At 53.9% G+C, this 121,896-nt stretch overlaps 2 protein-coding genes across 5 annotated transcripts; both read right to left on the bottom strand.

Annotated features, from left to right (window-relative positions):
- Nucleotides 1–9,868: 9,868 nt before the first annotated feature.
- LOC118624588 (apolipoprotein L2-like) lies at nucleotides 9,869–22,616 on the bottom strand. Of its 3 annotated transcripts, none has more exons than XM_036252989.1 (5): nucleotides 21,840–22,616; nucleotides 21,445–21,539; nucleotides 16,772–16,877; nucleotides 15,023–15,143; nucleotides 9,869–11,752 (listed from the first exon to the last, which is right to left on the bottom strand). In XM_036252989.1, the coding sequence occupies exons 3-5, from the start codon at nucleotides 16,803–16,805 to the stop codon at nucleotides 10,876–10,878; spliced, it is 1,032 nt and encodes a 343-aa protein (XP_036108882.1). In that variant the 5' UTR covers nucleotides 16,806–16,877; nucleotides 21,445–21,539; nucleotides 21,840–22,616; the 3' UTR covers nucleotides 9,869–10,875. The 3 variants fall into 3 exon arrangements, with proteins under 3 accessions (XP_036108882.1, XP_036108880.1, XP_036108879.1); XM_036252987.1 differs by having other exon boundaries at nucleotides 21,914–22,616; XM_036252986.1 differs by lacking the exons at nucleotides 21,445–21,539; nucleotides 21,840–22,616 and adding an exon at nucleotides 17,053–17,352.
- A 4,438-nt stretch (nucleotides 22,617–27,054) lies between these two features.
- Nucleotides 27,055–119,454, bottom strand: MYH9 (myosin heavy chain 9). Of its 2 annotated transcripts, none has more exons than XM_036250820.1 (41): nucleotides 119,296–119,454; nucleotides 86,107–86,458; nucleotides 81,006–81,162; nucleotides 67,423–67,450; nucleotides 66,344–66,437; nucleotides 62,048–62,140; nucleotides 61,202–61,265; nucleotides 60,542–60,640; nucleotides 59,757–59,900; nucleotides 58,926–59,021; nucleotides 57,915–58,033; nucleotides 56,356–56,508; nucleotides 55,252–55,425; nucleotides 54,347–54,520; nucleotides 52,499–52,613; nucleotides 50,046–50,239; nucleotides 49,569–49,690; nucleotides 48,778–48,847; nucleotides 46,919–47,079; nucleotides 45,996–46,104; nucleotides 44,923–45,054; nucleotides 44,277–44,483; nucleotides 43,414–43,551; nucleotides 42,240–42,363; nucleotides 41,216–41,387; nucleotides 39,535–39,747; nucleotides 38,994–39,138; nucleotides 37,274–37,480; nucleotides 37,043–37,147; nucleotides 36,626–36,778; nucleotides 35,412–35,660; nucleotides 34,121–34,333; nucleotides 33,791–34,003; nucleotides 33,311–33,472; nucleotides 32,120–32,248; nucleotides 31,238–31,326; nucleotides 31,030–31,153; nucleotides 30,613–30,821; nucleotides 29,918–30,026; nucleotides 29,641–29,813; nucleotides 27,055–28,522 (listed from the first exon to the last, which is right to left on the bottom strand). In XM_036250820.1, exons 2-41 carry the CDS (start codon nucleotides 86,437–86,439, stop codon nucleotides 28,405–28,407), a joined length of 5,883 nt encoding a protein of 1,960 aa, XP_036106713.1. In that variant the 5' UTR covers nucleotides 86,440–86,458; nucleotides 119,296–119,454; the 3' UTR covers nucleotides 27,055–28,404. The 2 variants fall into 2 exon arrangements, with proteins under 2 accessions (XP_036106713.1, XP_036106714.1); XM_036250821.1 differs by lacking the exon at nucleotides 119,296–119,454 and adding an exon at nucleotides 111,345–111,601 and having other exon boundaries at nucleotides 28,405–28,522.
- Nucleotides 119,455–121,896: the final 2,442 nt, after the last annotated feature.

Below are 121,896 nucleotides of genomic sequence, written 5' to 3'. Positions count from 1 at the left end.
CCTCCTGATCACGACGCATGTTCCGCAGGGACGGGGGCAGTCTGCTCTTCCCTCCGGGGCCCAGGAAATGGAGCAGTCAGTCTCTGGAACAGGGGCTGTTGCTGGCAGAGGAAAGGGGTCTTACATTACCATGAAATGTGGCGGCTGAGAATGGACACATACTATGTCCATTCAAAAGTCAGTGGTTCGAGCTCTGGTTACACATTCCCACCCAACCAGAAGGAGGACAGGAATATGACTTTACCGTGTCTCTAGAAGGGGGGACACCAGAAGAACGCAGCCCATTGCCTCAGCGCCTACTATAATGCGTTTGAGAACCACTGCCCAGCCCAGAGGGACGGGGTAGACAACAGGAAGGGGCCGGAGGACACACAGGGGCCTGTGTGAAACGGGCTCCTGAGTCAGGGTGCAGGGCCGAGGCTGGAGGGGCACTGCACACCTCTCTCATCTGGACCTGACCCACCCTCACCCCGGCCCACTGTGTTCTGCAGGCAAACAGCCAGGCCTGCTAGGAGGTGGGAGTCCCTGCTCTCAGTGTGGACGGTGAAGGTGAATGCGACCTGCTTCCCTGGCCTCCAGCTGCTGGCAGAGCCGGTCGCACAGCAGTATTTCTCTAGCCCTGGCCCTCCCGCTCGGCTGGTTTCCCAGACCCGTCGGGTGGGTTTCAGGAGCCAGCGGCAGTGTGTGCTCTCCCCTGGCCCTTTGCTGGTGCAGCCATGGGTCCCTCCCTGCTCTGCTCACAGGTCTCCTGTTACTGCTGACGTCAAAAGCAGCAGCTCTGTGGCATTGTCCGAAGGTCCCGGGCCGCTGACGCACAGCTCCAACAGCGGTGATGTCTGTGCCGACAGTGCCACCTCCGGTCCCTGCAGAGGCTGCTGCAGTGTCCAGTGCTCCAGCGCCACCCTTCACCCCCCAGTTTCCAAGCACAGCCCAGTGCTGGAGGTCTCGGCAGGAGTCCTGGCAGGGGAAACCCGAGTGACCACACTGCAGCTCCAGCGGTGTCCCTGCCGACCCACGCTGGCCTTCGTTCAGATTCTGGACCTCAGGTCTCCTGTGGCCCTCCCCCCAGACATGCCTTTGCAGCTGCAGTCCTCTCTCTGGAACACTCTTACACCACTTTCCTCCCCATCGTCCTCAACCCTTGGTCAGCCCTCAAATGTCAGCTCAAATGCCCCTTCTTCAGGGAAGCCTTCCTGGACTCCCCAAACTAAGCCAAGTCCCCAGTATAAGATCTCTCTCCTTCATGTCGGACTGGCGGATAGTGTTGGGGAATCCGGAAGAGATGCCCACTGGCCAGAGCATTTCCAAACGGCAAACAAATTCTTCCCGTTCCTCGTGCGAACGGGCACCTCGCCGATGAGCTGCTCACACATCCTCGGTGCCCTCGGAGGGCTGTCAGGCATGCGGCCTTCGGAGAGGACCTCTGTGTGTTTCTCGTTTGCCCCGCTAAGCTCGGGGACGCCAACGCCGTGCTGACCCGAGTGGCTGGGAGAGGAACTTTCTCCTTTGTTCTGATTATCACGGCTGACTCACCTTGCTCGTTTCAAGGAGAGCCGACACTCCCTTGCCCGTGTGGATCCGGTCCTTGCGTGGGCACGGAAGGCAAGGTGCACGAACGTTCCAGGTTGGGCAGTGTCCCGAGGCCGTCGTCCCGAGAGCTGGTCAGCAGCTCGGCGCTGTTCCTAATATACATATTTTTTAAAAATTGAGGAAACTCAGGAGCAGTGCATTTATTCAGGCACAGTGGGTAAATCGGGGCCCATTCCCACTAGAAAACACGACACTGGTGTTGGGGAGAAAGAGGAAGCAAAAGAAGCAGCATTTGGTGCAATAAAATACAACTGGCAGCCCACGTTTCGAAGTGGAGACTGGCTGGTGGCTGTGCACGTGTGTATGTGTGTGCATATACACCATTGTTCTACACACATCATTTAAAGATTTCATTTATTTGCCAGTATTTTAATTTCAGGAATTTTCACATCAATCTATAATTCGGGGATCTCTTTAATCATGAGATGGGCCACACCAGGCCCTCACTCCTACTCAGCAACCTGAGCTCCATCTGAGTAGCCAGATTGAGTTTCCAGCTCACCCCACTTCCTGTCTGGCCTCTGGGGCATTTGGGTTTGCAATCCCTGCTTCTCCTCCTGCCACCTGCCCTCCTGAGAAAGCCTACTTCTCCCATCACTACTCAGAGCCTCCTTGGATGCTCACAGCCCTGCAGGGTCCAGCTTTAGCAGGTGAAAAGAAATGAAGCCCAGAGAGGGGATGTGACTTACCCAGGGTCACACAGCACTCGCTGGGCAGAGTAGATGTCAACCCCAGGCGTTCCAACTCGGGGATTTAAGGGAAAATTATTATTTTAGTAATTCAGAAGTTTCTAAAGGAAGAAATGGATTATCTTCCACCCCCTCCAATTGTCCCTCACGGAGGTAGTGACTGCTGGTGACAGCCTGGTTTGTGTGCTGTTTGTCTCTGCTTCTACGGTCACACGCATGTGCATGCAGTGGCTCTTTCTTTGAAGTGACAAAGCCGGGGTCATGCTTTAGACACTTCATACCGTGCCCTGCCCCCTCCCTACACCCGGGACATGCGGGACCCCCTCTGACTTCTCCCATCACCCCGCAGTCCTGAACTGAGGGCCAGGGACCCTGAGCAAGTCACTTCTCTCTGGGGGCCTCACTGGACCTGACAGACAGGGAGGTTGAAACAACCTCTCACTTCCTCCTATTTTTATTTATTTATTTAAAAACATTGTTTTCCTTTATTGATTTGAGAGAGAGAGAGAAACATCGATGAGAGAGAACATCGATTGGCCACCACCTGCATGCCCCCCACTGGAGATCGGGCCCACCACCAGGGCATGTGCTCTGACCGGGAATTGAACCAGCAACTTCTTGGTATATGGGGCAACGCTCAACCACTGAGCCACACCGGCCAGGCAACTTCCTCCTATTTTTAAAAGAAACCATCTTCCTCCCTGGCCGGTGTGGCTCAGCCGTTGGTGCATCAGCCTGTGGACCAAAGAGTCACGGGTTCGATTCCAGTCAAGGGCAAATACCTCAATTGTGGTTTGGTCCCTGGCCCTGGTCAGGGTCATGTGGGAGGCAACCAGTCAATGTGTCTGTCTCATGTGGAAGTTTTTTTCTCTCTCTTTATCTCTTTCCCTCCCACTCTATCTGAAGATAAATGGAAAAATATCCTCAGATGAGGATTAAAAAAAACATAAACACAAATAAAAAGAAAACTCTTCCCTCATTAGCGCCCTGGGGCATTCAGGTCCCTGGGAGCAGTTCTGACCCAGGTCACACCATGATGTCCCCCAAGCTCTTGCCCATGGGGCTCTGGCCTGCGGTGTTCCACCTCTTTCTCCTCTACTTTCTCCAAGTGCCAGGGAGCAGCACGCCCGGCCGCTGCCTCTGGGGTCTGCTCATGCCCCCGTGGTCTGGGAACCCATGGGGAGCCCAGAGAGGCCTCAGTCTGCCACCCTGCCTCCACCCCTGGGAGAAGGAGCAGTCAGACGACATTTAAATCCAGGCTCTGCTGCCTTAGCTGAGGTAAATGGGGACGACGATCCTGTTACTAAGGCTTATTCTGAGGCTGAGCGGAGAGGAAGGCCATGCTCTGCCCAGCCCCCACCCTCAGGCTCCCAGGCCGGCCTGTCCCCTCTGCAGCTGCACGCGCCAATCCAGGACCTGTGTCAGAGTCACAGTCACACCCCCACCCCCACGCCCCCTCGGCTCACTTCCTGCCGCTCAGCCACCGCAGCCCCTCCGCGACCTGGGCTCTGGGCGCCACCTGCAAAGTGCGCGGTGAATTCAGCACGTGACTTTGGCTGTTGTTGCTTTACTCAAATGCCCTAGGGAACGGTGCTGTGCAATGCAGGTTTGAAACAAATCTGGGGAAGTTTTCACACACACAGAAAACCTTCTTAACCTGTTAACCGGGCGGGACGTATAAATACGTCAAACGTTGCATACAGCAAAAAGGGAATTCCCCGGTGAACAGGTTAGTGTACAAAGACGAGGCAAAAGCTGGAGGGCCCACAGGACCACCTCATTCGTCTGTCACCCACAGTCCTGAGTGGCTGCCAGCTGCCCCTCCGGGCCAGGTGAGGCTGGTTTAGCAGGGAGAACCTGAGTTTTCCTTGAAGTTAAGGTCTTCCCTGCGGGGTGAGCGCAGATGAGGATGCGCGGAGGTCTTTCCAGCTGCATTAAAACGATGGGCTAATTGAGCAGGCCACCCCCGGATCTGCTCTTAGTTTGGATGAAAAGCAAACGCTCGCACATCTGGAGGGAAGGACCCGGAGCCTGGGGCCTGGGGCTGCCAGGCACCGACTGGCTCTGGTGCCAGGTATAAATGCCGGTGCAGGCTCCACTGGGGTTCGGGGTGGTGCTCTAGCCATGAAGTGCCAGGGGCTTGGAGGGGCTTTTCCCCAGCCCCGCTTTCCCCTTTGCCCTATTAGACACGGTGCCAGACCCCGCAGAGCAGGAGGCTTTGGGGCACACCTTTGGTGTCAGGTGCCAGCCGCTGGGCTGACCGCCCTTGCTGAGTGCCCTGTCCCCGCTGGGTGCCCCCAGGTGTTTGCCCATGCCTCCCTCTCCAGGGCCATCTGAGGTCATACCCCAAAGCCCAAAGCAGGCGACACCTCCGGAGAAACCCTCCTGGGTCCCCCCTGGCAGAGTTGATTGTCCCCGCCGCTGCCCTCTTTCTTGTCTGTCTCCCTTCCACCAGACAGTGGGACTGGACTGTGGGTTTCTCAAGTACGTCTACGTCCCCGTGTCCTGCACGAGGCCCAGGCTCAATCCAGTAGTCGGAGGTAAATTGCTTTTGAATGAAAGTAGAAGTTAAGCCCTAACCAGGTGGCTCAGCTGGTTGGAGCCTTGTCCCGTACACCGAAAGGTTGCAGGTTCAATTGCTGGTCAGGGTGCGTATCTAGGTGTGGGCTGGATCTCTGGTTGGGCACGTACTGGAGGCAACCATCGATGTTTCTCTCTCGCTCTCTCCTTTCTTCTCTAAAATCAATAAAGATATATTCTTGGGTGAGGATTAAAAACAAAACAAAACTGTAGAAGTTACAAAGCACATGTTGGTGAACAACAGCGTTTGGACGGACACAGGGCCTGTTCACAGCAAACCTGAATCTTCCGCAGCAGCGCATCTCTGCTTGACTACACATCCTTCTCTGGAAGCCAGGACGCCGAGGGAGGGCAGGCGTCACGGACACTCCACTCGGGAGGCCCTGTGCTGGCTCCGGAGAGCAGCCACCCGCTGTCTGTCGAAGATTTATGCTGAGGGCTTTATGAGCTGTTTCGGATTTAGAGTCACAGCCCCTCGAGGAAGGAGGTACCTGCTTCATAAAGAAAGAAATCGAGGCTCAGATTGGAAAACAACTTACCCGAGGTCCCAGAGAGAAGAGAAACCCAGGTGGGACTCCGAAGTCATTGGTCTTCACCGTTCCAATTCCCCTCCCCGGGGGAGGGGGTAGGGGCCTGGAACACAGAGGCCCAGGCTCCCCCTCCCCAGAGGGCCTGTCTCACTAGCATCAATGTCACCCTGGACCCTTACTGTCCTGTGGGGGTCACAGACGTGGGTACTGTTACATCGGAAGGGCATGCCACCGTTTGCAATTCATTTACTTCTTTACCATGTACTTCTCTCATTGTGGAGGAGGGGAAACTGAGGCAAAGTCCAGGGCAACGACTTGCTCAGCATCACACAGTAAGTCAGCGAAGGAACAAAGTCTGAAAAAGAATTTCAATGAAGCTCCTAAGAAGTGGACTCTTCTGCCAACGACCCAAGTACCAGAGAACCCCTCGGGGCTCCGGGGAAGGAGCGAAAGCAGAGATTTTGAGGGGAGTGAAGTGCAGATTCAGGGGTTCAGCAGAAAGTGCATGCTTGATTGTTGCTGAGTGAGGAAAAGCCCACCAGCTTCTGGCCTGAAGACCAGGGGCTGGAGCCCAGGGCCACTGTGGCGGCTGGAGACAGAGGGGCAGACATGGCCACGGGACAGAGGCACATCCCGATCCATCTTTCAGATGTTCCTCGGACCTGAGGCTCTGGCGCCTGCTCAGGCAGGAGGAGGATTCGGAAAGGTTCAAGCGACAGACTTGTGGAATTCAAAGTCAAGGTGGATTGGGTGCAACTCTGGTTAGGAGACCAGGGCTCCCCCTTCAGCTGCTCCTTCCTGAAGCTACGAAGCCGTTTCTGTGGCCTTTGAGCTCCGTGGCCTTTGAGCTCCGTGGCCTTGGTAATCGTGTGGCTTCCAAGGCAGCAGGGACCTTCCTCCCCGCAGCGCTTCCCACGCGCAATGAGACCCGCCTCTGACAGCTTGTGGCCTCGGTCTCTCCTGTCTCATTTGGTGTCTCCCAGAGATCATCTCCCCTGCTTGCTTCAGTCGGTCCTGTCCCTGCTCCACCGTGGACAGGGTTAACCCCGTTCTCTGGGTCCGAGTGCCTCCCTTCCTTGTCCTGTGTTTTTACGTTGAGACTTAGACCTTGGTTTCCCAAGATACGCTTCTGGAATCCACCTTGTGGGGCCAACCGTACTGAGAGAGAAGAAACCGAGAAGTTTGGGGTCTGCCAGAAGCTTCCACTGGGGAAAGTGTCCAGCCCCATCACTTCCCGGAGCGGGCGAGTCCATGGGGGAGGCCTTTTCCCACCCACCGAACACCTAACTCTGGCCCGAATACCCGCGGCTCTCATCCCAGGCCCCTTGAGTGTGTCCCATCTTCTTCAACCCCTTTTTCCTCCCAGTACCCCCAGTGTCCTCCTGCATGGGCTTCTCGGGGTGCAGGCCAGTCTTTCCTCCCCATCGACATCTTTGGCACCTAGAAACTCATACATTTACTTCTTTTTTTTTTTGGTACGTGCCCCTAGTGGGAACCGAACCCAGGACTCTGTGGTCTGCAGGCCAGGGCTCCAACTGCTGAGCCAAACTGGCCAGGGCAACTTCTGAAATACTTCATTCTGATCTCCCTGCTCAGACCTGCTCTGCGCTTAGCTGTCCCTCTGTAGTTCTTTTTTTAAAATTATTTTTCTTTATTGATTTTAGAGAGAGAGGAAGAGAGAGGGAGAGAGAGATAGAAACATCGATGAGAGAGAACATCGACTGGCCGCCTCCTGCATGCCCCCCACTGGGGATCAGGCCCACAACCTGGGCATGTGCCCTGACCAGAAATCGAACCGGGAATCGAACCAGTGACCCCTTGGGGTATGGGTCGATGCTCAACCACTAGCCGCACCAGCCAGGCCCCTCTGTAGTTCTTTTTTTTTTTTTTTTTTTTTTTTTTTTTTATCCTCACCCGAGGACATTTTTCCATTTTTTTTGTTCAGATAGAGCAGGAGAAAGAGAAAGGAAGAGAGAGCACGAGAAACATCGATGTGAAGGGACACATCGAGTGGCTGCCACCCGCACGACCAACCAGGGCCGGGGACAAACTGCAACCGAGGTACGCGCCCTTAGCGGGAACCGAACCCGGGTCTCTCTGTACCGCAGGCCGACACTCTAACAGCTGAGCCAAACCGGCCAGGGCCCCTCTGTAGTTCTTACTAAACCCCTTGAGAAAGTGCCTTTGATCACGTCCTCCACGCCTGTTCCCTTCGTGGGAGTTAGATGTCCCTTCCTCCTCTTGGGGCCCTGCCCCTTCCAGGATCGGACCGTGGTCACACCCCTGGCAGCAACAGTCAGTGCTGGTTGCAGTCTCTGCCGCACCTCCTTGTTTCATACGCATGAAACACTCAGTGCCCGGGAGAAATCCATGAAAACGCCATTATCCAAGGACTGATGAAGAATGACAAAGAAGTGAGGCACATGTGTCGGGTGATCGGACTTCAGGAAGAAATGGAAGAATCGACTGAAGGCCTCAGGGAAACACTGGCTGATAGAGACCCAGAGGGACTGAGCAAAGTCTCCTGCAAGGGGCTGTATTCAGAAGGACATGCATGGCCCCGAGGCCCCTTGCGAGTGACTTAGGGGACTTCCTAGGGGAATGTCGCGTGTCCTGAGTGTCTTGCTCTCTGCCCTGGGCACCAGCCGTGGAAGCCGGTCTGGCACCTGCTCCACAGGTAGGAAATCCAGAGAATGAAAGCCAGCTGGGGGTGGGAGCAATGCCAGACGCTTCCCTCTCTTCTCCCTGCAGAGGGTGAGTCTGAGGCCATGAAGACTCCTCAGAAGGTCCGCAGACTCAGTCGCCCACATGGGCGACAAAATTGTTGTAACCCAGGAGAATCAACCTCACTCGGACACAAAGTAATTTTGAATATTAGGAGCTTTATTACCTGCGCAGGGACTGCAGCCAACCTACACAGAGAACCGCAGCCCCGAGCTCAGGGGGAGGGTTGCTTATATAGGACAGGGGTTACTCAAGAGTTTAGCAGAGCAAGCAAGCTGCGTGTACAGAAACAGATATCAGCAGTTAGTAACTGCACACGTTGTTTATTTTATATTTCTTAACATTTACTAGACCCTAGCCTTGAATGTCTCATTGCCCCGTCTGGCATCTCCTGACTAGTTAAGCTCATGGTCAATACCCTTGTGGTCATGGCTGATGCATACCTTCCTCTTCAAGAATTTTTGCAAAAACAACTCGGGTTCAAGGAACCCAGGGGAGGTTCCTTCTTCTAGCGGATGGAGAATTACTGGGTTATAACAAAAATCAAGAACATGTCTTGTTTCCGTCCTGTCTTGCTTCACTGCCCTGGGTCTCAGTCCGGCTGCCGGGCATCACTTCCCAAATGAACCCCAGGGAGCTTTGCCTGGGCCCTGCCCTCGGCCGCCAGGCGACAGCAGGTCGCTTTAGGCTGCAGCGCGGTGGGAAGCCAGTGAGGAGCTGGAAGCAGGCGCTGGATAAGATCTGAGTTCCCGAGGGCTGTTCAGGCTCAGCGTGGAGAACAGCTAGAGGCAGGGGCGGTACCACACGGTAAACTCAAGAAGGCCATTCTGGAAGCTCTAGAAGGAGGTGAAATGTGAGGATAGCTTCGGAGAGGATATATGCTGTCTGGCTGTCTCTCACTGTCTCCCTCTGTCTCTCTGTTTATCGATGACCCTCTCTCACCCCTGCAAACAAGCCCTTCTGTTCTGATGTGTTTTTTTTTATCCTCACCTGGGGACATTTTTCCATTTTTTTGCACAGATAGAGTGGGGGAGAGAGAGAGGAAGAGATAGAGAGAGAAACATCGACGTGAAAGGGACACATCGAGTGGCTGCCACCCACACGACCACCAGGGCCGGGGACAAAACGCAACAGAGGTACGTGCCCTTAGCGGGAACCGAACCCGGGTCTCTCTGGACTGCAGGCTGACGCTCTAACTGCTGAGCCAAACCGGCCAGGGCAAGCCCTTCTGATCTTAACCAGCCTCGTGTGCCAGTCAGTCCTGGGTCCCAGCTGCTGGGGGAGGAACACGCCCGTGCTCAGCCCCAGCCAGATGTGCACAAGCTTCCCCAGGCGTCCCAGCGGCGCAGAGGGGGCGCTGAGGTCTCAGGGACATGACTAGACGGACAGTGGGAGCCCAGTGAGCGAGCAGGAGGAGCAACGGGAGTTTGCTTCCTGGGACCCTGGCGGACAGGCTCACGAGAAAGGGAAACAGGAACCCAGGGCCCGGATGAGCCACGAATCCGCACTACAAAGGCTCAGTGTATTGGTCCGTGTTTGTTGAGCCAAAGTCTACAGAACACAAGATGGGGAGAAACAGGCGGATCTAAGATACCACCTTGGCCCTGGCCGGTTTGGCTCAGCGGTTAGAGCATCAGCCCGCGGCCCAAACCACTGTGGGTTGAACTCTGGTCAAGGGCACATACCTTAGTTCTCCGGCCCTGGTCCGGGTCATTCGGGAGGTGCCAGTCAATGTGTCTCTCTCACATTGATGTTTCTCTCTCTCTCCATCCCTCCTTCCCAGTCTACCTGAAGATAAATGAAGAAATATCCTCAGGTGAGGATTTAAAAAGTAAAAAGAAAATAAAAGATCACCGTGTCCAGCGCCCACCCCCGCAGACTGACGGAGAGGCCGTGCCCCATGGCCCACTCTGGTAGACTGGCTGCCCGCGTCGGGTTTCTTTCTTTTTTCAAATCAACCACTGTTCCAACACGGCGCTTGGCGTTCCTCTGGAATGTTCAATGGTCTCTTGGAGCACCCTGGTCCCAAAGAGCACCAGCAACGTGTCCGATGTCCCACCCGCTCCGCTGTCATCCCTCCCACAGCAACATCATCACCACCACCATCACACCCCCCCATCATCATCAGCATCATCAAGAAGTCACCACCTACAGTCAATAAAACTGTAATAACCGTAAATGGGGTCATATGGGTGCCAGACTTACCGGGTGATCACTTTCTAATCACTATATCGTATACCTAAAACTAATATGATATTGTATGTCAAGTGTGATTGAAAAGAATAAAGTGTTTTTTAAAAAAGAAGTCACTGCCTGACTCAGAGAAACCTGCTGGAAGACACGGGCGCGTTGGAACTGGAAAGCAGGGAGAGACGCCAACCACGGGAGGGCCAACCGAGGGGCAGTCACCTCCACCGTCCAACCATTCCACCCCTTGGTTTTCTCTCATTTTCACTTTTCAGTCATTCTGGCCTTCTCACTGCTTGTTCCTCCATGTCACTCCCTTTATTCATGACCCCAATGTCTTTTTTGGTCCAAAATGAAGTTTCTCCTCGCTCTCCTGTCCCTTCTTCCAGGCTCCAGGTTCCGTCCGTCTCGCTGGCCCACCTGCATGAGCCCCTCCCTGGCTGTGCTCAGCTACAGGAGCACCAAACTCCTCGACACCAGTTCCACCAGCTGTATCGCGCCCTCCTTTTCCCTCTAAGAAGTCACCTCCACGCTTTTGTCCCACACACGTCCCTGCTCCCTGCGCGGTCTGGGGATCAGGGGATCCGTTCCTCTTGCAGGATTTTGTGAATGTTGCTGAGGTTCTTCAACTTACTTTCCAGCTCCCGGGCCTGCTCTCTCAAGTCTTTAGCCGACTGCGCCTTTGCGCCCTTATGCAAGTGCACCGACTCCTTCACCAGGTAGATCGCATCCAGCAGAAGGAACAGCCCCGCAGTGGCTGCACCGAAGACCCTGGCCCCTTTGGTCATCGCCAGAGCCGTGCCTCCAAATGCCTTCTGCAGCTGCTCGCTGCTCCAGGTCGTGGCCACCCCCGTCTTCATGAACAAGTTGGCCTGGGCTGCTAAGACAGGGTTGGATTTGGCCAGCTTGAGGGCACGGACGTTGCTCACCAGGGCCAGCAGGGACGCGACACATTTCTTCGCCAAGGAAGCAACGTGGGGTGTGCTGAAACGGAGGACCTCTGTGACCACCTTCTCTGAGTCCATGTCGCCTGACACCAGGCGCCTGGCTGTAGCCTTCGCTGACACGTTCTTGGAGTGCTCCACGATGCTGGTGGACACATGGGTCACAGAGGCTGCGACCCCCAGTCCCAGCCCAGTTCCCAAAAGCACCAGACTAGCCCCTGCCGTCACAGGTGCCAGAGACAGGCCGACGATGGTCAGAATGCCAGACACAACGTTGGTGGACGTGGCCACTACTTTGGAGATGGTACAGTCCCTGTGCATCTTGTCCACCTGGTCTGCGAGGGCGTAGAGCATCCCTATGCGCTCTTCAAGCTTCTGTTGTACCTGCCGAAACTCGCTCAGAAACTGCTCCCTGTGCAGCTGGTCTTTCGAGGGCATGTCTCTGTCCTCCGTGGCCATCAGTCTCTTCAGCCGGCTCAAGTCTGCATATAGCTCATCTGCCTCATCCCTGTAATGATGAAGGTCAAGCGATTAGCAAAGGCAGTTTGCTTATCTGCAAAATGGGCTCAGTAAGATCCTTCCTGCATAATCACAGGGCTTTGACTACAGATCAAGTAGAAAAGAATTTTACAGATGTAAGGAATTTTTCTTTCAACGTTAAACACCTATTTTGTAGATGTTCCATAGTACTTATTCACTCAGGGAATAAATAAGAAAAAGTCCTCTTTTTTTTATCCTCACCTGAGGACATTTTTCCATTTTTTGTTTAGATAGACTGAGAGGGAGAGAGAGAGAGAGAGAGAAACATCGACATGAAAGGGACACATCGAGTGGCTGCCACCCACACGACCAACCAGGGCCGGGGACAAACTGCAACCGAGGTACATGCCCTTAGCGGGAACCGAACCCGGGTCTCTCTGGACCACAGGCTGATGCTCTAACCGCTGAGCCAAACCTGCCAGGGCAGGAAAAGTCCCCTCAGGATGCTCTTTTTTTTTTTTTAATGAGGTGTATTCACTTTTTTTTTTTTTAATTGATTTTTAGAGAGAAGAAGGGAGAGGGAGAGAGAGACAGAAACATCAATGAGAAACATCAACATCGATCAGCTGCCTCCTGCATGCCCCCACTGGGGATTGAGCCCGAAACCCGGGCATGTGCCCTGACTGGGAATTGAACCAGTGACCTCTTGGTGCATGGGTCGATGCTCAACCACTGGGCCACACCGGCTGGGCAAGATGCCCTTCAGTGGTAAGTATTGGATAAAGACGGCTTCTCACCAGGGGTGACCCATCCCCGCCAGTGTCTGCACAGTGGGACTCCAAGGCTGAGCACAGAACAGGGGGTTGGGGCAGAAAAACCTTCACTTAGAGAAGCTTAGAGTGTGGCGAAGACTTAACCTGACCACAGAGAGGTCTGCCCTTTGCCCTCGGCTACTGGGAAGTGACCTCTAGGATCCTAGAATGTCCTGACTAATAGGAGTGTCATTGTTTGCCAGGCATTTGGCCACGGGAAAGTCTGACAAGGTGATGTGTGATGGAGGCTTTGGGCCATGCGGTATCAGGTCTGGCCTACGAAGGAACTGGAAACTACAGGCATGAGTTAGACCTCCAGGCGGGGCTGGAGACGGAGGTCAGCCATGTGGGCAGCAGTCCCAGTGAACCTCTGTGCACTGACTCTGCCAAATTCCCGCCAGGCTCTTCTGAGCCTTCTTCTCAGCGAGGCCTTGACCTTGGCCTTCCACCTTCTGCCCTTGACAGCCTGTACCTCACAGTCTTAACAAGAATCCTGCTCAGTCAGTTTGGCAACATCCCCACATTTTTGTTTTAATCCTCATCCAAGAACAGGCTTAGAGAGAAGAAGAAAGAGAGAAACATCAATGCGAGAGAGACACACTGGCTGACTGCCTCCTACATGACCCAACCAGGGCCGGGACAACCGAAACCCAGGTACATGCCCTTGATGGAATCCAACCGTGAGCCACTGGTCCGGGGGCCGACGCTCTCACCACTGAGCCCAACCGGCCAGGGCAGGACTGCCCCCACTTTTAATGTCTGATCATCTTTGATATATGGGATCAAATTTCTCATCCCCCAACTTTGATGCATACGTCCTGGACCCGTCGGTTGAGCAAGAACCCCCTGCCTGAGACACACCTCCCCTTAGTAGTTTTCAGCCCCGACCCCTCGCTCTGCTGGTGGCCGCAGACCCCCAGCTCCCGTGGCCGTATGCGGGGTGAGCCCAGTCTGTCCCTGTCGTGAGAGCCTGACATGGCGTCCTGGACAGACCTTCCTGACCCTTGCGGCCAGCGCCAGGACACGCTCCCCTCACAGGGAGCGCTCCCTGGTTGGCACGGCTTCTCACACACTGTCACATGTGAATACAGGACGCAGTGCGCTGAGGGCAAGGGCAGCCTCACGTTGAAACCCCCGCAGACTCTGGCCCCCGCGGCTCTCCTCAGTTGGCGGTGAACCGTGTCCTTCCCCATAATAAAGAGGAGAAGTGGGCCCGACGGCGCTCAGTGAGTGCGGTGGGACTTCCAGGAAACTGCGGGAGCTGAGGGCGGGTTAGGGAACCCCCCCCAGATGCAGCTGGTGTCAGAAGTAAGGGAGGTCCTGGGGGTCATGCACTCAGACTGCGCTTCGGCAACTCTGGAAACTTAGAATTAATTAAACAACCAAAACCTCCGAGCTAAGAGGGAACTTAAAGGTCATTTTCCTGACATCTGCTCTCTGCCAAGCCTGATGCCCTTCGACCTCCCAGCTGAAGTTTGCTGGGTCCAGCCACGGGCCCCACTTGGCAATGAAGCTGGGGATCTGCTACTGACCTTGGTTCCCCTCAGACTCTCCAGCCCACCCTCCAGCACCCCCGACTCTCAGGCGTCACCAGCCTAACTCCCACCTTAGCTGGTGACAGGCTCATGTGCATGCACACCAAGGCCACATCCGAGTTTGTGAAGCCTCTTAAAGACACAAGAGAGTCAGGCCGGTGTGGCTCAGTGGTTGAGCATCGACCCAGGCACCAAGAGGTCACTGGTTTGATTCCCGGTCAGGGCACACGCCCAGGTTGTGGGCTGATCCCCAGTGGGGGGCATGCAGGAGGCGGCCAGTTGATGTTCTCTCTCATCCATGTTTCTTTTTATTTTTTTTAGGACATTTTTTGATATTTTGTTCAGATAGAGTGGGAGGGAGAGGGAGAGAGAGAAACATCGACGTGAAAGGGACACATGGAGTGGTCACCACCCGCACAACCGACCAGGGCCGGGGACAAACTGCAACCGAGGTACATGCCCTTAGCGGGAACCGAACCCGGGTCTCTCCGGACCGCAGGCCGACGCTCTAACCGCTGAGCCAAACCGGCCAGGGCTCATCGATGTTTCTATCTCCCTCTCCCTTCCTCTCTCTCTGAAATCAATAAAGAAAAAAAATTAAAATAAATAAATAAATAAATAAAATTTTATGTTAACTGAGCACCTAATATGTGTCAGTCGCTGGGCTAAACAGGTAACATGCATTATCTTATTTTCCTCACAATGAAAATGAACAGATAAATAAGACAGAGAGAGGTTAAGTTTCACGTGACCGTCTCCCTGCAAGTTCCTTCTCTTCTCACCCTGAGGTCATTCTCTGCCAACAGATGATCTGAAGGAAATAGTTCTCATGACTGTTGAGAAGGAATATATTCAACCTCAACCACAGGATCCTGCCTGGAGGAGGTGCCTGCCCTAGGAAACTAGATCGGGGGGAGAGCTGGGTGGCAATGCAGGCATCCTTGGGGTTACCTGGACAAACTGACTGCAGCCACAAGTCCCCCCCAGGTTTCCTCATTGAGCAGCTGTTGCAGTTTCTCTGTGTCCCTCGGGTCCATCAAAAACTCAATGGCATAAAGAAAGGCTTTGCTCTCTAGATGGAAAGAAAAAAAGAATAGGTTAGAAGAAATCGTGGTGGAACACAAATGGTATTGAGAATAAATAAGGTGGTTCGATGTCAGTGTCCACTGGCAGCTGTCACCTGGGCACTTTGGATGTCATCACCTGGCGTCATGGACTGAGCTGTGTCCCTCCCGAAATTCACATGCTGAAGCCCTGACCCCGCACATGGCTGCATTTCGAAAGTACTTTAAGGAAGTAAGTAGGGTTAAAAGAGGTCATAGGAGAAGAGGGAGAGACACCAGAAATGGCCTCTCTGCCCAGAGGAAATGCCACGTGAGGGCAGAGTGAGACGCTACCCAAGTGAGTGGCCAGAAATGTGGGAGACTACGGAGCTGCAGGTGAGAGACGGGACGAGTGTGTGTTCTGTGTGTGCAGAGGAAATGTGTTCCCTGCTAAATACACACAAGTGGCTGATTCTCATTTCACAAAAAGGAAAGCAAAACTCAGGTGACCTACCGGCCACGCCAGCGAGCAGGCAGCGCAAGGGCCGAGTCCGAGGCCAGCGGACGGGCACTGCTTGGCGGTACTTCGAAGCCCTACGTGTCCACCCTTGTGTGATTTCTGCATTCTACCCTACACTTTACCTGTTGGTTTTTTATTTAAAAATCTTATCTCAGACCACACACCACTGATTGAGTAAAATTTTCATGCAGAGAGGAGTCTTCCCGCTCCTCACAGATGCTCCAAGATGGGCAGTGGAGAGGTGTCTTTGGGGGGGGGGGGCTTTCAGCTCTAATCCTGTGATTAGTCCCCTCTCTCCCCTCCAGGCTGGTCTCAGGGGCCAGGGCTCCCCTTTGGCACCTTCGGATGCATTTCTTAAACAAGAGACCTGTCCTGTTTATCCTCCGAAACCCACCAGCTCCAGGCCCCCCTCAAGGACCCCAGAGCCTGCCCAGGAGTTCCTGGCTTCTGACCTGTCCTAACCTCCCTTAGCCTGCAACAAGAACCCGTATTTTCCTCTCCCCGGGCTTCCTGTGGGGTGATTTCATTGCCAAGACAATGCAGTGTTGACATGTGTGGGTGGAGGGTGGAGGGTTGCTTTTCCTTCTTCTTGCTTCATTCACTGAGGGAGAAAGGAAACCAGGGCCTCCATGGAGGGGACCCAGAGCATGAAATCTGTGCATTGACTGATGGCGGGGGCGGGGGAAGGGGGCGGGGTGGGGATTACACAGCCATCTCTGCAGGAGTATTTGAGATCAACAGAAGTTCCTGCCTGAGCCGGTCACACCCGTAAGCAAGTGCTTAGAGTTGGGAGCATAGGTCAAGACCTAACATGGCTGAGGAGGGTTGGGGTGCTAGGGAGGGTGAAGGTTTCCACACGGAACTAGCAGGTTCTCGGTAGAGGGGACATGAGACTCCCACCTCTCTGCGGGCTGTCCTGGCCCCTTCGGAGTCATCGCGGGGGGGGGGGGGGGGGGGCAAGGGAGGAGCACCCTGGGGAGAGAACCAGGAAGGAGGGCCCTCCATAGACCCTGGTTGATGGGATTCCCCTTGGCCACTCTGGGGGGCTTGAGGACACTAATCAATCCCCTTCGAGGTTCAGCACCACCCTCAATTCTAGGTCATAAGTAGGAACCAGCCAGAGAGAAGGAAGCTGACCACTTGGGCTGAGCTCGTCAGCGTCTGAGGCCATGGTGTCCGCCGCGGGACCGCGTTCCCTCGGCTCACCAGCCTGTGCCCGGCTGGGAGGGCGTGTTGCTTCACCCTGGGGGAGAGAAAACAAATTGTGGGGTCAGAAGTGAGCCGGCTGTGGCAACAAGGGTCAGCGAGGGTCCCGGTCTCCGGCGGTTCCCTCTGGGATGGCCACAGAGGCCAAGATATCCAACGTGTTTCTCTGTCTGCCGGGCCCTGCCGGCCGCTGTTTAAGAGAAGTTACTCACTTCAGCCCAGTCCATTCCAAGGCAGGTGACAGCCCCGCTGTCCTGCTGGGGCACAGGGAGACCATCCCACGAGACCGACAGCTGGTGAGGTATAAAACCAAAGACGCAATAAAACCAGACAGAAGAAAAGATGGGGAGGAAGGTTTTGTACTTGCTTGAGGTTGGGAACATCTCCGTTTACTAATCGCTAAAGCCAACGTTGACTGTCCGCCCCTGGCAGGGCTCCCTACGTGTCCCCGCATCAGACGCTCGCACTCGGTTCACGTGGTGCGCCGCCGGGCTCCCGTCTGGACGCGCAGGAAACCGTCTAGGTTTCCACCTGAACGCAGGTGAGCCCACGTTTTCACAGCAGTGCTGGAGCCAGGACTTGAACCCAGTTGTTCCGGTCCAAAGCCCATGTTTGTGAGGACAATGCTCTACTCTTCAATGTACAGAATGTTTATTCACGTGCATACGTGTGCTTGTAAATGACTCCTCCTTCCGAAATGACGCCTCGCACCCTCTGCCCAAGCCTCTGCCTTGATCAATTCCTGGGGCTGTAGCTCCCCGGGCCCGCCATCCCCTAGGCCTGGGTCCTGCTGCCGTGGCCCCTCCGGGCAGCCCTCCCCACGGCGCCGGTCCTCTCTGCTGTCCTCCCGCAATGGTTGGACCTTAGCTTGTTTCTAATTCTTTATGAAAATAGTGCAAAAACATTCTTCTTGCATAAAACTTTGCCTGTATTTGAGCTTGCTTCCCTTAAGGTATTTCCAGTGCACTGACTGGGTCAGAGAGTATCAACACATAAAAACCCTTTCATCCCCGGAGCTGCCCTGTGACGCTAACAAGCGGCACCATTTACACGGACAGTCACAGCGGGTGAGGGTGTCCGTCCTTCCATCTGACTGCTCTCAGCAGTCTTCTTTTTATTGTTTTAGTCCTCACCCAAGGCCATTTTTGCATTTATCTTCAGACAGAGCGGGAGGGAGAGAGGGAGGAATAGAGAGAGAGAAACATCGATGTCAGAGAGACACATCGAGTGGTCGCTACCGACATGACCCCAACCAGAACCGGGGACAAATCGCAGCCGAGGTACATGCCCTAAGCGGGAACCGAACCCGGGTCTCTCTGGACCGCAGGCCGACACTCCAACCGCTGAGCCAAACCGGCCAGAGCTTAGTACTCTTTTTTAAAGAATCAGACCTTTCTCCTTTAAAATTTTTTTTTTTTTATCCTCACCCGAGGACATTTTTCCATTTTTTGTTCAGGTAGAGTGGGAGGGAGAGAGAGGAACAGAGAGAGAGAGAGAGAAACATCGACGTGAAAGGGACACATCGAGTGGCTGCCACCCGCACGACCAACCAGGGCCGGGACAAACTGCAACCGAGGTACATGTCCTTAGCGGGGACCGAACCCGGGTCTCTCAGGACTACAGGCCGACGCTCTAACCGCTGAGCCAAACCGGCCAGGGCTCTCCTTTAAAATTTTTATTATGATGCCCAGCCATTGTCGCTCAATGGTTGAGCATCGACCTGTACACCAGGAGGTCCCTGGTTCGATTCCTGGTCAGGGCACATGCCCAGGTTGTGGGTCCAATCCCCAGTGGGCAGCCAATCGATGTTCTCATTCATTGATGTTTCTATCTCTCTCTCCCTCTTCTTTTCTCTCTCTCTCAAATCAATAAAGAAAAAACATTTTTTAAAATAAAGTAGGTTTTTTGGTTGTTTTTTTGTGGAATGTGCCCCCAGCGGGAACCGAACCCGGGACTCTCTGGTCCGCAGGTCGACGCTCAACCGCTGAGCCAAATCGGCCAGGGCTCAAATAAAGTTTTTATCATGGTAAAAATACACGGCATAAAGTCACACTGTCACCTGTGCGTCCAGTGGTGTCAGGCACGTTCACACGGCTGCAGCCAGCCTGAAGGCTCTTCGTCTTGCGAAATGGAAACTCTGTACCCACTAAGCAAAACCACACGCGGCCCCCCCGCGAGCACCTCCGTGACAGGATCACGCCGCACCCGTCTTTGGGACCCCGGCTGACTTCCCTTAGCACAGTGTCGAGGCTCAGGCCTGTTGTGACGGGTCCGAACTCCCCTCCTCCTTAAGGCACTTGTGTTTTCTTGGAGAATTTCTGGAAAAGTTTATTTGAGTCAAGCTGAGCAAGGTCTCAACTGCTCTGGAGAAGAACAGTTTCTCCGCTTCTTTCGTGCACTTGAACTTCCGGAGGGAGCATGAGGAAGGTGATGCGGAGGCGGGGGACCGCGAGGTGGGGGGCGCGAGGTGGGGGTTACTGCACAGTCAGCAACGCTGCGCTCTCCGGAGGGCGTTATTCAAAGGTGTGTGGTCCTAAATGCACAGACACCCCAGGCACGCTTGCTTACGGAAAACAAACTGACTGAAGAGGTGTCTGCCTGGGGTGTGACTATCCACCATGACCTGCCCAGTCAGGAATTGATGATTGTAAAACCCTGTGAGGAGGCTTTGTATAGAACCCCTTTTTCACCCACAGTTTCCCCTTTTGGTCACAAATCAGCTCGAAGGGTGCGTGGATGACCGGCCTTTCGGTTGGACAGTGTGGTCTCTGCCGCAGGCTCGTTCCCAGGAAGGCTCAGTGTTGCGTCTCTTGCGGACCCACTGGGGATGGGACCTTGCTGTAACCACGGGATCTGAGTTGAGGCCGAATTTCCCCAGATGGGAAGGGAGGTAAATGGAAAGCAGCCTGGTCACATGGGATTCATTGTGAAAAAACGCTCTGGCCCTGGCCCTGGCCAGCTAGCTCAGTTGGTTAGAGCGTCACCTCGTATGCTGAGGTTGCGGGTTCAGTTACAAGGCACATATGTAAGGCACGTACAAGAATCAGCCAACGAGCACATAAACAAGTCCAATCAATAATAATAGCAAAACGCTCTGCATCATTTCTATTCTATGGACCATCATGATCAAAACAGGTCTTTCTGCAGAGAGACTTCCTCTCAGTTTTGCCTGCGACAATGTCGCCTCGCAGACGAGGCAGCAAAGCAAACGAGGACTGCGGTTAGGTGTGGTTTTAAGAAGGCAAAGCAGCATTTATCAACTACCGATAACTATCGCCTTAGCAAAGGGACTCATCGGTGTAACAAGAGCCAAGGGTACGGTGACTTACATGCGTGGGCTTTGCCCTAAGACTTTACAAATAATGACCTTTGAGCTGTGTACCCTTCGCATCTGTGGACACAGGAGCCGGCGGTTCCTCCACTGCCCCCCTGTCCCCGTCACCCTCCCTGCTCCCGGCACAGCGGGCTACGACCTGCGGGGTGTCCCATGGTGGGGACATGGCAGCCCCACCCCCACCCCGTCTCACACACAACTGAATCTTTCCATTTGGCTCTCTTGTCCATCTAGATGAAAAACCCTTTCCGGCAGAAAACAAATCAAACTACGGCTCGGATTTCACACAAATTACCCCCTCTGACTGAACGTACTTTTGACAGTTCTATCAGATTTCAGAGAGTTCCATTTATTTCCCCGTCTCCTTCCTGTGGCCATAACATCTTTATAGAGGGGGGGGGGATATGAGCAAATGGGGTCCCTGTTGCAATCCGATCTGATGCGGGGCCTTGGGCAGGACATCCCAGCCCTCCCCTCCCCCAGGGACACCCAGAACAGGAGCAAAGCCCGGCCACCTTCGGGCCGTGTCCCCTCTCGGGGCCCCAGTTTCCCCACAGGGCCTGGCACTAAGCTGAGAGGGAGAAACAACCTCTGGATTCTTGAAATCTCAATAGAAATCCTTTGCCCCATCGGCCTCCACAGCAGCCCCCGGGGCGCAACCTCAGGGTGGCCAGGCCGCAAGGAACAGACTGACTCACCTGCCCTCCTCTGCTTCCTCCAAATCACCCCAACATTCCCCTTCCTCTGGGGCCGCTGGCTCACGCCTCAGGTAGCCCAGGAGCTGAGCGAGCTGGGGTGGAGTTGGGGACCCGGCCGAGCAGTCCCCTACTCACTCTCCACTGTTTGGGGCCACGGGGGAGGGAGGGAGCATCAGAAACCTGGGCTCCCACCGGGCTCTGCCAGTGTCTACAGTGCCCTCGGGCTCAATACCCACCTGCCCCAAGCTTCCGTTTTCCCTCATCCATAAAGTACTGATAACAACCCTCATCTTAGGAAGTGTTGTGAGGCCCAGCTGCTGTGGCTCCGTGGACTGAGCGTCATCCCGTGGACTGAGGGGTCCCGGTTCGATTCCTGGTTGGGACACATGCCCGGGTTGCGGGTTCGATCCCCACTAGGGGTTGTGCAGGAGGCAGCCGATCAATGTTTCTCCCTCACATTGATGTTTCTCTCTCTCTCTCTAAAAAAAAATCAATAAAAAACATATTGAAAGTGTTAAAGTGCTATGAGGATGAGAAGATGGGTCGGGGGGCTTCTACCCTCCCCAACTTACCAAGAATCTCCCGGCTGACCTGGAGCGAGACCCAGTTGTTCTCGGCGGTGCAGCTTATTTACCGGCTGTGTCTGCAAAACCAGGCGCAAAGGTTCCTGGAAGCAAAAGTGAAAGCAGAGGCTCAAGTTCTGAGAAGCTCCTGACCAAACACATCACCCAGCAGGCACCACCCCAGGATGGTCCTGCCTGCTGCTCGCCTGGAGAGCAGGGACCCTGGACCCGACCCCCAGGTCCTTCTCCGCTCAGCCCGCCCCGCCCTGGGCTTCCAGAAGGAAACCTGCCGCGGACAGACCGTGGGATCCTGGGCAAATGGCTCCCTCCACCCCACGGGCTTGTTCCCAGACCCCTCCTCTCTTTTCCTCGCCCACACTCCCCAAAATGCCTGTCTTACTCACCCTTCTGTCACCAGCAAGGAGCACGGTCCCGAACCCACCCGAGGCTCATTGCATACCTGGGTTGCTTTGCGTACCTGCTACCATTGAAGACCACACCCGTGCGGTCTCCAGACATTTGCTTAACTTAGTCCTTCCACTCGGAGCACTTGCTTCTGCCACCTAGAAAAATCGTGCTCATCCTTCAAAGCCCAGATCTGGCGTCACCTCCTCTGAGAAGCCCGCCTGCATCTTCCCCCACAGTCCACTGTCCCCTGCTGACTCTGCTCCCGTGGCACCTGGGGAGGCACCTAAGCCCACCGCGTGGCTCTGCGTCCACAGCTCCTCGGACTGCTCTCAGTCAGTCTCTCTCTAAACTTGTCCCTGGCGGCAGGGACTGTAGCTTTGGATCACGGTGACTGGTCCAAGGAGGACGGCTGGTGTCGATGCAGAAGTTTGTGGGACTTGGCTGAGAGAGCCCTGCTGTTTCCTCTCCTGGTTCATTTCCTCTTGACAACAGTCTTATTATGAGAAGACTGTGTCACAGCGACAGACAAGTCTGAGAATGGAAAGCACATCTGGCTCCTGTTGGCGCCTGAGCAGAGCAGCCTCCGTGGACGCCGGCTGAGTCGTGCTGGGCCCCGCGGGGCACCTTCCATGCCTTTGCTTTTAATTCCCCCACCAGCTCTAGGAATTGTCAATTCGGTTTTACAGATAACGAAACTGGAAGGAGCCCTGGCCGGTTTGGTTCAGCGGTTAGAGCGTCAGCCCGCGGACCAGAGTCCTGGGTTTGGTTCCTGCTAAGGGCACGTACCTCATACCTCGGTTGCAGTTCGTCCCCGGTCCGGTTGGGGTCCTGTGGGTGGCAACCAGTCAATGTCGTGCTCTCTCTCGCTCTCCTTCCCTCTTCCCCTCCCGCTCTATCTGAAGATAAATGCAAAAATGTCCTTGGGTGAGGATAAAAAATAAATAAAATAAAATAAATAACCCTTTGGGTAGTATTTGCATAAGGACCACACACTACAGTTTGGTCTTTTTAAAAAAAAATTTTTATTGATTTTTTTAGAGAGAGATGGAGAGATAGAAACATTGATGTGAGAAACATTTATCAGCTGCCTCCTGCACGCCCCCTGGCCCACAACCCGGGCACGTGCCCTGACTGGGAATCGAACTGGGACCTCTCAGCCCATGGGGCGATGCTCAGTCCACTGAGCCACACCAGCCGGGCTACAGTTTGGTCTTTCAGTCACCCCACAGAGTGGACCAGGAGTACGGCCTGGCTTGGCAGCAGAGGAAGCCAAGGTGAGGGAGAGGGCATGGCTTTCAGTTGGCAACTCAGGGAGGAGCCAAGACTCAAAGCAAGGGTCACATGTCTTGACCTTTGAAAAGTTATTTTTTGTCACTTATTTCCTGTAACCTCCCTTCTTCGTGGTTTTACCAGCTTGGTTTCACTTCACATCCAAACACGAGCGTGAGATGCAGAACTAATCCGATACCCACGTGAGCTGCGGTCCAGGTTCACAGGGTCCGCGACGAGAGCGCAGAACGGCCTCCGGACGGACATCCGCAGCCTCAGTGAAGTCTCCTGGCGCAGCGACCAGGACGGGGCGACGCAGCCAGACAAGAGTGAGAAGCAGGCATCTCGGCTCCAGGGACATGAGCTGAGATCACCCCATTTAGGGACCCAAGATCCAGTGATACTGACTAGGGCTCAGCTTGACCCCCAACGTCACAGGAAAGGTCACCCAGGATGACCGCGGCTCCAGGGCCGGGGTCGTGGCTGAAATCTTTGGTTAACAAGCAATTCCAGCCCACTGAGAAGAAAATCCCATCCCTGGGAAAAGTAATCCAGGAATCGCTTAGAAAAGTGTCTGGCACGTGCCACCAGCATCACCTGGTGGAGGCTGCGGGAGTCAGCAGCCAGAGGCTCAGCGGCACCCTCACCCACCCGGCCTGGTCTCCGACACGCGGGGCGGGATGCTCGGCTCAGACACATGAGTTTTGGGCTGCAGGACAGGGACCCTGTCTCCCTGGAGTCCTCCCTTCTTAGAGGGACAGTGGGAGTGGGGAGGGAGCTTCGAACCGAGCACGTAACCAGGGGTCTTTGCAGCCCCGGAGTGGCCAGGCTGGCAGGCGCCTCGCACCTGTTGACCCCCTGGGAGGTGCCACTGGTCTCAGCGGCCAGGCCGCCGGCATCATCCAGGGGACAGTCCCCTTGTCTTTCCTCAAGTCGTAAAACTGGGCCCCGTCAGCTTAGGAAGGGTTGGGACTAAGTGTAAAGGTGATAAAAGTCAGGCCCAGAACCTTGGTATTTTGGCGTGGAATGCTCCGTGTCATTTCCACGTGTGCATAGTGTTTAAGAGAAGCGGGCGCCTGCTCAGAGTTAGCGGATGTTAGGTTACAGCATAGAACCGGTAACGGAGTAACTGACCTAGGTGAGTGGTTTCCACTTGAAAGGTTCTCTGCCCAGGGCTAGCGGAGCAAGCAGCAGACCCCAGGGCAGGCGGCTGAGTGCGGGCAGGGCGGGGGCTGTGGAGGCCACACCACCAGGCATCTCCGAAGCTCGCGTGGGGCCCCCCAGCCTCTGCTCTCCCGGCAGGCCTTAAAACTAGTCGCATCCAGTCACTGAGGGAACAGCACAGCAGCTCCTCGGGAATGAAGCACAGAATGACGTTCCGGAGCGGCCATTCCCCTTTTGGGCGCGTACCCCCAAACTGGGCGGGGTCTCGAAGAGACATGTCCACCCAGGTCACAGCAGCTGGACTCACAGCAGTCAGAGGCGGAGGCTGCCCACGTGTCCACCAGTGGGTGACCAGCCAGAAACACAGTGATGTCTACATGCGGCAGGATGTGATTCCCACGAAAGGGCAATCCCGGCACACGCCACAGGGTGGCCGAACCTTGAGGACATGCTTGAGTAACGAGCCATCACAGAAAGACAAGTGCTGTGTGACTCCAGGTATGAGGTACCTGGAGTAGTCAGTCATAGATGGAAAGTTGTCAGGGGCTGGGTGGGGAGGGGACTTGGAGAGCTAATGTTTAATGGGGACAGATTAATAGTTTTACAATCTGGTTTTTTTTTTTTTTTTTTTATCCTCACCCGAGGACATTTTTTTTTGTTCAGGTAGAGTGGGAGGGAGAGAGAGGAAGAGAGAGAGAGAGAGAAACATCGATGTGAAAGGGACACATCGAGTGGCTGCCACCCGCACAACCAACCAGGGCCGGGGACAAACTGCAACCAAGGTACATGCCCTTAGCGGGAACCGAACCCGGGTCTCTCAGGACCGCAGGCTGATGCTCTAACCGCTGAGCCAAACCGACCAGGGCATACAAAACAAGGAAGTTCTGTGGGTGGATGGTGATGGTTGCACAACAGTGTGAATGAACTCGATGCTGCTGAACTGTACCCTTAAAAACGGATCAGGTGGTCAATTTTGTTATGTAGCCTGATATAAACATTTTTACTTTTTTTTTTAATCCTTACCCGAGGATATTTTTCTATTTATCTTTAGATAGAGCGGGAGGAAGGGAGAGAGAGGGAGAAATATAGAGAGAGGGAGAGAGACGCTGACCCTGAACCAACAACAAAAAAATAAATCCTTAAAAAGCCCAAATTTAATGGAAAAGAAATAACAGCTCCTGAGTCCCTCATACTTTGCAAAGCATCTTCACACAGATAATCGTAACTGTTGCAGCCCCGTGATGAAAACATTTGACACGTTTCAAAACAGAAAGCAAGGCTCCGATGAGGTGGAAGGACTTGCCCAAAACGTGAGGGCGCTGGGCCGGACTGGTCCTGTTCGGTCTTTTCTGGACCATGCTATTCCCCCGAGGAGAAACCCTGGAAACCCTCAAGTCCTCTGCCAACCCCCTTTCCCCCCAACTCCCTGTCGGCTCCAGGTGTCAGAAAACTCCACCTCAGTCCTGGCCAGCAGCTCGGCTGCTGGGAGCATCAGCCTGTGCACCAAGGTTGCAGGTTTGATCCCCAGTCAGGACACATACAAGAATCAACCTACGAATGCATCAGTAAGTGGAACAGCAAATTGATGTTTCTCTCTCTCCTTTCTTTTCTCTAAAATTAATATAGAAAACCAATCAATCAATAAAAATCTTTAAACAAAGAAAGAGCCCTGGTTGGTTTGGCTCATTGGTTAGAGCATCGGCCCGCGAACCACAGGGTCATGGGTTCGATTCTGAGTCAAAGGCATGAACCTGGGCTGCAGGTTTGATCCCCTGCCCCGGTCGGGGCTGTGCAGGAGGCAGCCAATTGATGTGTCTCTCTCGCATCGATGTTTCTCTTTCTCTCTCCCCGTCCCTCCCTTCCACTCTATCTAAAAATCAATGGAAAAATATCCCTGAGTGAGGATTAACCAAAAAATAGAAGCTTTCACAGCCCTTGTTCAAGGTTGCAATGAAGTGATGAAGCTGAAACCCAGCCCGGGAGCATCTGATGTGATGACGAATGTTTTCCGTTGTGCAGCCCGGAAAACCTGCTATTGAATGGAAGTGGCAGCCCCCCAAACACTCTGGGACCTGGTGCCACTACCCCTCATGGCATCTCTGCTGCTCCCTCCCCAGGGGAGCAAGCGCGCCTGCTCAGAGGCTGGACAGGTCGACCGTCGGAGGCCTGGGCAATGTCCTGTCCAGAGGCAAACGGCTTTCCTTAGCAACCATGCTGGTCCAGCTGCGGCCCAGGGCTTGCTGCACGACCTCGTGTCAGGAGGAACCCCCTGCCCCTTGCAACTGCAGGGACATTGGTCGCCTCCACTGCCCTTGTACTTCTGGTAAGCAAGGGGTCTGGTGTCTACGCTCTGCCTTTGTTAAAAGATGAATGAACGAAGCTTTGACAGTCCTTTGAGAGCCTCCTGCTCCAATACCCACAGGCCCACTCACCAATTCCTCCCTCCTGCTCCAGGGCACTGGGGAGCCTCCCCCTCTGCAGGCCGACCGCACCATGGTGAGTGAGGAAGCCCTGGACTTAGTGCCTGGGCCTTGTGTCTACCGTGTGCTGGCTCAGTGTCAAGCACCTGGCAGGTGGCTCAGTAACTAAGGAGCTAGGCCTACAGGAGATGCTCATTCCCTTGAACCTGGCCCAGCCTGCCTCGCTCCTTTGCAGAAGCCACCCAGCCAGGCTGGGCCCCAGCTGCACTGCAAGCTTCCAAGACGCACACCAGGTGCTGCAGAAACACGGTCCCTTCCGAGCCACCTTCTGCGGCACAGACACCACCAGACACAGGGCTTGTAGCACGCGGACTCTTTATTGAGACGCTCTGTGGAGAACACCTGTAAACCAGCTTCCTGTAGAGGTGACGGCTGCAGCGCATGCTAAGGCACTTTATTCTACAAAAGGGCGGTGCCAGTCCATTCACTCCTTCGTGACAGCAACTGGGACCTGAATTCAGAGCTGTGTAGGCGTTTGGAGCTTTTACAGAGCTTCATGATTTGTTGAGTTTGTTTCCTTTAAGAAAATGCCTTCTTTGCCGTGAGTGAGTCTAAACGCAGCATATACAACAGTTAGGAGTACAGGTGATTCAGCAACCAGTGCAGACCAGTGTGGGACACGCTACTCTCTTCTAACATGGCTCCAAGGAAAGGCAGTGAGAAAGACTGGGACTCTCACCATTTATTACGGGGGAGGGGGACACTTCTATGTCTCTCCTTTCAAAAACATCTGTGCAGGTGGCGGGTTTTTCAACTATACTGAGTCAATGGTGCAGATAAACTACCCTCGGCCCAGCCCTGGAGTAGGTACAAGGTCGTACGGGAGGGTCACTGGCCCCGTCTGATGCTCTGTCAGATCCGGGACGAGTCCCTTAACCATTAAATACATTTGGTCCCCAAGAGTGTTGGCAGAAGCCACTGCTGGCCTTTCCGGCTGGGCCCCCAGGCTCTGCCTGCTCGGCCGACGGCCTTGCTGCGGGAGGGCAGGCCGCCCCTGCAAAGGGGGGGAGGGGTCATCATTGCACTTGAGACGTTCTAGAATCAGGAAGGGACAGTGGCACTGCCCAGCATTCTGTGCCCTGCACAGAGGTGGTGGCCCTGGACCACCCAGAGCCCACGAGAGGGGCTCATGGGGAAGAGGGTGTGAGGTCACCGCGTGTGATTGCCAACAGCAAAGAAGGGGGTGGGGGATGCGCTGGTGGCAGAGGGAGAGAAGGTGAGGATTCTTCTGGGGTGCTGGGCTATCAAAACTCCTTAGTCTGAAGAAAAATAGATTTGTAGAAAACTCCTGCCCATCGCTGGCGGCTGCCCTTCTGGCCACCACCTTGCGCTTTTGGCAAGAGGAGGCCAAAGACCCTGCAGGTCACTCTGTCCCCAGCCAGGGGCCCAGGACCTGGATTCTTTGGTATCAGATTCTGGGGGTCGGGGAGAGCGGTAGGGCTGCAGCCGAGAAGCCAAAGTCCCTCAACAAGGCCTGGGGGGCAGGGAGGCGCAGGCCCGAGGTCCTCTGGCCTGATGGGGGTGGGGATCATGGTCACAGCTGTCCCATGAAGGTGAGGGGGGTGCTGCAAAGGCTAGGAAGGGGAGGCGGAGTCATCCGTTGGTCAGTCGGTCTGTCTGTCCTTCTGGGCAGGAGGCAGAGAGGAGGCTACTCGGCAGCTTTGGCCTCTGTGCCGTCAGCCTTGCCGTCCACCTCGTCGTCCGAGCACTCGCCGGCGCCTTTCCGAGCCATCCGGCGGGGCACCACGAAGGGCAGGTCTCCGCGCCTGGGGGCACAGGCAGAGGGTCAGAAGGCCAGCGGGGGAGGGGGGGCAAGCACAGCTCACACTCCACAGCGACCTCTAGAGGGCAAAGGGGCACCTAACAGCTCACAGGAGAAGCACGGCCTCCAGACAGGACAGGCCAGAGCTGTTGAATGAAGCTTCCACTCTAACCCAAAGCACTAGCAAACCCGCCAGCAAATCAGGACAGACACGGATAGATGGACCTGCCTTCTGCAGAAGGCCACCCTTTCTCCAACTCAGGACAAGCAGGAAAAGGAGGGCCACAGGGACGGCTGTGGGGACCAGCAGCTTCCTTTCACCGCGTGTAAGGAAATCGGTGTCAAGACTAAGAGGGCCTGTCAGTTTCACGCTTTAAAAAGGGATTGTCATGAAAAGTAAGAAATGAGAATTCCGGGGGGAAAGACCCTCTGCCTCAGTCATTTCATACTTCTTTTCTAAAAAATGTTTTTTCTCTATTGATTTCAGAGCAAGGAAAGGAGAAAGAGAGAAACACTGATGAGAGAACATCGACTGGCTGCCACCTGCACGCCCCCCACTGGGGACCGGGCCCACAACCTGGGCACGTGCCCTGACCGGGCATTGAACCGGCGGCCTCCTGGTGCCTGGGTCGACGCTCAACCACTGAGCCACACCGGCCGGGCCATTTCATACTTCTCAAATGCAAACACTCCCTCGAGACGCAGGAGGCCCCCTGTCCTGCAGGCTCGGGCAGAGGACCGCGGCTTCCCTGGGCAAACGCTCACTGGGCACCCGGGCCGGGCCGGGGCCCACCAGGCTGCCTCAGCGCCTTCCCGCCCCAAACACCCAGCACAGCACTGTTCTCATCAGGTTGGGAGCAGCCACAAGAGCTGACTTTGCAGACAGGATGGAATAAATGACCTAGAGTTTACTGCTTATTCGAAAGGCTGGGCGAGAGCCCAGGGGTCAGGACCCCGAGGGCAGCGGCCGACCTGCGCGTTCTCGCCCCCGAGCGCCGTGCTCACTGCCGCTGGTTGAGGAAGGTAACCGACGCACAGGAGCGTCACCGTCTGAACCGTGCTTTGCAGAACCAACTCGCGAGTGAAAGGAGACAGAGCTGTGCGGGCCGCAGGCAGGCTCACCTGAGCTTGTTCTTGAGGGAGCTGACCTCGCGGTTCATGGCATCGGCGGTCTCGGTGGCATCCTCCAGCTCGCGCTGCAGTTTCCGGCGGGAGGCATTAGCCCGCTGGGCCTCCTCCTCCGCCTCCTCCAGCTGCCGCTTGAGCTGCTTCAGGCGGGTGGACGCCTTGTCCGCCTGTGGGGAGGTGTGGCCAGCGGCCCTGGTCAGCGCTCTGGGCAAGTGGGGCCCGCCTGGCCCCTGGCCAGCCTGGGGCACCACTGCTCTGCCCACAAACTCACCTGGTCCTTGAACTGCTCCGCGTTCCTGCGCTCATCGTCCACCTGCAGCAACACGTCCTTCAGCTTCTTCTCGGCCCGACGCACCTGCTTGCAGGCCGCCTGGCGCTCCCTGCCAGGCACAGACGAGCGGCTCAGGGGACCCCCTTCGAGGGTCCGGCCCACAGTCCCCAAGCTGGACCGCCCACTCCGGGGCCTCACTGCTATCTCCCCCACGGGGAGGCCGGAGGCTAAGGCGGCCCTCACTGAACACCCACTACGAGCTTTGCCTCGTCTGGGAGGCACTTTAACTGGCCCTGTTTCGCAGATGGGGGAACTGGGGCTCAGGGAAGGGAAGGGACACGTCTCCGAGCATATATCCCCCTAGGAAGAGGGAACACTGAGCTGTGGGGCCCAGTGTGACCCCCATTACCTCCCAATAAGTCTCTGTCTCGCTGAGCCCAGACTGTCTGCCCAGTGGCTGTGAACCCCTACTTCTCCCTGATGCAGCCTCAGACACTCGGAATACCCCCAACTTTAGAGGTAGGCCGTGGGCTCCTACTCAGACTCCACGAGGCCCGGGGAAATGGAGGAGAACCCCATCAAGATGGGGGAAAACAGCCTCTGGGACTTGGGGACAGAAAGCTGGCTCCTGACTGGACTCAGCCAGGACGGCAGGGGGTTGAAGACTGTTGCAGGTGACGGGAGGGGCTGCCTACTTTGTCTCGTTGTCCAGCTGCTCCTCCAGCTGCGCGATCTTGGCCTCCAGGGCAGTGATGGAGGCCTTGTACTTGGACTTGACCGTGCCCTCCATCTCCTGCAGCTTGACCTTGAGCTCCTTGTTCTGGCGCTCCAGCTGCTGCCTGGCGTTCTCGTTCTTCTGGGCGTGGCTGCGCTCGAGGTTCAGGTCTGTGTTGATCTGGTCAATCTGTGGGAAGATCGGCTGGTGACTTTGAGGAAGGCCGGGGACCTTGCTGGGGGTAGAGGTGACAGCCGGACCCTGCAGAACGCCTCACAAACCAGGTCCCCCAAACTCAACAGGGGCCAGAACATCCTCCCCTAAGGAATGGAGAAGTTTCGGGCTTTGCGGCCCAAGCATGTGCAGAGGGCGCGCCCGGATGCCCAGCCCTGCCCACCTGCAGGTTGGCCTTCTTCAGCCGGTCGTTCACCAGCTCCGTGTTGCCCTGCTCCTCCTCCAGCTCCTCCTCCAGCTGGGCGATGCGAGCCTCCAGGCGCCGCTTCTCCTCCAACGCCAGGGCTCTGGGGAGGCCAGGGAGCGAGCAGGGGTCAGGGCCAGAGGTGGGGTTCCCCCCAACACCCAACTTTACTTAGTGGCTCACTCACCCTTTGCCACTGCTGTTGGCAATCTCGTCGGCTAGCTCGTCCCGCTCCTGCTGGGCCTGACGCTTGGCACGCTCTGCAGCTGCCAGTTCCTGCAGGAGAACCGAGCGTGACCCGCCGGGCGGCACAGCCCCGACGGCCCCTCTTCCACTCCCGGCGCTCCGCACTGCTGTCCTTCCCAAGCCCGTCCTCCCCTCTAAGCCCCTCCTGGGACGGCCTCCCTGTGGCCATAGCTTAGGGACCACGTGCTGACCAGGCCCCCCACCTAAGCGCTAGGAACCGGCCCGGGGCCAGGATGTAGAGGTAAATGAGAAATCGTCCTGGCCTAAGGCTATGCTGGTTCCTCTTCACCCGGCGGACCTCTATCAGGAGGGACGGGAGAGCCATGAGGTGGGGCCTGGCTGTGAGGTCTCCGAAAGCCAGGTGGAAGAGAAGGGCTTTACCCCGGGGTGAGGGTCATGAACAAGACCCACATGTGACCCTGGAGGGAAAGACCACAGCAGATCCAGGCAGGAGAGCACAGCCAATCAGGCCAGAGCGGACCGGACGCGCCTGCTGTCTGGCTCAGCGAGAAGCAGACCTCCTAGGTCCTGGGGAACACTTTCAAATGGGCCTCGTGTGTGACAGATGAGGGGACCCTCGTGTCTGGGAGGGACTCCTCCTCGCCAGGAGGCAATTCGCAGCAGGAGGGGTGGCCACACCACGCCTCACTTCCCACCGGAAGCCCGGTCCGTAATGAACCCTGCAGGGACTTCCTTCACACAGAACCACCCACTCACCCCGGGAGCTCCCCTCGTCTGTTTCCAGCTCTGCCCAACCCCTGTCCAGTGCAGGCCCCGAGCTGCCGCCTGCTGGCCGGAGCGGAGGGCTGCGGCCCTGACCCACCTCCTGCAGCTGAATCATCTCGGCCTCCATGCTCTTCAGCTTCTTCTCGTTCTCCTTGGCCTGCGCCAGGATATCCTCGCGGGAGGCACGCGTGTCGTCCAGCTCGCGCATGTAGTCCTTCATCTGGGCCTGGGCAGGAAGGAGACGCCTGGTGTCACCCCCCAAACCCAACGGCCACGCGTGCCCTGCCTGCCCCCCATCCGCCTCCCGGCCAAGGACAACGCCAACAGGAGCCTGTGGCTGCTTTTTGCCTGACATCACAGGTTACCAGCTAAACTGAAGGGCGGGACTGTAACTGAAGACACTGTCTCTCCACCCTGCAGCATTTTCACCATCTTTGACCGCTGGGATGGACAAAGCAAACTGGGCAGTGCTGTCACTGTGTACTAACTTCAGCCCAAGCTGTGTCGTTCACTTTCTACGATTCCCTGCTGGCTTGTATCCAAGGTCCCGGCACCACCCCCAACACCACCTGCTGCTCCGCCAGCTCGCCCTGACCAACCGCAGCATCTTTGTTACTCTTCTGCGATTGGTTTTAATTCTGAAGATGTTTGTCAAGTTGCTCTTTTTCCTTTTGCAGAAAATCCCAAACTGGGACTTCCCACGTCCAAGGATAAGACCCTTACTGGGTCAGCCAGCTGGTACCGGGAGAACGCCACCAGCCAGCAGGCATGTGTGCCCTTTGCCCTCGCCAACCACGGATGTTTAAGTTTGTTCTTGTTGCTGCAGGCTTGCCGGGTAGGATGTGGCATCTCAGAGCTCTTTTATTTTACTATTCTTTAAATACGGGTCAGGTGGAAATTTCCCATATGTCCTGCTCTGGCCGCTCCATCCCTCTGTCAGCATCCATTGGGCGCACTGGCCACACATGGGTCATATCAGGTTTATTCTGAAAATGTGCTGCTAAGTGACTGTCTTCCCTAACTCCACCGCACAGCTAGATTTGGACGTTTCTTTCTTTAATGTACTCGAAGGCATTGGTCTAATTGCAAGTTTGCTTTCAGACTTATTTCCCACTCAGCCTCTGGGCCTGAATCTCCATCTGTGAGACAGGCTAAGGGCACCAGGACCTTCCTCGGATGGGGAAGGTGGCAATTCCCAGCATTCACTGGCTTCCCACTCGGGTCCCACCCCACGCGGAGCCCAGCGCCACTGCATGTGGCCAGACTGGTTTGGTCCGGCCGGACCTACCTGCAGCTTCCGCAGCTGTTTGATGGCTTCGTCGCGGTTCTTGTTGGCTGAGTCGATGTGGGCCTCCAGGTCCTTCAAGTCCATCTCCAGCTTCTTCCGAGCGGCCATAGCCAGTGAGCGCTGCTTCCTCTCGTCTTCCAGCTCTGCCTCCATCTCCCGCACCTGGAGGAGATGCTGACAGGTCAGAATGCTGGCCCCACACACAGACCCTATGCCACCAGCTCTGAGCCCAGATGGTTTGGCCCAGTTCTGTGGGATCCATGGAGCCTTCAGGGCCAATGAGAATTAATGAACAGAAAAAATCCTGATATGATCACTGACTCCCCCCACTTCCCCAGGACAGAGGAGCGGAAATGGTCAGGGAGCCGTCCACAATCCAGGCAGAAGGAGAGAGAGGAAGCCTGCCAGAAACCAGGGGCCCTGCCCACCATGCCCAGAGGCGGAGACGGCCCTGCCTGCGCAGCTGGGCGCCACACGCACCTGTCTGACCAGCTGCTTCTTTTTCTCCTCGTTCTGCTCGTCCCGGCCCTGCAGGTCCCGCTCGAACTGGGCCTTCATGGCCTGCAGGTTCACCTCCAGCCGCAGCTTGGCATCCTCGGTGGCCTGCAGCTCATCCTCCAGCTCCTCGAGCTGGGTCTTCATCTCCTCCACCTGCTGCTCCAGGGCCCGCTTGGACTTCTCCAGCTCGTGGACCTGCCAGCCAAGGGGACTGGGTCAGGAGCAGAGGGACAAGCGGTCCCCGAGGGCACTGCCCAGTGCCCAAGCCCCCGCTCTGCTGTGCTGCCCCACCTGGCCCCTCCTGGTACTCACACTCTTGCCCACGTCGTCCTTGGAGCTCATGAGGTCCTCCATCTCTGTGCGGAACTGCTTATTAAGCCGCTCCAGCTCTGCCTTCTGCTCCATGGCCTCTTCCAGGGCCCGGGCCAGCGACAGCGCCTTGGTCTCCTTCTCACGGGCCTCTGCCTCAGCCCGGTCACGCTCCTCTGCATACTTGGCAGAGACGTTCTTTTCCTCAGCCAGGAGCTGGGAAAGATATGGGTGCCATGAGGTTTGAGCAATGGGCTCCTAGAAAGAACTCAGAACCTGCTGACCCCAGGCACCTAAAACACACAGACTGGACTCTCCAACCAACGAAGGCGCAGTGCTGGCTCTGCAGGGAGGAGACCAGGAAGAGCAGCACCAGCTGCTGCTGGGAACCGGCTGGTTTCAAGGGGGACATGCACTGTGCAGTGTGTCCTGGTAACCGATGAGGGCACCATGCTGTAAGTCTCTCGTTTTTATCGCTTACTAACGACTCTCTGCCTATAGGCCCCTTGCATAAGAACCCACAAGAAACACTGGATGCGCACAACCTGGAAAGGCTCTGGTTCTCCTGAACGACGGGCTGGCATTTACCTTGAAGAGTGGGACTCTGGCTGCTTAGAAGCCCAAGGCCCTGTATGGCCACCTCTAAGGATGTGAGTTCCAATCCCCCTGGTGTCCACCCTCGCTAGGCCTGATTTCCCACCTTCCCCTTCTCTGCCCCAATCCCTCGTCTATCCACGGACCTGTTTGTTGAAGGACCAGGAGTAAGAGCTCTAGACTTTGCAGGCAGTGGCTGCAGCCGCTACTTGACTTGGCTCTGCCAGCATGGAAGCAGCCAGAGACGACGGACAGGAAGCAGCCTCGCCGGGCCCGGTACACCTGAGGCCACGATGCGCGTGGGCAGCACGGGCCCGGGGAGCTGAGCCCTGACTGACTCCTTCTATCCCAGCCCACTGTCTGCACCTCTGTACACTGCCTTAGATCCTTCCGAATGAGGAAGAGGCGTGAACACGAGAATAAAAAGTCTGAGTCATACAAAATGTGAAAAACATCATTACATAAAATATGAAAAGCATAAGAAACCATAAGGTGGAAAAGTCGCTCCTGAACCCATCCTACGGAGAGGCCCTGTTCCGAGTACTTTCTTGCAGGCCCCGCAGCAAGCAGGAGAGCCAGCGGACCGAGCGACTGCTGGGAGTGATGGGATCCCAGGGCCCGGTCCTCGGCGGCGGCCTGGGCCTGAGGCCGTGGTGTTTGCAGGAGAGGAAGTGAGGCAGCGCGCGCAGCGGGCACACACCTGGTCAAACTTCTTCTGCTTCTTCTCCAGGTTGGAGACGCTCTGCCGCTGGTGGTCCAGGTCCACCAGCAGGTCGTCCAGCTCCTGCTGCAGCCGTGTCTTGGTCTTCTCCAGCTTGTCGTAGGCGGACACCTTCTCCTCGTAGCGCTGGCTCAGCCCCTCCAGGTCCTTCTGGAGCTTCCTCTTGGCTTCCTCAGCTATCTCCAGACACCCCACACCGTCCTCCATCTTCTTCTTCATGTCAGTCACCTGAGCAGGAGCAAGGAGTAAGGACATACCCATGTTGGCACCTATTCAGGTAACACACCTGTGGCTGAGACAGCTGGGAGCTGGCCTGCAACGCCATGAACGGAGGCCAGGGAGCCAGCCAGTTACGGAGGCTTCCCTCTTCCACTGGGGCAAGAGAAACAGTTTCTGCAGACGGTCTGTCTCCTACATGGAGCTGAGCAGTAGGTGGGCCTTGGAGGCCTCTCCACTGTGACCTACCCCAGAGGGAAGCATCCTCCAGGGAAGCACTAGGCAGCAGGCTGGTGCGCTCCGGGGAGTGTGTCTGCTGGGGGCAGGAGGACCCCAGCCACCTGTCCTGCAGCCTCCTCCTTGCACCTGGACATGCAGCTGCCACCATGTGCTGGCTACGCCTACCCAGACCATGGAGCGGACTGGAGCCCGCCCTGAGTTCAGGGCAGACCTTCTGACCTGGTGCATTTCAGTCCTCAGACAGGATCTAGAACAGAGCTCACGGTCTACTTTTAACTACAGATCCTTTGACAGTCTAGCACAGACTATGGACTCCTTCTCAGATGTTTGATACACATAAAATATATAGGATTACCATATACGTTTAATATATACGCAAACATTCAGCTCATGCAATGGCAGCCTCCTGACAGCCCGAAGCCCCGCAGGGGCTCGGACACGGGACTGGTGGTTTCTAGTGAACAAGGCCACACCACTGCGACCGCCGTGGCTTATTCTACGTTCACAAGGAAGGAAATGCTAGAACCAGCCACAGACTTGTGCAAATAAAGATGTTCAGTCTCCTCCCTCCGAGTTCACGGATCCCTGAATTCTACCTGGGGACCTGGGCTAAGAGCCTGGGCTGGAGAGGACAGGAGCTTCCTGAGGAAGGGCACCCAGCTCAGGCAGGCCTGGGGGACCCAGCAGAATCCACCCAGTGTCCCCGAGTCACCCCGCAGCCTGGGCTAGCACCGAACCTGGGCGTGGAGGGTGGCAATCTGCTTCTCCAGATTCTGCTTGGCCTCCTCCTCCTCTTCCAGCTGCTCCTTGAGGGAGTTCTTCTCATCTTCCACCTGCTTCAGCTTGGTGCTCAGGCTCAGCTTCTGCCGGTTCTCCTCCTGCAGCAGCTCCTACTCCGAGGACAAGAGGGGCACGGGGCCCAGAAGGCACACTGTCAGAGCCTCACGGTCCCCACACCCTTGGCGGGAGGGAGCAGCTGGTCTCTGATTCAGGGGACAGCTGGTAAAAGCCTGGTGGGGAGCTGGGGGGACCCAGAGACCCCATAAATGCAGGGGTAATGGGACAGAAGACCCAGAAGTCTGGCAGGTGGTGCCATGTGGGCCACAGGTCCTCATGGGAAAGGCCCCGCTGCAGAGATCTGCTGCCACCCTCACCTGTGTGTCCTGCAGCTGGGACTCCAGAGTGGAGAAGTCCTTGGTGAGCTTGCTGGACTTGCTGTCAGACTGGGTGAGAAGACCCGTCACATTGTCCAGCTCGACCTGCACGGGGACAAGAGAGACGAAGGCCCATGAAACAAAAGAAAGAGAGGAGCCCCGGAGAACTGGGCCAAGACCGAGGGGCTGCTGAAGGGACCACTGCACAGGCCCGGGGCCCCGGAGGCTCACCTGCAGCTTGGTGACCTTGTCGGCCAGCTCCGTGCGCACGCGCTCTCCATCGTTGAACTTCACCTGCAGCTCCTGCAGCTGGGCCTCCACTTTCTTCCGCTTGTGCTCTGAGTCCCCTTTGCCCTGCAGCAGCACCTTCACCTCATTGGCCAGCTCCCCTCGCTCATTCTCCAGGGTCTGCTTGGCCTTCTCAAGGTTGGCTTTTACCTGGTAGGGAAGGAGGCAAAGGTGTGAAAAGGGGCATCATCCATGCCCTAACACGGGGCCGGTCTCTCTAGGATCGTCGGAACTGCAGGATTCAGACCCAGAAACTGCTGCTTCTGCAGCAAAAATGACGTTGGGGCCCTGGCCTGTGCGGCTCAGTGGTGCCAGTGTTGGCTGGTGCCCCGAAGGGCCATGGGTTTAATTCTCAGTTAAGGGCACATACCTGGGTTGCAGGGTCAGTGCCCAGCCCCAGTCAAGGTGTGTGTGGGAGGCAACTAATAGATGTTTCTCTCTCCCCCTCCCTTCCTTCCGCCCTATCTAAAAGAATCAATGGACAAATATCCTCAGGTGAGGATTAACAACATCAAACAAGTGTTGGATGGCCTGCGGGTTGGCCTGCTTGCTGGATCCCGGACTTGGAAGGCTCACACCTGATCTGTACTCATCACTGCTGCGTGATACCCAGCAGGAGTCCTCGTGGGAGGGCCTCAGCTATCCCACCTCTAAGACAACCCTGCCCAGCCGACAACCCTGCCCAGCCTCCCCCACGGGTGGAGGGAAGGTTCCAGTGTAAGACATTTCACTGCTGACATGAAGGTTTTAGTAATGATGCTACAGAATGAAGGGAACTATAACTGCTCATCATTAGACATCCAGTAAAGCCTCCTTCATTTGATATTCAAAGTAATGTTCTTCCAAAAAATAAAGTTTACAGAATAAACGTGACAATCCCATTCTAGTCTTCACTGAGCTGGCCCGCGGGTCATGGGCAAGTTCAAGGATAAACAGAGAATGCCAAGGAATGATGGTAAAAACAGCTCAAGGACAAAGAAAGGTTTCACCCGGCACAGAACTGAGTGGAGGTGGAAGGGAGGCAGACAGCCTTGTTGCTAAGACGTTCTATAGGTGGCTCATGGACGAGCCTCTGGCCTCCTGAGACCCCGGGGGTGGCTACAAGCTGGGAGCCACAGGAGGCAGGGCTTGTCAGTTAAGGACCTGCCAGGCCGTCCGCTGCCGGCAGAGAAACCAGCTGGGACTACCCCAGGGCTTCCCGAGAACACTCCAGCTCACCATTGGGGGTGTTCTAGAGAAGACCCTGGCTCAGAAAAGGGACCCGAGACCCTTGAAATCAGGTTCAGGGTCACTCCAGTTTCCTGAAGTTTTCTGGGATGTCAGGTTGTTGAACAAAATAATAGCAATGACTGTATTTGAACAACTTACTGAGCCGCTACTATCTAAGGGCTAGCGATTCCAACTCTCACATAAATGTGTAAGACAGACCCATCATTAGCCTCCTTTACAGATGGGGAAACTGAGGCACAGAGGTAACTATCTGCCAAAGTCACACAGTCACTGAGGGCTGGAGCTGACCTCCAACCAGGCAGTCTGGCCCCAGAGCCACTGTCCTACAGGACTGGCCCGGAGTGGCTACCGGTCTCCGAAGGACCCCTGCCCCGAAAGGAGGAAGACCCGACCCGAAGTCACACAGCCAAGTCCCCAGGGGAGGCCCACATACCCGCTTCGTCTGCTCCAGCTGCTCCGCCAGCTCCTCCACGGCCTGTGAGTGCTTCTGCCTCATTTCCTGGATCTGGGCCTCATGGGTCTTGGCCTCTTCCTCAAGGGTCTTCTTCAGGATATTCACTTCCTGTTCCCGTTTGGACCTGGAGAGAAATGTCCTCAGATTAGACATAGGGACCCTGGAGCGATGCTGCCTCCGGGGCAACCCCCGGCTGCAGGGAGGCCAGCAGGGGGCACCGGCCACCTCAGGGCAGTCTCTCCACCTCGGGCCACCTGCGCTGTCCATCCGCTACAGACCCGAAGGCACTGCAGGGGCTGCTGCACGCTTTCGCCCGAAAGCCCACCTGTCTCTCTCACACTTCAAGCCAGGTTAATCGGTCTTTTGGTAGAGAGGAGACACTGGGGAACCTTCAGCTGCCATGCTCTGTGGTCTATGACAATAGGTCACTGTGTGTATTCAGAGGCCTGGGATCCACCTCTTCCAGACCACAGCCTCCTTTTCCCTGCCTGTGACTTGACCACTCTGCCCCACGGCACACCTGAGCTCCTGCTGGGCAGCCGTGGAATCCAGGGTGTCCTCCAACTCCGTTTTCAGAGCCTCCAGCTCTTCCCCGAGGTCCCGTTTCTGCTTCTCAGCTTTATTCCGAGAAGCACGCTCAGACTCCAGGTCCTCCTGGAGTTCAGAGATCTGGGATTCCAGCTCACGGATCTTCTTTAAGGCCATGTTCTTCTGGGTGGCTTCTTCCTCCACTCTGCCGAAGAAACCAACATCAGGATGAGGCCACTTCTCCTTCCAGGAGCAGAATTAGCAGAAAAGGTGAGAGAGAGGGAGTCAAAGCCATCTCTGGCAGTCTGAGTCACGGCCCTGAGGAGCTGCACTCGGCGAAAGGAACCCCTGAGGCACACCATCCTGAAGGGTTAAGGGCAGTATCATTTTGAGAATGGAAAAACCTCATAAAGCCCGGCCGGTGTGGCTCAGTGGTTGAGTGCCAACCCATGCACCAAGAGGTCGCGGGTTCAATTCCCGGTCAGGGCACGTGCCCAGGTTGTGGGCCAAATCCCCAGTGGGGGGCATGCAGGAGGCGGCCAATCGATGTTCTCTCTCATTGAAGTTTCTATCTCTCTCTCCCTCTCCCTTCCTCTCTTTCTAAAAATCAATAAAGAAAAAAAGAAAAACCTCATAAAGAAATCATTTCAGCCCTGGCCGGTTTGGCTCAGTGGTTGGAGCGTCGGCCTGCAGTCCAGAGACCCGGGTTCGGTTCCCGCTAAGGGCACGTACCTCGGTTGCAGTTTGTCCCCGGCCCTGGTTGGTCGTGCGGGTGGCAGCCACTCGATGTGTCCCTTTCACATCGATGTTTCTCTCTCTCTCTCTTCCTCTCTCTCCTTCCTGCTCTATCTGAACAAAAAATGGAAAAATGTCCTCAAGTGAGGATAAAAAAAAAAAAGAAATCATTTCATTTTCCAAATTAAAATTCAGTGCTTTAAACATAAAACAAAGTTTAAATGCTAAATAAATAAATAAAAAGGGAATAAGATGCTACAGTCCAGGAAGACTGCAACAAAATAAAAATACAAATGTGCCATAGAATTTGGGTGATGATGCTACATCAGTCAGTGTAGGTTTAGAGATTGTAACAAAGTAACCACTCTGGTGCAGGATGCTGATCGTGGGAGGAGGCTGTGTGTGTGTGGGGAGAAGGTTCAACTGAACTTTCCCATACTGTTGGCTTGGTTTTGCTATGAACCTAAAACTGCTCTAAAGAGATGGTCTATTAAGAAAATATATATATGCCTTGGCTGGGTTGGCTCAGCGGTTAGAGCATCGGCCCACGGACCAGAGTCTCGGGTTCGATCCCCAGTCCTGGTTGGGGTCATGAGGGAGGCAACCAATCGATGTGTCTCTCTCACATCCATGTTTCTTTCTTTCTAACCCCCCCACTCTGTCTGAAAATAAATGGAAAAATATCCGCAGGTGAGGATTTAAAATAAATTAATTAATTAATCATAATGATAGTAGCATGCCTATAGCCAATAAACCTTAAAAAGTTAGGTAAATGAAAGGATGGTTGTGGCTGGTGGTATTGTGGATGACTGTTTTGGGACTAGAAACAAACGGCAGGAAACGTTTCGCTGTGAAATGGCACCCGAGGCAAGAGCAGAGCGAATGCTCAAGCCCGCGATGCCCGAGACTGCAGCAGGAAGCGCTGGGCCTGGCCTCACCTGGCCAGGGCGGCCTGCAGTTCCTCCTCTTTCTTGGCCAGCTGCATCTTGAGCTCAGCGATCTGGGCCTGCAGCTCCGCGATCTGGTCGTTGAGGTCCGTGGAGTCGCCCTCCAGCTTCCGGCGGGTCTTCTCCAGCTCCTGCCGCTGCTTCTCCTCTCTTCGGAGGCGCTCTGAGGAGGGGTGGGGAGAAGCCGACAGAAGCCTTAGTGCCCACGGACTTTGCTGTACATGAGGGTCACAGGGTCACAGAACACAGGCCCTCCTGTCAACTTCTGGTAGAAGGAAGAGAACGTCACTGCGCTGCCAGGTGCTGTCTGTCCAACCCACCCCCTGCCCTGTGTCTCTGCAGTGGGCACAGGGGTTTCTGGCACAAGCCCTAAGTTCTGGATTTCCCCATCACCCGTGTCCACTCCTCTCAGGGGGCAGGGGCAAGGGGCCCGACAGCCACAGCCCTGCACATGTACCCCATTCTCGCCACAGAGCCCCAGGGCACAGGGAGACGAAGACACGACCTGTCACCCTGCCCTAAGACAAGCAATGACATCAGTCTAGCACTTTACGTACAGGCAGCGTGTCCACAAGCATCAGATAGTCTAGTCCTCACAAAGGCCCTTTCTCTGTGTCCCCTCGGAGGTAAGAACAACTACAGCTCATGGAGATGAAGTAACAGGTACAAGATGACACAGCTAGTCAGTGGCAGAGCTGGGGGGGGTGTCAACCTAGAACCTCTCAGGTGGTCTCAAGTTTGTGAAACCCACGGTATGCAACAGACACCAGGTGCTCTGCTTAGGGGAGCCTCCCCCCACCACACAGCGCCGGTACCTGGCGGCCCAGAGCCCCACAGGGACCGGACGTTGGACCCTAGGTCATGAGGGCAGTGGCTGGGTGCTGTGGACCCCGAGCCTCACCCATGAACAATGAGCACGACCAGCCTGGTGCTCCCGCTCCTGGCGGTGACGCCCTGACGGGCACTAAGGGGGGCACCTTGGGAGTCAGGCACCTCCGGCCCATCGCCCACTTACCCTCCAGGTCGGTGATCATGGCCTCGTGCTTGTTCTTGAGCTTGGCGAGGCTCTTGGATTTCTCCTCCTCTTCCGTGAGGTTGGTGGTGAACTCGGCTATTCTGTCTTCCAGGAGCTTCTTCTCCTGGAGGGTGGAGGGGTGTGAGGGTGCATCAGGGTTAGTGGCAGCTGAGCCCGACACTTCGGCTCTCTTCAGAGTATCACTCGTGCAGAAGGTTAGACTGCGTGGAGGGACAAGGACTAAATGCTTGATTCACCAGGACTTCCTGGATCAAAGGGGTCACTTTGTAAGGACACACTAACTCCCTTTAAAGAGCTGGATAAGCTTCCCTGATCTACAAACGTGGATACCCAAGCCCTTCTTGGACCTATTTTATCCCTATGGGCTCAGGTAAGAAGGTTTCCAGGTGGCAGCTAGGGTTGGTGAGGGAATGGGGGCACCACCTTCTCCAAGCCTCGTGCCTGTCCACTGGGTGGGCTTTGACCTCCTACCTCCCTCCTCATGCCCCCAAAATGCCCCAGGCTGCTCCCCTCAGTGTCTGCACTGTGTGGCCACCGCTGGAGTCCTAATCTCAGTAGGGTCTCCCCACGACAGCACAGCCACCATCATAAATACCGCATCACGTGGCATGAGCATCTCACTCCCCGCGTCACCATTCCTGGGCAAGCACCCTGCCACTTCGACCCACCCAACCCTCAGCATTGAGCACGGCATTCTTTCCGGGTCCCTCCTTCTCCTCCAACACGCTTCCCGGCTTCTATCTACTCACTTAGCTGACAGGGACCCAACTTGGTTCTCGAAAGAAACAGCCCCCTCCTTGGAGAAGGCTGAAGGAGAAGCACCCCACCTCAATACCACGTCACCACGGTGCCCAGACCCCACCAGTGACTGACGTTCAGCGTCACACAGATGGTTCCGCTCTGCCAAGTCCTGGGTCTCAAGAGCTCATGAAGAGCTTTACCCAGAAGAAATGTCAAAGCTTTCCCTGGGGCCCCACTCACTTATCAGAAACATCCCTTCAAATATGACGCTGGCACCCAGAGGCCATGGGACACCAGGAGGGACACCCAGAGGAAGAGCCTGCTCCCGAGCTGAGGCCACAGCGCTTCAGGCAGTAGGGTGAGGTCGGCCGTGAGCCCGGGCGGGCTCACTCTCCACCCCCCATGTGCGCACCTTGGCCAGCTTGCAGTTCTGGTCCTCCAAGATGATCTGGTCTTCCTCCAGCTTCTTCAGCTTGGCCTCGGTGGTCACCTTCTCCAGCTGCAGCTTCTGGCGGGCGCTCTCCTCCTCCTCCAGCTGCTCCTCCAGTTCCTGTCACAAGGCCGAGGGACTGTGAGGAGCGCAGGCTGCACAAGCCAGCGGTGCGTCTGAGACGGGGTCCGGCCCCCACGTGTAGGGTCACATCGTTAAAACTGGGTATGGGCACAAAAACCCTGGTCCAATCGTGTGGTCACTTGGTCTGAGATGCTCCCTTAAGCGAGCTTCCCGCAGGGACGACACGGGCAGGGAGCAGAGCTAACCGCCCTCTGCTCCCCAGACTGGCCGGAGGACTGAGCGAGTGAAATGAAACGACTTCGGCCCTGGCCAGTTTGGCTCAGCGGTTAGAGCGTTAGCCCGTGTACCGGAGAGTCCTGGGTTCGGCTCCCACTAAGGACTAAGGGCACGTGCCTTGGTTGCAGTTTGTCCCCAGCCCTGGTTGGGGTCGTGTGGGTGGCAGCCACTCGATGTGTGTCTCTCTCTCTTCCTCCCGCTCTCCCTTGAAGATAGATGCAAAAATGTCCTCAGGTAAGGATAAAAAAGAAAAAGAAACAGACTTCGATGCTCGGTCAGGCAGCGCGCGGACTACTGAGACACACATTTGAGACACGACCGCCCCGGAGGGAAGCCTCTCAAAGGCTGTCCTGAGCGAACAGAAGGAGAAGCTGGCCTACCATGTCACTGCCATTCTGTGTTCTCTCCAGTTGCTGCACCCTGTCCCCGCCGCCCCATGCCCGGTGTGCAGCGGCCCCTCTCTCCGGGGGACGGAGCTGGCTCACCTGGATGTTCTGCTGCATCTTCTTCTTCTCCGCCTGCAGGTGCTGGCAGCGCTCCTCCTCCTCCTCCACCCTGGCCTCGAGGTCATGGCAAATCTCCTCCAGCTCCTGCTTCTTGGCGGTCAGGCGGGCCCGGAGCTCCTCGGCTTCGGCACACAGTTCTGTCTCTGCCTGGAGCTGCTCCTGCAGCTGTAACTTCTCTGCCATGAGCTGCAAACACGTGCAAAATGCAAGGTCCTTGCAGCCTCCTCAGGCCACTCCAGCGCAGACGGCCTCTAGCTCTGGCGTCCAGAGGAAGGACCACGCTACAAGAACAGTTTCCATCTTGGGGGCGCTAAGCTCCCAGGCACTTTCTAAATATCACGTCCTGTATCCTTTACCACTACGCCATGAGCTGTGCACCAAGATGCCTAGGAAACAGGCTCAGAGAGGTTTAGTGCTGGAGCTGGGCCTCAAACCCAACCCTCATGAACTTTCCATCCCATTGGACGGCCTCTAAACATCACATAGCCCTGTAGCAGAGTACAGAGAGATTAACCCCTGTCCTAGTGAAAAACCTCCTTGAACTCCAAACTTGCCTTGCCAGTAGGTGGCCAGCAGGTGGCAGCCCTGGGATTGGCAGCACTATCTGGAGTCCACAGACACTCACCTGGGACTGGAGGGTCTCCATCTCCGTGAGCCTGTTCTCCGCAGCCAGCTGCTTCTCTCGGACCTTCACCAGCTCCTCCTCCTTGGCCATCATCTCCTCCTCCTGGCGGCTCACCTGCAACAGCGGCTTGACCTAGGAGAGGGGGTGAAGACAGACGTGCTCAGCTGAAGACGCCTGGCCTGGACGACAGCCAGGAGGCTTTCCCCGCACCTGTGAAATGTGAGCTCCAGAGGGTGAGGGGTAACCAGGTGTGCTATGGGGTACAAACGGAAGCGATTTTTCTGGAAATCAACGTGGTGCTGTGTGCCACAGGCTTCTGGCCTGCGAATTGCGTCTCAGGGAACCTGTCCCTCGGCACGCAAGACGGCAGTCACCCAGTCACCACAGCATAGTTTACGATGAAAATTAGGGATCACATCAAGACCCATCATTGGGAAAGTCACCAGATAAATTATGAATGTCTCTAGGGAACCAAAGGCTGACATTTTAAAAATGATGCTCAAAAAAAGCAAAATACAAGACTTTACACAAGCCAGGGCTGGGCTATATAAGAACGTATATGGTTCACACAGCAGAGGCTTTGGAGAGTGAAAAGCAGACAGCAGAAATAAACATGAAACCTCTATTCCATGCCGTCATCGGCCTGCCATGGAAGGGATTATGGGTGAATTTCCATTTTCTTCTTTGTGCATTTTGTTAGCCTAGGTCTTCACAATGACTGCAAATTAGTTATTACAAATAAAAGCAGACTAAAACAACTTATTTTATTAAAAGGAGGGTCGTGCCCAAGACCGTGTGGCCGTGGCCGGTGGGGCCTATATCTTGGAAGCTGCAGTTTGAGCCCCTCTAGCCCAGCCTAGCAGCAGGCTTGACCATCCACACTGGACAAATGCCACAGCTCACGTGCCCCAGGCCCCATGGGCAGGACCGTGCTGGAGATGCTGCCAGGCACGGGGATGGCAGAGGCAAAGCGCCCCTCGCAGAGGCCGGCATAGGCCTGCTTGTGCCTGGGCCACGACAGAAGGGGCAGGGCACGGCGGGGCTGTGGTGAGGAGGGCCCTCCCAAGACCTACCTTGGTGAAGAGCCGCCACCACTGCCAGTTCCGCAGCTTGAGGTAGGCGGCGCAGTTCCGCTGGAGGACCTTCATGGCCGTCAGCTGCTGCTGCCGCTTGGCAAAGGCCCTGAGGGCGAGAGAGGTGGTCACCCCTCAGGGCAGGGGGAAGGCAGACCTAAGCTACCAGCCCTGACCTTGCTCCCGAAAGCGTCTGAGGGATGACCCCTGCCTGGCACATCCCAAGACAGAAGCACAGGGAGAGTCTGATCTTGGGATTGAGTCCTGTAGGTGATGCAGAGAGTGGCAAGGGCCTAGACCACAGGACCACCCTCCTTCACTAAGGGGCAAATGCGGTCACAAGGTCAAAGAGCCTTGTGCACGAAGCCTTGTGCACCAAGCTAAGTGTGATCACTGGTTATTCAGTTGATCTGACTTCAGCTTCCCACCCTCACAACACCCACTAGCGTGACTTCTGGGTAAACACAGGCTCTGGCTCCCAGCACTCAGAGCGCAGGCTGTGACGTACATCCCTGAGCACAGACACAGGGGCTCAGAGACCAACGTCCTGCAGCAGGTGAGCCCGACTCCCACAGAAGCTGCTTGAACTCAAGAGCAGCTTCCTCCCTGGGAACTCGGGGTACTCTGGGGACAGCTAGGCTCTGGGTGTCACCCCTACACAAGGGACACAGCAAGAAATACCAGTGGGCAGGAAGGAGGCCTTCAGGGCAGGCCTCCGCATGTCAACCTGGTCACTTTAGACATCAGGCGGAAGTCCAGGAAGCAGGGACCAGGGAGAGCTCCGTGGGACTCCCTTAGGCAGACCCCTGACGGCTTGCGGGCTCCCAAGGCCACAGCTTCCTGAAGTGCCCTCTGCACTGGGAGAGCCAGGAGGGCCTGAGTGTGCGGCAGTCTAGGTGGAGACCAGTGTCTCTGGAACTCACTTTCTGGCCAGGTAGCCCCTGCAGCAGGCCTGGAACCCGATGATGACGTCGGTGATCTTCAGGTCCCTCTCCTCCTCCAGGTGGGCCAGCACGCCGGCCCGGAAGAAGACCTTGCTCTGGCCAATGCGGTACAGGTTGCTGTCGAGCTCCAGGGCTTTGATCTAGACGGGAGAGCCGGCCATTTACGGTGTGCCCCCCAGAGCCCTCAAACGATGCTGACCGCTGGCCTCAGGGAGAAGTTGGGGGTGGAGCAGTGGCAAGAGAGGGGCCCTGGAGCTTCTGCTTCTCTGCTGGGCAGCCTATCTCCTGGGACTCAGGGGGATGCTAGGAAGAGGGGCAGGTGGGTTCCAGCATGGGGCAGGGTGACAAGTCAGACTTGAGAGGAAACACAGAACCTCAGCATTAAAGGGAACTTGAAGGTCCTCCCTCCCCCGCCTCTGCACGCTGCAGTCACTCTCTTCAGGCGCCCAGACTGCCACCAAGAGTCATCAGCGCAGTCCCTAGGAGGAGCACACACTCCACAGCAGGCTGCACCCAGGCTCCAGGACTAGGCGATCCTGGGCCTTAGCCTCCATGAGCCCACGTTCCTAAGCTATAAGATGGGAATGCTTTAATTTTTTTAAAAAAACCAGAGTGAAAAGGAACGCCCTCTGCACAGTGGAGCTGTGGGAATGCAAGGAGAGGATGCAGACGTGCCGAGCACAGGCCCCACACGCACTGCATGCTGGGCAATTCAGCACAGTAGCGAGGCTCTCATGAAGCCCACGGAAGGGTCTGTTTGCCTGCGTGGGAGACAAGGGATTTAGAACAAGCTCCGAAAGGCAGAGCCTTGATGGAATAAGTGGGATCTGGGGACCCTCGGTGACTGGCGGTCCTGGATGAGGCTCTGGGAGTAGAAGGCAAGACCAGAGGAGGTGGAGCCAACACGGGCAGCTCCCGTCCCCGCTCCTACCCCCATCTCCGTACAATGAGCCTCAGGAGACTGGTCCCATCTTCCCTGTGGAGCAGGGAGGGAAGGAGAACTGCCTGTGTCTGAAGGAGGGACACCCCTCACCTGGTCAGCAACCAACAGCCTCCTCGAGGAAGGGTGGCCCAGTCCTTCACACCTTCCCTCCCATCAGCTGGTCAGCATCAGAGCAGAGAGCTGTGTCTTCTCCCTCCCGTTTCCTGGCACCAGTCTCCCTATCCCTCAACACAGTGCCTTGCACATAACAGGTGGTTGAGTTTCTTCCCTTGTCTCTCAACACCAGGCCCCACAGACTCTTTGGACAGGATGCAAAGCAAAGAAAAACAGAAGTGGTGGCTGTGAGCCCTGGACACATCGGAAACGAGACGCCTGCAAAGCAGGAAAAATGCCCCGTGGGACACAGCCCCAGCTTGGCCACTCAGTCGCCACAAGGCCCTCGCCCATTCGGCAGAGTTCAGGGACCCACTGCCCATCGAGCTCCGCTCTGGGGGTGGAGGAAGACAGAGGAAAGGTCCAAGAGCGAGGACTCCGGCGACGCTGGGCCAGGTGCTGGGCTCCTGGCCTGCTGCCCTGGCTGCAAGCTGCCCTCCTGACCACACGGGGCACGAATATTCGAGACGTGAACCGGAAAGCACAAGCACATGTCCCCGAAAGAAGGGACCACCACAGCGCTGGTCTCCTCCACAGCACCCTGGCCCCGTGCACCATCCCTGACTATCCAAGGGCCAAGAGGCTGCTGCGCAGGGAACCTGGCGGAATCAGACCTGGAGCATTGGAAGGCCAACAGAGCAGGGGCGTCACCTGACCCACAGGGCACCTGCCCCGTCAGAAAGGCAATGGCCGTGCGGGTGTCCCAGCCAAGGGGTCTTCCACCAGAGGGAGCTCAACTCACCATGAGCACACACGCCTGCTTGCCGTCCATGAAGCCCTTGGGGATGGAGTTTGGTGTCAGGATTTCATATCTAAGGAAGGAAAGAGCTGCTTCAGTGGCCTGGAATATGTGTGAGAGGAGGCCGTCGAGACGGCGCACGGACGGAGTTCCTTTCCCATCCCGAGGAAGAAGGACACCTGGAGAACCCCACCCGCCCTTTCTCAGGCTGAAGGGCACAAGGGAGGCCCACCGTTTTCCGGGGAGTGAACGGAAGAGCTCGCGGTGGACCGCTGACCTCACTCAAGGGTGAGCTTTAGGTTGGGATCACTAACGCCCACCACCCGAGTCTGTGACCCCGGAAGGCCACTCATCTCTTCCTGAGATACTGCTGGGCTCTGCCAAGAAGCAGGACAGCCCGAGAAACAGCGCTGGGTCATGTTAGCAACCGGCACCAAACAGTCACTAGGCAAGCAGGACAGTGCCATCAGGTCCCTCTCCGCACACACGACAGGAAGCTGTGGTGTTCCGCTGCTTCTGCTTCTAGCACGTTCCTCTGACACCCAGGTCTCGGGCTGATCTCCGCCAACCCCAGCTCCTCTAGCTGGGGCAGTGCCAGGCCCCGCAGTCACTGCGCGTGAAAGCCAACACGCTCATTTTCTTCCCAGTAATGAAAGGAGGGAAATCCTCCTTCATGGAGAGGGTGGAGCAGAGAAGGAACGAGTGCGGAGCCGGCCACACCTCCGCTCTGGGTGGCCGCGGAGAGGGCTCCCTCCTGGCAGTGCGAGCCGGGGGGGCTGCAGGCCGCGGCTCACCTCTGCCGGAACTCCTGGAAGACGACCCGGTTGGGGAAGCCCTGGCGGCAGATCCGAATGCCCTCGAGAACCCCGTTGCAGCGCAGCTGGTCCAGCACCAGATGGGGATCCAGTTTGCCAGCCTAAAGAAAACACATGGGTGAGGTCTCGCTTCTGCAACTAGGAACTCATGAAGAAAGTCGGCATGGGCCCCTCCGGACTCAACAGAGCAAGAGCCTCAGGAGTCCCAGCGGCTCACAGGCGTGGATGCTAAGTTACACGATGCACGTCCTGGTGAGGCTACGAGACAGCGTCACCAGGTGGAAAAGCGGGCTACAAATGTAGCCTCTCTCCTGGGAGAGCCTCGAGTCAGCCTGCTGATGGGCTTCACCAAGGGTGCTGTTTGCTGCAGGGGAAGAGCCGCTGCTGCTGGGGAGATGGACAAGGGTGGGGCTCCCGCACGTGCCCTGCCCACACCCCACTACCGAGCAGCCTCACCTTCTTTTCATGGTTCGGAATGATGCAGCGGACGAAGTTGGGGTTGGTGTTCCTCAGTGTGGCCATCAGCTTGGCCAGCTGCTCCTTGTAGAGCTGCCCCACGGTGCGGAACATGCCCTTCCGTGTCTTGAAGGCCCCGGGCAGCGCTGTCTCCGACATGCCGGCCACCTGGTCCAGGCCGATGATGCGATCCACTGCGGAAACCATGCAAAAGCATGTGAATACCCGGCGGTCCCAGCAGGGCAGGAGAAAGACAGACATCTGGACAGAAAAAGACGAAAGACTACAGAACAGCAGGACCCTTTCTGCTTAGAGTCCAGTCATCTCCAAATGTTGAGCAAACTGCCCTACGAGACGGAAGCAGAAAAGGGGGAAAGACTGCAAAGCTGTCACCGCTGGCCTCTCCTGGGGGACAGTCCGTAAGTTATGCGTGTTTGGCCCTCTCTAGAAGCTTCTATTCCCAAAGACACACATAAAGCTAATATTTGGGAACAGTGAGCCTAGCTATTCCACCAGCCTGGCTCTGAGGCGGTGTTAAAACGTCTGACAGAATCCTGTAGTCCTGTGGTCGCCGTTGGGGGTGGCGGGGGGGTCAGCATGCTGAATTCCCATTGCCCTTTACCTAGAGCACGAGGCTAGGTCAGAAGGCAGGAGCACTGGAGCTACCGGGCCAGTGCCTACAGGACTCTGGTGATGCCCACCTGGGGTCTGCCCAGGCTGTGCTGTAAACCAGGGACCCAGGGCGGCACCTGGCGGTGCAGGAGTGGAGTGCTCCAAAGAGCTGCGCCAACGGTGGCTTTCCAGCCAGCACCCCTCGAGCTCCGCAACTTGCTTTGTCTCTGAGCTCACGGGTCTTTAGCATCTGAACCAACCCTCCAGAAGTTGCCCTTGTCACTGTGACTCGTGCCCAGAGCAATGAAACAAACTGCTTCCTCCACCGCGTAAACAAAACAGCAAACACCCAATGAGACCGGCGACCTGTGGCCAGAACTGAGCAGGAGGCAGCACTGAACCTGACGCCCTCCGCTGCCAGAAGCGGAAGTTAGGGATCCTGCAACAGTGTGTTCACGGCCAGGTCTCAATTATCTATTCGAAGACAGCAAAACGGACAGAAACTCAAGACAGAAGCCAGGAAAGAGGCAGGCCCAATGAACCAATTAAAATGGAAGACATTTTGACCTTCCGTACTTAGGACCCATACTGCTGGCCACCAAAGGTTTCCTGGGAGTGGCTGACTTGTCAAGGCCACTCGGCTTGTGCGGAGGAAGATCAAACATGCCCTATAATAACTGGTCATTTCCGTGGGCCTGTCCTGTCCCTGGAGGCCTGCGCCCAAGGAGCGGGTGTGCCTGTGGAGTGCTTGCTGGACGAACACACAGAGGCACTGTATTTCAGGAGCACATGCACAGGCAGCGCCACAACACCTAACCTCATGCTGAGACACCGCAGCCACTCAAGCAGTAAGACGCCACCTGCACCCAGTGGAGCTCTGAAAAGTATATGGGGTTTTTTTGGTTTGTTTTTTTGCATTCATCTCCAGACAGAGCAGGATGGAGAGAAGGAGGAAGAGAGAGAGAGAAACATCAATGTGAGAGAGACACATCAACTGGTTGCCACCCACATGACCCCAACCAGGGCCGGGGATAAACTGCAACCGAGGTACCTGCCCTTAGTGGGAACCGAACCCGGGTCTTTCTGGTCCACGGGCTGGCGCTCTAACCGCTGAGCCAAACTGGCCAGGGCGAGCAAATAAATTTTTAAACAAAATTTTCCATTAAGATCTATAACGTGAAGTCTCCTAACTTGGCTGGTTTTGTATCAGAGGCCCGCGCCAGGTCCAATGGGAAGAGCCTTCCCAAAAGCCCGACAGACGAGGGCAGGGGCACAGTCAGGCGGGAAGAGCCAACAGTAAGGACAACTCAGCAGAAGCATTTGCTGCACAGCCCTGGATGCACCACACACAAGGGACGCCACTCAGGGTGGCCAGTCACCTGGTTCTAGGTGGAGAATGGGAAAGCGCTGATAGAAATAGGCTCTCTGAGTGCTCTGCATCTCTGCAACAGAGAGGTTAAAGCAAAACCCAGGCAGAAGTGGGGGAAACTGGCGGACACTGTGAGAAAGCACAGCTCCAAAGCCACCGGCCTACCCGGGAGAGGTGGCAGTGCAGTGCGGCACAGGGCAGGTACCTGCGTGGCCAGGCCTTGGGCCACCTGTGACTTCCCATATGTGGAAAGCCCCGAGAGGCAGTGAATATGCAGCATGCCCAAGGGCACGCGAGGGCAGCTTCACCCTCTGGCTTGAGGAGACGGTGCTGTGGGAGCTACAGCACATGAAACCCCCCGCGGCCTGGGTCAGGGGGAGATGTGCCCCTTGTTTTGTGGCTCGGCCACTGCAAAGGTGGGGAGAGCCCCGCTGCAGCCACAAGAAGACGGGGCGGAGGGCAAAGGGCATACCATCCTTCCACAGCTCTGAGACAAACTTGTCGGAGGACTGGTGCAGCAGCGTGGCAATGTTGTCGTTCAGGGGGTCCATGTTCTTCATCAGCCACTCGTCGGCTTTGTAATCCACCTGCAAGAGCAGAGTCCCAAATCACAGGCTGCCAAGTCACAGAGAGCACAGCCTCTCGGAGGACAAGCGGAGCCCAGGTGCAGGGAAGTTAAGACACATGAACACCCGACTTGGTGTTTCTGTCCCTAAGGAGGACATGAGTGACGAGCAACTGGGAAGCAACAAGACGCTCTCCGTGGCGCTGCGCAGACAGCAAACCATTGAGCAACACAAGCACCCGCAAACCAGACTAAGAAAACCGTGCTGCGGCTACACAACCGAATCCTCTGGGTGGTTTCTTATTATTTTACTTTTAGGTATCAGGACAAGAAAGAAATATTCTAGAAAGACATACACCAAGATATTATAATTTTTGTCTTTTCAGGATGTCCAAGTTTTCTCTAATGAGCATCCATTATTATCTTTTCTGAAATATGTTCTTACAAATTCAAGTAACATACTGTATCTTCATTGCCAAGACCCCAGAACGGTATGGACAGAGCAGCGGCTGCCCTGGCCTCTCTCTGCCTAGCCCACACACCGCCCAGAGCTAACAGCTCTTCTCTGGCCAGCGGTCCTCACGTGCACCACTGTCCGTGACACATGTGACGTTGCTTCTTTTTCCCGAGGAGTAGAGTTACATTCAGAGAGACGACAAACCCGGGCACAGCCAGCCTGCTGGTCCTTTAGCTGTTGCAGGGCAGCCCAGGTGCCCAGGTGCACACAGCCAGCCTCACCGCCGTCCCAACCCCTAGTGGGCTTCGGGTGTGCCTGTCGTCTGCATTATCAGCAACGCCGCAGTACAAGCCCCTGTGCGGTCTCTGCACACCTGCACTTCTAACAGGTGGAAGTGGAGCGGCAGGTGCAGGGCATCACACAGGTAAACCCACAACGGGTTTTTATGGGTACTTTACAGTCAAGAGTTAGCAGCCTTAAGAACCGGAGGAGCAAGTCGAAGAGGCCGGGCAGTGTGGGCCACGTGCAGGAGCAGTGGGCGAGGACCACGGTGGCTCAGGAACTGTGCTTGAAAGCCCAGGTCTCTCCTCACTGGGTTACCTTGGCAACAAAGCCCTCAGCGCCAGTGGTGGCTCTCCACCAGGGCGAAGGTGTCACACCGCACCTCCACCATAATAACTGTTTGGCAAGGTCTGGAGACATTTCTGGTGTAGGGAGGGTGCTACTGACCTCTGGTGGGAAGAAGCCAGGGATACCGCCAAACATCCTACAAACACAGGACAGTGCGCGACAGCAGCGACTGTCTGGCCCATGACGATGGTAGTGTGGGGGTGGAGAGGCCCTGCCCTAGAGCACTGACCTGTGCCCAGCGCTGGGCTTCACAAGCTCATTTAATAAATGTAAGCCTGTGAGGTGGCAGTCACCCTGTTTGCCAGAGGAGGCAGTCCAGGCTCAGAGAGGTTGAGTAGCCAAAGGTCACAAGCGCAGAGCTCTGAGCTCCAGAGGCCCTCAGCACTGAGCAAACCCACCTAGTGATAACATAGATAACAGCATACCTGAGCTCCCTGAGCACCTTACAGGGTCACTGAAACCTTCCAACACAATGTACACGTGACAGGGCTTTGCGAGGTGTGACAGCTGTGTGAATGCTGATTGCTGCCACCGGGCACATTACTGGATGAGTCCCTGGACAAGAATACTATGCCCGTCCCCTGCCCTGGGGCTGCCCAGCAGTAGTCTTAGCATCACTTCCACCGCTGCGATGGCCCAGCCAGCCCCTCCCTGTGTGCTCCACGCACCTTGCCGGCGTAGTGGATGATGCAGAAATCAGCTTTGTCCTTCAGCTGCTTGGGCTTCTGGAACTTGGGGTGGGTGCCCTGCTCCTGCACCACCTTCTCCACGAAGCTCTTGTCGGTGGCTTTGGGGAACCAGCACTCCTCATCCAGCAGGGCCAGGATGCCAGGGGGGCCTGCCTGGAGGAAGCACAGCACCACACAGGAGAGTTTCGAACCCCACCTTTGAGTAATACTCTCAAAATGCACAAACTTCTGATCACTAAACAATCCAGTGTCACTCTGGTGTACACTTCTCAAGCAGCTCAGGATTCGGGGAAAATGTGAGTTCAGAGTGTTTAAAACACTAATCAAGACATAACCTACAAACAGAAACAGCCCGGGTTCCAAAAGAGCGCACACAGCCCCAAAACCTAACCCAAACGGCACCAGGCAAGAGCTTTCGACAGAAACCGACGGCCAAGGGGAAGGGCCTTCTAGCTACCGCGTCCACCAACGGCCAGCGCTGCGGGACAGAGCCGGGTGCTGTGCTGGTCCAGGGAGGACAGACGCGGGCATCACGAACAGCAGTCAGCGCCCTGGGTGCAGTCCCACAGCACAGCGAGAGCATCTGGGCCAGGACCTTGCTACATAAAAGCACGCCTGTTTCTTTAGGACAAAGAAAGGCTTGTTGAGCCCACCCCTCAAGTAGATGCTGGGTGGTCTTCTGGGACTGAAAACAGGAAACCCAGGCACCAGCCACATCCCCACCTGGTCAGCAGCTGCCCAAAGCTCCCAGGCACCAGATCTAAGCCCCAGAGTTTATTCCTCCAGGTGGCACCAACAGGAAAGGAACTAGACACCCACAACCAACATGGAGGGCACGAGCGAGGCCAGGTCAGGTCTGAGATTCGAGGAGGGTTGGCTCTTACTGGCTTCTCGATGAGGTCAATGCAGGGCTGCAGGTCGAGCCCGAAGTCGATGAAGTTCCACTCGATGCCCTCGCGCTGGTACTCCTCCTGCTCCAGGATGAACATGGTGTGGTTGAAGAGCTGCTGCAGCTTCTCGTTGGTGTAGTTGATGCAGAGCTGCTCGAAGGAGTTCAGCTGCAAGGAGGGAGAGCGAAGTCAGGGAGCCGCCCTGCACGTCCTCGGCCACTGCGCCCAGAGCCCCTTAGGAAGGACTGGGCAGGGATCCAGAAAGGAGCTCCTGGGCACCTCAATGCTGCCCCCTGGGGAGCCTAACCGATTAGGGGCCTTCCCGCAGCACGCCAGCGGCAGGGGTGCTTCCCACTCCGAGGCCCATGGACTTCCCTGTCTAACAGCCTGCTAGAGCCCTTCTAAGAATAATGTCTGAAAACACATAAAACAGATAAATGACAAAGGAAAAAGCTATGTTGAAATATAATTATCAAAATATTGAGACATATTCATTATGCTCCTCTATTAACAAGCAGGAGCCAGGGGGTGAGCGTGCACTTTATACAACATCCCTGCCACAGTGTGAAACCCTCTCATCTGTCCCGGTGGCAGGTCACAAGCCGGCTGCTCAATTCACAGTGAAAAAAAAACATGTTGTTTCAATGAGAGGCTGGCAAAAACTAAAGAGGTGATGTTTACCCCACCCAAGCTCATGGCTCCTCTGGAATCTCCCACAGAACCCCAGGTTAAAAACCTCTGATTTACCATAATTACCAGCTTTTTCCTACAGGGGCTCAAAGTCTTTATGGGCAAGGGCGATGTCTTGTCCCAGCATTCAATAAATAGTTGCTGGAAGAATAAATCCACAGAACGACCTGCCCAGGAAGCCCCAGGACACCTTCTAAAAGTCCCATTCTCTCCAGCCTGTCTGGTTGGCAACGGGCATGCTTGGTTCAGCTTCAAACACACCCAACGGCTCTCCCCTCTCCATGCCAGGAAGGAGATGGCCAACTCAGGTTGTATGGAGCCACCAGAAAGAGGCTTCCCAGACAAGGAGGAGGAGCCGAGAGGCTAAGGAGGCAGCGAGGAGGATGAGGGCAGGAGGGAGACGCTCACATCAAAGATCTCGAAGCCGGCGATGTCCAGGATCCCGATGAACGAGGCGCCCTGCCGCTTGGTCTTGTCCAGGGCCTTGTTGATGCGCAGCACCAGCCAGCGGAACATGCGCTCGTAGGTGGCCTTGGCCAAGGCCTCAATGGCAAAGTCAGCCTGGGGGCAGGAACACCGAGGAACAGAGTGTCAGATACAGGGAGCCTTTAAACCTGTACCATTGCCCCAATAACTTCACCTGCAGGGCCCTCCCCCAGAGAAACAGCCCTAAAAACGGGTCAAAGCTTCATGCACAGATCTGTTCACTGCGATGTTATTCACAACGATGAAGAGCTGAAACAACCTAACCATCCAACAATTCGGGCACAGCAGACTGAGAAAGACATTTGCGAGGACCTTTTCAAAATAAAGGGGGACATACTGAAGTATCTACGGAAGAAATGACAAGACGTCCGAGATTTGCTTCAAGTAACGCAGCCGGGGTGGGGGTAGGTCAAGTTAACGACGAGCCAAGGTGGGCATGCACTAGTCACTGGAGAAGCTGCCTGTGTGATGGGCGCAGGGGCCTCACCACACTCCCCTTTCTACTCTGTCTGCAAATGTCTGAAAAGTTCCGTTACAAAGAGCCAGGGTGACAGCCAAGTTAAAATAAAAGTAGAAAAGAAAGGCCTTGCGGGAAATAAAAAGCTGCCCGATAACTGTCAGTGGGCAGGACCATGAAATGTTTTCCACCGCCAGACCTTTCTGTATTTCCCGAATCTTAAGTGTTTGTGTAGCATTTAATGAGAAAATGAAGGTTCTAACTATGGGGGGTGAACAGCTGATGATCATTATGCATGCTGTCTTTCGAAAGCAACGTTCTCGGCTCTGGTGGGCCGGCTCCACGCAATCACCCGCAGGCTGTCAGCCACCAGCCAGCGTGAAGAACGAAGGACGGGGCTCTTTGGGAAAAGGACTGATTGACTTGAACTTCAAAATATTTTTGAGAGATGAGAGTAGCACCTTAAAACACCCATTGCCACTACAGAAACTAGAAACCACCCAGAGGGGAAAAGCGGGCCTGGCGGGAGGGGCCTCAGCTCCCGAGGGAGGTGGGCACGCTAGGAGGGGCTGCCTAGGAAAAGGCTCCTGCTCGGCTCTCACCACAGGCAGCAAGACAGCAGGTGGCGGAGAGACAGCCGCTTGGCACAGGCCTCCAGGATGGTGGATGCTGCCGCCACCCTGGCACCAGAAACATCAAGTTCTCGCTTTAGACCAGAACAGAACAGGCCTATGTCTTTGCCAACTGATCAGTCCAAACACTGGCTTGATGCAGAGGCACAAGGCAGCCTGAAGGCCGCACCTAAGGACCCTTCCTAAGCGAGTGGCTCTGGGCATGCTACTGAAGTCCCAGTCGGCCTCCTCATGTTCCTCCTTGTTCTCAGAGCTGATGTGAGGACTGAATGAGGGAACCCACACAGCAGTGCCTAACAGCCGATGGCCACAGCAGCCCTTCCCCTGGCTGCGGGCAGGACCCTCCAGGAGGAGGCAGCCCCCCCCCACCCCCCTGCAGTGGGCACACTTACCTGTTCCTTAGTCTGCGCCTTCTGGACATAATCCCGTCCCACCTTGATTCGAGGGGTGAGGATTCCTCTGGTAAAATCAGTCACGTTGATACCCAAGAGGTGGGACACTTTCTGGGCAGCTAATGTTTTTCAAGGAGAAGGAAGGGAGGAATAAAAAGTGTTAATTAAACCCGAGAGAACAAATTCCTCTGCTAACCGGTCGTGGGGGAGGCCGTGGTGGTAACGAGCGATCACTGCCAGGGCAACCGACTGGAACCTTCCTCAGCAGGGCAGACGCCCAGCCCCCTCGACCCGGCGGGCATGGCAGGGAGGAATTCGCCCGATCCAGGGCCCAGCATCTGCCAAGTGTGCAAGTGGGTCCTGCCCACAAACAGGATCCAGAGGAGGCAGGCCCACCAGGTCCCAGTGCAAGGGGACCGAACAGCTGTGCCCCACAGAAATATCTATTAATCCATACGCCCACAAGTTAAATCTTTCAAGGCCCCAAGAAGGGCACATTAAAGCTGATAACGTAAACAGGATCATGTGCAGTGACCCAGAGGCACAGCAGCGGTCAGGCAGATGCAGTGACCAGTGTTTCAGAGTCCTAATGTGCGTGCAGGTAAGTGTGCAGGACGCTGGAGCAGCAGTTGACATCACTCTTTTTTTTTTTGGTACGTGCCCTTAGTGGGAACCAAACCCAGGACTCTCTGGTCCATAGGCTGAGGCTCCAACTGCTGAGCCAAACAGGCCAGGGTGACATCACTCTTATTGAAGACAACCGGTTTGGTCCCAGGAACAAATGAGGGAGACGCTGGTGCACATGACCACGGCCTTTCTACCCCTCTCTGGTGCTGACTCAACAAAGAAGGGCGTGCTTAGGTGTACTTCACAAAAATACAGAGTGACAGCCAGCCAGTAACACACATACAATTAAAAACAAACTGGCGGGTAGAATTCTACAAGGCTTTCTCCTGAGCCGATCCAAGCCCAGGACTTGCCCCGTATTTCGGAAGGAGGACCAGGCGTTACCTGTGTTGTCGGGCATGGATGCCTGGTCGGTGTTGCGCTCCTTCTTGAAGACGATGTTGCCGAGCTGAAGAACCCCAGAGATGACCCGCAGCAAGCCTGGGGATGCAATCAAAGGCAGCTCAGAACCAAGCGGGGCTGGAATGAGCCCTGGGTGGGCCGTGGTCTAGTCTACGTGGAGGGCTCGCTGCCTCTCTGCCAAAGTGGCTGTCTCCAGGACCTCTGGCAGACCTCAGCTTGGGTACCCCTGTGCTTAGATACTAGCTCTGTTAACCTTCCCAACACTTCTAAATCCGGACCAAGGATACACCTCTAGCCCAAGGGCCCCTGTCTGTTTTTATAAATAAAGTTTTATTGGAACACAGCCAGGCCCATCCAATTACATATTATCTGCAGTGGAGCACTAATGCTGAGGAATGGGTGCACTCACAACAACTTTCTAAAGTAAAGTCTCAAACCCGTCACCCTCCCTCTGGGGAAATGGGAAGCCACAGGCAGGCTCCACACTGCTCTTCACTCTAAGCCTCACGAAGGCAAAGACCGAGCCCCAGCCCTTTCCCTCCCCCACTGAGACAAGGCAAATGACAAGGACTGCAGCGCCGAACCCAGGCCCGGGCAGCTAGCACCTGTACTTCGCTCCCCTCTGCGTACATGCCTATGGTACCACGGGGAACAAACAGCCCTGGAACTCAAACCTGAGGTACCATCTCCCACTCACCCAAGCCGCCCCCCGCCAAGAGTCAGAGCCAACGCAAAGCTCCCCAGGCCCCCCAGGTGCTCTGACGCCCGGCCTCTGGCCTTCCCTCCTTCACCCACAGCAGGGCCAGCCCGTACCAATTTGCTCCTCTTCGGGGATGCTCATAATCCTCATGGCCTCCATGGTTTCCTGGAACATGTCCTTGTCCTGCTGACCGGGGATGGTGACGTGCCCGTTGGACAGGAAGCGGTACTTGTTGTATGGCTCCAGCAGGAGGTCAGCTGTAAGGGGTGGATGGCGAGGCAGTCAGCGAGGTGCCGAAACCAGGGGCTCTAGTCGACACTGAAACATCAGAGGTCCAGGAGCCCGGGAAGAGCCCCGAAGCCCCGAGATACCAGAGGATGCCGAGGTGCCGAGGAGTCAGGAATGCTGACTTTCCCCAGTGTGAGACGGGCACGCACGGAGCCCACGAGGCCACGATTCACGGCTGCACACCCCACCTGGCCAGGCTTTCCTCGGCATGATCAGAAACAGAGACCAGTCCACAGGCTGGCCCGGAAAACAGTTTTCTTTTTTTTTTTTTATCCTCACCCGAGGACATTTTTCCATTTTTTATTCAGATAGAGCGGGAGGGGGAGAGAGAGAGAGAGAGAGAGAGAGAGAGAGAAACATCGATGTGAAGGGACACATCGAGTGGCTGCCACCCGCATGACCAACCAGGGCCAGGGACAAACTGCAACCGAGGTATGTGCCCTTAGTGGGAACCGAACCCGGGTCTCTCAGTACCGCAGGCCGCCGCTCCAACCGCTGCGCCAAACCGGCCAGGGCCGGAAAACAGTTTTCACTGCCCAGCTGGAGTGTGTGGCCCAGCTGCAGGAGCCCCAGTGCCCAGTGTGTGTCCAGCAGAGGGCCCAACACTCACTCTTCAAGTGCTCTCCAGCCCCGGACAGGAGATAGTAGAAGATGTGGAAGGTCCGCTCGTCCTTGGCTTGGCGGATAGCACGAGATTTCTCCAAAAGATCTTTGCGGATGTTGAGGAGTTCTGCAAGCTGGAAGGAAGGCTGCCCCCACTTTCCTCTGTTCCCATCAAAAGCCTCGGAACTTCACCAGACGAAAAGAATGGCACAAAACAGCCAAATAAAATACAAGCCAACTCTCTTGGCTCTATCCTTCCAGGGGTGGAGCTTGTCCAAAGCAGCGCTCACACTTGGGGGCCGACTATTTCAAAGGCCCCTTTTTCACCAGCCAGTGACGATCAGAAGACACCCACCAGCAAAGGCTATAATGCTGGTGTAGGTAGAAATAAATTAGCCTTTGTCCCAACTCCACCCCTCTGGGTGCCACACTGGATGAGCTTCGACAGTCCCAACCCACTGTAGGCTGAACTTCATCCTGCCAGTAAACAGGATCCTAGCAGAGAGGTTTTCAGTGAGCCGCTCCGGGTGCTCTTCCCAGTGCCTCGGACGAGGTATAATAGGCCCATACAAGGCAACTGCTGCTACCAGGAAGCAGCTTCCGCTCCAGCAAGGTCACTTCCCTCCCCTCTAGACCCAGCACTTGTTACAATTAACCACAAGGATACAAGTCTCAATATTGGCTCCCACGATGTAACCATTGACATCAAAGTTGATGCGAATGAATTTGCCCTAAGGAAAGATACAGAAGAGATCAGAGGCACCATCCTCCACTCCTGACCTCCTGCTGGTAAAGCCTGGAGGGAGGAAACCAATGTGTCTGGCAGCCAGGGGCCTTGCTCCCCACGCCACATGGGTATTCAGGACTCAGAAATGCCAACTGCTTCAAGCCTGGAACCAAGGTCCAGTGGTGCCCAAGTTCCTTCACACAGAAGTGTTCCTCACTGCCTGACCTGGCCCTGGGTTCTAACCGGCTACGGGCTACAGGGACAATCAGGGGCACCAGCAGTGACCCCCACTCCCTAGCTGGCTTTGTGCCACCTACATTCAAGAAGCTACTTAAACAGGTGCGCACCAACTGGAGTACAACCTAGCTGCTCCACACAGCAGGCCCAGGCAGCCTAGTCTGAATCTTCTTCACTTTTATTCCTTTTTTTTAATTTTATTTATCCTCACCCAAGGACATTTTTCCATTTTTTGTTCAGATAGAGAGGGAAGGAGAGAGAGAGAGAGAGAGAAACATTGATGTGAAAGGAACACAATGAGTGGTTGCCACCCACACGACCCAACCAGGGCCGGGGACAAACTGCAACTGAGGTAGGTGCCCTTAGCGGGAACCAAACCCGGGCCTCTCTGGACTGCGGGCTGGTGCTCTTAATTGCTGAGCCAAACTGACCAGGGCTGAATCCTCTTCACTTTTAAAGTGAGAGCACCCAGTTGGAAGGTGACATGTGCCAAAGCTCCGAGCAGGAGCCTCCTTCCCGCAAGCTGGGATGCGGCCGGCCGCTACTCACAAATCTCGAGGAGTTGTCGTTCTTCACGGTCTTGGCATTCCCGAAGGCCTCCAGGATGGGGTTGGCCTGCAGCAGCTGCCGCTCCAGCTCACCCTGGAAAGGAACCCAGCGGTGCAGTGAAGGCCAGGTAGAGGCCTGGGCTGCCAAACCTCAAACCTGCTCCATCATGCCGAGAGGACCAGTGGCCCGCCATGCCAGCCTCGGCCTGGTCTCTGGGTCACTCCAAAGCAACCTTCCCGTCAGAACACCGGAGACCTTGACTGGTTTGAACTCGATTCCCAGGACTGACCGACCAGCAGCCCTGGAAAGGTAAAGGAACCTGGTACGAGGACCCAGAGGTCGCCCCTGGGATGCGCTGGAGGGCAGGCGTGAGTACAAGAGACGCGAGGCACCGTTCCTTCTCTGGGCAGTCTCCACCCCAGGTCCCTGCTTCCCGCTGCCCTCCTTGCCGCGGTCCCCAGCCAACACACCACACTTTCCCCAGTTCATAGGCCAGACCTACGAAAACACAGCTCAGCTCGTCCGTGTCCTAACGAACACTTCGTGCACTTGCTGGCCCCGTCCTGCCGCCCCTCAAACCTGCTCGCAGCGTATCAGGTACTTGACGATGGGATGGACAAGCGTTCTGAACTGTTTACCGACAGACTCTAACTGTAGTCTCACGATGCTTTGTGGTTGACAAAAAGCACCCTGTGTTGGTGGGCCTGTGTCCTGGTAGCTTGAAGCCACGTGGAGGGAAGTTCCCCAGAGCAGCTTGTCAACCCTTCAGCAGGAATGCTGAGGAGGATATGAAGGGTACTGGCAAGGCTGAAGAGCTGAGATCGACGGTGTTGGCGGAGTCACATGGAGGGGAGCTCACTAAAATGTCCACAAGTGGGGGGGCACCCTTATGCCTTCTTATCCCTGAATCTCATGATACCCAGGGTAGACAAAACAGAATAGCCCCATTTCACAGAAGAAAAAACCGAGGTTGAGGGAAGGAGCATGAGCTGACTGAAGTTATGCAGCTATCAACCAGCAAAGCAGGTACAGGAATCCGAGTCTCCTACCCACAGTCAGCCCCTGCCACCCTCCCGGCCTGCGGAGCCCTGCCCGTCAGGTCACATCAACTCCGGATGTGGCCCCCGTCCTCCCAGCAGGCCAGATAATAACTGACCCTGGCTGGGGAAAAGAAGGATCTCAGTCACTTAACACCTGGTGTCCTCTAGACTCGAGTCAGGAGGGAAAGACGATCACGCAAGGGCCGGGTGGGCTCTGTACTCGTTAGCAAGGCTGGAGCCAAGCCAGGGCTTGGCGGGAACCGAGGCTGCCTGAGTGCTGAAACGGAAGGCTGTAGCAACAGCTCCCGGGAGTCATGAACACAGCCTTCCAGGCACACCTGCCGCAGACGGCCCGGTGTGCGGGCACTGAGGATGCAGGAAGCCCACCAGAGACGGGAAGGGGCCCGGCAGACCCACCTCTTGCCAGGCCTGGGGCAGTCTTCTATTCTCAGACCCTACAGCTAAGTGGAGGAGGGTCGGAGCAGCCAGGTCAAGGGGCAGGGGTCAAACACCCACGGAGCAGGCTCTCCACGTGTGCCTGGCACCGGTGATACAGCACGCTGGACTGCCACCCCTGGGGCTTGGGCAGGCCTGGGAAGTCCACGGGGCCAGACCTAGATAAGTGCTACTGCCCCGCCCACTAAAACACTCCTCTCAAAACACAGGCCAGGCGGCCAGGCTGGCCGGGCCACTCCCATTCCCGCAGACAGGCGGGAGCGGGCCCGACTGGAGCCTGCCGCTGCCTGGGCTTGGAGGTAAACCTGGGGCCTCTGTCTTGGGACACTGGCTGTTGCCACGGAACCCAGGGCTGCCGCACCACACGTGGGAGCGACCGTTTGGGATTCCCAAGGCCAGCTCACTGCTGACAATGGTGATGGCTAATCCTGGATTTTTCTTTACTGATACCTAATTCGGCACAGAGACTTATTTCTTCAATGAAATTTGTGTAATAAGAAATTAGGAGGTGCTGTAGGCAGCATAGGCTCTTAGGTTTGGAATTACCCATCTGGTTTCTGAAGGGCTTCACTGGCTGGTGCTTCTGGCAGGGGCTACAACTAGTACATAAAACACAGGGAGGAGCCGGCCGGTGGGGCTCAGTGAATGAAGCGTCGTCCCACGGACTGGGAGGTCCCGGTTTGATTCCCGGTCAGGGCACATGCCCAGGTTGTGGGCTCGATCCCCAGTGGGGGGCATGCAGGAGGCAGCTGATTGATGTATCTCTCTCACATCTATGTTTCTCTCTTTTTCGCTAAAAAACCAATTAAAAAAAAAAACCCAGAGGGAGGAGGTGCTGGGGGAACAAAGGTCACTGTTCAGGCTATGGAGATCCACCTGGGAAGTCCCTTTGCTCAAGCTCTACTTTGCCAACCTGTAGGCATGCCAAAGCCCGGCCTTCCACAGCAAGGTGAGGGCTGGGACGTCCTGGTGGGTGGTCTTGGGATGAGCAACCGAGTCGCTCACTGCAGGGGGAGAGAGCCACAGCAGGCCGGAGTACCCAGCGGTAAACCAAGTTCAAGAGTGTCTCACGGCCCAGCTGTGTGTGGAAAATCACCGTACGGCTTCAGGCAAGGAAATCAACCAAACTGGTGGATGGCTTTTACAACCGAGGGCCTGAACAGCGGTCAGAAACCAGAGGCAACCTATTCAATCACTGTGGTTGGCCTCGGAGTCAGGGACAGGGTGCCCATCACACACCAAAGCCTGAGAAGAGGATGTGGCCAGTTTGTTCCCACGTACCACACCCTCCTGCACAGGCCATCTTATCTCAGCGCTGGGGCCTGCCTCCCCTCTGCAGCTGGGGTCCCAGAAGCAATGCAAATAGGGTTACATTCCTGCTCTCTAACAGGGACTCCAAGGTCACCCTCTAGAGATCCAGGCGCATACTAGGCATTCAATAAATAGTTGGGAAATGGATTTTTCAGCAAATTCGGAGATGGAAAACCACAGCTAGAGAACTCCTAACCTCACGGCCCTGTTTTAAAAATAGGACTCCTAAAAAGAATGGAAAATGGGGGGTGGAAAGAGGGAGCAAAAGAAACTTTATTAGTTTCTAAATATAACTCCTGACGCCCCATGGAAAAAGATTCAGATGTCTTGAGAAGTCTGGCACATGAAAAGTGACTTCTGGTTCCATTCCAGAAGACCGTCCTCATTAGGACATTCTGCAGGACACACCCAGTCTGCATGCAAAGACACACACTCCTACTTACTTCCATGCGCTGCACACAGCGCCCCTGTGGGGGTGCCACCCAGGCGGCGCAGTTCCCCTGCAGCTGGAGGGACACTTAGATTTGACAGGGAGGAGTGTGTGCTTGAGAGAGGGAGAGAGACAGAGAGAGCAGCACACGGGCATGCTTACGACTGATCACTTCCAGGCACTGCTTCTGACCAGCTCGGAGGTGGCAGGTGAGGGCCAGCCATCCCCATCGGGTCTGGAACACTGAGCACGTGGGGTCTGGGAGAGCAGGTTCCCGGCCCCCTGTGCCACGCTCAGGGCTCTCCACAGGGCGGTATAGCTGCGTGCACGCGGGGAATTCGGGATGTCTGAGGACTGGGATGTCAGAACAGCTAGGTGATGAGGCCTGCGACCGTTCTGGAGTTGTCATTTCAGAGTGCATGAGAGGTCACCGTGTGTCACACGCCACCCCGCTCCACCCCAGACAGTGAGCCGAGCCTAGGAGAACAGTTCTAGCTGCAGAAAGTGACAACGGTGTGGAGTGAGAAGCTGCTTAGGAAAAAATACGTAATTCAAGGGCACACGATGATCAGAACACGCATTCCTGGTGCAGAACGTGCAGTAAACGTGCAGCTCACCTAGCGAGGACACTGCTGAGTTCGACCACAATCCACCAAGAGGGAAAGGGGGGAAAAAGGGAAGTGAGAAGACTTTCCGAATGCCCCTTCTCTTCACTGGGGGCTGTCCACCCAGAGGCATTTCAACAGCAGGGAGTCCCATGCAGGCCTGCCCAAGCCTCCATCAGCTTGAGAACCAAGTTCTGGAATCTCTCTTCCAATCTCAGAGGTGGAGGTCACACAGCAATTAGCTGCCAACCCACAGTAGGTTCCAGTTTCCATATCAACTAAGAAAGTTGGGAGGCCAAGGGAGAAATAGGCTGGATACCAAATGGATCCACTCCCAAGATGGCCACGCTGCAGCTTGGATGAAGGTGGGCCCGGCTTCGTTCCCCGGTGCTCTCATTTTAGGCCGAGCCATGAAGCATACACGATCTTCTGCACGAGGAGGGCCCCCACTCACCTGGTCCTTCTTGCTCTTGTGTGAGGACGCCACGTGAGCCAGGTACTGGATGACTTTCTTGGTGTTCTCAGTCTTGCCAGCTCCAGATTCACCCCTGCCAGGAGAGTCAAGGAGTTCTCAGGGGAGAAGTGGCCCAATCCATGAAGTCTGTCCCTTCCCCACTGTGTGCCTTACTGCCAATGAGGGACCCAACACCGAGTGGCAGAAAAGGGGACGGGCAGAGTGCTGCTAGCTCTGGAACCCTCACTCAGGCCGTTTCCCATGGCCCACTGCCTGCCCTGCTCACTTGGCGGCCTTTGCATTCAAACGTCTTTGGAATCAGGCAGCTGTTGACTCTGGGGTCAAAGGCACTTATACATGTTCCTTCAAAACTGCACTTGAAGGAATGCTCTGTACCACGAACTCCCTCAGCAATGGAGTTTATTTATCTCCCTGTCGAGTTTGGAGGATGAGGGCGAGAGGTCCAGTGTCCACTTCAACCAAGGTAAAGGAAGTCGCTGCTCAGAGCCAGAGGAATGCAGGCCAGAGGGGCCAGCGCTGCCAGCATGCTCTGCTGAAGACTCTGGCCCTCGCAGGTTTGGCTCAGCAGTTAGAGCGTCGGCCCTCAGACCAAAGGGTCACGGGTTCGATTCCAGTCAAGGGCATGTACCTGGGTTTCAGGTTGAATCCCCAGTCCCAGTTGGGGTCATGCAGGACTTAACCAATCAATGTGTCTCTCTCACATCGATGTTTCTCTTTCTCTCTCTCTCTCTCTCTTTCTCTCCCCCTCCCTCCCTTCCACTCTCTCTAAAATTCCTCAGGTGAGGCTTAACCAAAAAACAAAGACAAGACTCCTGCTTTTCCTGCCTGATATTAACCCAGCCCACTGCCTATCAGCTCCTCTGAGGAAAGCGACGAGAGCTTTGCCCATGAAATAAAGTCATCATGCTGTGGGACCACGGAGCAGCCCGTCCCTTGGGGAAGAGGCAGGGCTTGAGCCGGGAACAGAACTCAGCAGCAGCCTAGGTTTAGGCAGGAGTCCTCAAGGGTAAGAGCTGATAGGGTGACCGTAGCCCCACCGCCCCGACCGCAACACTTACGTGCACAAGATGGACTGGTCCTCTCGGTCTGAAACAAAGAAGACAGGGGTTAGCTTCTGCCGGCCAGAAAAGCCTCCCCCTCCAGCTTCTGGAGAGCTGCCCATTCCCCAGGACAGAAAGCTTCGGATCTGCCCTTGCGGGGCTCCACACCGGCTGGTCACGTGCGCAGCCTCCCAGAGCCCCAGCCTCGTCCCGGGATGGGGATAATAGTATACATGTAAATAACATGCGGGAAAGCACCAATGTGGTGTCTGACGCGTGGAAATGCTCTATGATGATAGTTTAGAGATAGCTTGGGAAACACAGCAACTCTTTGGAATCACAGCTTCTGACCAGTTTTGTAACCACTGGGTCTCCAGGCCGGGCTGTCGGGAGCTTTTGGCCACTATCTGTGAACCTCTCAGCAAGAAAGGGTATGAACAAATCCTTGCCCTTGGGCAGAGGAGGAACAGTAACGCCCATACTTTGAAGCTAAGTTGGACAGAAATGCTTTAAGACCTTCGAACTGACCTGTGTCAGTGTTGAGTGTCCAATTTTAAGCAATGGCTGAAAATGCAAACTCATTTTCCCCTTCTTCTCCCACCCCATGTAACACCCCCAGTCCACGTGAAGTCAAATCTGCCTGAATCTAGGACCAGGCTACTTACTAATGTTGGAGCTGTGGAGAGAGAGTTCTCCAGTCTGTTTTCTTATACATAAAGTAAATATGCTCCCAACTGCCTGGGACAACTAGGCTGAAGAACAGAGTAACACATGGAGTGGGCCACGTGTACCCTGCGAACAGAATGCACTCCACAGAGGGTGGCTGCTGTCTCCTGTCCCCGGAAGCCGCCCAGCCGTGGTGGCAGCCCTGTCGGGACAACGGCAGTTCTTATCGCTGTTGGCACAGGTGCTGGACAGAAACGGCTGGCCATCTGGGAGGACACCCTCGCTGGCCCTGCTGCAGGACGTGGCCTTGGGAAGGTGACTCATAGCTTCCTGTGTGCATGGCCTCAGGAGACGGATTTGCATTCACACAGCGCTTCTGGCAAGGTGAGCTCCCTCTGTACCTGACCTCACAGCACACAGGCTGGGCGCCTACCACCATCTCCTCTCGGGCCTGCGGGTCACTCGGGAGAACCAGAGAGAGTCGGGACAGAAAGAGGAAAGCGAAACCTCACACCTGACACACACAGCAGCTGTCCACCTCCTCTTCAGCCTACTCCCACCCAACTAAGAAATAACAGGGTGGGGGTACAGAGGGAACCCGGCCAGCGACCTTCACACGGCCCCCACCCGCCTCCTGCTCTCCTGCGGAGCGCTCAGAGCAGGCCCACAGGGACAGCCTGGCTGCCCCGTCCCGACTTCCCACAGAGCAGACTCTCGGGGAGGCAGAGTGAAGGAGGCTGGGGACTAGAGGCTGGGGAAAGACACACAGTTTCTACTCCTGCTCCCTAAAAGCAGTGTGGCTACTGAGAAGAATCGGGACAGACGGTTTGATCTAGGGCCCCCGCTCCCCGCCGATCCTCCTGGGCCGGCCCCAGCTGCAGGCATGTTTAGTCAGCGCTCACAAGCGGGCAAGACTCTACCTGCACGTTGTGAGACAGCAGCGGCCGCCACGACCATAAAAGGAAACATTCCCCTCCCTTCCAGGAGGAACCGTTTTCCCAGAACTGTCTAGGCCAGGTCCCTGGGATGGCTGGAATTCCTCTAATTGTGTGAGGAGTCAGAGGCTGGGCTGCAAACAGGAAGCAGAGCCCCCACACACTGTGGGTACACACACAGGTGCACATGCAAACACAGGGACATGGACAAGTGGCACACGTGCACAGTACACGTGTAAGAGAGGCACACACACAAAGGCACGTGCACACAGATTCCTGCACGCACTCAAACCCCAATTCCAGACCAGACTTACTATGCACCCCACTATCCCACCCCTAGCTCTTCCTCTCCTCTGACCTTTCACCTCCAATTCCTGAAGCCAAGTTAAGCACCGTCAAGACAGCCCCCGAAAGACTCCGAAGCTTTTCATTTTTCCCTTTAAAGAAGGCTTTGCCAGGACGTTCATTTGGGCAAGTGCTTCTGCAGAGGAAAACTGATGGGAGGCCCACCTCATGCCCTGAACTCTTGTCCCCACCACTTGGTGCCTGAGTCCACCTGCCTACAATGAGGGACACCTGGCCCCGTAACCTGGAAAGGCCCTCAGTTCCCAGCAGTGTGGGCCTGTTCCGTGGGCCCTCACAGTAACCGTGGGTAGGTAAAGCAGGCGCGGCCCCTGTTTGGCATAAGCCTCCCTCACAGCAGTGCTCCTGCTCCGTTCCCAAGCTGAGGGGCGTCTCTTCCGGGCGGGGGGGTCCGCGTTCTCTGCAGCCAGTCGCTCTCCTCCTGACTCGGTTCACTCTGCCAGCCCCTCGGTGAGGACCCTCCTCCAGCCCTTTCCACAAGATCATCTCCCGGGCCAGGGACATCCGAAAGTCCAGCCTGCTCGGTTATTTTGGCTCAAGTCCTTATTTGGGCCCACATGGACTAACGGCTTATTTGAAAACACCCTTCCTTCCTCCACACCAGAGACAGACAGACAAACAGAAAAGAACCCTGTGGCCTAGACCAGGGGAATGCACCCCCCAGAGACAACCCTGTTCTGGGAAACGGCTCCCTGCCGGGATGGAGGCCCTGAGCCGGATTTCAGAGCCTGGACCCCTCCTGCCTCGGTGGGGTGGGGTCGAGACAGGATGATGACTCTGCAGTGGGTTTTCATGCTTTTAAAGGAAACAGCAACCTTTCCTCAGATAAAAATCTAACCGAATTCCCAATATGAAGAACAGGTGATAAAATAAGAGCCAGAGCTGCCTGGGAGGCGGAACAGGCTTCCTTCGAGCACACTTCGACACTGGTCCCGTGTCTGGAGCAGTGACATAAGGAGACAACCACCGGCTGCGTGCTCAGAGCCCTGGTTCCAGTCCCCACGCAGCACTCGGCCTCACGATGCCTGGCCCTGCATCTCGGGGAATGGAGGGCGGCCTGGCTGGCAGGTGCTCAGAAACGCTGTTCCTAGCAACCGGCGCCCTCCGCTGGGCACCCTCCGCGGAACAAGGGAGGATTTAAGTTACACATCTGGTGATGAGGCCATGCCCTCTTCTGATGTTATTTTAAACCCCCAAAGCCTCAAGGCCTCAAGGAGCTGAAACACACATCCAAATGGACAAGTGTTCGCGGGCAGCGTAGAAGGCCCCCACTCAGGTGGGTGGAGAGGACACCTGACCACAGGTGTTCCGCCCCAGGTCCAGACTTATGCTAGGGGCCTTATCACTCACTTCCTCTGTGAGAGGAGCTACAGATTCCTGTCCATAAAAGGCCATGAGGCTCACACAGTGGTGACATCAGCCCCAACAGGAAGTACAGGAGGAAGAGACGGGGCCTGGTTCACCAGCAGCCGGGGCCTGGGGCTGACTCATTGGAATGCTGTCTGAGATAAAGCTTCCTGAGGTCCGGCCAGAGCTGCCACTGCAGGGGTACCTGGGAGAGCGCCTCCCCCAAGACCCTCTTCAGGTCAACCAGGTTTCTTGAGAACAATGACACAAAGGGCAGCGTCAGTTTGCGCAGGGTGCCTGCATGGGGTGAGGCTGAGGGGACGACCCATGACAACCGGGCCTGCAACTCTCACCACCAGGGGCCTGTCTTTCACGACAGCTGCAGAGCAGACCCCTGGGCCGCCCACTGTGTGAAGCCCTGCTCCCTGACACCTGGGACAGGAAGCCTCGGGCTGCCTGAGGCACATTCCTGGAGTCCAGAGTGCCTCCCCGAGAGAGAGCCGCTGGTGGACAGCACCAGGGTCTCACGGGCCAAAGCGCAAGTACACTTGGGCCAAAACCAAGTAAAGGCGTGAAGTCCTGTGGGTTCGAGCTCAGAACCTGGGGGCTGGGAAAGCCCTAAAGGGCATCTGGTCCCTCCAACTGTACCTAGAGGTCAGGAAACCCAGTGACTTGATCAAAGTCATACAAGCTGGGCCCCGAACCCAGGCCTCTGGACACCTGGTGCTTCCCCAAGGGCTCCTACAAGGTGGGGCACTGTGCCACCAGCAGCCCTGCCTCCGCGCTGCACACCTCCAAAGTGTCACATGTTAGCCGTCTGCTACCTTCTCCAAAGCCAGCCCAATTCATGAGCACGGGTTACAAGCACTTGGGAAGCAGCGAGGTGAGAAAAAGCAGGTGTAAAATACGGCTTCATGTTAGCCGAGGCTGCAGGTGGACACCGGGCCTCAGAGGCCTGTGTCAGAGAGCTTCTGGCAGCCTGCCTGCCTAGCAGTCAGCCAGCAAGAAGGCAGGTCCCACCGGAGGCTCCCAAGCAGACCATGGTCACCCGCAATGTTCTCTCCAAGGCACAGAGGTAGGCTCCAACAGGGAGGTGCTCGGCCAGCAGCAGCAGCAGCCCAAGCCAGAAGCCAGCTGGGCTTGGCCCAGTGCCTCTGCCCGCATGCTCCCCAAGGTGGGGCTGTGGTGTGACTCTATTGAGGTTGAGACCCTAGACCCCAGTTACAGGAGGCAGAGAATGGGCAGCCCTCCCCACCATGCACCCTTGATAATGAGAAAGAAGCTCAAAGGACTGCTCTTAGCTTTCATTATGTCGGAGGGCAAGTAAGCCTCTCTTGCCCCGCCCCCACCTCCGGTGCACAGGCAAACAGGCCAGAAACCACTGCTGGCTGTTTATCCACCTCTCCCACGGCGGGGCCAGAACGACAATGTTCTCCTGTGGGGCTGCTGCGGAGGCGGCTCTGACAGTTGGTCGGGGTGGAGGGAAATTCGAAAGCCACATGTGAGTGCTGATGCCCCACAGCAAAGGGCACCAGGACCCTAGGAGGGAACTCTGGGGGCAGTTCTGCCCTGCCCTCGAGGAAAAGGAAAGATGGGCAGGAGGGACCCTGGCTGCGTCCCGTGCAGAGAGGACCAAGCCACAGATCACAGGTCTGCAGAGGGCTGGGTTCTCGGAGCGGGAGAAAAAGAAGGACAGGAGAGAAGGGCAACAGGCCACCAGCAGGGACGGAGACAGACACTGCCAGGACAAACCTGGCTCAACGATGGAGCGTAAACAGCCTCGCAAAGAGAACAATGGGCTTTTCCAAACGCCCTTTTGGTAAGTTGGGTCACACTTGCTGGAGAATACCAGGAACTGGAACACTGGGAGATGAACAATAAGGGCACATGAAGCTGCTTCCTGAAGAAGCCAGGGGCTCGGTCCCTTTGGAGAAGGGGCAATCAAATCAAATGAAAGGCCAGAACTTGCTCCCGGAGCATGGCTTCCTTCCTAGCTTTCAGCTTAGACCTCTGCCCTATTGTATTTGTGGGCCAGTTCGTGTCGGAGAAACAATATCTTCATCAAGAGTCACGAAGCCCACTCGGAATGACATCCTGAGTCCCCATCAGCACTGCTCATTTGCCAGAAGAACACTTCAGGTCCTCAGAGTTGATTACAAAGGTGGACGCTGGGCCAACGCCTTGGTCAAGATGAGAGGAATTTTACAGAAGCCACTTACAGAACCCTTACTTTTATCCCTGCAAGTTTCAGCTCCTTTCTCTCTTTAGTTTTAGGGAATGTTTACCCTCGTCTGATAGCGTGATTCCAGGAATCAGGCAGGGGAAGGAAAGCGAGCCTTTTCTCCAAGTGCATCACTGTTCAGCCCTGACACGGTGCAACAGAGCCCCGGGGTCTCAGCGCCAGCACCAGGAACAGGTACCAGGGCTGGTGAGCACGTCCACCGTGCAGTGTCCAGGAGTCTGAAAGCCTGCAGCGGCTTCGCCATCAGAGACTTCACGGCTGAGTTTTTGTTGTTTGTTTTGGGGGAGCAGTAACACAGACACTGGGCCAAGTTTTCAACCACCCCCACAGTGTCGGGTTTTCAAGAGGGTGCTTCTTCCCTGTCTCCTACTACAGTCATCCAGAGCACAGTGCAGTGGGCCTGTTGGGTTGGATTAAAAACAAAGCAAAAAAAGCAAGCCCAAAGCTGAATCCCTGAAAAGGATCCATTAACCACAGATCCCTCTTGTAGAAAGAACTCTTATAGAAATGAGACTGACGGGCATGACCACATTATAATTAAGCAGCCTCATTCCAGGGGCTGGGCTTTCCTTCTGGGGGGCATGACAAGCGGCCTCCTAGGGCGGGCCCTAGGAAAGTGCCTCCTGATCCAGGCTCGGTGTTTGGGGGTGGGCCCAGGGCTGCTTGTCACAGAGCCCCTCCTGATCCCCACCAGTACACCACTTCCTTGGTGTTGACGAACCGTCTCTAGAGCGCACATGACATTCTCCAAAAGCCCATGGAGGCCACATCGACCCAAAGGCCCACTGCAGTCTGTGGACTAGATCAGACAAGCTGGAGACCTTGTCCGCAGGCACACGCTTGCGTGTCATGTGGTCACTGCAGGGAAGGCAGCTCTGACAAACCACTTCCCGTGCATCCTGCTACCCACAGCCTGAGCGGCAGAGATGCTCTCCGAGGAGCGGGGCGGCTGCCGGGAGGAAGCGTCTGGCCATCACCTTCATGGAGCAGCGGAGCAGCACAGAGGAACGCACGGCTTGCAGGCAGGGACGGCTCAGTCCAGGACTCGCGCTGCCAGCCTCCTCCTGCTCCTCCTAAGGGGCACTGACCGCAGGCCAGAAGCCATCTTCCGTTCTTCAGTAACCTTGCCATGTTACTAAGCCCGAGAGGCAGGCGGGAAAACAAGGCTCTGGCAGAGTAACTGAACTTGCCAGACCCTAGTCACAGTCAGAAAGTGACGAGTCAGACTCTGACTCAAATCCAGGCCAAACCCCACGCTCACTTCTCCACTCCACTCCTCCTGTTCACAAGGCAAGTTTCTCCCTAACGCAAAGACCCAGCAGAGCCATTCTGGTGACCTACCACAGAAGGCTATGTCATTGTCAAAGCCCCTCGCTACGCCAGCACCCACAAGGCTGCATGGGGTGCCCCCTCTGTGCTACACTCTCACTTTCCTCCATGAAGTTGGTTTACCTGCCACTCTGGACTGGCCCTTGACCTCCTCCAGATAGGGCCACGACCAGCACTTAGTAGGTGCTCAGCTAACACGGGAACCACGTGTGGGGTGAACCAATGCTGCCACCACGCGGGCAAACGGCCCGGCTCAGACCTCCCTGCAGACAGCGGGCCTTTGTGTGCCACCGGCGGGCAGGGCCGAGCCTCCTGGCCAGCACATTCCTGCTTAAGTGGAGTCATCACGTCGGTGGCTTCCTCAGCCGACTGGCCTGGCGAGCCTGTTCAGTCATGTGTTACTGTACCTTCGAAGTATTCCCCAGACTCTCCCCAACACAGCACTTTTCCTCAGAGAGACCTTGGAAAGCAGACAGCTTGCCTTGGGAGCAGCCACCCCAGGGCAGAAAGAATGCAGAGAGGGGAAGGAGGGCCGCTCCTCCTCCAAACCAGTGGGCCAGCCAGGAGACTGCCTCCAGGCACTGGCCAGAGAAATGAGGGGCAAGAGCACTAGGGGGTGGGCACTAGGATGGACAGGGGACCCTGGTTTCTGGAGCTGGCTGCCTGTAGGCCTTTGGACATATCAGTTAACATTTCTGGGACTGTCCCTTTCCTGTGAATCAGAAGGGCTGTACTCAGATGTAAAGATAGTGTTAAAATTCTACCCTTCATTGTTTACCCCCAAATGTTAGGCAACTACTGAGAGGAGTGTGGACACTCAGCGGGCACTTTGAGCAACTGCTTGGTGACCGACCACTTCTGGTGCAGCTTCCGCTGAGAAGCAGAGTGAAGGGTTAAAGAAGCAGCTCTTGGATTACCTTAGGCCCGGAATGAAAGCAGACCCTGGCTGCCACTCCCCCAGAAGAGCTGGGAGTTCATGAAAATAGCAGAAAGCCACTGAAAGTGAGCGGCATTCTAACTAACAACTAACTAACTAACTAACTAACTAACTAACTAACTAACTAACTAACGTAGAAGAGTTTTTTCTACCCTTACTGGGGCGATAACTGGACTCAAGTCAGAGTCTTCAGCCAGTTCTACAGGAACACACACTCGTCTGCAGGGAAACCTGAGGCCAGGCCCAGAGGAAGCCAGAAGTTCCACTTCCCATCCCAGTCACACCTCTATAGGCCTCTGCAGCTTTTGCTGAATTCCCGGCAGCCTTGCACCTGCCCCGGACAGGCCCCTGTCCCCCGAAGGCTGATGTCTGCCTAGCACGGGCAGCTACGCAGTTTATGCTCTCTCATCCTCCTGGGCCTGACAGCTCGCACTTTAGAGTCCTGAGGATCAGTTCAATCCCCAAGACAGGAAGACCCATCAACGGCCATGACAACCAACGAGACAAACGGGAAAGCCGAGGTTGGGAGGGTGAACCAACTATGTCACCATGACTCTAATTAAACACAAGACTGAGGATTAAAACAACAAACAAAACTGCCGGGAACGTCTGGGCTGCACTAAACCACTCGCTGGCTCTCCAGCTGCCTCTCCACAAGATCCCACCACCACGCTACCTTCCCAGCCACCCCAGGCCTCAGCGCCCACACCCTCCTCTGAACTCCCGACACCTGCCGCAGTGGTGTTGGCACCAGGTGTAGGTAGCAGCTTGTCTTGTTATAGCTACAGCCACAGATCTCTGTGTATACACATGGCTTGTCTTACCACTTAGACTGCCAGGGCCTCCAGGGCCAGGATGAGCTACTAAACTTCTTGATATTCTAGCATCTTCTATCTCTCATCTCCATGGCCCAATGTGGAACACCAAATGCTGCCATGCCCCATCGCGTGCCCATGGCAGACAGCACTAATCTATCCCAGTGTTCCTTGGCACTGAATCTCAGCCCCTTGCCAACACAGCGCTGGGCAGGCCACCACTCCTCGATGGGAATCGACACTTGGAGTAAAACCAATCTGCAATGCTCAGTCCAATGGCTCTCCAGTGGGGGCAATCTTGTCCCGGAGGGAACATTCGGTTGCAATGTCTGGGGACATTTTTGATTGCTGCAACTGGAGAGAGAGGGTGGTACTGGCATAGGGTAGGTAGAGGCCAAGATGGTGCCCACAGCCTACAGTGCACAGGACAAGTATCCCACCCCCAAAAGAGAACTATCTGACCCCAAATGCCAAGTGTGCCAAGGCTGAGATACCCTTACTTAGGTGCAGTAATCGTATGCTTTAGCATCTAAACTGGGATGCTTCTAAAGTGAAGGGGGCTACATCAATACTAGCTCCAGGACAACGGGCACAAACCAGAGCACTTAAAAGTGGAAAGACAGAGGGAGGCCCCTTGGAAGGTCAAACAGCTCATCTCCTACATCTCCAGACTAAGCCACCAACCACCCTATTTGCCAGAATGAAGGGCAGTATGTCATCAGCCACAACCAGCAGAGATGAAATCTTTTTCTACTTCTTGTTTAAAGAAAAAGTAGAAAAAGAACCATCTACCCACACCTTTTAAGATGTGAGTGGCAGAGAACAAACCTGTTCCCCCGAAGCCAGGGGGGGCAGCATGTGCTGAGACATGCTCTCCAAAAGAGAGGAGTTTGTTCTGACAGCCTGCAGACCCCCGAGGCTCCCTGTGACACACAACTTAGGGGAAGAACCAAGGGCTACTCTAAGGAAGTTTCTTTACTAATGAACCATCTTGTCATAACAGGGGCAACTTCTGTTAATTAACTTCCTCCTTGCCCCAAGAACCAGAGACCGATTGCTAATTACTCTGCAGGTCAACTGTGTACAAGAGGAACCTGGAAATGGTTTCAGTCGATCAACAGAACCTTAAGAACTACAGCAAGTCCAAAGCTAATCTGAAGGTGAGTGAACACCTCTGACTGACGGTGAGAGAGTGTGTGGACCCAGCCCCTGTACACAACTAAAAAGAAGCACCAGGGCCTTTGCTCTCCGTGCCTGCAAATGAAGTTCCTACTCCCGGTCTCCACAAGATAAAAACACCCACCCACTTGCCCTCATAATTTGGGACAGCTCCTCGGTTCCTATCAAGACCACTCCATATAGCCAAGGCTTCTCGGTCAGCACGAGAAAAGCTCCAGCCCCCTGCAGAGTCTTTGGGGAGCGGGGGGGGGGGGGGATTAATCCTCACCTGAGGATATTTTTTCATTAATTTTTAAACAGAGTGAAAGGGAAGGAGGGAGGGGGAAGAGAGAGAGAGAGAGAGAAAGAAACATCCATGTGAGAGAGGCACATCGATTGACTGCTTCCCACACAACCCCAACCAGGGCTGGGGATCGAACCTGCAACCCAGGTATGTGCCCTTGACCAGGAATCGAACCCACGACCATTTTGGTCCATGGGCTGACACCCTGAGCCCGATTTTAGAATTATCTCCAACCTGTAGAGCTGTCCTTTGCCATTTGCCCTCCATTTGTTATTGTTAAACAAATAAACCATGAGCAAATCTCTTCGGGAAAGAATCCCACAGGCTGTGGAAAAGTCCAGTTCCAAGAATGCCAACTCCTGGTGCCATGTTTTGTATCGTTACATTATTCTTGTCATAACAGCTTGTCTAAAAATGAAGACAGCCCACTCGATATGACATGGTTCCAGTCAGCATCCAAGTGTGGGAGTGATCCTGAGTCAGTAGTGCAAGCTCAAGACTCCAGGATGCGGTGCTTGCACTTGGCCATTTAAAAGAGTTAAGACTGACAAACCTCGGGGGGTTGGGTGGTGGGGGATAAACCGAAGAACTTATATGTATATACATAACCAATGGACACAGACAATAGTGTGGGGGAGGCAGGGAAGGGGAGGCATGGAAGCTGGGAGGAGGGGGTTGATGGGGGGAAAAATAAGGGACATCTATAATACTTTCAACAATAAAGATAAAAATTTCTTTAAAAAGAGAGAGTGAGCCAGGAGAAAACTGACTCATAACCTCTAGAAACAGGACTCAGGCTCTTCTATAATCTCACAGAATGTTCTTCCACCAGACTTCTTTAGTTAGCACTCTGAAACAGACATACTACCTTAAAACTAAAGGGCTGGCTTCCTCAAGGGATTTTGATAGATGTGAACATAAGCCAAAGGCTAGGCCAAACTTGTACATCATACATAATTCATCAAGCTTGGCAGTGAAACACCTTCTCCACAGCACTATGTGTGTAGTACAGATAGACCCACATGCTGCCATTTTAAACCACTAAACCAGGGACAACGTTGTTAACATAACAAAATTCATTACTATCGTTGCCTAGACTAATCACAAAGTTTAAAGAAATAAAGGATGCACATGTAATAGGACATGAAAAACCACTATCAATATAAGCTATGAGAATATAGGCCTGCCTGAGAGTTGGGCTTGACTCCAAATTACAGTAAGTGCAACCATGTGCCAGCTGCCTGGCTAAGCTCTGAGAATATAAAGGCAAGGTGAGCCCTGTCAATATCCAGGACAGAAAAACAAATATGTAAACATCTAATTCAAATAAAGTATGACCAGGGCTCTCATGCAAATCTAGCCCAGATAGCCTCCCTGAAGGACAGCAATGCTTCAGCCGTGTCTTTAACAGAAGAACAGGGACTTGCCAGGCACTGTGGGCAGAGGGAACAGGTATGGCTGTTTAAAAAAGGAGTTGCCTGTAGCTGGGAAGCCGCAGAGGTGGGCAGGAGGGCAATCACAGAGGGCACTGTGTGCTGCTGGAGGGTTTGAGTGTTATCCTGGGGGAGACAAGGAGCCTTCTCAAGATTTTTCAAGATTTCAAGCTGAGATTTGATGAGATCTATATTCTAGAAAGATGACCTTCTGGTGGAAACCCAGAGAGAGCGCTCTTCTAAGAGTGGAGGTTAAAAGGCCATAGCAGCCCTGGCCGGTTTGGCTCAGTGGTTAGAGCGTCAGCCTGCGGTCCGGAGAGACCCGGGTTCGGTTCCCGCTAAGGGCACGTACTTCGGTTGCAGTTTGTCCCTGGCCCTGGTTGGTCATGCGGGTGGCAGCCACTCGATGTGTCCCTTCGCATCGATGTTTCTCTCTCTCTCCCCCTTCCTCTCTCTCCCTCCCACTCTATCTATACAAAAAATGGAAAAATATCCTCGGGTGAGGATAAAAACAAACAAACAAAAAAATAAATAAATAAATAAAAGGCCATAGCAATCTCCCTGGCCAGTTTGGCTCCAGTTTGGCTCAGCGGTTGAGCGTCGGCCTGCAGAACAGAGAGTCCTGGGTTCGGTTCCCGCTAGGGGCACATACCAAAAAAATAAAAAATAAAAAAGGCCATAGCAATCATACAGACAAAAAACTGGAGGGGGAGGCCTTAACGAAGGCCCAGGCCATGTGGATAAGGGGGAGCAAGAGGTTGACACATGACAGGAGATAAAAACTAGAAAAAGTGCCAAATGACTGGGAAAAGGGGTGAGAAAGAGAGGGGAAAGTGTAAGATGAGCCACGTTCCAGTCTTGGATGAATGGCTGAATAAAGAAATGGCAGCTGGGAGCAGGTGGGAATCAGATGACAGGGCCAGTCCTCAGCCAGAAAGTGATGGAGAAGCGACCTGAGCGAGTGGAGCGATCCTCCAGAGGGAGGCGCAGTGAGGAGACAAAACCTTGAGGAGCATCGATGTGTGGAGAAGGGGGAGTAACAGGAAATAACTACACAGATGGACAGGGCAGAGATAAGGGGAACCAGAGAGAGGGTCACAGGAAGGAAGGGCTTTCGAAAGGGAGTGGGTCAAGATTGTCTAATGCAGGGGAGAGGGCAAGTAAAATAAGAACTCTTGAGTACAATGGATTTCCCAATACAGAAGTAAGGGTGACCTTTGTGGGACAATCTCGAGAAGTGGTGGGGCCAGACATGCACAGATACTTCCTCTAAAAAGCTCTGCTGTGGACCTGGCCAGGTGGCTGAGTTGGTTGGAACACTGCCCCGTACACCAAAAGGCTGTGGGTTCCATTCCCGGTTAGGGCACATACGCATGTTGCAGGTTCAGTCCCTGACTGGGATGTGTATGGAAGACAACCGATCGATGTTTCTCTCTTACATACAGTTAGGTGTTGTTTTGTGTACCAAAAAGTTGCCAGTTCAATTCCCAGTCAAGACACAGGCCAGGGTTGCAGGCTCAATCCTGGGTGGGGTGCATGCAGGAGGTGGCCAATTGATGATGTGCTCTGACATTGATGTTTCTTTCTCTCCCTCCCTCTCTCTCTAAAAAGCACTAAAAATCTATTTTTAAAAACTATCCTCAGATGAGGACTGAAAAACAAAAAGCCAACTCTGCTGTACTAGGCCAGAGAACAGAGACGAGCTGGAGCAGGGTGGAGACTCCAGGAGGCCTTTGTGTCTGTTTCTTTCAATGAGAAAACTCAAGCATGTTTCCAGACTGCGGGGAAGTGAAAACGAGATGAAAACAGGAGGAAAGGGAGTAAACTGGTAGAAGAAGGGGTGTGAAAGTGAGTGATGTAGGAGCTCTTGACAAAAATGAGAAATTGGGAACATAATTCAAGTTTCTAGAATTTTCTATCAAGATATAAACAATGTCCTCTGATAGTCACTTGTCTTGACTCTCACAGGGCTTACAGCCCTTCCCAATGCACAGCCCCCTCCCCAGGCCATCTGCCAGGATCCAGCCACCAGGCTGTGGGTGGATCCAGCCACTGGGGGGGCCAGCACTCACCTTGCATCATGCTCCTGTAGGCGGAGTCTGTGATGGCGTAGATGTGAGGGGGCATCTCGTGCCTCTTCTTGCCTTTATACATTTCCACAATCTCTTCGGAGTAGATGGGCAGGTTCTTATAAGGATTGATGACCACACAGAACAGGCCTGAATAGGTCTAAGAGAAGAGCAGCAACAGGATGGGTTAGAAGTCTCACTCTCAGTGCCACGCAGACACTGTGCGGAGCTCTGCTGCCTCCAGGGCCCCCAGGGCCCCCAGGGCCCCCAAGGCCCCCAAGGTGACCTGATGCGCAAGTGCTCCCTGGGGCCCGCGCTCCCACACCGGGCTCAGCAGACCTCTACACCCAGGGGCCCAGCACCATCTCTGCTCTTTCCGTGCGGTCTTCCCTCCAAGGCCTGACGGCTACAGGCTTTGCGTGTCGGTAAGTGTGTGCATCGGGCAAGACCCACAAGTTTCACGGAGAGCAGAAGTCCAGTTGCAAAACTCGGTTCCAAGGACAAAGAGAGATGTGTTTGTCATCGTGAGATGCACAAAGAGAAGGATTCAGCTGCAACGAGCAAACTGTGTAGAAACACAAATTATCCTACTCTGAAGGACTCTCGGAGATATTCAAGCCTGAACTTTCCTAGCTCTGGGAAGAACACACTGTGCTCCTCAACCAACTAGATATTTCGTGGGCCAGTAGATCACAGATAGAGATGCTTCCCTCCCTGGAAGGCTGCGGGTGAAGACAGCCACTCGAGGCATTCACATGAAAACCTCTCAAACACTTGGACCACTTTCACGTCTCCTGTGAGTCTTCTCCAAGACTCAGGTCTTCTGTTTAGAGGAATCCAATTAGTCAATACCCTTAATGTGAGGCACCCACAATCAGACCCTAGAGTCATGTGTCCTGAGTTCAAGTCCCAACAAGGGCAAGTTTCTTAACCTCTCTGCCTCCATGTCTCAATCTGTAATACAGGGACAGGAGAAGGCGGGTGAAGTGAGGCCCAGGTACCATGATTCACACACACCTGCAGCCCTAGGCAGTCAGCCGCAGAGCTCGGAGCAGACTGTCCCCCACCCTCCGGTACAGACCTCCTTGGTCATGGAGGCCAGCTCTCTGAGCTCCTCACATCTCTCTGCTGTTCTCCTTACAAGTGGCCGCCACCCTCACTGTGCATGGTTTTGCTCCTTGATCCAACAGCAGCCAACATCTGAGGGGCTGTACTACATGGGCCAACGCAGCCCCTTGCACCCAGCCCTCTCTAATCCCACCAAAACTGAGGATGGATCTTGGGGCTGAATCCGCAGATGGGGTCCACCCAGGAACCAGTCATGAGGACAAAGGCTCTACCCAGCGTTGGCCAAGGGCTACAGCACTTGGATGTTCCAAAAGGAAGTTAGACTGAAAGCAGAACTCTAGAGGGACCCACCAACCACACGCTGGTCTGCATGCAATGAGCGTGAGTTTGGACATGAACAAGTGGGCCTGCCTGCCTCTTCTGTTTGGAGGAGGGGAGACAGAGTCCTCAATCGCCCCTTTTCCTGGGATAATCAGTCATTTGTTTTCCCTCCAACTACCCTTTTCACAAGGAACCGGGAAAGCGCTGAAGCAAAGAGGTCCAATGTGGTGCAGGCAGCCTGAGGCTTGGGTGTTATGGGAAGACAGGAGTGCCGCCGGGACCCCTGTGTTCCCTCCCGGTGACTGGCAGGTAGGGACAAGACAGAGGCCGGGGAGCAGCGAGGTCATCCCAGGAACTCAGAAACAGCTGAGCTTTGTTCCGGGGTTTGAGAAAACCCACACTCTAGGAAATCCAGCCTGATAGAAGTGAAGGACACATGGCCACACATTTAGGGTGTGCCATGGAGCCAGATGTTTGGGAACAGCTGGTGGTGACAGCAGAAGGGGCTGCGGGTTACTAGGACAAGTCTTTCTGACAGCTGGGTGGGCAGATGGTCCTGTGAAGAGTTCTATGGGGCTCAGAGTTCTCTGGGCTGATCCCATCAAATCGGTGATTTGCTCAAATGGAGCCCTGGGGAGTGAGTGCAGCGGCCCAGGTGGGAGGAAGGAGGCCCGGCTGCGAGCCACTCGCTCTGGATGCTCGTGGAGGCGCAGACACTGAGCAAGTGGCTTTGCTCCCACACGGACCATGCCAGGAAGCTGCTCCATTCACGGTCTACAGAGGCTCTTTGTGCCTGACCGCCCCCTATCCCAGGGCCTCACCCCCCGAAGAAACAGACAGAGCAGCTGTGGTGCAGAATTAGCCACACCGCCCACAAGGCCAGGCAAACATACTGCACAAAGGCTCCCGGTGTCGCAATTCGGAATGTCGTGTGCAGAGAGGTGGACAGTGAATAGGGGAAGGGGGTGGCCCACCCCCATCCAGGCAGCCCCGCCAAGTGGCTTTGATCTCGCCACAGCTCTGCACCTGCTAGGGTCTTCATTAGGGCAACTGCAGAGACAATCAACTTCCTTTCTGGTGACGACGCTTAGGATGAGGCTGGTCTGGGGCAGGAGGAACTGCACACGGGAGGTGACGACAGCATGGGAACAGAAATGAGAGTTGGTGCCTCCAGCCAGAGAGTTCTAGAGAAAAAGCCCAGGTCCTACCCTCATGCCCACCTACTGAGTGAACCCGCACTTCAGAGGAAAGATGAAGCACTACCACTGAATGCACCTTGATACCGAGTACCCCACTTGTGGCAGGGAGAGACTACTGGCAGCTGGCTGATACAGGCAACTGCGGGCCTCCGACCTGTTTCTCACTCAGCACATCTCTAACAGGACCCAGGCTGAACAGTGACGCCAGTAAAAGACCGAGTACAGGGAGACAGGTGATGCTTCCTGTAAGTCCCTTCGTTCTTCGCAGGTCTCGAATTCTGAATTTCTGTGGTTAATATCCCTAGGGGCAGGGGCTTTTAACTTGGTCCAGACAATATTCCCACCGAGGAACAGAGAGAGAAACCAGTTCCAGTCTCAGTTCTGCCAACACCTCACTGTGTGACTCTGAGTAAGCCCCTGGCCCTCTCTGGGCCTTAATCCTTCCCACCTGCCGTATTAGAAGGCTGGGCTAAGCTGGTCTACACAGAAGGACTTTTTCAGGTAGACAGTTCTGTGTGTCTCCTCACTGACAGGTCCTTGACTAATCGAGCTCAGCCCCAAAGGGTGGTCATCAGCGGGAAACAAGGACCTCATAGCACAGACCAGTTTAGCAATCAGCAAGGTAATACGGTCCTGGCACACGGTCTGGCCTGGTCCGGGACTTCTGGGCAATCCAAAATGGCCCATGCCCGCTGCAGGGTCCTCAGGAGTACCAGTCCAGTGGGATAAAGGTAGCACCCTGGGGAAGCGTGTGCTGAAGTCACCCTGAAGTTGTATAGAAAAGAAAATGGCTGACTCTTTGGGACCCTCTCACCATAAGCCCAGAGCCTCCTTTTATTTATTTATTTACTTGTTTTTAATATGTTTTTATTGATTTTAGAGAGAGAGAGAGAAAGATTTTTTTTTTAAGAGAGAAAAGAATAGAGAGGGAGAACCATCGATCAGCTGCCTCCTGCACACCCCCTACTGGGATCGAGCCTGCAACCCAGGCATATGCCCTGACCAGGAACTGAACCAGTGACCTCTTGGGGCATGGGATGACGCTCAACCAACTGAGCCACACTGACCAGGGCCCAGAGCCTCCTTTTATGACATACGTGATTATGGGCAAAGCCCTTGGTCCGAGACTTAGTTTTCCCAGTTATAAAATGAGAGGCTTGTAATGATCAAAATGTTTTCTTCCTCCAATTCAAAAAAATGTTGAGCCTTGGCTAGTTTGGCTCAGCGGTTAGGGCGTTGGCCTGTGAACCAAAGTGTTGAGGGTTCGATTCCCGGTCAAGGGCACATACTTGTGTTGCAGGTTTGATCTCCGCCCAGTTGGGGTTTCTCAAATCAATGTTTCTCTCCCTCCCTCCCTTCCTCTCTTTCTAAAAATCAATGGAAAAATATACTCGGGTGAGGATTAACAACAAAAAAAAGTTGCGAACTGTTTTATTCAGCTCCAAGACCAAGAAGGCCAAGGTGACTACAACAACATAATTAAATAAATAGCTATTTTAGGAATAATAAGAACCAGATATTTCTTCCCTACTGAGGACAAAACCAAAAGGAAATGTCTTTAGGCTGAACAGAAGAAATTGGGGTGGATGGTAGAACTTTGTGATCCTAGGGCCATAAGGGTTTGGAGCCTATTGTCAAGGGAACAGGTATATGCTCATCACTTGATATTTTCTGCAAACACAGCCCTGCTACCCAGAGGAAAGAGAAAAGACTGCCCCCGTCTTTTGCCTGCTGTGTACATGCTGTTCTCTGCCATCTAAGCCTGGCACGGAACCAGCCTAAAGTGTTGGATGCACCAGCACTCCAAGTCTTTCTCTTGGGAGCTTGCCTCTGCTCGAAGCACACTCCTCAGGGGGTGAGCCACACTGACAGATGCAAGGGGGAGGGAGGAGGAACAAGGTGGGACACAGGACATGGCATGCCCTCCTGGAGAAGGCACTGATCGCACTGGCCAGACCCTTCCTATCTCCCCCGAGACTGAGGACCAAGGCTAGTGCGTGGGCATACCTCACACATGTCATGTTCTCCCTACGCCTGGTCTAAAACAGGCTCCCTCTTGTGTTTTTGGCTCTATAGAGACAAGATAAAAGTAATGCTATGAGAGCACTCCATTCAAGGATGAAGTTCAAGGATGTCACCCCAGCATTCCTTTATTTTTTTTTTTTATCCTCACCCGAGGACACTTTTCCATTTTTTGTTCAGGTAGAGTGGGAGGGAGAGAGAGGAACAGAGAGAGAGAGAGAAACATCGACGTGAAAGGAACACATCGAGTGGCTGCCACCCGCACAACCGACCAGGGCCGGGGACAAACTGCAACCAAGGTACATGCCCTTAGCGGGAACCGAACCCGGGTCTCCCTGGACCGCAGGCCGACGCTCTAACCGCTGAGCCAAACCGGCCAGGGCCACCCCAGCATTCCTTAAAGCCCCTTTCTCTCCCGGAGAGCCAGTGCCCAGGATCTGAGGGGCGGGGGGCAGACCTGGAGCGCTCCAGCCCAGAGCCCCGGCCCCACTTACGTAGATGAGCCCTGAGTAGTAACGCTCCTTGAGGTTGTGCAGCACAGAGGCTTCGTTGAGGCACGTGAGCTCTGCCATGTCCTCCACCTTGGAGAACTTGGGCGGGTTCATCTTCTGGATGTCATCCTTGTTCACCTTCACCTTCTTCCCATTCTCCACCAGCTCCACGATGGCCTCATCGCCCACCTCTTCCTTGAGGCTGGCGGGCTCAAAGCCGCTCTTGTCAGAAGGCACCCATACCAGCTTCTTGGCGGCCCAGTCAGCCTGGGCCAGCGGGTTATTGATAAAGTTTTTGTCCACATAGAGATACTTATCAGCAGCTTGCTGCGCCATGGTGACTTACAGCCAGGACCTAAGGGAGAAAAAAGGACAAATGTTAGACACAACTGACTGCATCAGCCACACAAGTATCGCTAACATTCACCTCTTATCTTTGCAAACTATGTAGCATTACAGTGCAATAAATCTCTATAGGACCAGGCTGCACAATCTGCCAGAATCTTCTTGCTTCTACTTTTGGGAGAAAGATGTACAGCACTGAGAAAATAAGCTGGTATCAGGGATGCTGTAAGAAATTCATGGCAACATATATCCTACGATCAATACATAATCAAACTAACCTATAAACTATTGTGCCAAATGAGAAGTATCAAGAGTCCCAAAGATAGATGCAAACACAGCCACTGCCATGCCTGCCAAGGCAGGAAAGTAACCACCCAATTTAAGAGAACTTCCAACAAAAACAGGTTCCCAATTAGCCAAAAAATGGGCAACTGACTACAATCACACATGGTGGAAGTTTCCAGTTTAAAAAACTTTTTCTTATTTCACTGAGTCAACCAAAAGAAAATAAAACACCAATATGGTGCCAATAGATTTTAATTCCATCTTGATAACACAGCCAAAAGAAATAAGGCGAGGAGAAAAGCCAGGCTCCAGGAAACCTCGTGGAGAATAAGGGCGCTTTCCTCTCTGGGGCACTGCCGTGAAAAGGCAACCCTCACAGTTGAGGGCCAGGAGCACGTGTGCACTGGCTTTTTTCGAAACTCATTTGCAAAATAAAGATGATGAGATAATAATCCCTTATACCTGTGTGGTTTTATTGTTCATAAACTGCTTTCACACACATTTCGCTAGCTGGAAAGATCCTTGTCATAACAACCCTGTAAGGTGGGTAAGGTATGTGTCATTATCCCATTTCACGGATGAGGAAATAGAAGCTCCTGGAGGTAAGGAGCTTGTGCAGGGTGGCCCAGCAAGAACTCCAGACTCTGGTCCGGTGGCCTTTCCACAGAACTGACTCCTATGCAAAGGCTCAGGCTCACATCAGTTCAGACAGCTGCTCTGAGGGAACCAAAAACAGGACTCAGAAACCCTGGTCTGAGGCAGCCAGCCTGTGCCACCGGAGGAACAGCCCCGAAGCTCACTGCCCAGCGCAGAACACACGCAGGCTTTTCCCCTGCGAGCTCAAGGCCACACACAAGGCGCAGGAAGCCAGGAGGACCCCAGATCCAAACCCAGTCACATAGGCTTTCATGCTTCCAGATTCCAGAAGGGACTAGGATGACAAGGAGGTGGAGGCTAGGGAGGAAGAAAACAAAAGGGAAAGTCTGGGCTGCCCAGGCCTTCTTATCTGGGCTCGTTAAATGGTTTCCAGATCAAGGCTAAGGGGCTCCCCTGGATTTACTCCACAAGAGACTGTTTTTCAGGAAATCTGCCCGCTCCCCCCATAGGAGGGAAGTCAAGTCCAAGGAGCAGAGCCTGTCAGACTCCCCAGCTCCCCCAGCCGGTGGCTTGGTTTACATTCCCAGGCCAAGCAAACCCAGGCTGCCCATCTTAGGGGACCAGGGGCACCACCCACTTGCGAGGACCACCCCCCAGGAGAAGGCAGAGTTGGGCAGCAGCAAATAAGATTCCAATAGGACAGTTGTAAACCACCTGGCCAGCCCTACTAGTCTTTTGGGTGGGTCTGGGGTCTCGGCAGGCGACAGCACCCAGGGCACCCCCAGCTCACGCCCAGCTGTCCTTGCCTCCACACTGCCCAGTCCACTCAAGCAATCAAAGGCTTCTCTCTGCCAGCATAAATACCAGCTGTCCTCTGCCTGTCTGTTTATATCTGACCACGGGCCAGTTGGCCTCTCCAAAGTCTCAGTACCCAGGCTCCCAAAACCAGTCTCCCCATCAGTCACTGCCCTGCCCAAGGCCTCACAGGCTGCTGGTTCTCAATCTTTTGGCAAACCTTAAATCCATAAAAGATAAGAACAAATTCTCATCAATGTGCAAAAAGGGATTCACTCAAACCCTGTTCCCTCAAATCCTAAGTCTGCTGCTAGTTAAGAGTTCCACTGACCCAGTCCTTTGAAAATACCCAAAGATATCCCACACCCTTTGTAAGATCCCTCCAAGAGAAGGAGGGAAAGAGACAGCCATTAAGTACATAAAAACTACCAATATCAAGTTCTGTTTATTCCCAACCTCACATAACCAGCAATCACCCTGGGAAAATGTTTTTACTAATCTCAATTTATAAATGAGGCTCAGAGACAGCAGTCATTTGCCCAGAGTCTCCCAGCCCAGTCATGACACGGGGTCCTGACCCAGGTCTGCCTGGCCCCCGGGCATGGGCTCTCCCAGCACACTTGTGCCTGGGGTCTCACAGAAGTTCTGCCGAAACTGTTGATAAGCTGAGAGGGACGTGGGAGTGCAGAGGTAGGCATTCCACAGCATTCGACAAATATTTACTGAGCAAGGAGGCAGGGAGACTGAGAATGAGCCTTCCGGGGGTGGACCGAGCACACTCACACTCAACGTTCTCACTCCCCTGGCCTGTGGGCTGCTCCCAGCCAGCCTATCAGCGATGGCCAAATGACTCCGGTCCTCACCAAAGTCCATTTCATCCCAGCAACGGTGGTGGGACCAACAGCAAAGAAACTCTCTGGGGGCCTGGCATCACTGGGTACAGGGCCCACCCTGGAAATCAGGTAAACTGCCACCTCTTCATTCGCGGGTCTGTGCTGCAGGCCATAAACAATGCGTAGCTGACAAGAGGGGGGAGGGGGGAACCCACCCAACCCACCACTCCGGGCTCGATGTTGGACCCTGCCTTCAGGTCTTAGGAGGAGGGGAGTGGGAGTTACAGGCCAGCACTGTCTACCTCTAAAACCTACCAGAGACCTGGGGGCCAAGCCACACTTCCTGTAGCAGAGGGGCACACTGCGTTCCCTCAGGGCTGGCCTGACAGGGCTGTGGTGCCAAGGCACCCATGGACGGTGGACTTGAGAAGGGCCCCCGCACCTCAGTGCCGCTCTGTGGGCAGAATTTTCATCAAACACAGCTGGGCCTGCTGAGCCGGGCCAAGGACAGGGCTCTCTGGTTTCAGCACTTCTGCTGGAATGACGCGAGGGAGCAGCGGTGCCAAGATCAATAGACGCTGGACTGATGGGGGAACCACACAGGTCACGGTAAACAGTGAGGTTGCTATTAGAGCCCTCCCGGACAGGACACCCAGCCCGGACAGGACATCCACACTGAGGGATCCGGAGGCCACAGGGCTGCAGCCAAGTTCCACCTGTGTAAGGTACAGAGGCTCCAGCCCCAGCAGCTGCTGAGTCGCGTGTGCCCAGCAGGGAAGCCAGGGATGCAGACAGGTCACCTCTCACCTCTAAGGATGCAGGTGGAGTGAGCCGCCATTGGCAAGAGGCGTTAGAGATCAATGAGCACTGGAGAAAGGAAGCAGTCTACTCAGTGCAGGGCCGGCAGGTAGCCACTTCCCCACTCAGTCCTGGGCTCTGCTAAATGGCCCCTTTGAAAATTTTAAAACACAAAACATAATGTAAAAGTTTTCAAAATAAAAGAAAAATATCCCCTTAAATTCCTGACCCTCTCCCCCCAAAAATCAGTTTTCTCTCTCTTTTTTTTCTTTATTGATATTAGAGAGAGAAGAAGAGGGGAAGGAAGAAAAAGAGATAAAAACATCAATGAGAAAAAACATCGATGGGCTGCCTCCTGCATGCCCCCCACTGGGGATCAGGCCCACAACCTGGGCATGTGCCCTGACCAGGAATTGAACCGGTGGCCTCTTGGTGCACGGGTCGATGCTCAACCACTGAGCCACACCGGCTGGGCTATTTTTTTTTTTTTTTAAATAATAAATCCTCACCCAAGGATATTTTTCCATTTATCTTCAGATAGAGTAGGAGGGAGAGGGAGGGAGAGAGAAACATCGACGTGAGAGACATATCGATTGGATGCCTCCTGCACAACCCCTACCAGGGTTGGTGACCAAACCAAAACCGAGGTACATGCCCTTGACCAGAATCGAGCCCCTGACTCTTTGGTCCACAGCCAATACTCTAAGTGAGCCAAACCAGCCAGGGCATTTTCTCTTTTCCTTAATGATCCCTTCTAGTCTCGGTTCATAGAAACACTTGATTTTTAACTACCTTAAGCAAAGAGTGGAGTTTCACATTTTATATTTTCCCTACTTCTTATGACCGTTTCCCCTATAGGACCATAGTTTGCTTGTTGATCGTTTTTATCCAAACGTTTCATTTTACAGGTGATGACGCAGAGCCTCTAAGAGGGAAGTCCTCCCTTCAGTCAGAGAGAGGGAAGCAAAGCTCAAACCCAGGACTCCTAACTCCAAGCCTGGTTATTGGCCACTTTTGATGGCTACATAGCCCAACTGGTGTGGCTCAGTGGATTGAACATCATCTTATAGACTGAGGGGTCCCGGTTCGATTCCGGGTCAGGGCACATGTGTGGGTTGCAGTCTCGATCCCCAGAAGGGGGCGTGCAGGAGGCAGCAGATCCATTTTTCTAGCTCTCGACCCCCTTCCTCTCTCTCTAAAAAAAAAAAAATCAATAATGACTGCATAATATTCCAAAGTGATTTTTTTTTTTTTAAATGACTACTTACTAGGTTTTTTCCTCTTATGTTGTGGACCACCTTGCGATAAATTGCCAAAAGTGGAGTTACTGGACCAAAATAATCCAGACATTTTCATGGCCCTGAGATGTGTTACCAGAATGTTTGCCAAAGGGGTTGACTGGTGTGCACGGGCACCGGAGCAGGGTATTCGTGTGGCAGCAACCACACTAACCCTTAGAAAATGTTTGCTGGAAAGAACTTCGAGGCTCAGATCAGGGACCCTCAGGAAGCTCTGGGAATCTGGGGGACTCGGCCAGCCAGCAAGGAGTTAAGGAGAAAGAAGGCAGCTCTCCCATTGGAGATCAGATCAGGCTGAGGCAGGCCCTTCCAGGCCCTGCCCATGCGGCTTCCTGTGGGTGCCAGTCCAACTCCAAGAAACCCAAGTAGTTGCCTTTTTAGGCCATAATCGAGAGGACACAACCAGAGGCTAAATTAGGACGCTCAGGAAATGATGAAACTGAAAGTAAATAGGTTAACCAAAAACCTCTGCTTTCAACCCAAAATGTAATTCCTCGATTATTTGCCTTCTCCCCTTCCCTCCAAACATCTACTTGGGCCTTTTACTCCTTCCTGTTTTCCCAAAGAATCCCCTCACTCTCTCCCTCTGGTTCTCTTTTTACTTACTTGTATGCTTGTCTGGAAAAGAAATGGCTAGCCCCTTGAAGACAGAATTTATTCTAGGACAAATCACTGGTCGGTCCAAAGACTGCGCGTTGCCATTCCTAGACATCTAGGATTATGTAAAGCCTTCCACGGGCCAAGTTCTAGGCTTGGAGCTTTAAGTCAGCCCAATTCACCTTAAAGCTACCAAGTGTGGAGGGACTGCTGATAGGGTCTTTGTTTTCTCACTCCAGCCTCGCAGTCATTTCATGAAGTGTATGTCATCATATTCATTTTGCAGGGGAGGGAAACGAGGCTCAGACAGGTCCCAAAACCCAGGTTCAAACTCAGACCCATTCGGCTCCACTGCTCTGCCCAGTTTCCACTTAAACTGAGAACCCCCAGGTTAAGCAAACCAGTAAAACACTCAATGGCCAATTTTAAGCTGCAAACCCCATATTCTCCTCGCACTGGTTTGTACCAAGGACTCTTCACACTTCTAAATCGCTGAGCACAAAGTAAAATGAGGGGCATGACTTCAGGTGAGCCATTTCAGTTCTCTGAGCCAAGGTTCCAGTCCAGAGACCCAGGCAGTTTCAGTCCAGACACCGGAATCCTGTTCCAGCTTGACCACTGATGTATGCGAGCAGGTCCCTCTGTTTTCATCCTCCCCCATCCCACAGAGCACAGGTGGACATGTCCCTTCTCTTTCTCCTTACAGCCATTGCTTTTGAATTAAATGAACTATTAAGCAAGCGTCTATGAAAGCAGCTACTGAAATTTTTAAAAATGTTCAAACCCATTACATTCCCTTATTCAATCAACCAAATCATACTAAGGATCTATGTGCAAAAATACTGTGACAAAGGTATAAAAGACCCAAGGAGTTTATAATGTACTGGGATGACACCACTGAGGTGCCAACCTGGGACTTACTATGATGTGGAGTAGAGAGAGAGCAAGCTCCTTGGTATTCTGGCCTGTTAACTGCTGTACCCAACACCAAGCATGGTGGCCACCCAATAGACAGATGCCACAGAGATTAAGAAGTTCTTGTGCCCTCGCTGGTTTGGCTCAGCAGTAAAGCATTGGCCTGCAGACCAAAGAGTCGCGGGTTTGATTCCAGTCAAGGGCACATACCTCGGTTGCTGTTCATCCCTGGCCCTGGTCAGGTAGTGTGGAAGGCAACCAGCCAATGTGTCCCTTTCACAGTGATGTTTCTCTCTCTCTCTCTCTCTCTCTCTCTCTCTCTCTCTCTCTCTCTCTCTCTCCTTCCCACTCAATCTGAAGATAAACAGAAAAATATCCTAGGGTGAGGATTAAAAAACAAATAAATAAATAAAAAGAAGTACTTGCTTGTGACCCTGGGCACGTGCCACCTCTCTGGCTCAACTGTAAATGCAGATAATATTTCATGCCACCTTCTCTACCTCACAAGGCTGTTTAATTCAACATTAAATGTAGGTGACAATGAACACTTGTCTTGTGGTACATTCACTGCAAAGGGAAGACCATGTAAACAGCCAGCTCTAACACAAGAATGCAGGAAGACAGGAAGAAGCAGCTTGCTGGAGGAACAGACAGGAAGGGGTAATTCAATGGAAAACTTGGAAGCTCTAGGGAGAGTTTCACAGAGAAGACATTTAAGCTAGGTCCTAGAAGATGAAGGGAACGTTTACGCTGGGGGTGGGGAGGGAGGAGATGGTAGAAAAGGATTCCAGGTCAAAGGAGAAGGTGTGGTTTTTTCATGAACCATAAAATGATGAGATCAGATAAGGCAGAGTTTCTCAACCTCAACACTATGAATATTTGGAGCCAAATATATCTTTGTTGTGAAGGACTGTCCTGTGCATTGTAGGATATTTAGCAGTGTGTCTGGCCTGTACTCACTAGTTGACAGTAGCACCCTGTCCCCGATATAATAACCAAAAATGTTTCCGGACATTGCCAAAAGTGGGTACTGGGGGAGGATGGGCAAGATCACCCCCATTTGAGAACCACTGATTTGAAGAGTTAGTATGAAAAAATGTTGAACAGAAGCCAGACCTCAGTTTAGTAGAGGCTCCCAACTGTGAAGTGCACAAGCCAGATCTCTTGGAAACAGAGAAATCCTCAGAGCAAATGACTCCCAGGGCCGAAACAATAACCATCACGGATGGCACCATCACCACGGAGTGACTGTCCCCTGTAATACACTGTGTTTTCAGGGATCTGCCCAGAACCCACTGCTGGACTACACTGGAAAGACTGCTAAATGGCCAATTTCAGAGTCGGGCAGCGGAAGCGGATGTGCCTCCGCAGGCATGGCCTGAATCTCCAAGAGCCTCCAACACGGCAGCTCAGACAGTGACTCATAAGCAAAGTTCACCAGCACCAAGAGGTCCAGGTGATTAATGGAAGACAGGCAGGCAGCAGCCACATGGGGGGGGGGGGGTGCTCCCGTGCTGTGCCAGCTCACCTCATCATCCCGGGAATGCCATCAAATGCTATTTTGTGAATAGTTTTGGCAAACCAGAGTTAATTCCAGGGATGATACCCAGATGAGTGTTTCCCACCCAGAACTTTCCTCCAAGACCCCGAGTACCAACCAGACAGATGTCTCCACAAGCACTATACCCCCAAACTCCTCCCACCCTCCTCTCCCCAAACCTGCACTCTCTTCTTGGTCTCCATCTCTAAGAAAGACTGGTCATCTGGTCACCCAAGAAAGTCATTGTACACACCTCCCTGGTGGATTAGAAGCGCTCTGCCAATCCCATCGCTGGGGCCCAGCTCCAGGCCAGACCCACAGTCCCTCCCTTCTAAGTTGCACAGCTGCCTCCTTTCCGCCCTTCCCCTCAGGCCTCCACCCCCTTCAAACCTATGCCCCTCACCGCCTTCAGGATGACTTGGCAGTTCCATTTCTATTCATGCTATTTCCTATTTTATTGATATCATCACCGGTTCAGAACAGTTCAATGTCTCGACATCTCCAGAACAAAACCTAACCATCCTTGCATGGTGAGAAGGCCCTGTGACTGCCCGTCAATCTCCTCCAATGCTCCCAGCCCTTCCTCTCCCTCTGCCCTTCTTCTTGGCCGCTTAACCGATTCCTGTTCACATCCCTCTCTGTGCATGCTGCCAGGCCCTGGAAGAAGCTGGCGTGTCCTCGAACCTCAGCTCAAATACACCCTCCTCTGTCCTGATTGCTGCAAAAATACTTTCCTCCTCTTTACATCCCTTCCCTCTGTGTGCCACACTGCCGTAATCAAGCAGCTCAATTGTCATGATTTGCAGTTTTATCTGAGGACGGGAGCGGGGTCTCATTCACTTTGATTTCAAACATCTAGTACACTACCTGACCTAGAGCAGGGCTCAGCTCAAGTTTCCTGAATGAATGCATGAGGAACAAGGCGAAGGTGAGGGAGGAGTGTGGGGAAGGTTTCTAAGTAGCTGGAAAATCCCCTTGAGCTGCACAGAAAGCCAGAGAGCTGGAGAGCTGCCGTGTACAAGGAGACCCAAGGTGAAAGCACACACAGGTCACAGCCACCCACTCTGTTACAGAACCCAAGCCGTTTATGGACCACTTTTTTTTTGGTGAACTAATTTTTATATCCCCGAAACAAGAAGGGAAAGAAAGCATATTGGAGCTTTCAATCCACAAAGAAAAACAGGACTGAAAATAACTCCCCAAGGAACTTTTCATAAGGTTGAAGAAACTATCTAGGTTTTCGGCAACCTTCTAGTGTCTCCTGGCTAACCAATGTGGAGGCGCCGACCATCTACCACCAGACACAGCAGCTAGGACCTCAGCTGGCTTGGGCGGGCCTCTGCCCTTGTTGGGATCCACGGAAAGGCCTCCGTCTGCAAGTCCCCAGCAACTGCCACAGCACCAGTCTTTGGTACCAACTCAAAAGAAAGTGACAGAACTTGGAAAAACCACTGCCATGTGAGGCACCGGTTCTTCAAATCCCAAGAAAAATGTCTTTATTACGTCCCATACGAGAACAGAATGAGGGTGAACTTGGAGTCAGAATACTTGGGTCTGAATTTCCCACTCACAAGTCATGATCTCGAAGCTGTTAACACCTCACTCCATCTCCGAGCTCCAGAAGGAGAAAAAATGCCTACCATCAAAGTTGCCCTAACTCAAGTTCCCAGCAAAGAACCCAACACTTAGTAGGAACTCCCCTCCCAGCTCCTCTCTCTTGTCCTCCTGATCCAATTAGTCTTAATCCTTTCTAGAATGATGCCTGGGGCCTGTGAGAAGCTCTGATGTCTCTCCAGGTGACATCAGTCCACAGAGAACAACATGGCGCCCTACGGTGACTCCCAAACAGAGGTTTTGCGTGAGGAAAGAGGATCTCACGGCCCAGGAAGGTTGAACACGCTGCCACCCCATGGCCCTCCCGCCGAGTCACCATGCACACAACAGGTTCTGAGAAGCCTGTGGTAAGGGACCCCGCTTCACTTTGTCCAGTCAGGCTTGGTGCCCAGGAATATTCTGCAGGAAGCCAGTTCTTGGGGCTGACCTGGGAAATGTAGTAGCAACAAAAATGTGGGATGTGTATGAGGCTGGCGGCAGAAGAGCTGATTTGAGTCTGTCTTGGCATGACCACTGTCCGACCCTGCACAGCACTCAGACAAGGGCTCAGACAAGGTAAGAGACGCCCAGGAGGCTCCCTGTTTAATCAGCAGGGCTATTAGAACAGTTATCTACAGGGAGGGGTCAGCTATTCTGAACCAGGGCGAACCTTACAGCAGACCCCCACCTACCCACCCTCATTCTCCCCAAGCTACGAAGCGGGGAGGACCCTCCCAGCCACCGAGGCCAGAGGCTGCAGAGGACTGGGAGGGCTGCAGAGGGCCCCGGCCCCCTCCCTCCCAACCTCAGGAATGTTGTTTGCTTACAGAAGAAGCTGGGACTTGTTTCCCTTAGCAGTATTCCAACCCCAGCCTGTGCTGATGCTTAGCAGATAAGAAAACCAGACCAGAGACAGGGCAAAGAGGAATTTAGCACCCGAGCCCCCGAACCCACCCACTTTGCCCTTCCTCCGCAGAGGCCCATGGAGGGACTTCCCAGAACTCCTGAGTCCCGGGGAATACTGAGAAATGCTCTTGTTTGGTTGACTGAAGAAGGAAAGGCTGTGGTCATTTTGACTTTGCCCTGTACCCAACGAACCCAGACCATCAAAAATGACACCAGCCCTGGCCGGTTTGGCTCAGCGGTTAGAGCATCGGCCCGCGGACCAGAGAGTCCCAGGTTCGGTTCCCGCTAAGGGCATGTACCTCGGTTGCAGTTTGTCCCCCACCCTGATTGGGTTGTGTGGGTGGCAGCCAGTAGATGTGCCTCTCTCACATCGATGTTTCTCTCTCTCTCTCTTCCTCTCTCTCCCTCTCACTCTATGAATGCAAAAAGTGTCCTCAGGTGAGGATTAAAAAAAAAAAAAGACACCAGAATTTTGTGCACAGCTTCCCTTCCCCCTATGTGTGTAAGGAATGGGGGGTGGAGGGAGCTGAAGTTGAGGCTGGAGAGGATAAGCACAGCAGCTGACCCAGGATCCTATCCGCCATGTGGATGAATGTAGACTGTATTCTAGGGCAGCGGTTCTCAACCTGTGGGTCGCGACCCCTTTGGGGTCAAACAACCATTTCACAGGGGTCGCCTAAGACCATTGGAAAACACGTATTTCCGATGGCGATTCATAACAGTAGCAAGATTACAGTTATGTAGTAGCAACAAAAATAATTTTATGGTTGAGGGTCACCACAACATGAGGAACTGTATTAAAGGGTCACGGCATTAGGAAGGTTGAGAACCACTGCTCTAGGGACACGGAGAGGCTGCCACTGGAGGTGGGAGGTGGGAGGTGGGAGGTGGGAGGTGGGGAAGGTGACATCATCAGATTTGTATTTTTATTTATTTATTTTTTTTTTTTATCCTCACCCGAGGACATTTTTCCATTTTTTGTTCAGGTAGAGTTTGAGGGAGAGAGAGGAACAGAGAGAGAGAGAGAAACATCGATGTGAAAGGAACACATCGAGTGGCTGCCACCCGCACAACCGACCAGGGCCGGGGACAAACTGCAACCGAGGTACATGCCCTTAGCGGGAACCGAACCCGGGTCTCTCAGGACCGCAGGCCGACGCTCTAACCGCTGAGCCAAACCGGCCAGGGCCAGATTTGTATTTTTAAAAGATCACACTCCTTGACCTCAATGGAAGGGGGCAAGGTCAGCAGTTGCAAAGTACCATGGCCACACCAGGAGGGCCTTTTCATCTGAGAGGAGGAAAGAGTTCTCTGAGGAGGCCAGGGGGAAAGCGACTAAACGCCACAAGAGAGGGACAGAGGAGGCGCAGATTTCACCCTCTGATCCACTACTCCTGGCTCAGGGAGAATCCTGGGGTCACTGTGCCACCGCAGTCACTTCCTCCTACGTGAGGAGTACCCAGCATCCCAGGAGCTCCCCTATCACTGATCTCACGCATCACACAGACCAAAGGGCCCAACTGAGTCTCCTCCACTATGCTACTACCCTGTCCTCAGGGCCACCAGATACATGGCTTTGGGCACAGAAACTATTTCTTAATAAGTGAATCAATCAACTAATCAGTCAGGGCACAAAGCAACTAGACCTTGAAGGCAGCCTCATGGAGAACAACAGCCCTCCCCACCTGGAAAGAAAGATCCCCATGGCCTTCAAAACTCAACTGTCTTGCCCTGGCTGGTTTGGTTCAGCGGTTAGAGCGTCGGCCTGTGGTCCCGAGAGACCAGGGTTCGGTTCCCGCTAGGGGCATGTACTTCGGTTGCAGTTTGTCCCCGGGCCCTCGTTGGTGGTGCGGGTGGCAGCCACTCGATGTGTCCCTTTCACGTCGATGTTTCTCTCTCTCTCTCTCCCACTCTATCTGAACAAAAAGTGGAAAAATGTCCTTGGGTGAGGATTACAAACAAAAACTCCACTGTCTTTACAGTCCCACCTCTCATCACCTGCCAGACACCCTCCACTTTAGCCCTGGCTCCCAGAGGATCATCACTGCTCCCAGAGGGCCAAGGCAGCCTTTCCTAACACCCTAATGTAGTATCCATCTCTGCCCCCCCACCCCCCCCAGGCAGTCTACAGTACAATCTGCCTTACCCCAGACCACTGCTTCTCTGCCTGTCTCACTGTCATCGCTAGAACTCCTTGAAGGGTGGGGACTGTCCCCACTCCTTACTCAGGTGCGGCTGAGCCCAGGATGTTCCACAGAAAGGGGGACCCTCAATCAGCGCAAAAATGCTTGGTTTACGCTCACATCGTGTCGTCTGGGAAAACCTGGCTGTCCAAGAGATCACCATTCAAGGTAACCCTCCTCACCCCACATGTCCAGTGTCGAAGGAGAGAGGGAGAGGCAGGCAGGTACATCGCAACAGTTGAAGTTGCTTTCACTCAACGGGAAGAGGCCAGGCCGCCGGCTGAATCTGTGGGTCTGCAGAGAAGTCATCTGCACTGGACCCTTGACCTGACTTTTAAAGTGGTTCAATATCTGGGTAGTAAGGTCACACCTGTGTCTCTCCTACCTGGTAACGAACTTACAGGGCAGCAAGTAATCTCAGGGGGCAATGTCCCCCCCTGAAGAGCGCAGATTCTGCCCTCAGACGGGCCCCCGTTTGACGCGGCTGACAACTGTTTGGCTGCCTGCCCCTTAGGAATGCTCGCTGAACACACCGAGCCTGCTGGCGGGCAGATAGCATCTCCCGAGCTTGCTCGAGCTTCCCACGCACGCACCAGGCAACGTGAGCCCTTCAGGTTCTGCAGCGAAGTCATTCCTTCCCTTCTGCTGAGAGCACGGTTTTCCTTTCCTCGAGCATACAAGCAGGTTGTTGAAACCGAATGCAGAAAAATCACCCCACTGCAGAGATATTATATGGTCGCAATCTCAGTGGGGAGGCGCTGGCTTCCTGCAACCACATCATGACGGCTGAGAAACCCAACACAACACCCCAAACTAACGACAATTTCTGAAAACGACTCAGCCCTGAACCCACCGGGCCTTCAGCAGCTTGCTCTTCTGCGTGGTTTAAATAATACTTTAAAAAGAGAGAGAGAATAGTGTAGCCATTGGCGCCAATAGCCATCCTAACCCCAGTCCCGCTGGGCTGAGGGCTCTAAAGCCACAATGGGTCCCAGTCACCACTGGGTCCTCAGTGCCCAGCATGGAGGTCCTGAATAATGCCTGATGAACTGAAGTGAGGGAGTCTCCCAAAAGGCCAAACTCCAGACTCTCTGCCACCCATTCTTCAAGTGCCTAACGCTGAGTCCAATAATCCTGCACCTTATTTTCCAAACATCGGAGACTCTCGTGTGGTTCATTTCCCCCTCTAGCAGGCAAGGCAGCAAAGGCGTGGAATGTGCCAAGGCTCCTCGGTGACCGGCTGGGACCACAGCACTGTCCTCACCCACCCTGCCAGCTGCACCTGGTGTTACAGATCTTTATTTTGTTTCTGAGAGCCATGGGACTGGGCAGAAGTCAAGAAAACCTTCCTGAATTGACTGAGCGGGACATTCAAGTCACTCTCCTGATGAGCTTCATCTCTGAGAGGAGACAAACCTTCCAAATAGTGATAAGCGCGGTCATGACCTTTACAGAAGGCATCTTAGAAAAAACCTGAGCAGAGGGCAGCCTGGCTGGCTGTGGATTCCAGACCCCGCACTTAACTAACAGAACAAACTCTGCCGGTTGATGTGGCCCCCGGGCCTCAGTTTCTCCATTTGTAAAATGGAGGTGCTACCAGTCAGCCCCCAGGGCAGCTGTGAGTGGCACAGTACAGAGTGCCAGCCCCGTCTCTGCAATGTGCTCAGAGCCCGCTCAACTCACAGAACTATTGTGAGGATCAAAATGAGCTAACGGAGGAGTGGAGGAGTGGTGCGGAGGAGTGGTGCGGAGGAGTGGTCCGGAGGGGTGGTACTCGGTGGCGCCCCAGGCCTGCCAGCTCCCCTCCCCCACAGCCTTCGCCTCTTCTCTCAAGAAGTCTGTGTCGCCACTGAGCTCATAATGAGTCAGTCACAGGCGCTGCCCTCACATAGCCCACTTCAGGGGTTTGAAGTCACATCCTGCCTAGCCTAACTCAACATGATTTATTCCACCCCAGGAATGTAGCTCATTTCCCAGAATTTTGTAAAGAACTTTAAAGGCTGTGATTTGCAAGGGGCTCCATTTACAGGTTTAGCTGGAGTGGCAGTAGAACAGCTCAGCTCAGACCTGTAGGTGGGAACCACACAACCTTGGGGCTGAAAGAGACCCTCCTCAGAGCATCTCATCCTGGGGGTACCAACACTTTTTTCTTTTTTATCTCAAGCCACAGTAAAAAATAAAATAAATGTAAGAACTTTTCATCACAAATACACACAAACATGTCAAACAAAATAAAATCCATGCATAATCCTATGCACTCTAATATTTTCCATTCGAATCTATTTTCTTTCATTTCATATATATATATATATATATATATATATATATATATATGTTTTTTTCTTTATTGATTTTTAGAGAGAGAGGAAAGAAGAGAAATAGAAATACCGATGAGAGAGAACATCAATTGGCCACCTCCTGCATGCCCCTCACTGGGGATCAGGCCCACAACCTGGGCATGTGCCCTGACCAGGAATCGAACTGGTGACCTCTCAGTGCATGGGTGGACGCTCAACCACTGAGCAACACCGGCCAGGCTATTTTATTTCATTTCTTAAAATGCTGGTTGCCACCCACTAAATTTCAAAACCCACCGATGAGTCTCAACGGACAGACTGGAAAACACCAATCTGACTCAACCGGCACTGGGCAAATGAGGCTCAGACTGGTCTAGTGACTCCCCCAGGATCACTCAGGAAGTTAGGCCAAGCAGGAGCTCAAGTCCAAAGCCAAAGCCCGGCTGTGTGGGGAACATGTTCCTCTCCCACTGCTCCCATCATTCGATCAGATCACCTCAAAGAAGCTATGGCAGGTATCCTATACACCCACCCCCTTTTAAAAAGAAAGGCTCAGATCAGCTGGTGTGGCTGAGTGGATTGGATTGAGCATCCTCCCATGGACTGAGAGGTCCCAGTTCGATTCCCTGTCAGGGCACATGCCCGGGTTGCAGGCTCGATCCCCAGTAGGGGTGTGCGGGAGGCGGCCAGTTGATGTTTCTCTCTCACATCGATGTTTCTATCTCTCTCTCCCTTCCTCTCTCTCTAAAAATAAAAAAATAAAAAGGAGACTCAGAAGTTGGGGGGCAAAGTGTGGAGCCACCTGCGCGGATGTGGCTGAGGAAACATCCCTGGAGCACCTGGAGCGCAGGTGGAAGGTCACAGGACAGAAAGGGAGAGCCGTTTCCTCAGTATGCAGAATAACAGCAGATCAAATCTCCTCCAGTCAAAACATCTCCAATCAAAGCCCCAGCCCCAGCCCATGCCAAAGAGACACCTAGAAGTGATATATTAAAGTTTAATATAAGAAAGATCAGGTGGTGGGGGCTGGGTGAAAAGGGTGAAGAGATTAAGCAAAGAAAAAAAAGCAAGACTCACGACCCTGGCCAGTTTGGCTTAGAGATTAGAGCATAGGCTTCGGGTCCTGGCTTCAATCCCTGGCCCCTGGTCTGGGTCCTGTGGGAGGCAACCAATCGATGTGTCTTTCTCACATTGATGTTTATCTCTCTCTCTCCCTCCCACTCTATCTAAACATCAATGGAAAAATATCCTCGGGTGAGGATTAACCAAGAAAGAAAGAGAGACTCTTGGACACAGGCAACAGTATGGTGACTGCCAGAGGGAAGGGGTGAGAGAGGCAGAAGAGGGTAAGAGAGGGATAAATGGTGGAGGAAGGAGGATTGACTTGGGGTGGTGAGCACACGTACAGTGTACAGATGGTGTGTTACAGAACTGTACACCTGAAACCTGTATCATTTTATTAACCAATATCACCTCAATAAATTCAATAAAAAAAGATCAGATGGGAGAAGATCAGATGTGGGAAATGCTCCTCACATTTTTATCCACCTGAGGCAGCATAACCTAACCCTGCAATGAACAAACCCTGGTGCCCGATAACAGCCTGTTGATCTGTTTACACACACACACACACACACACACACACGTACACACTCGCTCTATAAACAGGAAACCCAAAGTTCCCATCTCTCTGGAACTTCAAGGACTCCTTTGAAAGCTGTGACCCCTTGGTGTATATACCATCTCAAGGGGCTCACAGAGACCCTCAAGTTCAGTCTAAGGACTTTTAGGAGCCCATGGTTACAGCTCAAAGGCAAAGGGGCATTGGAGTGGCCTCCTCTCCACCAAGGCAACGTGAACAAAGACGAGAGGATTCTCTTCCTACATTACCCTCCAGAGGGCTAAGCAGAATCTCACCAAAGAGGTCTGAGAGCAAAGCTGCGTTCAGAACAACCCAACAGTGACTTTGTGTGGGAAGCAGGGGGCATTTCCCCAGCGCAGCTCTGGGTCACCCTGGACTGCAGGAACAAGGGGTCCAAAACTGAACGGTGAACCATCTCTCCTCCCTACATTTCCATCCCTTGGGCCTTTTCTCCCAGTGCCAGCCTTGGCATTCAGGCTGTAGCCAGTACAGGTAACAAGCAGAGAAGTCAGGTTGGACAAGCAGCACTCCAGAGCCTTCTGCCTCCCCGAGGAAAATGGCCCCAATACAAGCCATTGAGTGAAAATAAAACCCATTTATTTCACTTCATAAAAAAGTTAAATCGCAGTTCCTAGAGCAGGCTGCGGTAGCACCCTGGTCTGAAAAGCCAGCTGACCCCGCTGTCCTTGAGCAGGGATCCAGGCCACAGGGATGACCTCACACATCCTTCACCAGGAACGTGGCCGCTGCTTATTTTACCACCTGCCAAGAATCACTTCTCTGCCAGAGCCACAGTCTGGTTCCAAAGGGGCCAAGGCCGAAGGTGCAGGTGAGAGAAGGAAGCAGCAGCAGCCGTGGCCCTAGCGCTGCCAGATTCAGGCCACACCATCCTGTCCTGGGGCACCTCCCCCACTCCCACAGACATGTGCACACACACCGACATATGCACACACACCCCAGAGGATGCGAGACCAGGGCAGACTGGGATGTGAGTGCACGGCCTCCACTCACTGGCTGAGGGGATCTGGGTAGGTTATTTCAATGTTCTGAACCTCCCTTTCTGCCTTCGGAAAATGGGAATCACAAAGCCCACATCACAGGACTGTGCTGACAACAGCTGATACTTGGTTCCAGAGGCTTTTCACCAGAGAGCTCACTAACCCACAACAACCCCGTGAGGTGGGTTCTATTACCGTCCTGTTTTGCAGATGAGGAAACTGAAGCCCAGAATGTTTAAGTGCCTTGCTCCAGGACACAGGAGCGGCTGTGGGAGTCTGCACCCCAGAGGCCCCATCAGGCTCCAGGGTCTTTCTGCCAGGGCATTGGCTTACAGCCTCAGAGAATATGCAGGGAGGCAGCAGAGCATCCAGCAGGGACGGAAGCGGCGGTCAGCCATCAGTCAGGAAGGGAAGGAACCAAAGGGGACCCACAGTTCTCCCTGTCACGCAAACCAAAGTAGTGGCAGACCTCCTGGCTGACACCAAGCCCCTCAGCAACCATGTTTCCCCTGCAAGCTCTTTCTAACCTGATTGTCTCAGATAAGAGTGTTAGGGTGGGGCCCTGGACGGTTTGGCTCAGCGGTTAGAGCATCGGCCTGCAGACCAGAGAGTCTTGAGTTCGGTTCCCGCTAGGGGCATGTACCAAACAACAACAAAAAACTTAAAAAAAAAAAAGCCCTGGCCAGTTTGGCTCAGCAGTTAGAGCGTCGGCCTGCGGTCCAGAGAGACCCGGGTTCGGTTCCCGCTAAGGACACATACCTCGGTTGCAGTTTGTCCCCAGCCCTGGTTGGTCATGCGGGTGGCAGCCACTCGATGTGTCCCTTTCACGTAGATGTTTCTCTCTCTCTCTCTCCCTCTCACTCTATCTGAACAAAAAATGAAAAAATGTCCTAGGGTGAGGATAAAAAAAAAAGTGTTGGAGTGGGAAGTGTTTCTCTCCCCCACTAGCCCTCCCAGCTATCCCCCGTGGATCACACTGAAGAGCCAGAAATTTTTTTTTTACTTCTTAGATTGGTGTTTAGAGAGAGGGGGGAAGGGAGAAAGAGAGAATTGATTCTTGTGTGTGCCCCAACAGGGTATCAACCCCGCAACCTTGGCGTATTAGGATGACGCTCTAACCAGCTGAGCAACCTGGCCAGGAATTTAATGCGCTGGTGGTCACCAGTGACTCCCGCCACGACCAGTCTGGAGCGCCCGGGGCCAGGCGCATCAGGGCTGTCTGGCAAGGCCCAGGAGGAGCTCTGAACCCTGCCCGCCCCAGCCTTGCTCAGGTCCACAATGGAGTATCACATTCTTCAGATTCTTGTCTGAAAGTCAGAGGGGGTGGGGGTGGGGAGGGGAAGGCCACTACTTCACCCTAAGGGTAATTAAAGCGGGACTGGCTCTACTCACGGAAAAGAAGGCCATCCTTTTCCAGCCTCTTTAATACCTGTTTGCCGAGGTGTGTGTACTACGGAGGTCTGCACACAGGGGCTTTACAACCAGGGAGCGCCCCTGGCCCAGTGTCCCCAGAGTGTCCTCACTTTGAGAATACCAAGACCCCAGGGCAGACAGCTAGTGGCTAGGAAGTGGCAGGGAGGAACACTGCCAGACCTTCAGTCTCAGCCTCAGAGGCCACTGTCTATTTTTCCTCTCTGACATGAGGTGTAACTACTGGCCAGAGAACTCAGGTGGGTTTGGAGGAAGGAGTAGAGTCCACTGGAGGTGAGAAGTCACAGCACTGATGGAGCCTTGGGAATTCCAGTGCTCAGCAGTGAGCAATTAATCCCATCATGAGGCATTTTTCATGAGCTCTTGAAGCGACACCGCCACCTCCTCCTCACCCTGGCGAATGCAGGAAGCAGTGGTGGGTGGCAGGCCCAGCTCCGGGAAGAAGGCAGGCTGAAAACAGGCGCTGGTGGGCTAGGAGGTAGGAGGTGGGGGGAGAAAAGCTGACGTCCCCTGCAGAAACCAGGCTGACCGGATCTCACACACCTGGCCGCCCACCCCCACACGCTAACGCAAAGGGAGGGCTGTATTTCACACCTGGTACCGTGAGCCAGCGAGCCACTGGCTCCCAACAACCACCGCTTTAATGCTGTGCACAAAGCATGCAGTCTGCAAACCCCAAACATTACCCATGCAATGGGCTAAGAGGAATGAGACAGGGACAGAAAATAATTGGCCTGGAAGCGAGAGGAGCAGGGAGAGGATCTGGGATCTCGCACGTGCTACCTGGGGCTAAGCACTGAGGTCCTCTGAGCCTCCATTTTCCCCAGCTATAAAATGGGAACATTAATATCGCCACCCTCATGGGACTGGGAGACTTCCATTGCAGTAACCTGAGTTTGACCTCACAGAGACAGAAATAGATTAAAATAGGTTTTCAAAACCTATTTCAAATATAGATATATTTAGAGATAGCCCGACACTATGCTAGACAAATTATATACAACAGTAAAACTAAACTTTATTGAGCTCCAAAACCCTCACTCCACAAAGAGAGCAGGCACAGAAAGAAGCTGACTTACCCAAGGTCAAAGAGCTGGCAAATGGGAGACCCAGGCTTAGGACAGAGGGTCTGACGCCAGAGCCCCAGCCTATTTACGTAAGTACCTGACATACACACCGTGGTGGTTAAGCCTCAGAACCCAAGAAATACAGCCTTCTACCCAGTCACACCAAGCGAAGTGACAGTGCTGATACTGCACCTGGGCCTGTTTGGCCCACACTCAGGTATCAATATGTTCACCGGCTTCTCAAGCATACAGTAGGTGCCTACCAGAGGCCAGGCATGCACAAGGGTCCCAGTGGCAACCTCTACTCAGGGAAGCGAGACCCGCCCAGGGGAGTGTAAGACGTCGCCTGTGCGGGGAGTGTTGACACAGCGAGGGCAGCTCTCTCCCCGGCAGCCATCCCACACTTTGGCCAGCAACTGGCATTTTATGTTTATAGACCTGCACCAGTTTCCTCCAAGTATTACTCCTTGCTCATGTAAAAACAGTGTTTCTGACTCCTCGGAGGGGACAGCCACCTCCAAGAACACGTGGGTGGGGATGCCATCACCCCTGAGAGGAAGGCAGAGCCACCTAGCAACAGCCGGGGCAGCCCCGGTCCTGTGTGTCCAGTAACTGAAGAACCCTGATCAGAAGTGGAATTCGGGAGCACAGAGGATGAAACAGGGTCAGAAGGAAAAGGTGCTGGCGAGCCAGGAGCAGGTGCAGGGCAGAAGGAGAACGCATGGGGACTGGCATTTACTGGGGACACACCATGAACTGAGCTCATGGAAGGCTTAGTGCCTTCCATACTTGAGCTTTGGGTGAGAAAACTGGGGCTCAAAGCAGTTAAATAAACTGGTACAGCAGAAGTCCTGGAGGGCTCATCCCTCACACCTGAGGAACTGAAAGAATATTCTTGAATTAGAGGCCTTCACTGACACCCCCCCCCCCAACTCCCTCCTCCCTTGTTGTGGGGTAAATTATGTCCCTCCAAAAACATTCTTATGTTGATGCCTTAACCCCTGGGATCTCAGAATGTGCTGGTATTTGAAGATAGGATTTTTAAAGGAGTAATTAAGTTCAAATGATTAGGGCAGGCCCTAATCCAATCTGACTACTGTCCTTGTAAGAGGAAATGTGGACACTCGGGGGACAGCAGGAGGCTCGTGCACAAAGGCAAGATCATGAGAAGAGGCAAGAGCACAGCCATCTGCAGGCCAACGAGAGAGGCCTCAGAGGAAACCAACCCTGCCAGCACCTTGATCCTGGACTTCTAGCCTCCAGAAGAAAGAATAAATGCCTGCTGTCTAAGTCACCGAGTCTGCTGTACTCTGTGCAAAGCCCTCGCCTGTCTGTCATTCTCTGCGGCACCTACCACCACCCTAACCTGCCATGGTGAGCTTGCATATCTGACTGGTAGAACGGAAACTGTAGAGACGTTGGTTGTTTGAGTCACTTGTCCATCCCCAGCCTTTGATGCATATTTAATCAACTGATGAACCAAGTGAAATGGGATTTAAACCCAGCTGCTGCTTCCAAAGTCACCCACTCCCTTCCCACACCCTGCAGCCTCCTGTTTTATCTAATTCTCTATTCCTTGCACCCACCTCTCCTCCTCCAACATTATAGCTGGTCAACAATTAAAAACAGTATAAACTCAAAGATTACCTCTAGCCTACAGTCACCACCAAGTAATAGTGTAAACAAAATGACAGGAAACAAATAAAAAAGATACACAAAGGACCTCACCTCGACCAGGGAACATCTACCAAGTGCTGAAATCCCCAGCTTATGTTTCGTCTTATTATTAATTTTAAGTCAATATGTAAAAAATAAAGTTAGGCTGAGGTGTAGGTTTGTTTTGGGTTTTTGAGTGTGTACTGAGTTGGGGGGGCATTGAGGACCATGACAGAGGCTCTCCTATTCAACCCTCAAACCTGAATAGCCTGGTACTGAGCCAAATCCCCACTGCAGGCTGGAAAGGGGACTCAGAGGTTGACAAAACTTGAAACACAAATAGCACTGTGGAAGTGTCCCAGGGACCATGTCTGGGGCCATCCCCGGCCCTCTCATTCTCTAAGTGGGTGGTTGGGTGACAATAAGCCCTTGGCTCCTTTCAGAGCAAGTGACTTCTCTCCTGCTCTCCAGGAAGACAGTGGAATTCAGGTCAGGCTCCCTTGAACCAGGAGCTGGGGCTGGGGAACAATGGGGGCTAGAAAGAGGAAAGGATATTGACAAGAAAGCTGTATATCTGGAATGAAAGAAAATTCCACAGCAAAGACACTGCATTCCAGTTTAGAGACCCCTGACCACCCATCATCTCCCCTCAGGCACTGAGCAGCCCAGCCCCAAATAACTCCTTAGTATGGTTAACATCTATCTATCTGTTCAAAAGCAGGCATTAAGATTTTGAAACTTCCTCTTTACAACAAAACTAAACTGTTGCAACTTGTTGCTACAATCCAGGAGGCAGGAGCCACAGCACAGCCCAAGTGGCCTCCAGGTAGCTTTTGGACATTTTGCAGCCCATGCCACCCACCTTCCGCCCTGCTGCCCCCACCCTCAGGTGCCTCCTACGAAGGTCACTGAGGGTTCTCTCAGCAGGGCCAGGGGCTATTTCCCCAGCTTCCCTGCCGAGGAGAACCCTGGGAGCCTCTGCCCCTCACTTCCTCCCAGCGCCTTTTTCTGGCCCAGGCCTGCGCAGGAACTACTCGGGGAGGGGCCAGGTGGTTGGAGATCTTCCTCCACTGAGCCAAGAAAGATCTCCCAGGTCAACGTTCCTAAGCTTTTTCACCACCAACGACAAAGTGGTTTTACCTGTTTTCCATCAACTCAAATGGGGCATCGAGCTGCCACTTTCTCCTGGGCTCACCTCTTTCACAACCCACAACACCAGGGTAAAGTGGGTTTACTCTAGGTCTAGACAGTGAGCCCCCTGAGGCCAGGGCCTCTGATGTCTCATCTGTCTGCGTCCTACCCACTTAGCAATTTCTGCCCTAGAACAAATGCTCAGGTTCTATTTGTTGAATAAATGAATTTCCAAAAGAACCAATAAACCCCATGGAACTTTCTGGCAATGTAAATAATGGTTCTCCTCCTCTGTGGATCATAACATAGCCATTAAAATAATAACTGTGGCAATACGGACCAGAAGCCCAGAAACTGCAAACTGGAGATGGGATGAGGGGCAAATCTTCCTGCAGCTTTGCTATTATTGTTTGTCATATACAACGCCCCCTTTTTAAACTTTGAAAAGGGAACTGATTCCCGTAACAATTATATCTCTCTCCCTCACCACTCCATGAAAAATCTCACCCCAAGTCCTTCAGCTGGGAACAGCATGCTGACCACACACCCAGGGGGCACAGGCAGAATTCCCAGCAGCCACTCAGGGGTTAAGGACCTGGGAGTGGAATCCTGCACTCCCACATTTCCCAGGAAATGGCCTGGGAAAGGAGGCCTTAATGGGCCATTTGGGCTCAGTGTAAGACTTGGGAGAAGGGACTGGTCGCGGAGCTCCTAAGGAAAGGAAATCGTTTACCAGCCCCAGTGACTCAGAGGGCCTTGGCAACCTGAATCACCCCTGAACAAAGCACCGCGAGTCTGAGCAACTGAACAAGGTTCCAGCCCTGCTCCCTGGACGTGCTATGCCACGTCTCTAGTTTGCAATCAGCTCAGATGCTGCCTCCTCCAGGAAGCCTTCTCTGACTCTCCTGAGCCCCCAGCACTCTGTAGTTGGCAGGACACCATCAGCTCCTGGAAACTGTCCCCTTCACCTCCATATTCCCAGCACCCAGCCCAGTGTCTAGCACATAAAGCTCTGAAGAGTGGTTACTGAATGATGAGGGACAGATATTGAATGAATGAAAAAGGAGGGAATGCAAGTGGGCTGAGGTCAAGAAGAGCCCACTGGTCAAGATGGCGGTGGGCCTGCTGGCTGCCGGCTCCCCAGTGCAGGCCAGCCAGGGCCCAGCCACCAGCAGGCAGGCACAGCAGTCAGGATGCACACTGCCCGGCTACAGTCTCTTCACCTGTCTTCCCTCAGGACCAGCCATACACATTGGAAAAATGACCAGCTGAGGTTAAAGGTGAAGTCTGTAGCCAAGGCAACACTATCGAACTGGCAACCTCGCTCTGAGTAGCCAACTGCACTACAGAACAGGAGGCCCCATTCTGCCCCACCCAAAGCTCGGCTCCTTTCATTAATTCTCAGTCGCTGGTGAGGGAGGAGGCCCAGGGACCAGTCATCCTCTTACTATCAAGCTCAGGAGCGAAGGGCATCTACAAGGTCACACTGGGGTCTGGAGACGGAGCACCCGTGTTTGAATCTCTGCTCAGTATCCTCATCTATAAAATGGGGATAATTTCCAACTTTATGAGAATGAGGTAAGAAATGAGATAATTCACGTAAAAGCACTAGCACAGTGCTCAATAAAATTTAACTACTATAATTACTATTACTATTATTAGCAGAGCTGGGAGGACTTCACCCCACATGCCAGGCCAGTGCCCCTCCACCAGAGCCTCTTCCTTCCTTGCCCACCATCCCCATCTTCCCTACTCCTTCCAGGCAAGTCTAGCCCCCAGGAAGCTCGCTCAGGAGGCTCAGAAATCCCCAGCCACTCAGTGCAGCACGGGCCCGCTTCATGTGACAAGTCTCTCCGCCAGGGTCCCTACCACTATTGGAGGGAAAGACTCCTGGGGACGAGGACAGGCTCTCCACCCTCCACCCCCACTGAAGCCCCAGCAAGCCTGGCACAATGCAGGCTACATAGCAGGAACCCAGGGAATCTCTGTTACTGACTTGGCAAAAAAAAAAAAATTGAGGTCAATACCCTCATACCCAATAGTTGGCTCTTAAATATTAAAAGATAGACCAAAGCTTTCCGATGGCTCCCTGCCACCACCTTTCTCACCCCAGATTTCCAGACAGGTAGCCTGCATCGCATTTTGTCAAACGGAGAGATCACTAACTAAATGGCATTCTAAAGCTTCCGCTGTCTGTCCTCCATGTCCCCAGGCTTCCAGGCAGAGGGTACCAGTGTGAGCCCCAAGCCCCACTTCTACAGCAAGGACTGGGGGCTGACTCTGAGTCGGGCACTGGGCAAGAACCTGGGATCCAGAGAAGGGAAAAGAGTCTACCTTTGACCTCCAGATCCTCACAGTCCAGTGGGTTCCAAAATCTTCCTCCCCTTCCAGCCCAGTTAGATGAAGTCACCCAAAATGTTCAAAACGCCTGTCCTTATGTTTATCAGACAGGAAGCTGCCTTCTCCAGCCCAGTGACTGAATGCAAAACACAGGAAACGCGGCGGCTTTTGAACACAGACAACTCTAAAGAAAGGTACTTTTACTACCTTGTAACAATCTTCTTCAAAATGCTTAGGCCAGCTCATAACCAGCACAGGCATAACAAAGTGAATTGCACTGTGTGGTAAGAACGCAAAGGCTGCAGGCCTTGAAACCTCAGCATCCAGCCCAGGACTCTGGCAGGTTCCTCAGTCATCTCAATCACCACACCTTGTTATCCAGGGACAGGCTTATTGGACAGATTTAAAATCTTTAAAACCCGAACACATATTTTCTACCACCTGATGTTGGTGATAACCTAAGAAAAAGAAAGAAGAAGCGGAGGGAAAAAAAGGACTGTACCACTACATATCCTTTTTTTTTAATCCTCACCTGAGGACATTTTTCCATTTTTTGTTCAGACAGAGTGGGAGAGAGAGAGAAACATCGACATGAAAGGGACACATCAAGTGGCTGCCTCCCACACGACCCAACCAGGGCCGAGGACAAACTGCAACCGAGGTACGTGCCCTTAGCAGGAACCAAACCCGGGCCTCTCTGGACTGCAGGCCAACACTCTAACCCCTGAGCCAAACCGGCCAGGGCTACCTATCCTTATATGTGAATTACAACAAGCCTGAAAAGGCAGGAATCTCCATGTTGCAGATGAGGAAGCTGAGCCTCCAGGGTAAGAGTTTGGAGAAAAGGTGAGGGTCTGGTCCCAGCTCCGCCAGGCCTCAAAGCCCTTGTTTTGTCCTCTCTACTGTGGATTTCATACAAAGATACAGCAAATGGATCAACCAAGACATTAAGTGACTAGAAATGAGGACTGGCTAAGGAACACTGGAAAGCCAGTGTGACTCTCGGAATGGCCCACCCTGCTGCCTGGCAGTACCCCATGTGAAATATTGATTTTTTGAGCTGTGGGAACTTTCAGTCTAAATGGCCCTGTCCAACTGGAAGAAGTTCAGAGAAACCCGAAACACCTCCCACCCCATTCCTTAACCCTAATGCCCACCCCCCCCAAAAAGAAAAAGATTAAGGGTGTGGAAGAATAGACTCTTGAGGAAAGATTAAAGGAGCTAAGTATGTGTTGCTTGGCTAAACAGCGTATAAAAGGGATGATAACAGTTCAAAAACACTTTAAATGAGGCCACATGATTTTGAGAGAAAGGCACTGGGGGTGAGTGAAACCAGGGGCCAAAGCTTTCTTCTACCAACTCACAGAGGAGCTTGGGCAAACTGCTCCTTCTCCAGCGGGGGAGGGGGGGCCACACTAGCCCTGAGATCGCTCCCAGCACAGGCATTCTCTAATTCTCAGTAAATTCCATAGGGAGATTTATTGTCTTGTTGATTTTTCTTTTAAGCAGGGCATCATTTGGAATTAGAGTTAAAAATGAAAGGAAAAGAAACCTAAGGCACAAATTCCCAAAATGTAAATGTCCATGGAAGTGAGGGAGGGACCTCCCCCGGAGGCCCTTGTTCCTCTGGGCAGTACAGCAGGACCCTAAGGACAAGGACCTATAAGGGGCACCGAGCAATGACTTAAGAGTAGGGGAAGATCAGCTCCACCTTCAACTTCTCCACAAGCCCAGCCCAACCTGCCCAGGCAGGAAGCCACACCCTTCAGCGGCAACTTCCGGAAGGCCTTGCAAGGCTCCCTCCAGCCTCAGCAGGAAGGTTCCTAGTGGAGTAGCCAACAGAGCTGAAGAAGGAGGTAGCTGCAGGAGGTGCCATGAGACATGAGGGTCAGGCTGGGGGAAAGCTCCCAAGAAGGCCTTGCCCTCAGCCAAAAGCCAGCCAAGAGCCTTTTCTGGGCCCACTTGCCCAGGGGCCGGGATGTTATGTCCCATTCCGGGTGCTGAATCACCTTGAGCTTGAGAAACTAGTCAGCAGGATGGGGGCCTGAGAAATTCCAACAGAGAAGCCAGCCTAAGTTACTTTTTAAAGAGACATGCATCAGACACACAGGGCAGCTCCCCTCCTGCTTCCCAAATATTTGGTACCATCAGAGCGCAAGGGGCAGGTGGGGGTGGGGGAGATATAGGCCAGCATCCAGCCTTCTAACCCATGTGGTGGCAGGCCCTTTTTAGACCTAGGCTCATTCTATATACTCATGTGTGACTCATGCCACTCCCCCAGGAGGCCAGAGGCTGCCTGGCAGGGACAAAGGCCTGGCAGAGACCCTGAAGGGGTCTTCCGCTGCCTTTGCCACAGAAAAGAGCCAACTCAGCAGTGAGCAGAGCTGGCAGCTTCGCCAGTCCCCACACTATGCAAGATGAAGACAGCTTCCTTGAGAAGGGAATGGGGCCCTCCAATTCAAAACACTCTTCTAATCACATTTTCTCAAGAATTTGGGCTTTTCCACTGTTAATACATAAAAACCACAGGCCAGATGTCTGAGGGATAACGGGATGGAGTGGGAAAGGGCACACTAGTGGTTGCAATGACCCCAAGTTTAGAGGACCCAAGAGTATAAGGGCCTGGTGTAGACTTCTGGTCAGGGTGGACTCCCCAGGAAAGAACCCCAGGTGATTTGGAACCAAAGGAACTATGGGAAACCTGGCAAAAGGTTATTCTGAAATTCTTTCCAGACATACTGCAGGGGCTCCTTCTCTCACATAGCAAAGAAAAGGCAATCATCTACCATTTTCCAGAATATGAGGGAGCGGATCAGAGTAGACATTTGTTTAAGGGTTACTCTAGTGATAATATGACATCATGGAGAAGAAAACAGTACCCAAAAATGTTCCAACCACAAGAGCAAGTCCATCCATTTTTAAACCTTCCCCCTGCCTGGCTGGTGTGGCTCAGTGGATGAGCATTGTCCCATGGCCTGAGAGGTCTGGGTTCGATTCCTGGTCGGGGCACATGTCTGGGTTGTGGGCTTGGTCCCCAGTAGGGGGCATGCAGGAGGCAGCCAATTGATGTATCTCTCTCACATTGATGTTTCTATCTCTCACTCCCTTCCAAAAAGTCAATAAAAACATGTTTAAGCCCTGGCCAGTTTGGCTCAGCGGTTAGAGCGTCAGCCTGCGGTCCAGGTTCAGTTCCCACTAAGGGCACATACCTCGGTTGCAGTTTGTCCCCGTCCCTGGTTGGGTTGGGGAAGGGGCGGGGAGCAGCCACTCGATGTGTCCCTTTCATGTCGATGTTTCTCTCTCTCTCTTCCTTCCCTCTCTCCCTCCCATTCTATCTGAACAAAAATAATGGAAAAATGTCCTCGGGTGAGGATAAAAAAAATATATATATATAATATATATTTTTTAAAATTTTTCCTTCTTCTTTGCACACGATGGGCACTTGATATGAAACATGGAATCTAGAGCGATTCATTTTATGTATGTATGTATATATGTATGTATGTATGTGCCGCTAGCGGGAACCGAACCTGGGACTCTCTGATCGATAGGCCGAAGCTCCAACCACTGAGCCAAACCGGCCAGGGCTAGAGCGATGCATTTTGTATGTATGTTTGTATGTATGTGCCGCTAGCGGGAACCGAACCTGGGACTCTCTGATTCACAGGCCGAAGCTCCAACCACTGAGCCAAACTGGCCAGGGCTAGAACGATGCATTTTAAAGCTGAGACCTACAAGATTGGCCAGCAGACCCCCTTATATAAATTAAAAAAATTTAAGTTTTGGTTAAGTTAAGGGCAATATGTATAAAACTGCATTTAGTGCAAAATAATGCTCAACACCCCCACTCCCGCTTCCTGGGCCCTTTCAAGAGACAACCACTATTACCAGGGTCTCGGTATCTTTCCAGGCAGAGCCAAGGTGACAAAGCATGTTTCACAAAAGGGACCACCACATATACCACTTTACATCTAGTTTTTCCACTTACAACATATCCTGGACAGCATGCCCTCTCAGTCCATGTAGGTTGGCCTCATTTTTTCAAAGGGCAGCAAGAACTGCCACTGTACAGCTATGCCATGGTTTATGCGACCCTTCCGATGGACAGTGAGCTTGTCTCCTGTCTTTGTCTATGACAATGCTGCAAACAATATCCTTGGACATTTCCTTTGGCGTGGTCGTTTGAGTTTACCTGTGGGATGCATTCCTAGAATTCAGACGGAAGGACTATGCTTGGACAGGTACTGCCAAAGTACCTTTGAAAAGGAGAGTTGTTACAACTCATATTCCCATCAATAGAGCGGGAGTACCTAAGAAACTGGGGCATCTTGGAGAAATTAAAATTACTGAAATTTGTCAGGTTCCCCAGTCCTCTCGTGCATAATTAGTGGGTTCATAAACTGGTGTGATGTCTTTGCAGGCAATAATGGCACTTTCTACCCAAATATCAAATGTTTCCCCAGCTAGAGCTAGGAGCCAGGTCTCTGGACACTCAAGGCTCTTTCCATGCCACCCCTTGGCTACATCCTAGATCACCGGAAACCACATTTTAGAACTAAAACAGCAGTTAGTTTGTGCACCTTCTGCCCAGGCCAGGGCCCTGAAATGAGGCTGCTCAGCACGAGGTCATAACCAAGTGCATCAGCAGCAGACGGACCCCAGAACCACTTGTGTTTTTACCACTTAGGCTCCAGAGTCCACAACTGCTACATACACGCAAGCAGTAGAAGGTGCACCGAGCCAGGGGCCAGGAAAACCATCTACCCCTCCTCATCTGTTTCCTCCCCTGACAACCCAGGGAATCAAGACTAAACATTTATGTTTTTTCTTAAAAATTTACATAGTACCTTTACATACCTTAATTCTTTTAATTCTCACATCTGACCCTGCAGGGTAGCTGTCATAATTCCCATATGGTTATGTGACTTGCCTAAGGTCACAAAGCTAGTAAGTGGCAGGGTCAGGACTGTATCCTTGTTCCAAAGCTCAAGACCCCACAATTCCCAGCTGAAAGAATGGAATTCTGTAAGTCACAGGAGCATCGCTTCCCAGGGGGCAGCCAAGGCTCCATTCTGTTGTCACCAGAGGACCTGAGCCCAGGGGCTCAGCGCACCAAGGGTTAAGGCCGAGAGGCAGTGACTCTCAGGGCTGCACAAAGGGAAAATGCACTTCCTGCCCCTGCGGCAGAGATGCTCTTTTATGCTCAGCAAATTAGGACGTTTGTTTAATTAAGACGACACACAGATTTTGTTATTCTAAATATTTCTGGAACATGATGCTTGGAAGGAAGCTGTTAAGGCTGGGATTTTTTTTCCCCTTTGCTTTGGGATTCTCTGTCTCCCTCAAGAGTAGGGAAGGGCCTGCCTCTGAGGAAAACAACAGCCAACCCCTCCTCTCCTTTTGAAATAAAGATGTCAAGCTGGTAAGGGCTGTCTTAAGTACTTTACTGAAGGATTAGCTACAAGAGGAAGTGAAGAAAGCACAGCTAGCCTGGTTTCTAGCAATACCCTACCAAGCTACACAACAATCCTTTTAAAAAGCTAACAGACCCTTGTTTTGTCTTTTCTGGAGCAAGAACGGGTGAAAGGCAGGCTGTGATCAACATGCATCCTTCATCCTGCAAGAGAGAAGTTGTCCCATCTCCAACTCCTTAGGTTAAAAAGTTTAAAAATAAAAAACAGAATGCTGGAGCCCTGACCCACAAGCAGCCCCACAGAATGCACCTCTTGGGCCGCCCTTCCCCAAGCAGAGCCTGCCAATCTGGGCACCTGGATCTGCCAGCACCTGGATCTGCCCAAGGCATTGCCAGGACTTGCTGAATGTGAACAGTAGAGCTCTTTGGTGTCACCCTGCAGCCATCTGGGGGGCACAGCGGCTCTCAAATTACACTGAGCAATCTCTTGACGCTTTTAATTACCCCTCAATTACCCACTAAATGAGTCCTCACTTTCCAACACCCAGTGGTTGCCCTCAGTCTGCAAACCTGCAATGTGCTCCTTCCTCAAGGCAGCTTCCCTCCTGGCCTCAGACAGAAGTGGCCCCTCTTGGAATTCCTCGAGTCCTTTGTCTATGGCATGCTTGGGACACTCATCAGAGGCTGCCTTTGTATTTCAGTCACTGGGCCACTATTTCCCCTTAAGGACTGTGAACTCCACAAAGGCAGAGGCCTATGAGTCTCCAGCAGGATGGGCTGGCTCCTTTCTCCCAATCCCCATGACTCACAGTGCCTTTCTAGGGTCTCTGTCATCTTCACCTCACATTAGAGTCATCTACAGATTTGTCTCAGCTCTCCCCTATGTGCCCAAGGGCAGGGGCCAGGTCTTATTCAATCTCACATCCCCCACCACCTGGCAGAGTCCCTGGCACAGAGAAGCCAGTTAAATATTTGCTCAATTACACATCTGTGTACCCTCCCCCACACACCCCCAGCAGCCTCGTATATAAACTAATATTAATGGAGTGATTGTCTAAATAAGCCTTAAAACAGCCTCTCACCATACCAAAAAGGGAATAAACCCCCAGGTGAGTTACCAGGAGGGCCTCAAACAGGAGAGTCAGAAATGGTCACAGTGCTGCAGGAAGGAGCTAAGGCTCTCTTCCCCTTCCTCAGTTACTCAACAGTACTTTGAAATCCTGTCAAACCCAGAGAAGGGTGCAGTGAACCGAGAAGTGGCTGCGCCTCTCAAATACCCCACAGAGGAAGCTGCCTGTCTCCAGGAGCTGGGACTTCCCAGGAACCTTTCTCCTAACACCGCCTGGGTGGGGGCTGGGTGGGGCAGCAGGCAGCAGGCAGCAGCCCTGGCACTCGCCCTGTCGCCTCCTCAAGACAGCCAACAACCTTGTCCTGGAGGGTACTCCATTTGGAGAGAGATGGGAGAGGGGTGCAATCCTGTCCTGGGCGCGCCCCAGGACAGGGCAGAGTGAGGACCCCAGCACAGGGAAGGGGGGCTGGGGGTCTACAAAGTCCCGGATCTGGCCCAAACAAGAACGATGCAACAGCTCAGGCCTAGTCATAAAGGCACTGGACCCAGATCCCCCCGCCCCTGCCCGGGCGGGGCGGGGCGGCCCCCAGGTGCGGTGGAATCAGGTGCATGCCTCGGAGGTACAGATGGCTGCGGGCATTCCCGGGCCTCCTTCTCCCGGACAGAAGTCAAAAGTCAAAGGCTGAGGGGCTGTGAGGGAGCGGGGAACTCTTTCCTGCCATAGAGCCCGACGCCTGCCGGGCCCTCTCTCCACGCACCCACCCGCACCTCTCCCGGTCCCCTCCTCCGCCAGACCGCGCGAGCCGCAGCCGGGTGAATGAGGAAGTCGGGAGCGGAGGGCGGAAACTGAGCCGAGTGCAATGTCTGCGGCAAGATTGTCCGATTCTGACTCAGGAGGACGCCCTGACAGCTGCCAAACGGTCCCCGCCTGCCCGTTACCTCCGTTTCGAAAAGGCCTTAGAAACTTCCAAGGGAACCGCAGCCCCGAGCCCACCACCTTGTCCTCACCCGTTTGGGTCCAAGAGACAGCGGCTCCCCGGAAGGGGTTAAAAAGTTTGCCCAACTTGGGCACTGGGCGAGACGAGGGCGGGGCGCGTGCCCGGCAGCAGGGGGAGGTCGAGGCTCCGGGGTGCCCCGCCAGGAGAGTGAGCCAGGCGGGGGTGGGGGGTGGGGGAGATGAAGGGTTTCCGGGGAGCGCCGGCCACGAAGCCTTCCTCCGCTCCCCGAGGCCGCGCTTCCAGCGGCGCCTTCCCCGAGCATCGGAGCAGGGGTCCCGGTGCCCCTCAGGGAGGGATGCAGGGAACCAGCCCGGCCCGCAGCGTTCGCACCCGCCCGCGCCGGTCGCCGGCCGCGCCGGGGCCGAGAACCACACGTCGACCCACTTGCCCCAGACTCCGCGCGTCCCGTCCCCGCCGTCTCCGCCCGCCTGCCCGGGGCGGGACCGACTGGTGGGGCTCGCTCACCTGAACCTGGATCTGCCCCGGGGAACAGGCGCTGCTTCTCCCGAGAAGGCTTTCTCCAGCGCTCGAGCGACAGCGGGGTGGGGCGAGCGCGCGAGGCGGGAGCTGCAGCAGGTCAGCCTGGCTCTGCTTCCGTGCCCTGCCCAGGAACCGCGGTGATCTGCGCGCCTCACCGCACCCAGTTCGGCTCCTCGCCGCCTTCCCGCCCCGCCCTCTCAGCCGCCCGCCCATTCCTCGCCGGGCACCGGCTCTGAGGCGGAGCCTGGAGGGACAATCCCGCCTTCCAGGCTTTTTCACCCACTCCAGCCCTCTCCCTACTTTGATGGTCAGACAAGTTGGCCTATGAAAATTGGTGGGTGGAGCCTCTACTTCTAGCGGGGTGGGGATTTATCTTCTCCAACCTCCACCCTCTTTCCACCTTCCCCCGCGCTTCCTAGGCGGGAGCCCCGCCCACTAGGGCGGGTTCAAAAGACAGCCAGGTTCCATGGGGAGGATTGACACAGAGAGAGTCCAATCAGGAGGAGGAGGCTCTCAATTCGGGGCTGGGATGTTGGTGCCCTGCGTGGGCGAGGGCGAGGCCGGGCGGGAACAGATTGGGAAGGTCCGGGATTCTGACACCCCGCCCCGCGAGCTGTTTTCCCTGTCCTATGTCATCCTACCAGAAGAACAGATATTAAGTACCATATATGGAAAAAGTGCTATTTTACATAATTATGATTGCCTGTGGGGTGGATAAGTATTCAGCCCCAGATTCGTTGTAGGTGCCCTGAGTTTGATTCCTGACCCTTCCTATAGACTAGTTCACTCTCCCAGCGGGGCACCCGCTTGCCTTCCTTCTTTCAGCCTCCAAACCTGTGCTCAGAAGGGTTCCCACTACCTGGAATGCCCTTCCGAACCTTTCTTTATCTCCACGTGTTAACTCGTACACTTCCCTTTTAGGTATTGGTTACAAAATATTTTCTTGGCTTTTTTGTTTTTTTAGGTAAGCAAAGACCACATTTTTATGTTAATGCCCGCTCCAGGAAAAAAAAAAAAATTTAATGTTTAAAAGAATTTTTACACTTATCTTTTAATCTATCCAGACTTTATGTTGATATTGTAGAAAGAAATCTAATATAATTTTTGTAACAACCAGTTTTCCACACATCATTTTCTCCACTGATTTTTAGGTACCACCTTCATCACCTACTGAATTCTTATATGCTTGGATCTGTTTCTGAGTTGTATCCATTGATCTTTCTGTGGGTTCCTGAGCCAGTTCCACAATGCTTTAATGAAGGTGACTTTCTAATTCATTTTATATCTAAGAGGACAAATTTATCATTACTCTTTCCTTTGGGAATTTTCTTCCCATCACAACTAAACTACTCTTCCAAATGAACTTCAGAAAAAGTTTACGATCTAAAGGAAAAAGAGCCCTGGCTGGGTGGTTCAATTGGTTAATGTCATCCTGATATGTCAAAGTTGTGGGTTCACCCCACTTCTGGGCACATACAAGAATTGGTCAATTACAGCATAAATTAAGTGGAACAACACATGAATGTTTCTGTCTCCCCCTTCTTCTCCTCTCTAAAATCAATAAATAAATGTAAAAATATTTAAGGGCAAAAGAAAACTGGAAAAAAAGAGTTTGCAACTCTGTGACAAAGAATTACTACTAATAATAAATGAAAGGCTTTCTGGTCCATAAGAAAATTCCCAAATACTCCAAAATAAAAATCGTCAAAAAGACCTTGGCCAGATGGCTCAATTGGTTAGAGCATCGTATGCCAAAGTTGCAGGTTTGATCCCCAATCAGGCACATACAAGAATCAACCAATGGATGCATAAATAAGTGGAACAACAAAAATTGATACCTTTCTCTCTCTCTCTCTCTCTCTCCCTCTCTCCCTCTCTTTCTAAAATCAATCAATATTTTTTAAAAAAGAATGTGATTGTAGGAACTTTCACTTTTTAAAAAATTGGAAAAGTGTACAGAAACGGGTTTAAAAGTTCTTTGCCATCCTGGCTGGTTTGGCTCAAAGGTTAGAGTGTTGGCACGAGGACCAAAGAGTTGAAGGTTCGATTCCTGTCAAGGGCATGTGCCTCGGTTGCAGTTTGGTCCCCAGCCCAGATGGGGGTTGTGCAGGAGGCAAACAGTGGATGTATCTCTCTCACATCTCTCTCTCTGTCTCTCTCTCTTCCTCTCCCTCTCCCACTCTATCTGAAGATAAATGAAAAAATATCCTCAGATGAGGATTAAAAAAAAAGTTCTTTGCAACATTGTATATAATCATTAAATATTATAAATAAATGTATAATATAAGAGATTGATTTAAAATTTTTTATATATCCATATGTTGAAAAGTACCCAGAAAGTCATTAAAAATGTTACATAGTTTTGTATTTACTGATTTAAAATATACTAACTGAGGAAAAGCAAATTATAGAATGCTATTGTAGCAGGATTTTTTTTTTTGGTATGTGCCCCTAGCGGGAACCGAACCCAGGACTCTCTGGTCTGCAGGCCGACACTCCAACTGCTGAGCCAAACCAGCCAGGGCCAGGACTTTATTTGTGTGTGTGTGTGTGTGTGTGTGTGTGTGTGTGTCTCAGAGAGAAAGA

The sequence above is a fragment of the Molossus molossus genome, unplaced genomic scaffold, assembly GCF_014108415.1.
Source record: "Molossus molossus isolate mMolMol1 unplaced genomic scaffold, mMolMol1.p scaffold_m16_p_10, whole genome shotgun sequence".
Classification (NCBI taxonomy): Eukaryota; Metazoa; Chordata; class Mammalia; order Chiroptera; family Molossidae; genus Molossus; species Molossus molossus.
Note: the sequence above shows the minus strand (reverse complement) of the source record. Positions and strands in the feature narration are given on the sequence as shown.

Coding starts and splice junctions, on each gene's coding strand:
- LOC118624588 (XM_036252986.1), bottom strand. CDS start 17,223: ATGTTCCCAACCTCAAGCAAGTACAAAACCTTCCTCCCCATCTTTTCT. Junction 15,144..16,771: donor TGACGAGCTCAGCCCAAGTG/GTCAGCTTCCTT, acceptor CTTTCCATCTAG/AGAGCAAAGCCTTTCTTTAT. Junction 11,753..15,022: donor GCTGCAGTCAGTTTGTCCAG/GTAACCCCAAGG, acceptor TCATCATTACAG/GGATGAGGCAGATGAGCTAT.
- MYH9 (XM_036250820.1), bottom strand. CDS start 86,439: ATGGCGCAGCAAGCTGCTGATAAGTATCTCTATGTGGACAAAAACTTT. Junction 33,473..33,790: donor AGAAGCAGCTGGTCAGACAG/GTGCGTGTGGCG, acceptor CATCTCCTCCAG/GTGCGGGAGATGGAGGCAGA. Junction 32,249..33,310: donor AACAGCTGCGGAAGCTGCAG/GTAGGTCCGGCC, acceptor CTTCCTGCCCAG/GCCCAGATGAAGGACTACAT.